Below are 144,179 nucleotides of genomic sequence, written 5' to 3'. Positions count from 1 at the left end.
GGATGGTGCCCAACTTGGAGGGCAAGCTGCAGGTGACTTTCCAATGCACCTGAAACCTCTGTTCTTCTTAGTGGTAGAGATCATGGACTTAGGAGGTGCCGTTGGTGTAAGTCTAGATGAGTAACTGCAGTGCATTTTATTGACGGTACACACTGCAGCCACCATGCTCTGGTGATGGATGGAATGAATAATTAGGGTGGCAGAGGGGGACCAATTAAGTGAACTGCTTTGTCCTGAATAGTGTCAAGCTCCTAGAGTGTTCCAGCAACTCATCCACACAAGCAAAGAGTATTTCATTGCACCTCTAATTTGTGCCTTATACATAGTGAAAAGCCTTTGGGAGGTGACTCATTCACTACAGCATACCCAGTTTCTGATCAGCTTTTGTAGCCACAGTATTTATGTGACTGGTCCAGTTGAAATTCTGGTCAATGATGGGTCTCAGGAGCCTCAAATCTATTCTAAGTCTTCCCATTCAGCACGAGTTTACAGAGCCACACAAAATGCTGAAGGAACTTAGTGGGTCAGGCAGCATCTATGGAGGGAAAGGGACAGTTAATGTTTTGGGCCAAGACACTTCTTCAAGATTGGAAAGAAAGAGGGGAGATAGCCAGTTGATCAGACTTGGCAATGGCAGCGCCAAGGTTAGGTGACTGGACTCTTCTTGTTGGAGGTGGTCATTGCTGGGCACTTTTGTGGTGTTAATGTTACCTGCCACTTATCAGCTCATGGCTGAGTGTTATCTAGATCTTGCTTTATTTGCTGAGGAGTTAACAATGAGTTAATAAGCGGTTAAATTATCATCAGCAAACATTTTCACATCTGATCTTATAGATGCATGGAAGATCATTGATGAAACAGTGTGAAAATGTTGGACCTAGGACATTGCCCTGAGGAATTCTGGCTGTGATGTCCTGGGGCTGGGATGGTTGATGTCCAACAACTGCATCTATCTTCTTCGTGTAGTTACGACTCCAACTATTGGAGTGTTTTCATTCCTTGATGCCCAATGAACTTTACCATATTGAAGCCATCATCTTGGCACCTTGATCTCAAAAGCAGCCACTTTCACCTCACTTTTGGAATTTAGCTCTTTGGTCCATGTTTGGACCAAGACAATGATAAGGTCCGAACCTGAGAGATCCTGGCAAAACCCAAGTATCAGTGCATCGGTTATTGGGGAGTAAGTGCTGCAATGGTGTCAGTATTACTCATCATGTTTGGGCAGACTGAGAGGGCAGTAATTAGCCAGATTGAATTTGTCCAGCTTTTTACATACGGGACATAATTGGGCAAGTTACCACACTGTCTGGGAAGTGCCAGTGTCATGATTGTACTGGAATGGCTTGGCTAAATGCATGGTTACATTGGGAGCACAAGTCTCAGACCATGAGATTACAGGTTATGATATTTCTGCTGCTGTTAACTGCCCACAGCATTATGGGGATAACCAGTTCTGAGCAGCCAAATCTATTCTAAGGCTTCCCATTCAGCATGAATTTGCAGACCCACACAAAATGACAGAGTGTGCTTGGTGTGAAGACAGGACTCGATCAGATGGTGTTACCAAGACACGCTTGATAATGGAGCAACACACAAAATGCTGGAGGAACTCGGTGGGTCAGGTGGCATCTATGGAGGGAAATGGGCAGTCGATGTTTTGGGTCAAGACCCTTCTTCAGAACCGGAAAGAAGAGGGGAGGATAGCCAGTATAAAAGGGTGGGGAAGGGCAGGAGCAAGAGCTGGCAGGTGATAGGTGGATCCAGGTGAGAGGGGGAAGATAGGCAGATGGGGGAAGGGGACGTGGGAATGATATAAGAAGCTGGGAGGTGATAGTGACAAAGGGCTGAAGAAGGTGGAATCTGACAGGAGAGGACAGTGGACCATGGAATAAAGGGAAGGAAGTGAGCAGGTTGTGGGATTGCTTCATCGAGCACCTTCCCTCCGTCTGCCTGAATAGCCAGGATATCCTGGTGGCGAGCCATTTTAATTCCACTTCCCATTCCCAGACAGACATATCTGTTCATGGCCTCCTCTACTGCCAAGTTGAGGCCAGACCCAGATTTGAGGAACAGCACCTCATATTCCGCCTTGGTAGCTTCCAACTTGACGGCATGAACATCGATTTCTCCAGCTTCTTGTAACCACTCCCCTCTGTCCTCCTTTGCTTTCTCTTATCCCACTGGCCCCAATACACCTTCTCTTTCGCCTCCCCTACCTTCTCGATCTGCCTATCACCCACACCTTCCTCCTACCGGTTCCCCTCCTCACCTTTTTCCCTTTAGAAATTTGTAAGAGTCTTTGGTGACGTACCAAATCTCCTCAAACTCCTAATGAAGTAGAGCTGCTGGTGTGCCTTCTTTGTGATTGCATCAATGTATTGGGCCCAGGATAGATCCTCTAAGATGTTGACACCCAGGGACTTGAAGCTGCTTACCCTTTCCACTGCTGACCCCTCAATGAGGACTGGTGTGTGTGACATTGATGTACCCAACCAGAGTATCTTCTGTGCCCTTTCAGTGCTGCTTTCAATTGGTGAGGATTGCCAGGGCCACTCCCTCCTGCTACTATACTACCGTATCACTAATCCTACAGGGTCTGCCCTGCCGGTAGGAGGAACTTCCAAGAGACCTGTGGAACTTCCAAAGTTCCCTGTGATGGAGGAATGTGGCATATTGAATGTATGTCAGGCTACTGCTTGACTCGTCTGCGTGACAGCTCTTCTAATTTAGATGTTTGTGAGAAGGACATTGCAAGGTCAACTGGTCTGGGAGACACTCTGTCGTTTCTGATTTCAGTGCTTAAGCTGACGCCAGGTAGGCCATCCTGTTTACTTCCATTGACTAAGATGTGTGTTTATTTTCATCATCAAGTAAGACTTGCATCTAAATAGCACAACTAACATAACAAACATGTCAAGTCACTTTACAGAAGTGCTGGTTAACAAACGTTGACACTAACTAAATGAAGAGGTACAGTAAAACTTCAATAATCGGCTATCCCATTATTCGGAAGACCTAATGGTTTGGCATCGAGCTCACCAGGACTCTGTTTCCTATACTCCTTATAAACTCATCAGGACCCTGTTTCCTGTGCTCCTGACAAACTCATCAGGAACTTATTTCCCACGCTCCCTTTAAACTCATCTGGTTCACTGGAAGATTTATTATAATAATACTGTAACATCTAAATAGAAGTGAACTAAAATTGTGTTGGTTATTTATAGGAATGATATCCAATAGAGTGGAAAATCTGCTAGTCCGGTACCAGCAAAGTGCTGAGGATGCAGGGTTATCAGAGTTTTACTGCAGTGTGCATACATACTATAGTATGTATGGTAGATCATCAAATGCCTGGTCGCTGAGGTAGATCTTAAGGAGCAAAAAACAAACTACTGGAAGTTCTCAGTAAGTCTGTGAAAGCAAAGGAATGGTGAACATTTTGGGTTGGTTCTGACCCTTGTGTAGGTAGGAAGCACCTGCACAGAACCAAAGGATCATTTACTTTGTGTGTAACATGGATATCTCCTGCTTGTTTTCTGAAGATTCTGCCTGGTGTCAGCCAGATTATTAAAATATAATCATAAGAATATGAAAAGAGAATTCCCAAAGAAGTTAAATGACAGGAATTTTGCCCTTATTCTAGTAGATAAATAGACTTGCTAAGGTGGTGGCTGTAATCCCTGACACTGAAGGTAAGTTAGTACCTCCTCTTCTAGGCTACAGCGGTACTTCAGTACAGTTCTATGTGGGGTGCTGGAAGATCTGGGAGGGAATTGGAAGCTGCAGTTAGATGGAAAATCCAGCTGCTCTTTCTGCTGGATGCAAAGACCCATCTAGAAAATATTAGCTGGCTTTTGACAACCTTACTTGGCTGTTGGTCCAATTTGTGAGAGCTCCAAGCATTGGAGGCCTGATGTCAATCAACCAATACAAAAGCAGTTTCTGCCTAGCTACCAGTACTAATAGGCACTGCACACACAGGTGCAGTATGTTCTAACCACTGAAGCATTCAGATTTGACAGTTCTAGTTTACTGTTGTCTGGATACGATAAGGTTGGATATCGCAGCAATAATTTACAGGGGAACAAGTCCAAGTTTCAATGGTTGTAGCTCAATGTCAGTCAACACAGCATCAAAGCAGGTTGGGCAATTGCCACTATGCCTGACTAATGCTCGATTGAGCAATACTTTCCACCTCCCTTTGAAGGATACATGGAGGCAAGGAGTATGCAGAGCACCCGGGAAAGTGACATTGTGGCCAAGATTGGATCGGCCAGGGTTTTATTGAATGGTGGAGCTGCCTTGAGGGGCTGATGGCCTACCCCTACTCCTATTCCTATTCCTGCTGTTCTTGTGTTTTCCTCCTCTCCTGAATCCAGTGATCCAATCTGGGATGCAGCAGTGCCTCATTTCTGATTTAATTGGCAAAGGCCAATTGCTCAGCTAGCAATCTGATCCATGCAGAGTCAAAACCACTTGCAGCTGAGAAATATAAAGAGGGAAAGATTACTGAGAGCAGAGAAGCACAAATAAAAATGACTGTAACAGAGATAGGTTTAACATGAATGCACAAAGGGTATTGATGAGTCAAAGTTAGGGATGTTGAACTGGCAAAGTTAAATCTAGTACGTTAAAGGGTCTAGGCCAAACTAACACATTTTGCAAACTAATCAATGCATTGGCAGTGGATAATAATAAAATGAGATGGACAGAGTACAAAATAAATATGTATATAATATTTACAGCTTTTCCATACCAGGAAAGGGTGTAAAGATCATGGATCTTTTCTCCTGAAAAGCAAAGGCTGGGACTAACCTAACAAAGGTACTTAGGAGCAAAAACAAAAGGTGTTGGAGATGCTTATCAACCCCAGCAATCATGAGTGGGGAGAGAAATAGAGCATTGGGTTAAAGACCCTTCATTGGGTCTGAAAAGGTGAGAAAACAGGCTTGTTAAGTTGCAGGTGGGGGTTTGCAGTAGGATGTAGACCGAAGCTGTCTACATTAAAAGTCTGCAGTTAGGTTTTCAGAAAAGAAAAAAGCAACAATTGAAACGGAGGTACACTCAAATCTGAAGACAGAGGAATAAAAAAATTGAAGCTTTTTCCTGAAATTGTTTCATTCAGTATGAAATCCTGAGGGCTTCAGATGGAAGATGAAATGCTGCCACTTGAGCTAGTATTGGACATTGCTGGAAGAGTATAGGAGGCTGAAGTTGGAGAGGCCAGTGTGGGAGAGGGGTGGAGAATTATCATGACAAGCAACTGAAATCCTCAGATTGTCTGTGGAGCAAACAGAGGTGTTCTGCGAAACAGTCACCCAATCTATGTTTAGAGTCATAGAGTAATACAGCATGGAAACAGGCCCTTTGGCTCAACTTGTCCATTGCCAACCATGGTGCCAACCAGGCAAGTCCCATTTGCCCATGTTTGGTCCATATCCCACTAAATCCCTCCAATCCAAATGCTTATCCAAATATCTCTTGTATGTTGTTACTGTACCTGCCTCATCTACTTTCTCTGGCAGTTTATTCCATATTCACACCAATCTCTGCATGAAAAATTTGCCCGTCAGGTCTCTTTTAAATCTTTTACCTCTCACCTTAAACCTACGCCCTATAGTTTTCAGTTTGCCTTCCCTGGGAAAAAGACCATGTCCTTCATGATTTTATGCACCTCTATAAGGTCACCCTTCAGTCTCCTACGTTCCAAGGAATAAAGTCCTAGCATTCCCGACCTCTCCCTGTAACTCAGGCCCTTGACTCCTGGCAGCGTCCTCATAAATCTTCTCTGTACTCTTTCCAGTTAGTGACATCTTTTCTATAATAGGGTGGCCAAAACTGTATGCAATATTCCAAATGTGGTCTCACCATTTAACTGCAACATACCATTCCAATTTCAGTACTCAGTGTCCTGACTACTGAAGGCCAATGTACCAAATGCTTTCTTCACCACCTTGGCTACCTGTGGTGCCACTTTCAGCAAACTATGTATTTCTACTCCTAGGTCCCACTGTTCCATAGCATTCTTTTTAGTTTTTCCAATGTAGAAGAGACCACAGTGTTGAGTACCAAATGCAATACACTAAATTAGAAGAAGTGCAATTGAATTATTGTTTCACCTGGAAGGACTTTCACCTAGAAGTTGGGGCCCTGGAAGCTGGGAAGGGAAGAGGTAAAAGGCAAGTTGTATTTCCCATGGTTTCATGTTGGGAGTGGTGGAAATTATGGAGGATGATTGTTGAATGTGGAGGCTGGTGCAGTGGAAAGCAAGAACAAGGGGAACATTATCCATGGCTGGGAGGAGAAGAGATGAGAGCAGATGTACAGGAAATAGATTAGATCCAGTTGAGAGCCCTGCCAACAATGGGAGAGAAAAAACCATAGTGAAGGATAATGGAAGTTATCTTTAAGGCACTGGTATGGATGTGATGGAGAGAGAGAAAATAGGTGGCTGTAGTCAAAACTGGGAAGGGGACAAAGTAAGCTTGTTAGGCTGCAGGGATGGTGGGCGAGGAGGTATATCTCTGATAGGGTAAAAGTCGGGTGACCATGGAGATGAGCTGAAAACTGGGTTATCTGGTCAGTGAGTGAATAGGAGGGTGAGAATATGGACAGAAACCATAAAGAGTTGGGAAATACAGAGCAGGAAGACATGCCCAGCAGGGTAGGCTGGAGACGTAGACATAGGAGACTGCAGATGCTGGGATCTGGAGAAACACACAGCATGCTGGAGGAACTCAGCAGGTCAGGCAGCATCTACAGCATGTATGGAGGGATGTGAACAGCTGATGCTTCAGGTCGAGACCCTTCATGCGGACATGTTGTCTACTCTCAGAGGGAAAAAAGGGGGAACAAAAAGTTGAGTCAATATCACAGATGGACAACTGATACAGACCAAAATCAAGTTACCTAAGTCGCAGAATTCAATATTAAGTCCAGAAGGCGACAACGTGCCCAGACGGAAGATGAGGTGTTGTTCCTCAGGCCTGCATTGGGTCTCATTGTAACAGTACAGGAGGCTACAGACTGATAGGTCAGAGTGGAAGTGGGTAGAAAATTACAGTGGAAGGCAATGGGAAGTTCAGGATCACCCTGCAAACTGAAGCAGATGCTCCACAAAGTGATTACCTGATCTGTATTTAGTGGACTGCTTTGTCCTGGGTGGCCCTAAGTTCTAGTGTGTTGTTTGAACTGCAGATGGCGAGTACTCTATCACACTTCTGATTTGTACCATGTAGATGGTGGAAAGCCTTTAAATTATTCTTTTTATGATCATCAACTTTGAACATGCAGATATTATTTACATGGTTAATCCAGTTAGGATTTTAATCAATGATGCTCACCAGTGAAGAATATTTAATGCCAAAGGGTGGTTGATAAATTCTATGGCAACACACACAAAGTGCTGGAGGAACTCAGCAGGTCAGGCAGCATCTATGGAGGGAAGTAAACAGTCAAAGTTCCGGGTTGAGTCCCTTCATCTGGACTGGAAAGGAAGAGGTCAGAAGCCAGAATAAGAAGGTCGGGAGAGGGGGAGGAGCACAGGCTGGCAGGCGATAAATTCTATCTTATTGGTAATGGTCATTACCTAATGCTTGTGTAGTGCGATAGTGACTTGCTACATTATAAGTCAAAATGTCACTCAGATCTTGCTGCACAAAGGAACAAACGTCTTGATTACCTGAAGAGTTGCAAATGGAACACTTCAATCAGCAAGCACCTCCAATTCTTTCCCTTGGAAAATTTCTCCCAGAATACTGTCCTGAGGAACTGCCCTGAGGAATGTTCTGGGACTGAGATGATTGACTTCATACAATAAAAGTATCAACCTCTGTGTGAGAAGTGACTCTGCTAGTAGAGTTTTCCAAACATTCCCATTGTCTTCAATTTTAGTGGGGTTCCTTGATAACAGATAACAGATTCTGTCATATGCTGCCCTGATATCAAAGGACATAACTCTCAACTTACCTCTAAAACTTAGTTTCTTTCTCCATGTTTGAACCAATGCTGCAATGTGTTCTTTAGTCAAGTCTTCCTGATGGAACTCAAGTGAAATACCAATGGGGTAGGTTAATAGTCAGTGATTGTCCCTTCTTGTATTCATGAAAAGACCTGCCACTTTGCTGATGATTGGTTTATTATTATCACACGTATCAAGATATAGTGTAAAGCTTTTGTTTTGTGTGCCATCCAGACAGATCATGCGTACATAATTACAGCAAAGTAATAAAAAGAAAACAGAATGCAGAATATAGTGCTACAATTACAGCAAAAGTGCAAGTAGACAAAGTCTGCTTTATTTAAGGCCCCAATGATGTAGATTGGGAGATCAAGAGTTCAAGAGTTCATCCTTTACTGTATGAGAAGTCTGTTCAAGAGCCTAATAACAGTGGGATAGAAAGCTGTCCATGACTCTGGTGGTTTGTGCTCTCAGACTTTTGTATCTTTTGCCCCATGGGAGAGGGGAGAAGAGAAGAGAACATGACTGGGGTGGGAGGTGTCTTTGATTATATTGGACCCTTCCCAAGGCAGCTGGAAAAGTAGACAGAATCAATGCAGGGGGGTGTTGGCTTGAGTGAAGGACTGGGCTGCGTTCACAATTCTCTACAATTTCTTGCAGTCTTGGGCAGAGCAATTGCCGTACCAAGCTGTGTTGCATTCGGATAGGATGCTTTCGATTGAGAGTAGACTGATGATGCAGTAATTAGCCTCACTGGATAGGTCCTGCTTTATTGGTGGACAGGAAAGCTTTGGGAGATTTGCAACATTGTTGATTCGATGCCAGTATTGCAGCTATGCTGAAAGTGATTAGCTAGAGGTGTGTGTAATTCTGGAATGGACGTGTGGAACGTTACCAATTCCCATGTTCTTGGATACGTCCATCACTCTCACCCCTTCTTGATATCACATAGGAGGAATCAAGTCAGCGAAAGAAAGACTTCTGAGATGGTGGGGATGTTGGAACGAAACCATGATGAATCATCCACCCGGCATTTCTGGCTGAAGATGGCCCTGTGCTGTAGATTCTATTTAACTGTGTACATCCCTATGCAAAAAGAGAATAAATCAACTCATGGAGCATTTTAGATAAATACTTTTAAATTTAAGGGAAGACATGTGGTAAAGATAGGCTGAGGAAAAGAGCTCAATGGGAGAAACAAGAAATACAAGGTTAAAAGGGAATTTGACCCCTAATTTGCAGTAATGGAAGTGAAAGCAGATCTCACCTTTTCATCTCTGAAAAGGGAAAAATACTGGAAAGTTAGGATTAGGCAGCTTAGGTGAGAATGTGGTTGAAGGGGAATGGAGGATATGTGGTGCCACAGTGACCCAGCATCTTCTAAAATGAGCCTGAGTGAATATGGAGAACAAGATCAAATTATGTTGCCTGATGCTGGAGATTTAGTGCAGGTCAGAGGATCTAATGACAAGGGCAGATGAAAACTGAGCTGAAGACTACATACCTTATTTTAGAGGGAAATTTAGTAGCCAGATAGTATAAGTTGTGGGTCTCACTCATGACCATCTGGGGTGAAAATTAGCTGTAATTTCCAATCACTGCTTGTATCACCTAGATGATATCCAGGGAAGAATAAAGCCTAGTTTCAGAGTCAAAGACTGGTGGGTGAACCAAAATTTTTTAGAAAAACAGAGGTTTTTAAGAATCTGACCGGCAGAATTGATAATAGTTTTGATATTTTTGGGTTTTCAGAACATTTCTGACAGGTCCCACACAGGAGGAAGGTCAACAAGATTAGAGCACACAGAGAGTGGGTGAAATACTATCATGGACTGAGAACTGGTTATTGGATAAAAGCAAGGAGGTTCTGTCATTCACTGAGTACTGTGATTGACATATTTCTGGATATTAAGGGAATAGTGCAGAAAAATGTTATTGAGTTAGAAGATCAAATGTGGTCTTAATGAACAGTGAAGCAGACTTGAAGGACCAAATGGCCTATGCATGCTGTTTCTTATGTAAGGAGTGAGACTAGTTGCGTCACTTTCTTTTACATCTGTTAACTGATTGCTTGCTTTAGCCTGAAAGAAGTCTGACCAAAGTATGCAAATGTCACTAAGAAGCAAAGTTACTGCTGAGATATCTGGCAATATGTAAGGAGCAGAGGAAAATGAGCTAGAGGGCAAGTGTACTGCACTGCTTTTTTCTTTTGGATTTGGAGAACCATCCGTACAGTTGGACATTTATGGTTCTTTGTATTATGAGAGCTAAAGAAGGGGAGTGAAGGATTAACTGCCAGAAAAATTAACTGGCATGAAGATATCAGCTGGGAATGACTCACAATTCCTTCCTGGCTGACACACCATTGGTCTCAGCACCTCCTCTATTCATCTCATTGTCCAAATAGAGTATTTCATAATTGAATTTGTTTTATTGAAGAAGAACCATTCATTTGGGGCCAGTTGCCACTTAATATAATGTCTGCTGCTTTCATTGGGTTGGACTGGACAGGATGTTTCATTCTAGAAACTTCAAAAGTGTAGATTGTTTACAAAAAATACTTTCTTTTCTTCATGTTATTGTGTCCCATGTTTTGGAAAAGTTAGTTAATAAAGGCTTCAATAAATAAACCAACATTACAGTGCAATGTCTATACTCCTTGCTCCCATCCCACTCCACCAGGCTCCATGGCTCATGAGGAGAAGATTAGCCATTTCTCCAATTGTGATGCATGGTGTAGAAGGTGTGCATTAGTGGACTCTGGGTGAGGGCAGGATTCAGTCCAGCTCAGTGAAAGAATGGTGTGCCCAAAATCCACAACGTAGGATTTTCTCTGCACTTTTCCCTTTTATTATGGATTCACAAGGCACGAGTGTTATTTGTAGAGCCAGCATTATGCTCATTCCAGGTAATTACCCAGGACCCTAGATCACTTGTCCTGTAACATAACCACTATGAGACCATACCGCACATATGTCATTGTTGTGTTGAATTCTTTAATTCCCATTCCCCAGTCAGAAGTGTGTTCTCAAAAGTACCAAAGAAATTTGCAGAAAACTTTCTACACCATGGTTGAGGCCAAATTGAAAATCTCTCTCTCTCTCTTTGCTGAATGTCATGGGTTATCTCCTTAAATGTCTGCCACTGTTTACCACTGTTTTTCCTGTTAATCTATCGGCTCAGTCCACTTTAGCCAATTCTATATTCATGCCATTGTAATTCATTTTGTTTAAGTTAAAGACAGTTGTTTCTGGCCCATTTTTTTTTCTTTCCCTCTCAAATGGAATACAAACTTCTATCATACGATCCTTGGTCCTGATGCAGGATCTTGACCCAAACTGTCGACAATTCCTTTCCTCCCATAGATGCTGCTTGACCTGCTGAATTTTTCCAGCAGATTGTCTGTTGGTCCCGTTTCACGATCATTTCTTCCAAGAGAATCATTGAATCTAATTATTAAACTTGCCCAATTACCCATAACCTGTTCCAAGATAGCCTTTTACCTGGTTAGCTCCCAAACTGAGACCTACCAATTTATTCTTTGCAATGTTATAAGCTCTTTCGTTTAAATTAATATTGTCCTTAATTTTATTAATTGACAATAGATGCATCCACATTCCCACAGAAACGGCAATGGAAATTATGAAATATTTCTTTAAATAACATGTGGGTCTTGTGGAACTACACTCCAGCAAGACTTGCTGTCCTGAGAAGAGGCTGGAAAATTATTGTACAAATACTGTACAAGCTACCAACTGAGGTTTAGCTATTATACTCTGGTTGTATTATAACTCTGTTAAGTGGGGTGGCCACTGGAGACCTGGTCAAGAAGACCTAAACTTCAGTCACAGCCTACGACAGACATATTGGCTGAGTCATCAGTATAAATGACTGCACTTTAACTTCAACACTGAAATGTACAAAGGAAATGCCACAATTCTAGTTTGCTATTCACTGACAAGTTAATCAAGACTTAGACACATACATGAAGACTGAACATTTGGACTTAAGACAATCAGTTCCTAAAGAACTGTGAACTAAAATTAGTCCATGCCTTTAGGCAAGGAAGGGAAAAATTGCTAACATAATCGAACTGTGAACCTATTGGACTGTAAACTATTATATTGCTTGCTTTCAACGATTAGCAAAAGTACCTTTGGCTCTCAGTCAAATTTCTTTCCATTCTGTTTGTGTCAGGTACATTTATTGTGTTTGGTTATTTTTCAACAAGTAGGCTGACTATCATCACGTCTAGTTTGTTTCCTCATAAACAGCACTGACAGCAAAAAAACTCACCACAATTTCATTCTGAATCTGCTCACTCAGCAAAAAGTGATAAAACCTATGTGCTGTAGACAACTGTTCCTTATTAATCCTTGTTCAATACTAGTCCTATGGGTTCAGTCAACAGCAGTGCTGCCTCAAACACAGCAAGCTGTAACTGTGACCAGGAGTTTATCTCACGTTCATGTGGCTTGCTGAGAAACTGAATAGACTTTCCAGAGTTGGTGTCCCATATCAAACTGAGACCCTGTCAGGAGGATGTAAGTGATTTTGTTTGAAGGTGAAGAGGAAGTTCAACTATTGCATGTTCTCTGGTGTCCAGCCAATGATTTCATCTCAATTAACACACCAAAGGCAGGGCTTTCAAAAAGGTGCTAAATAAGTTTTTGTCAATAACAGGATGTCAAAGTTTTGCACTGAGGGACTATTTTTCTATATCTGATCCATTTTTTGGTGAATAAAAGATTTTCTCTTGCCTGAAAGTTATCAATGCTGTTGTGCACAAAATAATTGCTATATTTTCCTGCATCTGTGAGGTGCCAAAAGTTAGTGTTGTGGGTCAATGTAATGCCGAAGGTCATATATAGATCAAGACTTCCAACTGCGAGGTTCATGGAATATTGTTGTTATACAGGAAAACCAAACACTGCACAATTATCAGGTTCAGCACAGTTTTCTCTGTTGATCTATTGCCTGGCTTCACAGATGCAATTACTGCAGTCACACTCTTCCAATTACAGGGCAGTCTTGCTACTGAATGAAAGGTTGCTATAATGACAGGAGTGGGTGGGAGGCTGTTTCCAGTGGGTCTGAAAGACCTGAACAAACTGCTATAGAATAGTGCCCTCAGGAGGCATATTGTTCAAGTCCATGGAGAAACAATGGAGTTACAGGTTGCAAGGGAGTTCCTGTAAAGACTTGAGCCCAGTCTATGAATGTCTCACTTTGGGGAAAGCGAGCAAAGCAGGCATATTCCCATGCTTGCTTTGCCTTCTCTTTTGGAATGAAAAATAAGGAAATGCAGTCTCCTGTCCTTGAGTATGGAGTCTGGGTGACCAAAATGCAGCAGTGAGTAGCAAACAGTGATAGAGGATCACCATCTGCAGCTTGGAATCGCCTTGATGTTCAGGGACCTGAGAATAACTGTGGCCATGAGAAGAAACAGCCAAGGCATGTTGTGTGGTTGCATTTGTTGCAGGAGGTCAGAGGTTTCAGTGAGGACATGAAGTCTAGTCAGAATATTGGCCCTTTAAGTAGCACAGGTTTGACAGAAATGGGTTATTAAAACTTAATTGTTCTCTGAGTAAATATGGTCTGTTTGGCAGATCAGTGAGGTTGAAAATCTCACTGGAGACCTATTCTGCATTCTTGTTATTGTTTTTCCTTTTGTACTGCCTCGATGTACTTATGTTTGGAATGATGTCTGGATGCAATGCAAAACAAATCTTATCACTGTATCTCAGTACACGTGACAATAATAAAACAATTTTGCATGGTGCACTATTGCTGATATGATGTGCAGCAGTTTTATGAGAGAATAAAAATGCTAAACTAAAAGAGAACCTTGCCAAAAAGTCAGGTGTTGAATTTCTTAAGACACTTGGAAATGAGTGCAAAATTTCTCTGGATGCAAAGGATTATTTTTTCTGGAGCTATGGGAATGAATTTTTAAGCCTAACTTTCTCCCAACTCCATACTCTTTTCCTATCTTTCTCTGTTTAAAGCTCTCCTGTCTGGTTTTTGTCTGGCCCACAAAAAACACCACTGATTATTCTCACTGGTCAAATTGAACTGGAGAACTTGAACTGGAGAACTGGAGATCTTAAACTGTTTTTTTTTGCATCAGTATTTACTCAGGAAACTGGCATAATGTATATGGAAGGAAGGGAAACAAGCAATAGTGTCATGGAACATATAGAGATTAAAGAGGAGGAGATGCTTGCTGTCTTACAGCGAATAAAGGTAGATAAATTCCCCGGGCCTGACAAGATATTTCCTTGGACCTTGAGGGAGACCAGTGTAGAAATTACAGGGGCCCTGGCAGATATATTTAAAACGTCCTTAGCCACGGGTGCGGTGCCGGAGGACTGGAGGGTAGCTCATGTTGCTCAGTTGTTTAAAAAAGGCTCTAAAAGTAAACCAGGTAATTACAGGCCGGTGAGTCTGACATCAGTAGTAGGTAAGTTATTGGAAGGTGTTCTGAGAGATCAGATATACAAGTATTTGGACAGCCAAGAGCTGATTAAGGATAGTCAGCATGGCTTTGTGCATGGTAGATCGTGTTTAACGAATCTTGTAGAGTTTTTCGAGGAGGTTACCAAGAAAGTAGATGAAGGAAAGGCTGTGGATGTTGTCTACATGGACTTTAGTAAGGCCTTTGACAAGGTCCCACATGGGAGGTTAGTTCAGAAGGTTCAGACACTAGGTATCCATGGAAAGGTTGTAAACTGGATTTGAAATTGGCTGGGTGGGAGAAGACAGAGTGGTAGTGGATGATTGTTTCTCAGACTGGAGGCCTGTGACTAGTGGTGTGCCTCAGGGACCTGTGCTGGGGCCATTGTTGTTTGTTGTCTTATCAATGATCTAGATGATAATGTGGTAACTGGATTAGCAAATTTGCTGATGACACTAAGATTGGAGGCATTGTGGAAAGCGAGGAAGACTTTCAAAGTTTGCAGAGGGATCTGAACCAACTGGAAAAATGGGCCAGAAAATGGCAGATGGAATTTAATGCAGACAAGTGTGAGGTGTTGCATTTTGGAAGGACAAATCAAGGTAGGACATACACAGTAAATGGTAGGGCACTGAGGAATGCGGAGGAACAAAGGGATCTGGGACTTCAGATACATAATTCCCTGAAAGTGGTGTTACAGGTAGACAGGGTTGTAAAAAAGGCTTTTGGCATCCTGGCATTCATAAATCAAAGTATTGATATAGGAGTTGGGATGGTATGGTGAGGTTGTATAAGACATTGGTGAGGCCAAATTTGGAGTATTGTGTGCAGTTCTGGTCACCTAACTATAGGAAGGAAATCAGTAAGATTGAAAGAGTGCAGAGAAGATTTACTAGAATGCTGCTGGGTCTTCAGGGGTTGAGGTACAGGGAAAGATTGAACAGGTTAGGACTTTATTCCTTGGAGCGTAGAAGAATGAGGGGAGATTTGATAGAGGTTTACAAAATTATGAGGGGTATAGACAGAGTTAATGCGAGTAGGCTCTTTCCATCTAGATTCGGAGAGATAAGTACGAGAGGACATGGCTTTAGAGTGAAAGAGGAAAGGTTTGGGGGAACATCTTCTTCACTCAAAGAGTGGTGGGAGTGTGGAACAGGCTGCCATCTGATGTAGTAAATGCGGGCTCACTTTTAAGTTTTAAGAATAAATTGAATAGATACATGGATGGGAGAGGTCTGGAGGGATATGGACTGGGTGCAGGTAAATGGGACTAGCAGAATAAAGTTTCAGCACAGACTAGAAGGGCCAAATGGCCTGTTTTTCTGTGCTGTAGTGTTCTATGATTCTATGGTTCTATTGACTTTACATTGGAACTGAGCTGCACCAACCAGAAAAGCCACAGCTTTCTGTCTGGCTTGTTCTGAGTTAGCTCATACAGCTGGCTTTCTTCTTCTTTTCCTCAGACAATCCCTTGGGGCTGTGGAGAACTTCCTTCCAGTCCAGTTCTGTGGGTTATGAAGCAGCTGATGAGGCCAATGTGGGACCTGCAGACTCTACTGCAGAAGATGCCTGCCAGGGTGGTTGGGTAGTTTGTGAGGCAATAAGCTTCTTCCATTGTCTTCACTGGCCTTCTGTATGATCCCAATGAAGAGATTAAATGTACCCAATGCCATTCCTAGGAGTGAACATCACCAATAGCCTGTCCTGGGACAACCACATAGACGCCACGGCCAAGAAAGCTCACCAGTACCTCTATTTCCTCAGGAGGCTAAAAAAAACTTGGTATGCCCCCTTTGACACTCACCAATTTTTATCGATGCACCATAGAAAGCATCCTATCTGAATGCATCACGGCTTGGTATGGAAACTGGTCTACCCGAGACCGCAAGAAATTGCAGAGCATTGTGGACACAGCCCAGTGCATTACAGAAACCAGCCTCCCCTCCATGGACTCTGTCTATACCTCTCACTGCCTTGGTGAAGCAGCCAGCATAATCAAAGACCCCACCCCCTGGGTCATTCTGTCTTCTCTTGTCTTGCAACAGGCAGAAGATACACGAGCCTGAGGGCATGTACCACCAGGCTCAAGGACAACTTCTACTGTGATAAGACTATTGAATGGTTCCCTTATACGACGTGATGGACTCTTGACTTCACAACCTACCTTGTCTGACATTGCACCTTATTGTCTACCTGCAATGCACTTCCCTGTAGCTGTGACACTTTACTTTGTATTCTGTTAGTGTTTTTACCCTGTACTACATCAATGCACTGTGGAATGAATTGATCTGTGTGAACGGTATGCAAAAAAAGTTTTTCATTGTACCTCGGTACAAGTGTCAATAATAAACCAATACCATTGCAGCTGCTCGAACATACAAACGTATGAATTAGGATCAGGAGTAGACCACTCTGCCCCTCATGCCTGGTCCTCCATTCAATAAGATCATGGCTAATCTCAGCTCTGTATTCCCATCACATCCAATAAGTTTCAATGTTTTTCTTATTAAAAATCTATCCACCACCGGCTTAAAAATATGCAAAGATCCAATTTCTATTGCCTTTGAGAAAGAAAGTTTCAAAGACACACAACCCCAATTTCACTTCATCTCTCCCTCCACTTCACCCTGTCAAGACCTCTCAGGCTCTTATACATTTCATTCAAGCTACCTCTCAAACTTCTAAACTCGAGTAGATGTAAGCCTAGCCTGTCCAACCTTTCCTCCTGAGACAACCTGCTCATTCGAGATACTAGTCAAATAGTTCTTCTCTGAACTGCTTCCAGCACATTTATACCTTTCGTTAAATAAGTGCTTCAGCTGTAGTCTTGCTAATGCCATATATGACTGAAGCATAAACTTCCTGCTTCTGCATTCAATTCCCTTCCAATAAATTATATTTTTCTATCTTTTCCAGTTACTTGCTGTACCTGTGATCTATATTTTTCAAGTCATGCAAATCATCACCCAGATCCCTCTCCATCTCAGAGCTCTACAGTCTCTTATCATTTAAATAATAGGTTTCCTTTTTATTTTCCCTGCCAAAATAGACAATTGCACTTTTTCCTACTTTATATTCCATTTGCCAGATCTTTGCTTGTTCATTTAACCTATCTATATCCCTTTGGAACCTCCTTATGCCCACATTACAACTCCTTTCCCACCTATCCCTGTGTCATCAGCAAATTCAGACACCATGGTTTCAGGTTCTTCATTCAAGTTATTTAAATAAATTGTAAAATGTCGAGCCCCAATCTGATTATTGCTGACCATCACTTCTTATATCTTACTCTCAGTTTCCTGTAAAACCCGGCCAATCTTCTATTCATACCAATATGTTACCTCCTAAACATGAGCTTTTATGTTCTGCAATGACCTTTGACGTTGCACCTTATCAAATACCTTCTGAAAATCTAAGTATATATTTATCCACACCACATGTTAATTCTTCAAAGAACTCCATTAGATTGTTCAAACATGATTCCCTTTCACAGAACCATGTTGACTTTGCCTGATTACCTTGAATTTTTCTAAGTGCTCTGTCTTAACATCTCTAGTAATCGCTTCTAACATTTTTGCCATGACAGATGTTGAGCTAACTGGCTTGTTGTTTTCTGCTTTCTGTCTCCCTCTCTTTTTAAATAAAGAAGTTACATTTGCTATTTTCCAATCATATGAAACCTTCTCCAAATCTAGGGAATTTCGGAAAATTGAAACCAAAGCAACAACTGTCTCACCAGCCACTTCTTATAAGATGCTTGGATGAAGTATATCAGACCTGAAGACTCGTCAGTCCTCAGCTCCAACAACTTGCTCAGTATCACTTCCCCTCTGATTGTAATTTCCCTGAGTTCCTCCCTCCCTTCCAATTCCAGATATACAACTATTTCTGGGATATTACATGAATCCTCTATAGCGAAGGCTCAGGCAAAGTACCTATTTAATTCATCTATCATTCCCTTGATTTCCATTATTAAATTCCCCAGACTCACTTTCAGTAGGACCAATGGAGACGCAAGAGACAGCAGATGTTGGAATCTGGAGCAACAATCGGCTGGAGGAACTCGGTGGGTTTGACCTCCTGAGTTCCTCCAGCAGTTTGTCTCTGTAGGACAAGCATCAGTTTATTAACTCTTTTGCTTTTTACATTTGCATAGAAACACCACCTGTCCATTTTTATATTATGGGCTGGCTTAATCTCATTCTCTAATTTTTCCTTCCTTATTAGTCTTTTAGTCATCCTTTGCATTTTTTTATATTCTTACCAATCTTCTGACCTGCTACCTACCTGTGTACAATTATAAAGACACAAGAGACTGCAGATGCTGGATTCTGGAGCAAAAAACTGAACTGCTGGAGGAACTCAGTGAGTCAAGCAGCAGCTGTGGAGGCAAAGGGATGGTCGACATTTCAGGATGAGACACTGTATCAGGACTGAGTGTAGAGGGACGACAGCCAGTATATAGAATTGGGAGGGAGGGATGAGACGGAAGCTTGTAGGTGATAGGTGGAAACATAAGAAAATAAGGAAAAAATAGGCGGGTGGAACCAGGTTGGGGAGGGAAGGGGGAAGAGTATAGACAGAGGCTGGTAGGTGATAGGTGGAACCAGATAAAAGAGGGGTGATGGGCAGATAGAACCAGGTTGGGGAGGGTATATGTCTTGGTAACAATTACATGCTGTTATTATATGCATCAGTTATATGCTGTTTCTTTTAGTTTGTTATTACCTTTAACATTTTTATTTAACCAGTAATAGTGGGACCTCCCCTTGGGATTTTACTTTCTTATTGGACTGTAGATTTTCTATGAACCCATGAACACTACCTCATTATTCCTCTTATAGTAACTTTTATGTCTTTACGTCTTGCACTGCACTGCTGCCGCAAAACAATGTCTCATTACATATGTCAGTGATAATCAACCTGATTCTGATTCTGATTTTCCATGTATTATGAAATATCCCCTTAAATATCTGCAATTGCATTTCAACTAATGGATCCCTTCATCTAGTTAGCTAGTTCACTCTAGCTAGCTCAGCTTTTGTGTGCTCTTTAGTTTCAAGTACTAGTCTTCAAACCATTTTTCTCTCCCTCAAACTGAATGTAAAAATTCCGTTATATTATGATCGCTGTTTCCCAGTGAAGACTTCACAATAAGGCCTTAATTAATCCTATCTTTTGCAAAATACCAGCCTGCTTGCTTGTTGGCTCCAGAAGGTGCCACCCTAAAAAACTCTGAAAAACAGTCATAGAGTCATAGAGTTATACAGCATGGAAAAAAGCCCTTCAGTCCTACTCGTCCGGCCAGCCAAGTTGTCTAACTGAGCCAGTCCCATTAGCCAGCATATGGCCCATATCCCTCTAAACCTTTCCGATCCATGTATCTGTCCAAATGTCTTTTAAATGTCATAATTATACCTGCCTCTACCACTTCCTCTGGCAGCTCATTCCATAAACCCACCACCCTTTGTGTGAAAAACTTGCCCCTCAGGCCCCTTTTAAATCCTTCTCCTCTCACTTTAACCCTATCCCCTCTATGAACAGTATTCCATTCATTTGTGGGTTCACTCCAACCTAATGGGAACTTTTTTTATCTGTAAAGTGCAACATTGCAGTGATAAATCTTGAGAAGGGAGTTAGGGCAACAACATGACCTTGCTTGACCCCTGTTTGAATTGGGGTTGGACCTATGGTGAACCCATTGTCCAGAATCACAGCCTGCATGCTTTCATGTGATTGTATGGCTGCTACAGGAGATGTCAATGGGTGTGGTTTGGAGAGGAGTAAAATCAAGATGTAAGTTTGCCGATTACCTCGTGAACGTGGAAAATGCCGGACCATTAAAAGTGCAGAGTTTCATAACTGATGAAGGATCACAGACCCACAGATCTCTTCCCACTGATGAGTTCTTTTTCCATCATTTTATATTCTTGTTTCAGATTTCCAGCATCTGGAGATTTTTTGATTTTCATTCTTGGAGGCTACAAATTGTAATAAGATATTTCAAAATCCTTAAAATTTAAAGAAGAATATTATAAGTTTTTCAATCTCTTTTTCTGCAATCTCTCTTAATTTTTTAAAAACTTCTCTTATTGCACCTGCTTCACAGTTTAATTCACTCTCCTGTGAGTCCGCTCCCTGTTCATTTCTTAGTCCAATTTATCCAATGGTGAAGGAGCTGCCCTTCTGATTGCCTTCTTCATCAAGGTCTCGGATATCCTATTTCCCTTACAACACAGTTATCAGCTCACGATTTCACCAGCTAAGTGCCCAGAAATTAAGTTGGTCCCTGACCAACTGCAAAAAATCTCTGATGTGCCAGCTGCTGGCAGATTTTGACACAATGAAAGGAACCTCACCCCCTCTCGTGGCCCTTTGCTGCAAGTGCAACAAATGAATCAAATGAGCAGTTGAGGCCGAAAAACAAATTACTGCAAGTAACTGATGCAAACAGAAAATGCCAGAAAAGCTCAGCAGGCTGGACAGCATCTGCGAAAAGCGAAAATGTCAACCTTTTGGGTCTCTGACCCTTCCTCACAGTTGAAAAAGCTGATGATTTGTCTTTCTGGAGATGCTGCCTGACCTGATGATTTTGTTCCAGCACCTTCTGTTTTTATTTCAGATTTCCAACATCTACAGCTTACTTTTATTTCCAAGTAATTAAAGGAAAAGCTTGTTCAAAGAGCCAGCAATAACATGGCATCTCTCTGTAGCTTAATATTATCTGAGAGTATCCTTAACTTCCCAGAACAGGCAACGTGTGTGCATTAAGAATTCAACAATATGGAACCCAACAGAATCTGCCAAAAACATGTCACTTCTGATGTTACTGCTTGCACATGTATATAACCCAAAAGTAGAATCCACCCTGCTCTGACTCCTCTCTTTCCTTGCTCAACTTTTCTACCTCCATCTCAGAGGATAGGTGAGTGGCCAATATCCATTACAGGCCTCCTCTGCCAGGAGAAGTCCAAACACAAAGTGGAGGAACAGCACCTCATTTTCCGTCTTGGGACCTTACAGCCTAATGGCATGAATCAGGTGAGACAGAGATTTACCTGTACTTTCTCTACTATCATCTACTGCATTCAGTACTCCAAGTAGGGCCTTCTCTACATTGGTGAGACCAAACACAGACTAGGTGACCGTTTCGCAGAATACCTGCACTCTGTCCGTAACCACGACCTGCGTCTTCCCGTTGCCAGTCACTTCAACTCCCCCCACTCCATCACAGGTATTTCAGTCCTTGACCTCCTCACTGCCAGGAGAAGTCCAAACGCAAACTGGAGGAACAGCACCTCATTTTCCATCTTGGGATCTTACAGCCTAATGGCATGAAATTCCCCTCCACCCCCACCATGCGTCTTCTTTTCTTCCCTCTCCTAGCCTCTCTCTCAATCACCTGAACTCACCTATCCCCTGCCTGTGTATGCTCCTCCCCTCCCCCCACCTTCTTATTCTGGCTTCTGCCCTCTTCCTTTCCAGTCCTGATGAAGGGTCTTGGCCTGAAACGTTGACTGTTTATTTCCCTCCATAGATGCTGCCTGACCTGCTGAGTTCCTCCAGCACTTTTTGTGTATTGCTCCAGATTCCAGCATCTGCAGAATTCTTTTTTTTTGTGTCTTTTTTCTCCTCGCCTATATATTTTTTTTCTCTCCTCCCTTCCCCCCATGGGGCGCCTGCCTCCATACCTTTGACCCAACCCCTGGTGGATCTGCTCTCCCCTCCTCTCCACACTTGACTATCACCATCCCTTACATGCATCTACCAATCACCACCTTATGCCCACCCCGCCTCCCCTTTTTTGTCCACCTATCACTGCTCTGTCTTCCCCCCGCCCCCGGCCTTTTTCAAAGGCTTCACCTTTTTCTATCTTCACTCCTGAAGGAGGGTCCTGACCCGAAACGTTGACCGTCTGTTTTTCTCCACGGATGCTGCCTGGCCTGCTGAGTTCCTCCAGCATCTTGTTGTTTTTCATCTATTACAGGCCCATAGATTCCCACAGCTATCTTGACTGTACCTCCTTACATCCTGTTTGTTGTTTAGAACTCCTAGTTTCTCTATCTTAGTTGAATCTTTTCTGATGATGGCACCTTCCACCATTGTTGACAAGCCTCTCAACTATGTTCTATTTTCTGCACCTGTTCCAAGCCAGAAAAAGGATTGGATTCCATGTGCTCACCTTCTGTCCACTTACCTCCATATTCAATAGGCATTCTCCACAACTTCCGATACCGCCATTGAGGTGCTGCCATCATTCACATCAACCCTTACATTCCCCTTTCCAATCTTTCAAAGGCACTCTTCCCTCTGCAGTGACTGGTCCCAACTTCCATTTCTCCTTCTCACAGCACCTTACCATGCTACTGTAGGAGATGAAGCAGATGCCCTTTTACCTCCTCCCTTCCCACCTTCCAGGTGAAGCAGTGATTTATTAATTTTCTTTCCATTCAGTTGACTATTCAGAATGTAGTCCCCTCAACATTGAGGAAATTCAACATAAGCTCAAGGAAAAACATCTCTCCTTTCAACTTAGCACCTTGCTGCCTTTGGGATACAACATTTAATTTGATGCTTTCTGTTAATCAGCCTTGAACCTCCCTTTCCACCATTCAGATATTTTTCTCTCTCCACATTTCATTTACACTCCTCCACATAGATCTTTAACCCCCTCCCCCACCACCCGGCTGATATCACCACTTGTGTCATCCAATCTCTCCTAGTCTCCACCCTATCAGAGACCTTCCCTTTGGTTCTTCCTGCTTCCTCACCCTTCAGCTTTGCAACTTGTTTGATAAACCTTCCTCAGATCTAATGAAAGTTCATCAACAGGGAACATTGTTTCCCTTTCCATAGATGCTGCCTGCTCTGCAGATGGAAGGGTTTCCATTTTTAGGAAGTGAGTAGAATTAAAGGAAAAGTTGTTCACCCAGGGGTGTGATGGAAGGAGAATGGTTGTACACCTGTTCAGGCCTGAGCCCTCCCTAGTATAGTATGGGATGGAGCTGCTGCCTAGTCTGCTGAGTTTCTCCAACATCATCGTGTTCTTCATCTCGACCCCAGCATCTGCAGTCCTTTGTTTCTCTGGGATGGAAGTGTAGATGGATTAGTTGTCCAGGGTGAAAATTAGTCAGCTGAACCAGGAAACTGGAACTGTTATAGGGGTGGAGGGTGTCAAAGCTGTAGTAGTCATAGGTGGGATGAGTGGCGAAGGAATGAAGTCAAGGTAGGAATAAATGGAACCCAGAGGACAAGAACAGCCTAAAACAATGGGTCCCCTATGACAAGGGTGAACCCTCCCTGTGAATGAATCGTGCAATGAAGAAACCGTTCCCCCCCACCCCCACACCTTTATTAAATTATTTCCAAAATCAGGCCGAATGACAATATCCTGGGACTAAATCCAGCGACTGAGCTCTGCAAGAGTTAGGATTTCCATGGCTCTGACATCCAACATTGTGAAGTGCTTTGAGAGGCTGGGCATGGCACGCATTAACTCCAACCTCCCAGACAACCTTGACCCACTGCAATTCGACTGCTGCTGAAACAGGTTCACAGCAGATGCCATCTCCCTGGCCCTACACTCAACTCTGGAGCATCTAGGATAAGATAAGATTTCTTTATTAGTCACATGTACATCGAAACACACAATGAAATGCATCTTTTACGTAGAGTGTTCTGGGGGCAGCCTGCAAGTGTCGCCACGCTTCCGGCGCCAACATAGCATGCCCACAACTTCCTAACCCATACGTCTTTGGAATGTGGGAGGAAACTGGAGCACCCGGAGGAAACCCATGCAGTCATGGGGAGAATGGACAAACTCCTTACAGACATTGGCCAGAATTGAACCCGGGTTGCTGGCGCTGTAAAGCATTATGCTAACCACTACACTACCATGCCTTTATTGACTACTATTTATTGACTACAGCTCTGCCTTCAATACCATAATTCCAAACAAGCTCATCTTCAAAATCCTAGACCTAGGACTCAACACCACCTTCGAGCAACTGGATCCCTCCCCTCCAATTGTATCTTGCAATGGCCCTCTCCTGTGCTGGGATCCCAGGATCATCAGAAATTCCTCCTGCTTGCTGGAGCTAGATATCTCACACAAAATATTCAAATCACTTCTTATTATTAAATTTAACATGACCTCTGGTATCTATGCCCAATATTTATTCTTGCATCAAACCCACTAAAACAGACTCTCCTGTTCTGCATATTATCATTATTATTTTTGGGAGCTTGCTATGCACAAAATGGCTTCTGTGGTTCCTACATTACAGCACCTAAAAAATAACCAGTGCTCTGAAGTGGATAAAATACTTACTGAAGTGCTAAAACAAAAAAGGCAGGAAAATACTTCTGGTGTTAATTCATGATCCTGGTGTGACCATTTTCAAGAGATGAGAGCTTCTGTTGCAGTGATTGAAGAGATCTACCTCAGGGAAAATCATTGAAATTGCCTCCCACCAATGGCCAAAGAGTGTCCCCAAGAGTCCTAATTCCATCCATCAGGAGGCACTGAGGACCAACTGCACAAATAATCCAAGAAAGGTTATGTATTGGTATTGGTGTTGGTTTATTATTGTCACTTGTAGTACAGTGAAAAATTTGTCTTGCTTACTGTTTGTACAGACCAATTCATTACACAATACATTGAGGTAGTACAGGGTAAAAGCAGTAACAGAATACAGAGTAAAGTGTCACAGATGCAGGAAAGTGCTTTGCAGGTAGACAATAAGGTGCAAGGTCATAACAAGGTAGAGTGTGAGGTCGAGTTGGGAGAGGTTAGGATTGTTTACTTTGGAAGAGAGGAGACTGAGAGGAGATTTGATTTGGTGCATAAAATTATTAGTGGCCTAGATAGATTAAAGAGGAAAGACCCATTTTCCTTGGCAGAAAGGACATGAGTTTAGAATAGAATTACAATATACCAGTTGAAGTAACTGATAGAAGGATTGGAGGAGAGGTGAGGAAAACAGGTGAGGAAAATTATTTTAATCTGGAGAGTGAGTTTTTGGAACTCACTATCTGAAAGAACAGTAGAGGCAGAAACCCTCATCAGAGTTGGGGAAGTGGGAGATGGAGTGAGTTGGGGGATGTAAAGGAGACCTAGTCAAGTCAGAAGAAAATAATCCTGATTAAGCCAAGGCAGTGGAGTTGTGTGAGGCCATGGAGGTATCCTTTGAAGGAGTTTATAGTCAAAATAATAAACTATTAAACTGAAGATAAATTCTGGGAGTGGAGGAAAGATAGATTTGAATGCAACAGAATGAGAAGAAATAATTTTTTAAAACTTTATTTATACAGCACAGTAACAGGCCCTTCTGGCCCAGCAAGCCCGCACCGCCCAATTACACCCATGTTAACCTACTAACCTGTATGTCTTTGGAATGTGGGAGGAAACCGGAGCACCCGGAGGAAACCCACACAGTAACGGGGAGAATGTACAAACTCCTTACATATGGTGGTGGGAATTGAACTCCGATCGCTGGCACTGTAATAGTGTTACCCTAACCACTACGCTACTGTGCCAGCCCCAATAATAATGGCAAATAATGGCAAAGCAAACGAAGAGGGAAAAGGATTAATTTTTTAATATATTTTATTTACAGCGTGGTAACAGGCCCTTCCGGCCCAACGAGTCCACACCGCCCAATGTAGGAGGAAACCAGAGCACCCGGAGGAAACTCACGCAGACACGGGAGAACATACAATCTCCTTACAGACAGCGACGGGAATCGAACCCCGATCGCTGGCGCTGTAATAACGTCGCGCTAATCACTACGCTACCGTAAAAGATCAACTTTGTACCAAAGAATAAGGGACTTTAACCTAGGAGGGGCAGGCAGAGAATGAAGAAAATGGTGGAAGAAAAGTTCAACAGTGAGGCAATGATCAGTGAAAAGAAGTGGCAACAGATTCAAAGGAACCAATCAGCAGAGTGAAACCACCTCCTAATACCCCCAAACTAAAGTGATAGTCTCCTGGGGAGAGGAAAGTCAAAGAAGAAAAAGTTGGGCAAAATCTTTACTTTTTCATTGCACCAACAGAGGTGTTCATCATTTTAGTTATTGTTAGTGAAGCACGACACCTTTGTGTTTTGTTATTGAAAAAACCCACAAATGACAGGAAACTTGCCTTCCTTGATTTCTCTGCCCCTTTAAAATGTGGAAAACAAGATTCAAGTGACTATAGTAAAGGATTCTGAAGTGGACTAATTCAAAGCCACAATTAAATTTGCATCATTTGGTACAAAAAGATTGAAGGGGACAAAATTATGTGAAGCTCATTAACTCTATTAGTTTCCCCAAACTTTCTGCAACCCTTTAAGATCCCACCCCTGTATTCATTGACTAATCCTCTTGTGTGAAGACTGATAACACTTTGGATCATCATGCAAATGTTGATTGTCTTCTAAGAAAACAACTCTGGCTGCAGTCTATTGGTGTGTCTCTAGTACTATGCTCATTGATCAGCATGAGAATGAGCTGGGAACTAGACGGATATGGGATGTTTCCAGCACCGGCTCCAGCATCAGACAGAAGCAATGTTCACCTTCCAATGCGAGACTGGGATAATGCATCAGGTTCCTCTCTTCCTCCTGCAAAAGCTTCTCTGCTTGGTCTCCAGCAATTGTGCTCTGCTCATCAGAAGGATTCTTCAGCCCAGAGTCTGCATTTGCAAAGTCTGAACAACGCTTCTAGGATGGAACAGATCTCTGATGCTGCCACTGGTGATGTCAATGATCCTTCAACTCAGGTACTGGATAAAATGGACCCCAACTCTGCAGAAGACTGTGATGAAGAAAACACAGGAGATAAGGCTAAACAACGAGTGAAGAAAAAGAATTACCGAAGATACCCTAAACCGCCTTATACCTATCTTGCTCTCATAACCATCGCAATCCTTAACTCTCCAGAAAAGAGACTGAAGTTATCCCAGGTACTGCTTTATATGTTTGTAACAGCCATGTTTTAGTTATTTTAGATATTGGGGGAATCTCTGACTGGTTTCTAAATGTAACAAATTGGCTAAGTGTGCTTTATGTTTTACAGATTCTCCATGAAATCAGTGTCATGTTTCCATTTTTCAAAGGACATTACAAAGGCTGGAAAGATTCTGTCAGGCACAACTTGTCTCTAAATGATTGTTTTATCAAAGTAAGTCTGCCTCTGGTGCTTAGTGGCGATTTCCAACCATACTGTAAAACAGGCTTAAGACCAATGAGTAATTGAAAGGAATTTGTTTGTTTGTCCTTTATGCACGAGGAACAGATTGGGATGAGCTTGGTTTCATGTTGGTTGTGATTTTATTGTTTTTACTGGGCAGACTTAACACTGGCTATGTGTGGCCTTTCAATTCTGAGTCTATTGGAACTGATTATATTAAAAATCAGTGGAATAAACAAGAAATTGTATTATACCATTTCTTTTATATGGAGTATTTGGTTAACTGTTGATAATTCTGGGACTGAATCTTGTGTGAGAAATTAGCAGTACTGAACAGAAGGGGAGAATTTTAGGGGAAGTTTCCTACTTGTAGAAGAAATGTGAAAGGGTTGTGGGGGGTGGTGCAGCACAGATGCTGCCCAGGAACTTCTGTAGCTCTTCGGAAAATTACAGCTGACAGCAGGGGAAACCATACAAAAAAATCAGAGTCTTAAATAACATAGAAGAAAGAGAAATCTTCCTCTTTGTGTATACACCATTTCTGGGGGAGTTTTTTATTTGGGGAAGGGGGTGGTTTGAATTACAATTTTCTGTGTTGTTCCATAAATTCCTTGACTCTTGTTAATTTTTTTAAGTGATCTGAAGTTTGTCCTATAGATTTCATTGCACAGTGCAATGTGCTACATGACTGAATCTATATATTAAAAAGAATATTTGTTAAGAAAAGTTGGGGATTTACCGTGTAGGTCATGCAGTCTGCAATTTTCCTTCTGGGACTGCCATGCGTTTTTTTTGCATTAATACATGGAGGTGCTCAATTAGTAGTGGGATGCAATGCATGAAAGGCTACTGTGAGTTTTGAGTATCTTTGTGGCACACAAACAGCGCGGAACAATCATGTAGAAATGGGCAATTGCAACACCTGAGACTAGTTTCAGTGTAACCTCTAAAGGGGAGAGCTGTCCTATGAAAAGGCACCAGCTTAATCAAGTTTTTTAAAAAACTGACCCTTATGACAGCTCTCCTTTGGGGCCACCTGCCCCAAATGCTAATCATGACTCTGGGCCTCATTGGTGAGATGAAGGAACTTATTCTGAAGGACTTTTTTTCCCCTGCTGTCCATGGTTGATCTATTCTTCTTCACACATACCATACCCAGGAATGTTCTTTCGATCTACAGGTTTTTTTTGGGGGGTGGGGTTTCCAAGAGCTGGTAGTCCACCACACCCCAACTGGAGCTTTAACAGCATATCAAAAAAACAAATTAACTTTTTTTAAAGAGTGGTAGGTGCCTGGAATGCACACCTATGGAGAGGCGGTAGAGCCAGATACAAGTGATGTTAAAGAGGTATTTAGACAAGACACAAGAACAGGTAGGAATGGTGGGATAGGAGCCATGGGTAGGCATGGGATTAGTTTGGATTGGCACAGACGTGATGGGCTGGAGGGTCAAATCTCTGCACTACTGTTTTGTGTTTAAATGTTGCTGGATTTCCAGTGCTGTTTGTGGGCTACAAAGGCCAAAAAAGGGTTTGTTAAAAATCTGGCAGAGAAGCACGAAAAGCATCAGGCTGGCCTGAATGTTGCCTCAGCTGAATGATTCCAACAGTTATTGTATTTAGCAACAAACAAATCTGCTGGAGGAATTCAGCAGATCAAGTAGCATCTGTGGGAGGAAAGGAACTCCCAACTGCAGGGTTTCGACCCGAAATGTCGGACAATTTCTTCCCTCTCACAGATGCTACCTGATCCACTGAGTTCCTTCAGCAGATTGCAGATGCTGGTATCTGGAACAACAAACAGTCTCTTGTCTCCAGTCTCTGTTTTTTGTTTGATTTAGACGTTTTTTTCCCGCCTATTTGTGTGTGCCACACTAATTAATGAAAAGCACCTAAATTTATCAAAAATCCTTTCTCTCAAACTAAAATGTATTACAAAGTGGCTATTGGGCCAATGCAACTAGTGTTGCCTTTTACCCTTCATTCATCCAATGTTTCAAATGGCATTAATCCCCTCCGTTCCTATATCCCTCAACTCCATTTCCGTGTGCACAGGAGATTCACAAGGATATCACTGGTCCTGCAGGGCTTGACTTGTAAGAAGAAGCTGGATAGGCTGGGACTTTCCTCTATGGAGCATTGGGGGTGGGGGGTAACTTTATAGAGGTATACAAAATCGTGAGGCATGTAGGTAATGTAGATGGTCACCATCTTTTTCCCAGGGTAGGGGAGTCTAAACCTAGAGGACATAGATTTATGGTGAGAAGAGAAATATTTAAAAGGGACCTGGGTGTGGTGAGTAATATAGAATAAGCTGCAGAGAAAGTGGTAAAGTGGGTACAATTACAATATTAACAGGCATTTGGACAGGTACGTGGATGGAAAAGGTTTAGAGGGGTATGGGCCAAATGCAAGCAAATGGGACTAGCTTGGATAGACATCTTGGTCAGCAGGGATGAGATGGGCTGAAGGGTTTTCTGTACTTCTGTATAACTCTTTTGCCCTCTTTTTCCCCTTCTCAAGTTATTTTTTTTTGGGAATGTTTATATAAGTTATTTTGTTTTAGACCACAACTAGTTGGAGTTTTGAAATAAAAAGGCAGGTATTAGTAAAGATCATGAGCATTACATATCGATTACAACTTTTCCCCTGATGTAAAAGGAGGGCACAGTTCATTTCCTGTCAGGCCATGCCAGTGAGGAAGAGAAGAGATTGAATTCATAATTCTGTTGTGAAATGGTTTCTTCTGTCCTTTGTCTGAAATTCCACACACACGTGCACTTTGCATTCAAACTTTCGTCTGTAATCATTCATTGTTTAACTTTTAACCCTTAAAGTGCTAGGAACTTCCCTCTGCTTTTGAATTCCCCCACAATCACTCAACAACTGATCATTGGGGCAAGGATACTGATGGTGACTACCAAAGGTCTATGAGTGTCTTTTAAAAGTTGTAATGTTGTATTTTTTTTGTGGTACAATTTATTTACATTTCAGAAAATGAATATCCATCGAATTGCATATCATAAATGGCAAAGCAAATGGAGAATTTATGCAGTGCTTTCAGTTTGAAGTGGGAGCAGGCTACATGCATAGAAGTGATACAGCACTATACAGTTTGCATAACCTTGGCTTGTATTCTCTTCAGTACAAAAGTTGAGGAACGATTGATCAAAATGACAGATGATTAATATGTAACCAGTAATGGACAAAATCATAATTAGTGTGAAATAAAAAGAATATTTTTCATTGCATCTCTGGGAGCACTCTCACCTCTTGAATCAGAAATTTGTTGCCCAAAGTATTCTAGTCCACTCACATGGGTGCACTAGACTTTAACCAAGTTCTATGGGGGTCCCAATCTAGAGCTACTGTCCCAGGAGTAACCAATTATAATCACCAGCTTGGTGTAAGTTCCACTGCTGTGCACCAGCAACATGTCATAGGGAATGGCATCACCCTTTCTGTATCTGGGGTGCAAGGGGGATCCTGTGTCAAGTAGTTCCCAGTTGAATTTCAGAGCAACAGTAATGGTCACTATTGTGTTCCACTGGTGGAGGGAGGGGTGGTGGTGGGTGGGAGATGGTCAATTGAAGAAAAGGCTTTGAGTGTTTGACTTTCTAGCCATGTGGGTTCAAGACCCATTCCAAGGGCTTGAACACAAAATTCCACATCAATACTTGGGAGCAGTTCTGAGGGAGTGTTGCACTGTTAAGAATATTTATGTTGCGATGTTTTGAGGTCCAGCTGCCCCCTTGGGTGCAACTGATAGATCACATGACACCTGAAATGAGGTAAGTTATCTCTCAGCAGCTAACTGCTTCACATAGAGTTTCAATGTTACGCGTTAATTGACTGTTACATTTCCTATGTCATATAAAGAATGACTACACTTCAAAAAGATTTAATTGGCTGTAAAGAGCTTGGGGATGACCTGGGGCTATGAGAGGTGTTCTATAAATGCAAGTCTTTCATTCTTTTCACACACACATAAGTTACTAGGATTCTAAAACGTGTTCTCACTTCCATCCCCTGCCCCCCATGGAAACATCTCCTTCAAAAGCTATCAATGTTTTCAAGACTGAGTATTTAATTTTGCTTTTTAAAAATTGGGATCTGTTGTGTAGTATTTTTGTACTGTGGGGCAATATGGTCAAGAACTCACAATCACTAAACATGCCAGGATCATCTGCACATATAGTCATAGAATCATACAGCACAGAAATAGGCCCTTCAGCCCCCCACCCCACCCCCATCCCATATCCATGCTGCCTGTTGTACCTACCTGTACTAATCTCATTTACCCACATTGGATCTGTAGCCTTCAATGTGGTGGTGATTCAAATATTTGTCTAGATGCTTATTAAATGTTGTGAGACTATCTACCTTCTCTACCTCTTCAGACAGCATGCTTCAGATTCCAATCGTTTTTTAAAAAAAAATTTTCCTCCGATCCCCTCTAAACGACCTCTCATCTTAAAGTTATGCCCTCTTGTCTTTGACACCCCCATCATGTGAGGATGGATGGATTGGGGGGTGGGGGAATAGGTCTTGACTGTCCTATCTATCCCCCTCATCAGGTCAGCCCTCGACCTTGGAGTGCAAGTGCATCGTTAGCTGAAGGCAGCATCGCATGTAGATAGGGTGGTAAAGAAGACTTTTGGTATGCCTTCATCAATCAGAATCAAGTTTACTATCACTGACTTGTATGTCATGAAATTTGTTGTTTTGCAGCATCAGTACAGCGCAAAGACATAACGTTACTATAAATCACAAAATAAATAGCGCAAACAAAAGAATAACAAAGTAGTTTTCATGGATCGTTCAGAAATGTGACGACGGAGGGAAAGAAACTGTTCTAAATCATTAAGTGTGGGTCTTCAGTCTCGAGTACCTCCTCCCTGATGATGGTATTAATAAGATGTGGGCATGTCCTGGATGGTGCCTGTCCTTAGTGATGGATGCCGCCGCCTTAAGGCACTGCTTCTTGAAGATGTCCTTGATGGTGCGGAGGGTTGTGTCTGTGATGGAACTGGCTGAGGCACTGAGTACAGGAGCTGGGAAGTTATGTTGCAATTATATAAGGTGTTAATGATCCAGCACTTGGAGTATTGTGTACAGTTTTTGTCACCCTTTTATAGGGAAGATGTTATTAAACTAGAAAGAGGGCAGGAAACATTTACCAGGATGTTGCCTGGACTTTTGGTTGGGTGGGGTGGGTGGGTGTTGCCTGAGTTATAAGGAGAGGTTGCGTAAGACTAGGAGTCTACTCCCTGGAACACAGGAGACTGAGGGGTGACCTGACAGATATATAAGATCATGAGAGGCATAGACAGGGTGAAAGCACATGGTCTTTTTCCCAGGGAGGGGGTGCTAAAAGCAAGAGACCATAGATTTAAAATCAGAGGCGAGAGATTTAAAAGAGACATCTGGGGCGGTAGCTTCATGCAAAGGGTGGGGCGTATTTGGAATGAGCTGCCAGAAGTGGTGGTTGAGGCAGTCACATTAACAACATCTTAAAAAATCATCCAGATAAGTACATGGATAGCAGGGGTTTGGAGGACTACAGGCCAAATGGGGCAGATGGGACTGGCTCAACTCACACAAAATGCTGGAGGAACTCAGCAGGTCAGGCAGCATCTATGGAGAGAAATAAACAGTTGACATTTCAGGTTGAGACCCTTCATCAGGACTAGCTCACTGGGCAACATAGTCAGCATGGACCAGTTGGGCCAAAGGGCCTGCTTCTGTGATGTATGACTCTTGCAATGCAGGACATTTAGCAATTTTACTAGGCAAAATATCACATCAGCAATGAAACAATGGCTAGGTAATCTGATTAGTTGAAGGATAAATATTCTCCTGTACATGGTAGTGAGTAGCCTACCCTGTTGCACCACTGGATCATTAGTTTCCACCTGAAAGAGCCGACTGGGTCACCTCAGTGACTGACCAGTAGAACCCTTGAATGTGCAGCATATCCTCTGTGCTGAACTGGAGTGTTAGCCTGGGTTCAAAGCCAAATGGTTATCTTCATTTGGCAACTTTAACCCCTCAGTTGCTTTCTTAACATTATTTTTTACCTTTAGTGCAGGGATTGCAACTGGAATTTTGTTGATCTGTGTGGTTTGTTAAAATGTATAAACAGGGATAAGACATTCAGCCCCTTGATCTTATTCTTCAATTATCACATGGCCTATCTGCATCTTAACTTCTTGGTTCCATAACTCTTGGCATCCCTCCCCAAGCAAAAAAGTATTTGCCTTGGTTTTGACATTTTTCTATTGATCTAGTCCATAATCTTTGGTCTGTTCAGGAGCTGGGGAGGGGGGGGCTTAAGTGGTGGAACTTGGTATGTGAATGCTGGCTGTCGATAATGGCGTGCTTGAATGCAGGCTGAGAAGTTTGCATGGGAAAAATCCTTCCAAAAATCCCCTTATCTCAACTTCTGTCTGATTAAGTAGATGAATGGAGATAAATGATTTAAAAGCCAACTGTGTGGGAATTGTAAAAGCATGTTCCACAGAAATGCCCATCTCATTGACAGATATTTATAATCTCTTTAATTTAAAGGGAGTGTAAATTACTTGTTGCAAATCAAAAGCTGTCAGCAAATCCTCCATTCTGGAGTTTGCAAACTAGTGTAAAGTACCTGCTAACTGTACGAATCTTTGAGGTCTTTCCCCGAGTTTGACTTGATCGTTAATACCACTGTACAAGGGAATGATTTATCTTTAACCATTACCACATTTTCTACTAGGTATGTGAATTCCAATGTGAAATTCAGACTAGATAGGGACAGCTTGCTTGTATATTTCAATGTGTGCTGCCCACTTTACATCCAACCTAAATGTCTTTTCCAATGATTGGGGAAATCCAGACAAAATGAACTGTAATTTTTGATTGGCAATTTAATGTTAAAATCGCCTGCTACATTTGTACTAATGACTGGCCCTGTTTACTTTTCAATTGTTAAATATATATTTAAATATAGTTCAGAAAAATAAATATTCCCTTATTATGCCCACCCCACCTCAAAAATCACCTGGATAAATCAGTTTTTATAAAGCAATTTCATTATTGCAGTTGGTAAAAGTTGAAATTGGGATGGAAACCAGCTAGGTGGATATTGTTTATTGTACAAATAGGGAATATATAACTTCTTTGTCATCTGTTGAACTACATGTGAATCTAAAGCCCAGAACTACTAAAGATAGCAAGACAATTTAAAACTTGAGGTATTAACTGACTCAGTGCAGATATTGAGAGACACAAATTCTGCAGATATTGACCTTTTCAAATATGGAGTCTTTTTTTAAAAATCTAACCACTTACTCTGGCCAGTGCCCCAGTGAATTCCAACCCTGGAGGCAAGGTTGCAAATAGTTGGCAAGTGAAAGAAAATGCTGAGATCACCTGAGGAGTGACATTATCTTATCTGGGATATGTGTGGCAGACTAGCTCTTGAGTAGAAGAGGTTTCATGTGGAGAGTAATCAAAGTCCACGGATAGATGTAAGTAAGATTTCAAAGTGTGTAGAATTCAACATGAATATAAATGTTCTTTTATTAAAGAATGAGATGCTTGTTGATCATAAAACATTTGCAAAAGGCTATGGTTGCAGACTTTGCTTTGTCACTCACTGCTCAGTTGTATGGTCTCTGGAGCAGTTAGGTTTTATTCAGATCCCAGTCACGATAAAGACAAAGTAGGGATGGAACACCATTGCAAATTTGCTGCTGAAATGCCTGGCGTTCGCTTCCTGGTAATACTAAACCTTTGCCTGCAGTGAATATGCTAAATCCTTTTTATCCAGGATGGATAGTGACACAAGTTCCCATGGATAACAAAAAATGTGGGGTGCATATAGTAGCTGATCCCTCCATAGATATAACCTCCAAGCAAGTTACAGATTGTACGAGCAAGGTTCAGCTTGTCAAAGCAAGGTCACTTGGCTTTTGATTTACTGCAGCCTTATAGGGAGGAGATTGACTGGCTTCTGACTTTCCTCACCATCCACATCAGCTGGTAGGTAGTGGCTCCCACTGAAGCAACAAACAGCAGAGTTGTCAATGCAATTACCAATGTTCCTGACCCTGGCTCTGGCTGTTGTTAATGGTTCACTACTTGCCAACATGACATCAAATGCAGTCCTCATGGATACCAGATTGATATACTGATGTAATTTAACTGAAGAAGTAGGGTGGCAAGGGTTGATCCTTGCTTATTTCTGACTTTTTACCAAATGAGGGGCATCAAAAATCGTACCCACACCAGGAAGCAATTTAGTGTTGTGATAGGAGATTACAAGTTCCTGCTGAGTGATGAATGACTTGGAATAAATGGCCTCTCTTGTTTGTACTTTGGAGATGTAAAAGAATTTTTGCTTGAAGAGGAACCTCAAATGTCCCTCAATGTGTTCACTCCAGGAGGGAGAAATGTTATTCATTGGAACTGGCTGAGACTAATTAAGAGTGATGGATTACAATCTTGGTGACAACTTTCTGACAACACCAACTGTCAAGGGGATGAAAAGGAAAGTGATGGTTGGAAATTTTCTCAGACTGCCCGTCATACCAGTTTCCCTTCTATTGTGCAGTTTCATTAGGTGAATTTTCCAAACTGATGGAAGATGGATCTTAAACATTGCAGATCCTAGAAACATGAAACACAGCATAAACAGCTTCTATTCTGCTGTTGTAAGACTATTGAATGGTTCCTTAGTATGATAAGATGGATTCTTGACCTCACCATCTACCTTGTTATGACCTTGCACCTTATTGTCTACCTGCACTGCACTTTGTTTGTAGCTGATGTACACTATTCTGCATTCTGTTATTGTTTTAACTTGTACTAACTCAATGCACTGTTGTAATGAATTGATCTGTACGAACGATATGCAAGACAAATTTTTACTGTCTTACATGTCGGTACATGTGACGATAAACTAATTCCAATGCTGGAAATATTCAAGTTGGACAGTATCTGTAGAGAAATGAGGATAATATTTCAAAACCGATCTTGTGCATATGAATTAGTGGAGCCAATTTCCATTGCAGCCACTCAGACCTGCTCCCACCCATTGATATGATCATGGCTGATTGTAACCTGAATTTTACATGTCTGTCTACTCCCAGTGAACTTTCAACTTCATGTTAAGTATTTGTCTACCTCAGACTTAAAAATATTAAAAGAATCTGCTTCCACTGCTCTTTGAGGAAGAGGGTTCCAAAGACTTCTCAGCTCTAGAGAGAATTTAACCTTGTCTTTCTCTTAAATGTGTGATCATCTACTTTTAAACAGTGACCCTCTAGTTTAAAATTCCTCAACAGGAGACAGCTCTCCAGATCCACCCTATATAGACTTCTCAAGATTTTGCAAAATGGTCACCAACCTGAAACATTTAACTCTTTATCTTGCCACAAATGTTTCCTGAATCACTGTGTATTTCCAGCATTTTTATTTCTTTTTAAGAGTGCATTATCTTATTTTGCAAGTGTACATTGTACCAGCTAATTGATACTACTTCATGGAGGTCTGAGCCAAATAATCCACAAATTGCCATGGTGTGTTGTGCTAACTGATTGATAGCATTTCCTATTTTTATTACTAGTTCTGACAAATGGTGTAGGGCCTGAAATATTAATTCTGTTTCCCTTTCTACTTGGCCCACTGCATGTTTCTGCCATTTTCTATTTGCATTTCAGATTTTCTGTGTCTACAGTTTTGAGTTTTATTAACTCATTTATTAGCTAGTGTAGAGGCACCACGGGCTTTTGAATGTCTGTGAGTTAAAGAATGGAGGAGGTGGAAATTTGCTCAGAATTCTTCCTTAAATTAATTATTCTGTAATTCTATCTGATAAGTGTGCAATAAATAATTGCAAAAAGTTGGAATGGAACTTGACTGTGGAGCCTTAACTGTGAGCATATAATTTATTTTCAAAGTTGGCTGGCTATGACATACAAAGAATGAATGACCAGCTATTATTTGATAGCTAATGCTATTTGTGCTCTTGGTATAAGTTGGTGATTTGAAAATAAAATTGTGTTTTTTTTAAGGTTTTGAATGATCCTAAAAGGCCACAAGGAAAAGGAAACTACTGGACAGTTGATGTTACCCGCATTCCACCTGAAGCATTAAAAAGACAAAACACCTCTGTCTCGAGGCAGGATGGGAGGAGGTTTGCAGCTAACTCTACTGCGTATATCCAAGGTGGGATTTCAGGTCTTTCACCTTCTGAAGAAAGCAGCAAATCAGAACAAGTGTCAGAAACTACTTCTGCACCTGCAACTGCATTCCCACAGCAGGGCAGCAACAGGCTAGAGAATGCCTTTTCCATTGAAACATTGTGGAACAGCTTGGAAGCTTCTGCATCTGAAAAGGAGAAGAGCTACTCTGGACCCTCTGGACACTGTACACAGAGAAAGTCCTCAAATGAAGATCCTACCCAGCAGAGGAGATTAGAATTGAACCCCTGGCATCATCATCCAGTAGTGTCTGAGAGTCCTCAGTGCTCCTCCTCATTCTCTTCCCCACCAAGTGCCAATCGCAATGTCCAGTTTCACTCACCCCTAAGCACTTCAACTTCCAGTCCTTCCTCCATTGAGGATGACACCAATATTTCCCAACGAGAATCCCCAAGTAGACAAGAGTCAAAACGCCCGAGATTATCTGTGGAGTATGGTACATCTACTCCTATTTCCATCTGGGACAATAATTGCTCCAGCTATCCAGAGCCAGAACTTCCAGTAAGACCCTACATGCACTGGGAGTTACCAACTTCCTACACTAAATATCCCCCTCCAAATGTAACACTGCCACCCAGCATGAGTTTGCCATATTCTACATTCTTTCAGTATAACAACCCATCAAGTTTGTTGTTCTATCCATACAGACCAACACAGTTCATGGGCAGGCCCAATTGGCCCTTTCTGCCTGATCCATGTCCTCTGCCATCTTTACGACCATCATCTGTACTGGATTTGGACAGAATGTTGCAGGTTGTCCCACCAAATAAAAGTGTCTTTGATGCCATGTTCTGTCCTTCTGGTGTCATTGGCACTGGAGTGCCACCTGCTGCCACCAGTGTATTGAGGGCTCGATACATGCCATTTGATTACTGAGAACCCTGTCTGTATAAAGAAAGCAAGCTATATGGAAACTTTTTAAAAATAATGTCCAATGTTAAGAATGTTTTTATGAATGTTTGCACACATAGAACATTGCCTTTAACTTTTCATAACTTTTCAAATAAAATTTATGCAAATTCTTGGAAAATTATTCCTGGAAATCTTTTGGCATGTTTTGAGATCTCTCTTTCAAAGTGTGAAGCCTGGCATTGCATGACATGTTGAGTAAAACATTTGCATGTACTTGTATCTTACCTGGAATATACTCACCAATTGGAGACCTGCCAATCAGGTGATGCAAGCTGGGGCAACAATATTGAATATTTAGCCTCTGAGCTCAGTTTGTGGCTAAGAGTGGAGAAAACATTGAGCTCAGGTCTCGTTCCTCTGTGGCTGGATAGCATCCAGTAGTCATTATTAGTGTTTGTATGTGAACGATGATCATGTTGAGGGACTGGAGAGCATCGGGTCACTAGTGACCTGTATGCAACTGACGACTAGCAGAGAATCAATGGCATGCAGATTAAAACTGGAAGGACAATTTGTTTTGCCAAGTGAAAGTGATACTGATGCTAGCTTTGGAAAATGAACAGTAGTTCCTGGCATCTGTAAATGTGAGATGGTCAGAAATTACTTGAAGGCTTAAGTTTTGTGTCCATCTCCTGTATTGACAATTAAAGTTTTTTTTGTTTGTGGAAAGCTTGCTGAAAAAGCCAGCAGCACTCTGCTGGTTTCCTGATTTATTCAGCAGTGATTTGAAGGTGATTATTTTCATGTAGGAGTGAACCCCCTAAATCCCATGACCTCCTTGTTGAGCTCCCATACTTTTGTCCCTCTTCCTAGTACAAAACTTAAGACCTCAAAACAACCTGTTTTTCAATTAAAATTAAATCAATGTACACTAGGCTAACACACTAAAGGAAATTCCCTCTTACCTCTTAACTTCAGGGAATACAAGCCAAGTTTATGTAACTTTTCACGTTTTTTTTTATTTGCAACTTTAATGCAGCTGTTGACATTTAGCATTCCAATGAATTCACTGTAAGACCCTTTCTGTGATGTTGTTTAGAACTAATGCAATGCTCCTTTTCCTGGAATCTGTAGGAATGATAAAACAAATCGTGTAACTGTTGTTGCAAGCAACTAGGAGAAAAATTGTCTTATCACTTGGTTAAAAGGTGGGAGAGGAAAGGGCAGCACAGTGGTGCAACAGTTAGTGTCACTGGCTCACAGCTCCAGAAGACCAGGTTTGATTTGTGTGTGAAATTTGCACATTCTTCCTGTGACTAGGTGGGTGGGGTTCCTTCTGAATGTTCCAGTTTTTTTTATTGCCCATGTACCAAATAGGTACTAGTTGGTAGGATATGAGGGTATGTGAAGGTGGCACAACAATTGGAGGAGTGGGGGGGAGAGAATACTTTTAAGAACATAGAATAGTGCAGGCCCTTCAGCCCATGATGTTAAACCAATCTTTATAAACACCTACTCCATGATCAACCTAACCCTTCTCTCCTGCACTGCCCATAACCCTCTATTTTTCTTACATCCATGTGCTTATCTAAGAATCTTTTAAATGTTCATATTCCTATTGTATTAGCCCCTACCACCACCCCTGGTAGTGTGTTCCAGGCACCTACCACGTTTTTTTAAAAAAATGCCTACCTCTGGCATTTCCCCTAAACTTTCTTCCACTCACCTTAAACAGATATCCCCAGGTAGTGGCCATTGCTGCCCTGGGATTTTGTCATAAGAAATATGCAGTCTTCTTGCTACAAAATTTATGTTCATATAGTTGAAGTCCAAAGCAAAAGCAGGGTACAGGAAACAAGAACAAGTCAAACAACATCAGGATCCAGAGTTAGCATTAAGATCAAAGGCCTTTCATCAACTGGGAAAACTGAGAAAATGAGTGTGTTTTAATTTGTAAAGATAGAGAAGGAGGGAACAAAGGGAATTATGCAAAGAAAAGTGAACCAAAATTATCAAGGTAACGATTAATTTTTTTAAAAAATGGCAGAGATGGGTGAGAAAAAATATTGAATCAAAAGAGAGCCACCCACATCTTTGGAGACAGGCACAAAAGGTAGTTACTGGATGCGCTGAAGTTCAATGTTTAGAGTCCTAAGGGTTGCAACAATCGCAGATGAGAAGCTGTTCCTCCGACTTGCACTGGGCATCTTTGGAGGGCATAGATGGAGAGGTCAGAATGGGGAATGGACAGAGAATTAAAGTGACAGTGACTGGAAGCTTGAGGTCACCAGAGCAGACTAAACTAAAGATATTCAGCAAAGCAGTCAGCCAATCTGTTTGGTTCCTCCCGTGTAGAGGTGACTGCATTGTGAACATCAAACTCAAAACACTGTATTGGAAGAAGTGCAAGTGATTTTCTGCTTCACCTGGAAGGGCTGTTTCTGCCATTGGATGGTCTCTGATTTCCAGTTTAGATTTTTTTATTTTGTTACTACTTCAGGGCAAAAATGAAAAGTTGCTGATGTTTTCAATAACACTGAAATAATATTTAATCATGTTTACACTCTAGGGTTTTTTAATCGAACATGTCGGTTTGGGTGCTACAACCCAATAAATGCAAATGCATTAAAATCAATTGTATTGTTTTTTTTCAATTTGGCCAACCAAGTTGCTGATCTGCATGGTCTGTTCCCAGTCATCCCAACCTCTTCCATCTCTTCATGGATGTACATATCAGAGTAGCCATAATATGGTATAAATGAGACAAAATCAATCGAATGGAATTGGCATATAGTTTGGATGTAAATCCAATTTTAACTGCTGCACACCTTTCTTTTGAGAGAAGGAGAGAACAATATAATATTGTAATATTGGTTGTCAAAGAGATACAGCATAGAAACAGGTCCTTTTGCCAAATAAAGGATTAAAATAAGATTAGTGCAGATGAGTAGTTTATGAACATGGACTCTAAACCTAATTTCGCTGCAAAATTGTTTCCTAAGAAAGAAATACCTTCTACAATTTGGTTCTGAGTCCCACACTCCTATTGCTGGTCTCATCTTTTTTCATGCCAGTTCCCCATAACCCTTAATTCCTTGATCTTTCAAATAATTACTTAACTTCCACCTTAAACATATCTCATGATCTTACCTCCACCACCTTCATGGCAGAGAATTCTGGAGATTCAGTACTCTCTGAGAAAAATTTCTATGCACCTCAGTTTTAAATGACCAGCCCCTTATTTTGTAGCTATGTCCCCTTGTTTGTGACTATGAAAACATCTCAATATCTGCCCTATCAAACCTCCTTAGGATCTTCTGTGTTTGAATAAGGTCAACACTTATTCTTCTAAATCCCAAGGAATACAGACCCAAACTCTGTAGCCTCTCTTGATAGGACAACCCTCTTATCCCAGGAATTAACTGGGTGAATCTCCTTTGGGCTGCTTCCAATGCTACTATATCCTAGCTTGGCACCAAAACTCTGCAGGGTATTCCAGGCGTGGCCTCACCAACACCCAGTACAACTGTTAATAAATCTTTTATTCTTAAACAAACCTTTCACAATAAAGGTCAACATCTGTCTTAATTTTTTTATTAGACCTACCTGCTGTCTTTTTGTGATTCATGCACTGGAACACTTAAATCCCTCTGAACTTCACTCATTTACTGTTTCTCTCCATTTTGATTCCTCTTACTGAAGTGCATGACCTCACACTTGCTCACATTAAGCTCCATTTGCCAGGTTTTTGCCCAGTCCTTCTAACTATCTAAATCCTGTTGCAGAATCACAACACCTTCATCACAACATGCCTTTCCACTTACTTTCATATTGTTGGCAAACTTGGAAACTTTACATTTCATTTTCTCCTCCAGGTTGTTAGTGTAAATAAGAAGTTGGAGGCCAAAAACCAATTCCTGGAGTACTCCACTAGTTACAGCTTTCCAGCCTGAAAAGTACCCATTAACTTCAACTCTATATTTTCTATGTGACAACCAATTTTCAATCCATGCCTACACACTTCCTTCAATACCTTTGGATGTTAATTCATGCACCTGTCTCTTATGTCATTCCTTGTCAAATGCCTTTTGGAAATCTAAATACACTATATATCTGTAGGTTCCCCTCTCTCAAATCTCCCTGTCACATCCTCAGAGAATTTGAGCAAATTTGTCATACGTGACTTAACTTTCATAAAACCATGTGGATTGGGTTGGATTATATTCAGCTTTCCTAAATGATTATTTCCTCTTTGATTATTGACTCTAACATCTTGTCAGCAATTGATGTTAAACTAACTGGCCTGTAGTTTCCTGTCTTCTGTCTCCCTTATTGAACTAAGGAGTCACGCTGGCTGCTTTCCAATCTTCTGGGACCCTCCTGGAATTTAACAAGTTTTGAAAAGTTTTCAACCATTGGTTCCACTATCTCTAAAGCCATTCCTTAAAACCCTTGGGTGCAGGCCATCGAGTCCTGGCGATTTATCTGGTTTTAGCCCCCATGAGTTTCTCTAATCCTAATCTCTTGCAATTAGGGTTTTTACAAATTCCTCACTGTTATTTGAAATTAGTCTACCTATTATCTTGAGGATATTTGCATTCTCCTCCATGGTGAAGACTGATGCAAAAAATTGATTTAACTTATCTGCCCTTTCTGCTTCCTGTTATTAATTCACTAGCCTCGTTCTCTGATAATGGTGTCATGGCAGAGAGTAGGTGGGGCTCCAGAGCAAGGATGGGGAAAATTAGAACTGGGCCATTTCAGGAAAAACCCTTTTCACTCAATGGGATAGTGGAAATATGGAATTCTCTCCCCCTAGAAGCTGCTGAGTTAAGTCAATTGTAAATTTCTAAACTGAGGTTTTTGGCAGGCAATGATATAAAGAATTATATTGGCAAATCTATGAGATGCAGTTGACAAATAAATCAGGCATGGTCTATCTATGTAGACACAAAAGACTGGAGATGCTGGAAATCTGGAGCAGCCAGATGGAGCAATCCAGACCAAAGGTGTAGCCATGGGCACTCTCATGGGGCCCAGTAATGTCTGCCTTTTTGCTGGCTACGTGGAGCAATCCATGATCCAAACCTACACTGGCACTGTTCCCCAATTCTTTCTCCGCTACATTGATGACTGCATTGGTGCCACTTCCAGCACCCATACCGAGCTTGTCAATGTCATCAACTTCCACCCCGTCCTCAAATTCACATGGTCCATCTCCGATACCTCTCTCCCCTTCCTTGATCTCTCTGCCTCCATCTTAAGGAGACAGATTATCCATTGACATAGTCTACAAACCCACTGACTCCCACAGTTACCTCGACTACACCTCTTCCTACCCTGTTGCTTGCAAGAACACAATTCCCTTTTTTCAGTTCCTCTGTCTCCACTGCACTTGATGAGGCTTTCCACTCCAGGACATCTGAGATGTCCTTTTTCAGAAAACAGGGCTTCCCCCCCCCCCCCCCACTGCTATCAATGGAGCCCTCACCCGCTTCTCTTCTATTTCCCGTATATCTGTCCTCATCCCATTCCCCCCCCCCAGACATAACAGGGATAGAGTTCCCCTAGTCCTCATCGACCACCCCACAAGACTATGCATCCAACATATCATCCTCCGCAATTTCCGCCATCTCCAGTGGGATCCCACCACCAGGCTCATCTTCCCTTCCTCTCCACTCTCTGCTTTCTGCAGGGATTGGTCTCTCTGTGATTCCCTTGTCCATTCGTCCCTCCCCACTGATCCCCCTCCAGGCACTTATCCCTGCAACCGCACTAAGTGTTACACCTGCTCCTACATCTCCTCCCTTACCACCATTCAGGGTCCTAAGCAGTCCTTCCAGGTGAGTCTTTCACATGTGAATCCATCAGTGTTACTTGTTGCTCCCGGTGTGGCCTCCTCCACATCAGTGAGACCTACACAGATTGAGGAATCGCTTTGTCGAGCACCTTCGCTTCAGCCGCCGTCCTAGCCAGGTCTCCTGGTGGCCAGCCGTTTTAATTCCACCTCACATTCCCACACCAACATGTCAGTCCACAGCCTCCTCCACTGCCGAATTGAGGCTAGATGCATATTAAAGGAACAGCACCTCATACTCCACCTTGGTAGTCTGCAACCTGATGGCATAAACATCGACTTCTCTGGTAAAACTCCTCTCTGTTCCTTCCCTTTTTCTTCCTTATCCCACCTGGCCCCTTCACCCTATCTCTTTCCCCTTCCCAACCCTCTCCATCTGCCCATTCCTCCCACTGGTTCCCCTCACCACCTCCTTCCTCTCCTATCAGATTCCATCTTCTTCAGCCCTTTGTCACTTCCACCTATCACCTCCCAGCTTCTTACATCATTCTCACTCTCCTCCCTCCTTCACCCGCCAGTCACCCCACTCTTCTAGATCCACCTATCACCCGCCAGCTCTTGTTAAACCCCTCCCCTCCACCATTTTATACTGGGTATCTCCCCTTTTCCTTCTTGGTCCTGATGAAGGGTCTCGACCCTCCATAGATGCTACCTGACCCGCTGAGTTTCTCCAGCTCCTTTGTGTGTTGGTCTATCTAGGTAGAATAATAGACATACCAACTGAATGAACTACTCCTACACAGATGATTAATACCTTTACAACTCAGTTGAACAATACTTTCTTACCACACACTGAGGAGCAATGTCTGCCCATCTTCCTGAGAAAGGTAGGATCTACACATCACACACTGATGATTTTATGCAATAAGTATTAGTTTGCAATACAAAGGAGCCCCTCGGCACCTGTGTGGCTCTGGCCCAGGGACTGTAAGTAGCCTGCCAGGCTCTTCCCTTTTTATTTTGGTTGCTATTGATTATTTTTGCAAAAGAAAATGATACTTAAGTGGTTTATTTGGGCCGAAGAAAGTGCTCATGACCCAGCAGTCCCCAAATAAACTTCACAAAGCAGCAGGAAATTCTCTAGACTGGTAGACACATGGATGTAAGAAAAATGGAGGGTTATGGCCTGTGTGGGAGGGAAGAGTTAGATTAATTGTGGTGTAGGTTTATATAAGTCGGCACAACGTTGTGGGCTGAAGGGCCCGTACTGTGCTGTGCTGTTCTATATTCTATGTAAGGGGAAAAAGAATGGTAAGTGTAATTAGTATCTATAGGTGACACAGAGGCACGGCTAATCTTGCTGTTGCCACACAGATCTGGTGACTCGGGTTCAGTTCTGACCTTGGGTGTTGTGTGTCTGGAGTTTGCAGGTCCCCTCTGTAACCATGAGGTTTCATTTCACATCCCAAAGATATGCTGGTAGATCAATCAGCTACTGCAACTTTTCCATCATGTAGGTGAGCGCCAGAATTATAGGGAGCAGATGGGCGTATGAGAGATTAGGTAACAGGGAAATAATTGCGGAAATGGGACTGATGCAACGCTCTGAGAGCCGGCATAGACTCAATGGGCCAAATGGCCTCCTATGTTGTAAGAAAATATGAGAAATATGATCAATGCCTATATGTAACACAGTGGAACAGCCAGCAGAGCCACTGCCTCATAGCACTAGAGACCAGGTTTAATTCTGACTTTGGGTGCTGCTTGTGTGGAGTTTCCATGTTCTCTCTGCGACTGCATGGGTTTCTTCTGGGTGCTCCAGTTTCCTCCCACATCCCAAAAGTGTGAAGGTTGGTAGGTTAATTCCATTAAGACAAAAGGTTGGTAAGTTAATTAGTCACTACAGTTTTCCCCTTGTATATGGATGAGTGATAGAAACTGGGGTGAATTGATGAAAATGGGATTAATGTAGGATTAGTGTAAATGGGTTGTTGATGGTCAGCATGGAATCAATGGGCCAAAGGACCTGTTTCCATGCCATTTCTCTCTACGACCATGACTCTAATGATGGTCAGTCCCCACTCATCACTTAATGATATGAAATAACCAGAATCAACCTAACGCTTACCAACGCCTACACATCATCCAGTGATGTTCAAAACTTTCACATCTGCAGAATGGGAATCCTTACATCATTCACAGATGATCAATACCCACATATCACGCAATGCTGGCCAATGACAGATAAGACATCAGCCACTGATAGACAATCTTTATGTATCTTCCAGACAGGTATTTCCTACAATTCACACCCTTATGATTAATGCATACACATCAGTGACAGGCAATATCTGCACCTCTTTTATGGAAAAAATATATCAATACATGAAATAATGAAGATCACTCGCCAAATATATTCCATTGATAACCATTGGGAAATGCCTGGATATTTTCCAGTGACAGGTAATGCCCACACATTTCCCAAGGACAGTATCAATTCACCTCTCAAATGTGTGGAATCTACCCATTGTCCAACAATGGGCATTATTTTCGAAACATATCTCATGTCTTCTTTGATACAATTGTCAACATCATCTACTAATTAGACACACAATTGGATTAATGGTAGGCAGCAGAGGGTGATGGTGTAAAGTTGTTTTTCAGACTGGAGACCCGTGAATAGTGATGTTCCTCAGGAATTGGTACTAGGTCCATTGCTATTTGTAATCTATATCAATGATTTGGATGAGAATGTACAATGTCTCGTTAATAAGTTTGCAGATGACATTAAAATAGGTGGTGTCATAGACAGCGAAGATGGTTATCAGGATCTACAGAGGGATCTTGATCAACTGGGTAAGTGGGCTGTGGAATGGCAAATGGAGATTAATTTGGACAACTGTGAGTTGTTGCATTTCGGGAAGACAGATGAGGGTAGGACTTTCACAGTGACCAGTAGGGCCCTGGGAAGTGTTGTAGAACATAGCAGCCTAGGAGTACAAGTGCATGGTTCACCAAAAGTGGCATTGCAGGTAGACAGGGTGTTGAAGAAGGCTTTTGGCATGCTGGCCTTCATCAGTCAGGGCATTGAGTATAGAAGTCGGGGTGTTATATTGCAGTTGTACAAGACAGTGGTTAGGTCACATTTGGAATATTGTGTTCAGTTTTAGAGGGATATGGGCCAAATGCAGGCAAGTGGGACTAGCTTACATGGGAATCTTGGTCAGCATTGACCAGTTGGGACAAAGGGCCTGCTTCCATGCTGTATGACTCTATGATTCTACCAATGTGTAATGGCCATATATTGCCGAATCAGTGAAACTCAAATTCAAATTCAAGTTTATTGTCATATGCACAAGTACATTCATGCACATGTGCAATGAAAAACTTACATGCAGCAGTATCACAGGCACATAGCATCAGATACACAACATTCACAAGAAAAACATAAATTAACAAAATAAATTATATAAAATTATACAATAAATAAAACAATTAGAACAGAAAAAAGAAAACAAAGTTCATTGCAGTGCAAAGTGGTCAAAGTGTTGCTGTACTGAGGTAGTGATTAGGACTGTGTGGGTTGGTTCAAGAACGGAATGGTTGAGGGGACATAGCTGTTCTTGAACTTGGTGGTGTGGGACTTCAGGCTTCTGTACCTCCCGCCGATGGTAGCCGCGAGAAAATGGCATCCCCGGATGGTGGGGATTTTTGATGATAGATGTTGCCTTCTTTAGTCAGCTAGAAACTATTCACTGTTTGCTGCTGACACAGGGAGACCTTGATCTCTGCCCTACTTTAATACTGTATAATCCTCTAACAAGCCTAGTCTGCTGTACTCCTAGTGTTCAGCTTTAAATCAGCACGTCAACGTTAATCTAAACTTTTAGTAATTGTTCTGAAAAGGATTCTTTAATCTTGAGATTTACTCTCTAATCCCATCAAAAGATTCTGCAAATCACATTGCTGTCTCAGTTTCCTGGTCCAAAAAGCATTCACCAACTAAAAATACCCAAAGAAATAGATTAACTGAGATTCTTTTCATTGGTGTTGTGCGACTTTGTTGGTTCAGAATGGCTGCCGTATTTACTCACATGACAATTAACTTGCATTTATGTGGGGTCTATGATATGGAAAACATCCTACAATAATTAATAGAGGGACAAACAGGTGGTATGCAACAGTGGAAGTATTAGTGGAGATGTTGCAGATATCATGAGTGATCTTGTAATCTGTAGTATTGACTGTCAATAGATTGTAAACATATTGCCTATCAGTGGGGAATGTGAGAATTTGATTGTGCAGATGTTATTTGTCTATGAGAGCTGTGTAGGGTTTGCACATCATATGGGAACAGATATAAAAGTTCTGATTTGTCAGGCGAGAAAGTGGGAATGGAGTGAGATCGGACATTGTGTAGGCATCTGGGATGTGAGAAAGTATTGAGACCTCACTGAAATTAACAGCGGGGCCTTGTTTGTTTTTCTTCACCCCTCTTTCCAGTATGACAACCTGCCAGATTGTGAATCTGTCTGTATTCTAACAGAAAAGCCTGCATTCAAAAAACCTCACACTCAATGTCAGCAAGACCAAGGAATTGATTGCGGACTTCAGGAAGGGGAGGTCAGGAGAACACACACCGGTCCTCATTGAGGGGTCAACGGTAGAAAGGGTGAGCAGTAAGTTCCTGGGCATCAGCATCTTTGTGGGTCTATCTTGGGCCCAACACATTGATGCAATCATGAAGAAGACACGCCAGTGGCTTTACTTCATTAGGAGTTTGAGGGGACTTGATATGTCTCCAAAGACTCTTATAAATTTCTACAGATATACGGTGGAGATCATCTTGACTGGCTGCATCACAGCCTGGTATGGATGCTCCAATGCGCAGGATGGAAAGAAGCTGTAGAGGGTTGTAGACTCAGCCAGCTCTATCACAGGCACAACCCTGACCGCCATCGAGAACATCTTCAAGAGGCAGTGCCTCAAGAAGGCAGCATCCATCATTAAGGACCCTCACCATCTGGGACATGTCCTCTTCACTTTACTACCATCAGGGAGGAGGTACAGGAGCCTGAAGACCCACACTCAACATTTTAGGAACAGCTTCTTCCCCTCCGCCATTAGATTTCTGAACTTTCCATGAACCCATGAACACTACCTTGTTATCCCTCTTTTGCAATATTTATTTATTTTTATAACTTGTAGTAATTTTTATGTCTTCCACTGTACTGCTGCTGCAAAACAACAAATGTCATGATGTATGTCAGTGAAAGTAAACCTGATTCTGATTTTAGAGTCACAGCCAAGAAACAGTGAGCATGAAGGTCATGACTGGAGCAGTGGATTAGGGAGATGATATGACACTGGATCATACTGGTGGGCTTTGGATTGTGTGGCTTCCGATCTCAGGCTGAGGGTTTCTGACCCTGATTTGGGGTGAGTTTAGATCAGGGCGGAGGGAATGTATGGGTTGAAGGGAGTGTTGTCGAGTGGAATTCACTGAATATAATCATAGAACTCTTAACTGCAATTTCTCAGATTCCAGATAATGAATTTTGACCAGTTGAATTCTCACACCAATGAAAAACTCTTATCTGTTTAACTCCTTTGCATTAAATTAAACAACTCCTGCCTAACTCTGAAAAAAGGAATTGAACTGCTGCTGGGAGGATGGAGACAGTGGCCAAAGCTTGATTAACATGTCTGAGCACTGCCCATCCTGTTGAGTGTTTTCTTTTCCTGTGGATCTCTGCAAACAAAAGGGCCTACCTGCTGAGTGTAAACACAGATTGGGCAGCTACTGATATTCAGGCATTTTTACTCTATAGGAATTAAACTGATGCAAAACGTGGGGGGTCGGGGGGAGGAAATTACATTTTTCAACTTCATGTCGCAAAATCCTTCTCACAGACTTTCTTGGTTTAGTTAACCAACATTAAAAATTTGTTATTCTTTTAAAAATAAATTATAACTTGGCAGAAGATTTTGGTTAGAGAGAAGTTAATTTGTAATTAGCAGCTTAAATATTGGCCAGAATATTCATCCACCTTTGTTAATCTTTAAGAGACAGTAACATCTCTGCACCCCGAATTCAAGTGAGGAAGGTTCTTGGGAATTCACTTAGTTCTAGCTGATTAACTGCTACAGATCAATTGCATGAACTTAGGTTGTGTTACCTCAAGCCTAGAAAGTGAAGGAATAACCTGACTGAGAAGTTTAAAATGTCATAAATTGATAGAATAGAGAAGGACAAACTGTTGTCCTGTACAGGGTAATTAACAGAGAAATTTAGAATGGTGTTTTTCAAATCCACACGGCAAGTAAGAGTGCAACATGTTAAAAAAAATGATTAAATCTAGACCTAAATTAAAACCCAGACCTAATCCACATTATATTTCAATTTGAATGATGTTTTTTATTTCAAATATAAACATTATTCATCATAAAATATACATACAAAAAGAAAAAAACAATGCAAAACTCTTTACATTCTTAACAGAGACACAAGAGAGACTACAGATGCTGGAAATCTGGATCAACACACACAAAATGTTGCCTGACCTGCTGAGTTCCTCCAGCATTTTGTGTATGTTGATCTTTACATTCTTAGTGTCATTTGGTCAGTACATGCAGTTGTATTTAACACTTTTTAAAATCCATAGCACCATTTCCATTTACATGGTCCCCTGGGGCGACACACCCTATCATTATTTGAGGGGCTTCCACACCCGACTCAGCCCCTCTGTATCCTGTAGCAGAAGTGAGTGGTCCTTCCCCAGAGACCCTTTACATTGGCTGCACCAAACTTCAGTGAATCCCTCAGCATGTACTCCTGCAGCCTGGAATGTGCCAGTCGGCAACATTCCCTTATGGACATCTCATTGTGCTGGAAGATGTTGGGTTAATCAAGTGACTTATCATCTCTTCAGAGGTGGTATAAAACTTGATTTTGTTTGCTCCTAAATTGCTCAAAAAGAAGAATTTGAGTTTCAAAACAATAGATAATGTAAGGGTGTGATGGACATGGAACAGTAGCAAGAAATGACATTGAGGTACTGATCTTCCATGTTCTATTTCAATGGAATTAGAGCATCAAAGAATTCACCATTCTTGTTTCTAAAAGTTTCTTTATTTTCTCTAGTATTCAGAGAGCATCAGGATGTTGGAATTGAAGAGGGTGTAGATGGCTTAGTGGGCTGAAAATCATTCTGATTTTCTTGAGCTGAACGCATCTACTTGTAGTAGCAATACATTGAACTCTGCATCTGAAATGTAGCCTCATTGAAGTCAATAGCAGCATTTTTTGGAAGTAAAGCATAAGGCCTGTTTAGAATAAGCAGCCACTGTTGAAATCCTGTCCTTCGGAATTCATTGTGTCTAATGAAGCATCTGCTTCATTAAGGAAGCAGATAAGGAAGCACTAAGGAAGCATCTGCTCTAAATCCAGATATCTAGAGCGGCTGCATTATACTTTTGTTAGGATATTGTTTCAAGTTATGTTACAAGTTGAGACTAATAGCCAATTGTACCCTCTATTCTCCCTGACAAACTGCATCCATTTATTATGGGGAATTATTATTGCCTAGAACTTAGATTACATCCATTCTACCATGCTAAAATATGGCTGTTGTTCAATTGCATCCCACACACAAAGAAAACTGAAAGTGGTTAAAATCCAGCTTGAAACTTCATTCATGCAGAAACAAGTGATAAAGCAGGACATTAACCTCGCTCAGTTTCACAACCCTACTGCATTACTTTCACAGATCTCTCAACGGTACGATACCCATGGCAGCCATCAATAGTGACACATACTTGGAAGAGACGTTAATCTGAAAGGAATGGGGACAAGACTCTCCCATTCACTCATAAGGATATACTTGGTCAGTGAGATACATGCCAAGAGGCAGGACAGTAAAACAGGGGCAGGAGATCTGTCAAGCCCACTAGAAGATCCTGACATGAGGTGGTTACAATACTGGCCTCCAGGTTTGAGATACCCACACAATTGAGCAATTGTGAATAATATTTTAATATCTCACAAGGTGATCTATACTCCACTGCTTACACCTGCATATAGGAAGGCAGGAGACCCAGACTACCTGGGCCACCTATGTAGGCATCTCAAAGAACTGCAAAAAATGCCACCAACAATGTCTTCACAAAATTCTCCGAATTCACTGGAAGGATAAGTGAACCAATGTCAGTGCCAGACCTATGATCACTTAAAATGGAGAAGGAACATTTAGGGTAGCATTGAGAACCTCTATTCTGTGCATCAGAAGGATATGTAAGTGGTGGAAGAAATGCACCAACTTGAAAACTACCCACCCTAACTGTGCTGTCTACCATCACTGCTCCATTTGTGAAAGAGTCTGTGGTTCCTACATTGCCCTCATTAGCCACTTGAAAACCTATGAAATTGGAATGGAAGCAAGGTATCATTGACTCTAAAAGCACCCGCAGAAATGCATTTTATGTGGAAGTGGAAGGGTGAGTTGCTTAAGTCAGGTACCACTCATTAGGAATACAATATTGTAGAAAGCCAGTAAAGAAGTGGAATCAGGTTTTCATTCGGTCATGTTCTGCACACAGTACAGGAGTGTCTGGGCAATCAGCTCTGCTGGATGGCTCACATCTTCTCCATGCCTGACACTGGACTCTTGCCTCCCTGACCCAAGGCCACTCAAAGCAGGAACAAAGCAGAAAATCAAGGTCAGGAACAGCTGCTTTCCTACAACTATCAGGATCTTGAACTGACCTGCTTGACCCTAATCCTACCTCAGCAATGGAAGACTTTGGACCACCTCTTGCACTACTGTGGACTTGTCTCTGATAGTGTTCTTTTGAACTAAAGTCTTGTTTTTGCACAGTCTTATTTTTCCCTCTCTCCATTGTCTTGTATAATTTATATTCTGTGTGTTATCTGTACCTACTTGCCTGTGGTGCTCCTGCAAGTTTTTCATTGTGCCTGTACCTCACTCTACTTGTGCAATGACAATAAACTCAAGTTGATAACAATGCATTTATCACTTTGCTTTCTCTCTTCTGGGAGTACCAAGTGCAAGCACCTAGAACCTGACAAAATCACCCCATCAAGTTCCACATGTCCTTCATATCTGAAGATTCAGAATCAGTTTGTTATCACTGACAAATGTCGTGAAATTTGTTGTTTTGTGGCAGCAGTACAGTGCCAGACATAAAAATTACTTTAAGTTAAAGAAATAAATTAATAGTGCAAAAGAGGAATAATGAGGTAGTGTTCATGAGTGCATGGACCATTCAGAAATCTGATGGCGGAGGGGAAGAAGCCGTTCCTAAAACTTTTGAGTGTGGGTCTTCAGGCTCCTGTACCTCCTCCCCTATGGTAGTAACATGAACTGGGCATGTCCCGGATGGTGAGGGTCCTTAATGATTCAAATTTCAGAGTTCAAAATTTCAGAGTTTCCGAATCTTGCATCAGTCACTTCAGAATCCACAGAAGTTTAGTAGAAACAAATAAAACCAGTAAATGCTAGAAACACTTGGACGTCAGACAGCATTTGTGGGAAGAAAAAAAGAGTTCACATTTCAAGACCCTTCATCTGGCCCAAATTTTAATCAATTCTCTTTTCACGTCCCTGATCCACAGAGTGTTTTCAGCATTTTCTGTTTTTTTTATTTGCAGCTACTGCAGTTTTTTTATTTTTTTAAGTTGAGTGGAAGGAAATCATCCTCAACCCCGAGAGCCAGAGATGAAGAAGGCTGCAAATCTGCATCTGTTCTGAGTTTGTGATTGAGTGTCAGAAAACATTGGGGCCCCCTGTGGTGAGGGGATTGCAGAGGCAGGTAAGCCTTTCTTTACTGGACATGTGGAGCCAGTCTGATAGGATCTTCTCCTCCTTGTTTATTGCTTATTCATCAGTGTATCAGGTGCAAACTCCCGCTGTCCTACATTTTAAAATACAATGGACTACTCCCCAGAAGCAACCCACCCACTGTTAAATACCTGGCAGAAATGGATCCAATTGTTTTGCACTTAAGGGAAAGATAAAGTGCATCTGTATTGAAAGATAGAAGTTAACAATGAGATTTACAAAAGGTTGTTAATCACTTGAAGGAACATGTTACATTATCAGTGGGGGAAGAAAGCAGAAACAGGCCCTAATTCATTGTGCTTTGATCTGATTGTGACCGGAATGTTCTAGTATGATATCAGCAGGGTGCTCTTTAATGCATTTCTTGCCTTGAGGGAGGCGACAGAAGTGATCTGAGTATTGAATTGCACCTCAAGGCAACTGTAACACTGACCTGCCTATACTTTTGCAAAGTCCAGCCTCCATTTGCTTTGAACTTCACACTGCAGTCAGCACAGGGTTCCAATATGCACATTTGTCTGTTAGATGGAGAGACAAGGACAGGATGGAGCCGGTCTAATGAGGCAAGCTCCAAACTTTCTCTTATCATTGCTCAGTTTGAGAGTTACTAGCAGTCCTTTTTGACTAATGTGAAACCACTGGCTGCAGGAGCTGTGTTGCAGGTTAAAACTATGCACTATTGCTAAAATCAAAAGATTTGCTAAAACCAAAAGATCAAAAGTACTTTACAACTATTACAACAAAAAAATCATCCAGAACAAGTGTTTTGCCTATGGCATACATAATGGAAATGAAAAAAGTAAAGGTGAGTTGTTTTCAATACAGGATCTGTTTCAGAATTGCTTGAAATTATTTTCCTTATTTCATTAGTTTTCCTTCTCAATTGGGAAGCGAGGATCTTATCAAATGACTTCAAAGAATTGGCAGGGCACTTAACCCCTTGTGTCCTGGCCAAAATGTATCCCTTAAATGAGAACATGAAGGAGTCGAAACCTGCATGTGGTAGGACCGAGAAAAAATATAAGCTCAGGTTGATAAGTGGCAAGGAACATCCTGCAATGGCCATATTCAACAAGAAACAGTCTAATCACTTACCCAAAATCAGTTAGTCTCTGCAGACAGAAGAGGAAAATTTAGAGCAACACACAAAGGAGCTGAAGGAAGTCAGCAGGTCAGGCAGCATCTATGCAGGGAAAAGGAGAGGTGACGTTTCATCAGGACAGGAAAATTTAGAATTAGGATCTGTATACACTGAAGAAAGGTCCTGACCTGAAACGTTGATCCCCTGCTTTTCTCCACGAGTGCTGCCTGGCTTGCTGAGTTCTTCCAGCATCATCACCTTTTTCATCTAGATTCCAGCATCTGCAGTAATTTGTTTCTCTCTGTATACACTGTGCCTTACGAGACATGAATGGTCTCCAACCAGGCCAGGGGAAAGGGGTAGATCATGGGCAAACTACCTGGAGGCCAAGGTCATGGAGCAGATCTGCCCTGGAGGATTCAGATGAGGACAATGATGGTACATACAGAAGATGATGGGAAATGCTTGATCAAAGATGGCAGAGTCCAGCTCCAACATTGACATGTGGCTTTGCAAATCATCATTTCCAGCATGGAATTAGTGACCGGCATGGCCAGGCTGTGTCTGGTGGCTGATAACTCTGGTTCCATTACAGCACAGGGAGAACTCAAAAAATGTCTGGCTGTTGCAATGGAAACCCAGGCTTCTGTTATGTAAGCTTAGACTACTGCAATAATGGCTCTAGATTCCAGTGTTCAATGGGATGTCAGCTCCAACAGATTCCCCACCTCAGGAAAGCGATGACTGCTCTAGGGAGCACGAATCAACTATCATCTCTTAGGACAACAGCTTTACTGATCCCACCCCACTAGTGCCACTTTCAGAGTTGCTGCTTATCAATCAGCTAGCCCAGATCATGCCAATCATGGTGAGACAGTGCAATCCAAACCAAGGCCATCCAGAACAAGAGCTGATCAAGCTGTCCTTCAGGCAAAGTTAACATGGTTTTGTGAACATGAACTTACACTTGTCCAATTTATTGGAGTTACTTGGTGGGTGCTGATGATAAAGGGGAACCAACGGATGCATTGGACTTAGATTTCCAGAAGAGATTTAAGTAAGGTGCCACAACAAAATTTATTGTTGGAAATACAAGTTCATGGCGTAGGAGGTCACTTATTGGGGTGGACTGAAGATCATCTGGCTACCAGGACACAGGCAGTCAAAACTGGTCTTTATCTAGTTGGCAGGATGCAACGAGTGAAGTGCCACAGGGATTGGTGCTTGGCCTTCAACATTTTACAATTTATACAAATGTTTTGGATGAAGAGACCAAAGGTATAACTTCTAACTTTGCTGATGACAGAAAGCTAGTTAGACAGTAAACTATGAAGAAAACAGAAGGAGGTTACAAACCAATATAGATTGGTTAAGTGAGCAGGCAAAGATCTGGCAAATGAAGGACAATGTGGGAAAATGAGTAATTGTCTACTTTGCCAGGAAAAATTAAATAAAAGTATATTGTCTAAATGATGAGAGATTTCAAAGTTCTTGGACGTGGAGGGGTCTGGGTGTCCTAATGCATGACTTGCAAAAGGCCACAGTAGGAAAGGAAGGAAATTGAACACAGAAGTAGGGAAGTTATGCTTCAGCAAATATCGGGCACTGGGGAGATCAAATATAGAGTATTGTGTACAGGCCCTCTGACACATTCCAGCATGCTGAGAGATGCACTAGAGCTCGGTGCTGCCACTGCAGAAGCTTTGTGGAGAAGGACCACTATATAGACCCATGCCATCACTGGACACTGAGGGGCTGGGTCCTGTGTAACAGACTTTCAAACACTTCTCTGTTTAAAGAGGACCATGATTAGCACTCATGCATTGTAAATAGAATTGGTCATTGGTAATTGGTTTATTATTGTCACATGTACTGAGATACAGTGAAAAACTTTGATTGCATGCTATCCAAACAGATCATTCCATACATAAGTACCTCAAAGAAGTACAAAAGGAAAAACAATAACAGAATGCAGAATATAGTGTTACAGTTACAGGGAAAGTGCAGTGCTGGTAGACAATTAAGGTGTAAGGGCCATATTGATTTGATGGCAAAATGAATATAAGGAGAGACATGTATCGATTGTATTGTATTTCTTGTACATATTTTAATAAATAAACCTTATATCTGATATTTAAAAAATGGGCAAAACTGGTTGTTGCTCTCTGCTCAAGGAGAAATTAGTGGGGATATTGCATTTTTTCAAGAAGGCTTTGAGCACAGGTTTGAATCTTTTCCTCTGTCTTTCCTGTTAGAGCTTGGAATAAAGTATGTGTTTTGGTAGATTAGATTAGTTTATTGTCATATACACCTGTCATACCTGGTTTTATGTTTTTATTTCAGATTCCCAGCAGCTACAGTTTTTAAAATTTTTCATTTACTGTTGAGTTTGCTGCCACTTCCCCTCCAAGAATATCCACCTGGAAGTTGTTTTTTGCTCTTCCCTTTCTGTTTCTTTCACCTTGTTCAGCCTCAGTGTTTATGTTTTACCTTCTTGTCTTCGATAAGGGATTCCGATGAAGAATCTTCAAACTGAAACATTAGTTCTGCTTCTCTTTCCATAGATGCTGCCTGCCTTGTTGAGTGTTTCTGGAATTCTCTGTTCACTAAGATTAGCTCTGTTGTAGACCTGTTGGTTAGGATCTTGGTTTGTATGACTGACGGTGTACTTCTAAGTTGACAGTGCCTAACCTAACCTGAGTGTTCTCTGATGTTGTGAGTCTTTCCAGGTGGGGTCTAAATTGAGGCAGTTTGCACCTGACTACAAGTAATTGATGAGGCAGTGTGTATATTACAGCAACAACTCTTACTTGCAGCAGTTGGCGTTCAGTCCCGAGAAATCAGAAAGATTGTTGTGGAAATGAAGTGCAAACTTTGCTTCTGGAAAACAGGTTTATGTCAGCAAGTCTTTGGTGATATGTTATGAAAGTAATCTCTGAGGAAAGATGCCCACCCAGGACACTCTCTCTACTCCCCTCTCCCATCAGAAAGAAGATACAAAAGCCTGAAAGCACGTACCACCAGGCTCAAGGACAGCTTCTATCCCACTGTTATAAGACTATTGAACAGTTCCCTAGTACAATAAGATGGACACTTGACCTCACAATCTACCTCATTAAGATCTTGCATCTTATTGTCTACCTGCACTGCACTTTCTCTGCAGCTGTGACACTTTACTCTGCATTCTGTATTGTTTTACCTTGTACTACCTCAGTGTACTGTGTAATGAATTGATCTGTATAAACAGTAGGCAAGACACGTTTTTCACCATACCTCGGTACAAGTGACAATAAATAAACTAATTCCAATTCCATCTGTTCATATTTAATTGCTAGACACACTTAGCTGTCAAAACAGTGAGTGTGACAAACACATTCCACTATTTCTCGTGGTTATGCTTTGCAATTTAAGAAAAAAACACATGCAGATGATGGATATCTGAAATCAAAAGCCTTTTACATTGACAAAAGAAAAGGGAAAATGCTTCTGAATTTGGAAATTTGAAGAAATAACATCAAATGCTGGAAAACCCTGTTGGTGTCAATTATCTGTCCTTTACATCAGAGAAGACTCTTGTTTGTGATTGAAAATGGCTTTGATGAGCAGATGTAACAAATATGTAACACCAAACCACTAATTAAATTCTGGTAATGACTGCTGCTTGTTACTTTTCCCTCATTCTTACCAAATCAGCACTACAAACAAGCAGAGACACAAACATGTCAGTTACAAATGGTAGACAGAGGAACAGGTTTCAGTTCAATGACCTTTCAGCAGAACTCATCAACTTGAAGCACTGACTCTTGTTTCTTCCTCCACGTTTGCTGACTGACCTGCTGACTATTTAGCAGGTCAGTCAGCAAACGTGGAGGAAGAAACAAGAGTCAGTATTTTTTGCCTTTATTTCAGATTTGTGGTACTTTCCCTTTGTTCCAGGAGTATCCTCTGAGTGGTTTTCAGACCTGGTAGTTCAAAGTGCACCACAATCTTTGCACCATTCTACTGTTTTGTGCTTGTCATGATATTTATTGACGTATTTATTATTACTATGAATATTGCCTACTCTGTGAGCTTCATGCGAAAAAGGAATTTCATTACACCCTGGTGTATATGACAATAAACTAATCTCATCCATTCATCCAGCTGGACAGTGTGTGGACATTCTTCAGGCCTCTGACATTGACTAACCATTGCTTGCCTTGTCAAAGCATTTTGCTTTTAACATAAAATGTAGAGATGGATTTGCTGTGATCAGTGACATCAGCTGGATAGTAGGGGCTACATCTTACTAAACCTGTACATTCAGAGTAAACAAGAAAGCCTTGTTTTTTATATCCTTTTTGTCCACTGTTGTAGTTAGAATTAGCACATAATACCTCCCACCCCACCCCCGCCCCCACTATTCACATTCTCTGAACAATAGTTTTGGTAACTTGATGAGTTATGCAACCTGAGTGAATTCAGTCAAAAAGGTTATGGATCCACAGGCACGGTAGTGTAGCGCTTAGCATAACGCTTCACAGTGCCAGCGACCCGGGTTCAATTCCAGCTGCTGTCTGTAAGGAGTTTGTACGTTCTCCCCGTGTCTGTGTGGGTTTCCTCTGGGTACTCCGGTTTCCTCCCACATTCCAAAGATGTACGGGTTAGGAAGTTGTGGGCATGCTATGTTGGTGCCAGAAGTGTGGCGACACTTGAGGGCTGCCCCCAGAACATTCTATGCAAAAGATGCATTTCACTGTGTGTTTCGATGTACATGTTATCTTACAAGATATGTACAAGATATCTTATCTATCTTATATAAATTTGACATTCTCATCTCCTGAGCTGGGCTTTCATTACCCCCATATCTTCTCCTTAAAAAATATTTGTCTTTTTTCATGTATGTAGTATTACCTAATTCCATACAATCTCAAGCCATCTGACAAACATTTCAGCTAATATCACTAAAACAAATTATCTGGCCATGTACCTTTATTTTGCATATGGGAAACTGCTGTGTGCAAATTGGGTGTTTTATTTCCTTTTAACACAATGGCAGTTACACTTATACATCAGTTTTGCCGAGCGTTAAGACACCCTGACAGCTGAATAGGCAAAATGTTGATGCAACAGAAGATTGATGCAACAGAAGATTGATGCAACAGATTCTCTTGCCACAGAAGCCCTTAACCCCTCAAAACTGCTTCAAGAATCAACTTGGCTGCTTAATAACCTTCACCTAAAATTCTTGAAACTCGAGATCAAGTCAAGTCGTATTTATTATCATGTGCACAAGGTGAGGTACAGGTACAATGAAAAACTTGCTTGCAGCAGCATTGCAGGCATGTAGGAACAGACAACATACACACGTTAATTATACATAGATTATGCATAAGTTATACAAGACAGTGAAGAGAGAAATAAAACTGTGCAAAAACAAGACCTCAGTGCAAAAAAGAGACACGATCAGGCACAAGTCAATGGTAGTGCAAGAGGTGGTCTGTAGTGTTCTATTGCTGAGATAGGGTTTGGGTTGTGCAGGTCGGTTCAAGAACCTGATGGTTGTAGGAAAGTAGCTGTTCCTGAACCTGGTGGTGTGAGACTTCAGGCTTCTGTACATCCTGCCTGATGGTAGCAATGAGAAGAAGGCATGACCTTTGATGATAGGTGCTGCTTTCTTGAGACAGAGCCTCCTGTAAATGCAGTCAATGGTAGGGAGGGCTGTGCCTGTGATGGACTGGGCTGTGTCCACTACTCTCTGCAGCCTTTTTCTCTGCATTGGAATTGCTGTACCAGGCCATGATGCAACCAGTCAGGATACTTTCAATGCTGCATCTGTAGAAATTTGTTAGAGTATATGGTGCCATGCCAAATCTCCTTAAGCTTCTAAGAAAGTAGAAGCACTGGTGCTCCTTCTTTGTGATTGCATCTATGTGCTGGGCCCAGGACGGGTCATCCGAGATGTTAACGCCCAGGAATTTGAACCTACTAACTCTTTCCACCACTGACCTACCGATGAGAACTGGTATGTGGTCTCCCGACTTCCCCTTCTTGAAGTCAACAATTAGCTCTTTGTTTTTGTTGATGTCAAGTGTGAGGTAGTTATTGTGGCACACTCAACCAGATGTTCTGTCTCACTGTGATTCAGCCAACAACTGTGATGTTGTCAGCAAATTTACTGACGGTATTGGACCTGTGCTTAGCCACTCAGTCTGCTGAACAAGTCCTAGCTCACACCAAATCCATCTTGGTGACCTACTTTGAGCCCATCCTCTAAAGCCTCAATATAAAGTTCTCACTACATTGTTTAAAATACTTTGATGCCTCTCCAGTACCATAACTCTTCCTAAATTCAGTGATCCTCTAACTTTGTCACCAATGCATTCATTCCCTTCCTAAACCTGTCTGTCGACAACTTTCCTCTCCTCCTTTAAAAACTCCAGCACCAATTTTTTGTTCACTCTTCCTTTATTTCAGTTTTAGACCTGTGGAGAAATTTAACATGAATTTATCTATTGTAAAATGTTCTGAGATGTTTTTCTATATTTAACAAGAACTGAGGGTGAAGGGCAGGAGAAAATTACTGGCTGGGCATGGAAGTAGGGGCAATGGGGAGCTGAGGGAGAGAGGGGATTTGGGGAAGGTGGATGAGGGACAGATCCAAAGAGAAGTTTGTGTGTGTGTGTGTGTGTGTGTGTGTGTGTGTGTGCGTGCGCGTGTGTGTGTGCGAGTGTGTCTGTGTGTGTGTTTGTGTGTGTCTGTGTATGTGTGCATCTGTGTGTGCCTGTGTATGTGTGTGTCAGTGTGTGTGTGTGTGTACCTGTCCACACATCTCTACATGTTAACGTCTATGCAGCAGAGCTTGGTGCCTGGTGATCATGAATCACTTTGCCATTGGGTCACGTCCTTGCTCAGTCAAGACCATGTGGTAACTCATGTGTAATGACTTCACCAAGTTAAGAGAATTCACTCACTGGCATCTTCTACTTCTCATCCTGCATAGGCCTTTAGCCATCACAGGACAGAAAAGTAAATCATTCACAACCCAGAGAAACTGCTGAGGAAGTGAAGAATATGAGTGAACGCTGGGGATGTGTAAAGAGCAGCACGGTGGTGCAGCAGTTAACACTGTAGCCTCATAGCTCCAGTAACCCCAAGTTTGATCCTGACCTTTGGTGCTGTCGGTAATGTTTGCACATTCTTCTGGTGACTGTATGGATTTTGCCCAGGTACTCTGCTTTCATTGCTAAGTCGTGCTGGTTAGTAGGTTAATTGACTATTGTAAATTACTCTGGTTTTGGCAGGTGGTGGGAGAATTAGGGGCAGTTGTTGAGAAGGTGACGAAGAATAGGTTACGGAAAAATAACTGGTGGAATGGGATTGAGGGGACGGTTCTGAGTGCAGACACAGATTTAGTGAGATTCTTGACCTTTTTCTATCCCATAAGGAAAAATGGTGTTGCTTTTCATAATTACTCATTTCCTCATGAAGTGGAGTTCAGAATTTTGAATGGGAACTGTTTAAATCCCAAGAACGTGAGAATTGAAGATAAACTTTGATGACCATGTGAAAAGATAAGATAAAAGATATTTATTTATTAGTCACATGTACATTGAGCCACACAGTGAAATGCATCTTTTTCATTACTGAGAGTGTGCTGGGGGCAGCCCGCAAGTGTCGCCGCTCTTGCAGCACCAACATAGCATGTCCACAGCTCCTAACCTGTACTATGTCTTTTTTTTTGGAAGGTGGGAGGAAACTGGAGAACCGGAGGAAACCCACTCAGACACACAAGGAGAATGTACAAGCTCCTTACAGACAGAGGAGGGAATTGAACCCGGGTTGCTGGCACTGTAATAGCATTACACTAACCGCTACACTACTGTGCCCATGATTTCACTGCTCTTGTTCTTCTTAGTTGCAGAAGCCATGGTGCTCTGAGATGCTGTTGAAATAGCCTTGGTAGCTTGCTGTAGAACATTCATAGCACAAACGGTGGCCTTATTACACTCACAAAGAGGCAAAGGGGAACTAGACTTGGCCTTAAAGACTGAGCTGTCATTCTTTGGAGACACAAGAGACTTCAGATGCTGGAACCTGGAGCAAAAAGCAAAACGCTGGAGGAACTTAGCAGGTCAGGCAGCATCTGTGGAGAGAAACAAATGGGTCTTGGGTCGAAACTCTACCTCAGGAGTATAGATGGAGGATAGCCAGTATAAAGAGAGAGGGAGAGGCTTTTGTTTTCTCTTTTTGTCCTTCCTTGTCTATTTCTACTCATCACCCTCTCTGTCTCCCAACTCCACTCCTCCCCTCCCCCACCTGGCTCCATCTGCCTGTCATCGCTCACCCTTCCTTGGTCCACCTATCACCTACCAGCTGCTGCCTCACTCCTCCCCCTTTCCCCTTTATACTGGCTGTCCTCCCTCTATGCTCTCAGGGTTTCGACCCAAAACATCGACCATTCCTTTCCCCTCCACAGATGCTACCTGACCAGCTGAGTTCCTCTAGCATTTTGATTTTTGCTGTTATGCTCTCTGAATGAGTTTCCTTGCTGCTTATGAAAGATCCTGTTTCGATATTCCTGATATGAAGCAGCGTTGTCTGCCTTCATTCCTATCATTGGAATGCAGCTGCAATTTGTAGCCTCTTCAAATTTGCAAACCCACATTGTTTATTTGGCACTTAAGCGGCAGATCTTTAAAGTTCTTACATCAGATTGTGCTACAGAGTTCACCAAATTTTTGATAATTCTTATTGGAGGGAGAGGGCAATGTGTAAATTAAATATATTTGCACACTCCTAAAATGCAAAATGCAATTTTATGCTTTGGAGTTTTCTCCTCTCATTTCACTCTGGTAGAGAAGCCAAGAGCTTCTTCACAGATATAACTGTGGAGGACATCAGTGTATTCCTCACACTGGGGACACTCTACAGCTCCCATATGCTGTCTGCACCATCTCCAAGGTCTTGACAGTGTTGCTAAACTGTGGCGCCATGTGCAAACTTTGACAGGCTGTCCCAAGAGTTTGCTGAATCCTTGGACATCATCACTGTAGTTCCCCAAACCTTCCCCCACTGATAACCACACACAAGGCAAGAGGAGGAATTACTGACCTCTCTTCAAACTGCTTAATGGTCTGGTCATTCTTGTGCCTAGTTCTGATACTGCAGAGTAAAAAGGAAAGCTACGTAAGTGCTGGAAGTAGTGCAGAGGAGAACCACTCAGCTGATCCCCAAGATTAGGAACCTTGAGTTCTAAGAAAGGAAAGATTTGGGTTAAATCTGCTTCTCTCTCCACACGTGCTGCCGGACCTGATGAGCTGTCCAGCATATTTCAGATTTCCAGTTTTTTTTAACTTCTGAGGTTCAGTTTTATCAACCTAGAACAGAGAAAGCTGGGAAGCAATATAAAATATTAATTTAAGTTAAACTATTGAAGAGCATAAAGGGATTACAGATGCAAGATCATTTAAAAATTGATAGCTGTAATGTTTGCAAATGCGGAACCAATGTGCAGAAAAAGCCTCCAAATTCAGCAGTGGAAACAAAGATCCTTAAGAAACAATTTTATATCAATAATTAAGTTCTCTCTGGATGGTTGTATTATGATGAGCTGAATAGTCTTCCTGATCTGTAGTCATCTTGCAATAGATCTGGGCTTAATGGAATTTGAAATGAAGTGAATTAAAAATAGAAAATGGAGACACAGGAGACTGCAGATGCTAGAATTTGGAGCACTAACAATCCGCTGGAGGAACTCAACGGGTCGGGCAGAATCTGTGTAGGGAAATAGACAGTTGACATGGCCAGATCACCAGTCCAGATGAAGGGTTTTGACCTGAACCATCAATTTTCCATTTCCCTCCATAGATGTTGCCTGACATGCTGAATTCCTCTTAGTCTGGTTTTTGCTCCAGATACCAGCATCTGCAGTCTCTTATGTCTTCATTATTTTTATCTAATTGACTTCATTATGTTCCATAATTTACACTTTATACATAAATTACATATTATACATAAATATACAGTAAGTAGCCCACAATGTTGCTGCCATTACAGAGAAGCTGCAGGGGAGAAGGGTAAAAAACCCAGATTCACCGAGAGGGACCCGAACAGCCATCATGGAGGTTTGGGAGTAGAACGCCCTCTAGTGGAAGATTTATTTCCCTTCCCCACTCCTTCCACTACCGAATGTTCCCTTTACAAGAAGAAGAAACCATTTTCTTCAAAACACCAGCTTTTCTTATTTCCGGTGCCACTCTGGTAAATCCTCCTCTGCACCTCTCCTGTTACTTGGCAAGAAATTGGATTTCAACCTTTTCTGGTGCACAAAGCCAGTGCTGTATCTACCAGCCACTCAACTTCCCTTTTAAAAATTGTGAAATTAATTGTGGGCATAACGGAGTCTTTTGTGGACCTTTTTATGCCCAAGATTAACTTAACACATTAGCAGGATGTAATGAGTAGTGTGCATGAGGGATTGGTGCTGAGACCTCAACTTTGACTATTTATAAAATAATATTTGCAAATGGGACTAGCTCAGATGGGCCTCTTGGTTGGCATGGATGGGTTGGCCTGTTTCTGTGCTGTATTATTCTATGACTCTATAAAAGCCTTGGATGATATAGAACATAGAACAGTACAGCACAGAACAGGCCCTTCAGCCCACAATATTGTGTGGACATAGCTAATCCCTCCTACCTACAGAATGCCCGTATCCCTCCATTTTCTTCTCATTCATGTGCCCATCCAAACCTCTCTTAAAAGTCCCCAATGAATTTGCCTCCACCACCCTATCAGGCAACACATTCCAGGCATCCACCACTCTCTGAGTAAAAAACTTACCCCTCACGTCTGTTCTGAACCTACCCCCTCTCACCTTAGATGCAAGCCTTTTGGTATTGAATTGCTCAATAACAGGAAAAAGATATTGCTTGTCCACCCTATCTATGCCCCTCATAATTTTATACACTTCCAACAGATCATCCCTCAGCCTCTGCTGCTCCAGAAAAAAGAGCCCAAGTTTGTCCAGCCTCCCCTGATAGCACATGCCCTCTAATCCAGGCAGCATCTTAGTAAACCTCCTCTGCACCCTCTCTCCAGCCTCAACATCCTTCCTATGGTGAGGTGACCAGAACTGCACGCAATATTCTACATGCGGCCTAACCAGAGTTCTACAGAGATGCATCATAACTTCTTGACTCCTATACACAATACCTTGATTAATAGAAGCAAGCATTCCATAAGCCTTCTTAACCGCCTTATCTACCTGTATAGCCACTTTCAATGAGCCATGGATTTGCACCCCAAGGTCTCTCTGCTCTTTGATTTGGCATTAAAGGTGCTGTTGCTAAATTCACCGGTAACACACAAAGAAGTAGTATACGAAGTGTGACACTTTACTCTGTACTGTTACTGTTTTTACCTGTACTACATCAACGCACTTTGTACTAACTCAATGTAACTGCACTGTGTAATGAATGGACCTGTATGATCGGTTTGTAAGACAAGCTTTTCACTGTACCTCAGTACAAGTGACAATAATAAACCAATACCAATACCAAATAAGTGGTGAAGAGGATAAAAGGAAGAAATGAAAGGATATAGATAAGTGAGTGGACAAAGGAATATAATATGGGAAACTGATATTGTTCATTTTGGCATGGAAATTATATAAAAGCATGTTATCTAAATGGTGAGAGATTGCAGAGCTCTGAGATTCAGAGAGATCTGAATGTCCTAGTGCATGATTGCAAAAGGCTAGAATGCAAATACAGCAAGTAATTAGGAAAACTAACAGAATGTTATAGCTTATTTTGATGTATTTGTAAAGAGATCATGATTCGGTTATATAGAGCACAGTGAGAGCTCATCCAGAGTGCTGTATGCAGTATTGGTCTCTTTGTTCAAGGAAGGATGTAAATAAGTTGGATGCAGTTTAAAGAAGTTTTCCTAGACTACTATCTGGTATGGGCCTTAGGAGGAAAGTTTGGACAGGTTAGCTTGTATCTGTTGGAGTTTAAAAGAATGAGAGGAGACATGATTGAAACATAAAAGATCTTGAGGGACTAAAAAACAATCTGCTGGAGGAAATTAGCAGGTCGAGCAGCATCTGTGGAGGGAAAGGCATTGTTGAAGTTTTGAGGTCAAAATCCTGCATCTGATCTAACTGTCTCTAAGAACTTGAGGGATCTAGGCAGGGTGGATGTGCAAAGGAAGTTTCCTCCTACGGCAATATTTAGGATGAGGAGCCACTGTTTAGAAATAAGATGTTGCCCTTTTAAGACAGGAATGAGCGGAGTTTTTTTCTCATTGGGATACAGGTCTTTGGAGCTCTCTTCCTTAAGGGGTGGGAAAAGCAGAGTCTTTAAGGTAAAAGTAGTTAGATTCTTGAAAAGCAGTATGTGAAGGATCACTGAGTGGTCAGGACTGAAGAGCTGAGATTTCAATCAGATCAGCAAAAATCTTATTGAATAACAGGGCAGGCTTGAAGGACCAAGTGGCTCCTTCCTGCTCCTCATTCATAAATTTGTATTTCTTCTCTCAGATGGTAGTGAATCTTTGAGTACGGGAAGGAGATAGAAAGCCAAGTGTCATGGTGTCATGACAACAATCTTTCCCTCAATGTCAGGTAAACAAAAGAGCTGGTCATTGACTTCAGGAAGGGGGGGCGGTGCATATGCTCCTGCTTACATCAATGGTGCTGAGGTTGAGAGGGATGAGAGCTTCAAATTCCAGGAGTGAACACCAATAGTCTGTCCTGGTCCAACCACGTCGATATCACGGCCAAGAAAGCTCACCAACGCCTCTACTTCCTCACTAGGCTAAAGAAATTTGGCATGTCGCCTTTGACCCTCACCAATTTTTATTGATGCACCATAGAAAGCATCCTATCTGGATGCAACACGGCTTGGTACGGCAACTGCTCTGCCTGAGACCACAAGAAACTGCAGAGAGTTGTAGACATAGCCTAGTGTATCACTGAAACCAGCCTCCCCTCCATGGACTCTGTCGACACTTCCCTCTGCCTCGGGAAAGTAGCCAACATAATCGAAGACCCCACCCACCCTGGATATTCTCTCTTCTCCCTTCTCCCATCGGGCAGAAGATACAAAAGCCTGAAAGCACATACCACCAGGCTCAAGGACAGCTTCTATCCCACTGTTATAAGACTATTGAATGGTTCCCTAATACAATAAGATGGACTCTTGACCTCACAATCTACGTTGTTATGGCCTTGCACCTCATCATCTGCCTACACTGCACTTTCTCTGTAGCTGTAACACTTTATTCTGCATTCTGTTATTGTTTTACCTTGTGTTATCTCAATGCACTGATGTGTTGAAATGATCTGTACGGATGGCACGCAAAACAAAGTTTTTCACTGTACCTCGGTACATGTGACTATAATAAACCAATTCACCAATCTGGAGCAACAGCAAAATGCTAGAGCAACTCAGAGGGTCGGGCAGCATCTATGGAGGGAAATGGACGGTTGATGCTTCGGGTTGAGACCCTTCACCTGGAGGTGTCCAGATGAAGCATCTCGACCCGAAGAGTCGACTGTCTATTTCCCTCCAATGATGCAGCCTAATTCACTGAGTTCCTCCAGCATATTTCTTTGTTTGAAAATATGTTGCGAGATACATTTCTTCCAAGGCAAGGAAAAGGAAGGCAGACACAAGAGATTCTGCAGATGCTGGAATCTGGAGCAACACACACAAAAGGTGCTGGAGGAACTCAGCAGGTCAGGCAGCATCTGTGGAGGGAAGTAAGCAATCGACATTTTGGGTCGAGACCCTTCATCAGGACTGGAAAGGAAGAGGGCAGAAGCCAGAATAAGAAGGTGGGGGTGGGGGAGGAGCACAGGCTGGCAGGTGATAGGTGAGTCCAGGTGAGGGGGGAAGGTAGGTGGATGGGTGAGGGGGGAGATGTAAGAAGCTGAGAGGTGAGAGGTAGAAGAGGCAAAGGGCTGAAGAAGGAGAAATCTGGTAAGGGAGGCCAGTGGATCATGGAATAAAGGGAAGGAGGTGGGAGAGGGATGGGCAGGTCATGAGGGTAGAGGAAGGGGAAAGAGAATGGGGGAGGGGGCCAAAGGAATTAGGGAAGGGAAGTAGGGAGAAAAAAGGGGTGAGAAGAGGGCAGGAGTTACTGGAAATCAATGCTGAGGCCATCAGGAGACTCTCAAGGTGGAATATGAAGTGTTGCTCCTCCAACCTGCGCCTGGCCTCAATGTGGCAGTAGAGGAGGCCATGAGAGTGGGATGTGGAATTGAAGTGGGTGGCCACCGGGAGATCCTTGCTTTTGCGGCGGACAGAGCGAAGGTGTTCGACGAAACAGTCATCTAACCTGCATCGGGTCTCACCAATGTAGAGGAGGCCGCACTGGGAGCACAGCGTGCAACAGATGACACCCTCGGATTCACAGGTGAAGCGCTGTCTCACCTGGAAGGACTGCCTAGGGCCCTGAGTGGTGGTGAGGGATGAGGTGTAGGGAAAGGTGTAGCACTTAGTATGGTTGAAGGGATAAGTGCCGGGAGGGTTATCAGTGGGGAGGGACGAATGGACAAGGGAGTTATGTAGAGAGCAGTCCCTGCGGAAAGCGGAGAGGTGGGAGGACGGGAAGATGTGCCTAGTGGTGGGATCCCTTTGGAGGTGGCGGAAGTTGCAGAGAATGATGTGTTGGACGCAGAGGCTGGCGGGGTGGTAGGTGAGGGCAAGGGGAACCCTGTCCCTGTTATTTTGGGGGGGCAGGATGGGATGAGGGCAAACATGTGGGAAATGGAGGAAATGCGGGTGAGGGCAGCATTGATGATGGTGGAAGGGAAACCCTGCTTACTGAAAAATGAGGAAATCTCGGATGTCCTGGAATGGAAAGCCTCACCATAGAGGCGGCAGTGGAGGAACTGGGAGAAGGGGATGGCATCCTTGCAAGTGACTGGGTGGGAAGAGGTGTAGTAAAGGTAACTGTGGGAGTCAGTGGGTTTGTAAAGGATGCCTGTGATTAATCCATCTTTGGAGATGGAGACAGAGTTCTCCAGAAAGGGGAGAGAAGTGTCGGAGATGGACCAGTAAATTTGAGGGCAGGGTGAAAGTTGGAGGCAAAGTTGATGAAATTGACGAGCTCGGCATGGGTGCAGGAAGCAGCCCCAATGCAGCCATCAATGTAGCGGAGAAAGAGTTGGGGAACGTTACCGATGTAGGCTTGGAACATAGACTGTTCCACGTAGCCAATGAAAAGACAGGCATAGCTGGGGCCCATGCGAGTGCCCATGGCTACACCTTCAATTTGGAGAAAGTGGGAGGAGCCGAAAGAGAAGTTGTTGAGGGTGAGTACCAGTTCTGCCAGACGGAGGAGGGTGGCAGTGGAGGGGAACTGGTTGGGTCTGTTGTCGAGAAAGAAGTGGAGAGCCTTAAGGCCTTCCTGATGGGGGATGGAAGTGTACAGGGACTCGACGTCCACGGTGAAAATGAGGCGGTCAGGGTCGGGGAACTGAAAGTTGTTGAAGTGATGGAAAGCATGTGAAGTGTCATGGGTGTAGGTGAGAAGGAACTGGACTCTGTTTTGACTCCATTTCGTCCCCGTTGGTCCCTCCAGCACTTTTAGTGTGTGTTGAATAGGAAGGCAGGCTCCTCAAAACTAATGTGCTGCTGCCAATTTTCACGGCAATCATACCGTGTATATATGACTATGACAACAATAAACTTGAACCTGAACTTGAGAGGGGCACTGGAACTGAGCATGTGTGTAAGTGTTCAGGGATCAGGTTAATTATGAAAGTTGGAGCACTGACGGAGGCTGGTCATCAGCATCAATGGAGGGGCAATTAGAATGGCAAGGGGAGGGGGGTGGTGAGGTTATGGCATTGGGGAGGCCAGTGTCATTCAAAGTCAAAGTCAAGTTTATTGTCACGTGTACAAGTAATTATATGCACAGGTGCAATGAAAAACACTAACTTGCAGCACCACAGGCACATATTACCAGATAAGCAGCATTCACAAGAAAAACATAAATTACATTTACTCATTATCATTGATAAATCAGGAGAGGTCAATGGAGGGAATTGGGAATCAAGAGCACTGGCCTTATTCCCAAGAGGGAGAGGGCACGGCCAGGAGGAATGGGAGGAGGCATTGATGGGCTGCAGATGGGGGTGGGATGGGGAGATTGGGGATAGGGAGTTATTTAGTTTTTTTGGCTTGGAGGCTGACAATTGAGAAAAGTCTCTCTCTTAGTTGCAAGTGTAATTTGGAACATGAGATTAAGATTAATTTCTTCTGAGAGTGCCCTATAACAGATAAGATAAGACATCTTTATTTGTCGCATGTACATCGAAACACACAGTGAAATGCATCTTTTTTGCGTAGAGTGTTCTGGGGCACAGCCCACAAGTGTCGCCACACTTCTGGCGCCAACATAGCATGCCCACAACTTCCTAAACCATACGTCTTTGGAATGTGGGAGGAAACCGGAGCACCCGGAGGAAACACACGCAGACATGGGGAGAATGCACAAACACCTTACAGACAGGAATTGAACCCAGGTCGCTGGCGATTTAAAGCGTTACTCTAACTGCTACACTACCGTGCCTGCAGGCGTACCCAGGACAAATACTCTGCAATGATTCAGAAGCAGTGTTGTTCAATGGGACTGAACATGACTGTCATACAAGAAATTACATCATCAAGTGGAAACTGCAATACATTTGAAAAGGGGACTCATGCCTTTGTGAGCCTGTTTGAATTTCTGAATTGGTGTCACTAGCCTTGGAAATGAAATTTATGCCATTGTCTCCGCTGAAGGAACCAGCAAAATGTGATCAAATTTGTAAGCAATGGCATTCTGTATGAAGTCTATAACAAAGGCAGTCTTTCAGAGTTGTTAGGAAGGTATTCTATATGAAATGAAAAAGCAAAAGAAACAGATGCAGGAAATCTGATTCAACAAACAGAAAATTCCAGAGCAGACGGCAAGTCAAACAGCATCTGTGGAAGGAGAAAAAAATCAATGCCTCCGACTAATGATCCTCCATCAGAAAAAGAATCAAGAAAGCAAAGAGAGAAACAATAACCATACCCCAAGATTGTGCACACACGCCAGCATCATCTGTAATACTGTGCCCAATGACTGAAATGAGTGGAATCTTTGTTCTAGCTTAGATACAAAGAAGGCTGAATAGTTTTATTTTGTCCTGTAGATTAGTTCCACACCAAAGCAGTGGAGGGAGGGGTGTGAACTAGTTGGAGGAGCAGAAAGAAAGATTAAGAAGAGAGTTGGTGTAATGTCACATACTTCCTTGATTCTAGTCTGCTTTGGGATTAGGTCTGTGGTGGACCAGTTAATGAGTTTGCAGCTCATATGTCATTGTGGATTATGTTGTGGTGCTGGAATTTTGAGGACAGCCTACTTGTCAACTTTGAAGAGGCTCCTCCATAATCCTTCGCTGTTGTTTGATCAAACGAGGCCGTGCACTAAGTTGTCAGAGTTGTCGATGTGGCAGTAAAATACTGAACACAGGTTAAAACATTGTCACTGGTAGTTGTTGCAGGCTCCAGGCTAAACCTATTGGGAAGAGGCTGGCTGAATGAAATTTCCTCTGTATTGGAGGAACATTCATTGCATTAAGACGAGAGAGGCGGGAACATTACAGGAGGTGCAGGAGATATGAAAAGGTTTTCAAAGATGAACTCGGCATGTTGAGGTGTACCCAAGCCAAAATTCATGTTGATCCCAAAGTTCCACTGTGGTTCTTCAAGTCAAGGTCAGTGCCTTATGCAATGAAACTGAACTTGGAAGCAGAAATTGACAGACTTCTTGGAGAGAGGATGATTGAATATGTCAAGTACTCTGAACACACCAAACCATTCTGCCTGTGTTAAGGCATGATGGGTCTATCAGGATTTGTGAAGATTACAAACTGACTGTTAACCGAATCTCTTTCTGGAAGAGTATCCCATTCCTAGAAGAATATTCCATTCCTGGAAGACTTCTTTGAAGTTTTGTCTGGAGGGCAGCAGACCACCAAGGTGCATATGAGTTGTATGTTTTCATCAGATACTGTCAGTGTAAGAAGTTTATGAATCTCAACTACACAAGGACTTGCTCACAATAGGATAGGCACGGTAGTGTAGTGGTTAGCATAACGTTATTACAGCGCCAGTGACCCAGGTTGGATTCCTGCCGCTGTCTGTAAGGAGTTTGTACGTTCTCCCCGTGACTGGCTGGGTTTCCTCCGGGTGATCCGGTTTCCTCCCACGTTCCAATGATGTACGGGTTAGGAAGTTGTGGGCATGCTATGTTGGTGCTGGAAGCGTGGTGAGACTTGCAGGCTGCCCCCAGGACATTCTACGCAAAAGATGCATTTCACTGTGTGTTTCGAAGTACATGTGACTAATAAAGATATCTTATCTTACAATCAACTGATTATCTTTCGGAGATTTGTCTGCACCGGCTACCTTTCAAAGAACCATTGCGGGGTTGTTTTAAGGCATTTGCTGGGTCACTGAGTATATGGATGATACAAGTACATAGTTTGCTGAAAGCAGCATCACAGGTAGACAGGGTGGTGAAGAAGGCATTGGCATGCCGGCCTTCATCAGTCAGGTTGTTGAGTATAGGAGTTAGGACTTTATGTTGCAGTTGTACAAGGCACTGGTGAGACTGCACTTGCAAGTATTGTGTACAGTTTTGGTTGCCCTGTTATAAGACAAACATCATTAAACTGGAAAGAGTGCACAGAAGATTTATAAGAATGTGGTTAGGACTCGAGGGCCTGAATTAAAGGGAGAGGTTGGGCAGGTTAGGACTTTATTTCTTGGAGCATTGGAGACTTGAGGGGTGACCTTACAGAGGTGTATAAAATCATGAAGGGCATAGATAGGGTGAACACACATAGACGTTTTCCCAGGGAAGGGGAACTAAAAACTAGAGGGCATAGGTCCAAGGTGAGAGGTGAAGGATTTAAAACGAACCTGAGAGGCAACTTCTTCATGCAGACGGTGGTGCGTACATGGAATGAGCTGCCAGAAAACTGGTTGAGGCAGGTACAAAAACAACATTCAAACGCATTTGGATACATACATGGATAGGAGGGGTTTATAGTGATTTGGGCCAAACATGGGCAAGTGGGACTAGCTTGGGACTAGAGCCATGGTCGCCATGGGTGAGTTGGGCTAAAGGGCCTGTTTCTATGCTTGAGAAATAAAGGACTGTAGATGCTGGAATCTAGATGAAAAACACGATGATGCTGGAGGAATCTGTTTTTGGCCTTTTGAGTTCTTCTGTTTCTATGCTCTATGACTCTATATCTGAGGAATCTGGAAGAAGTGTTGAGCAGACTTGAAAAGGCAGGCCTATGTTTAAAGAGAAGTGTACATTGTTGGTGACTGAAGTACAGTACTTGGGATACTGTGAGGATGCTAAAGGACTACACCCAGTAAAGAGAAAGTAAAAACCGTTACCAATGCTCCTGACCCACTAATGTAACTGAGCTGAAAGACATATCTGGGATTGTTGAATTGCTAAATAAATTCTTATCACCCTTGCACCAAATTGCAACAATTGCTGCAAAAGAGATTGCTGTTAAGAGATATAACAGAATGTTACAGTAAAGTACAAGAGTAGAAGCTCACACTGAAAATTGGTTCCAGGAGACAACCTGAAATAAAGGAAGTGATGAAAAAGCTGACCTGAAAAACAATTAAAAAAAGTACAATCTTTTCATAATTCATCAATTTTATTGGCACTATTAATGTAACATTTGACAAAGTCTTAAAGAAACTTGATTTGAATTTGTAATTTGATAACAATCAATAATTTGTAATTAAATATAATAAAGATCCTTGGTATTTAGAGTATTTTCAAATAGGAATGTTTTGGACATTGGAGGTATTTTCCTCACAGATCCATGGAAGAAATCAGAAAATTGTTGGCAAGTTGCCAACACTTCTCATTTATTCTCTTGGATTAGTTGAAGCAGGCCGTTCAAATTTATGGGGTGAAAGTCATCGGCACCACATCCATGACTTTCCAAAATGGATTGGTGGTGCTCAAGATTCCTTGTCACTGGTGGAAACTTGTTCCTGATGTATAAACATACCCAGACTGCCTTGTACTCTTGGTTATTCCCCCACTTCATCAAAGGAATGGGCTCCTTGCAGAGCTTGAAGCTAAGGTTATTGTGCTTATCTTCTACAGGGGAGGGTCAATGTACAACTGCCAGGATTGGTAATACAAGCTGGTTTTGATTTTCCTTTCTCTTCCCGTTTTTTCATAAGACATCATCCTGGTGGCTTCCCTCTGGCTGAACATTTGTCATTGATCAGTTACAAACTGGCATTCTGTGAGGAAGGTTTTCACATCAATGTTAAGCGGTCTGTGCCTATATTCTCTTGAAGTTAGATGAATGAGGGATGATCTCATTGACATATATAAAACTATGTGGAACTTGATAGGTAGATGAAGAGTTGATGTTTTTCTGGCTGGGTGCGTAAAGTCAACATAAGAGGTCAGAAATTCAGGACTGACAGGGGAATAGACTTCTTCACTCAGAAGAGTTGTAAAGACTCAGGCTGAGTATAACAAAAACAGATGTCAATAACCTTTCCTATTTTTAGGAAAACAAGGGATTTGGGGTTGTGCTGTGGTAAAAGATCAGACATGATCTTACTGGGTGTCAGAGCGGAGAGAGGGGCTGGTTGGCCCATTCTAGCTTCTATGTCTTCTGTTTTTACATGTTTGTGCTCTTCTGTAAGTAAAAATTTGTACCCTAACCTATAGGTAGAGGAGGGGCATCTATTTGCCAAATGGTCACTTACAGGTTGACCAAGCAGCATTTGTACACGATGAGGAAAATTTGCTGACAGTGATTATGATCATACATGAAGCGCACAAGGATCTTCCTTCAGAGTACAGGAGCAATAATATTACTTAAATTAATCACAATGTTCACTATTTAATAAAACTAACATACTTCTAAACACATTTACACCCCAATAAATATTCCATCACCAATATTATTATTAACAACAAATTATTAAATTGGATAAAATTTCAACAATTATCAATATAGCATACCTCAAAAAAATTCTTGTAGTTAACCAAATCTGTACTGAATCACAAATTTAAAAATATTCATTCATTCATCTTTTCTCAAAAATGTATTTTTGTCTCGTAAAACATCTGTAGAAAATAAGTATCAAGACTTTTTAAGTGATCCAACAAATACAACATTAGAGGTGATGTAAGGGAAGAAAGAGCAGGGGAGGTTTTTTATTTTTCTCAAGAAGTGAGTGATCATTATTGGCATCTACTGCCTTTGTCTAATTACCCTGAGGGTGGTATGCCTTTGTGAAATGAGTGGCCAGCTGGGTCACTTCAGGGGCCAGTAAGAGGAAACCATATTGTTATGGAACCAGAATCACATGCCACCCAGGCCTCTAAAACTGGCAGAGGGTGCAGTTAAGTTTTCACAACAATCTGGCAGCTTAGAGGGATATCCACAGCTTTAGGCCAAAATTGGGTTTTCAAAAGAATCACAGTGAGATCTGAACTTACTGCATGTACTAGTCTAATAACATAAGCACTATACCTCTTAAATTTGATGCTTATCTCCCCATACAACCACACCAGTATTCTTTGGCTCATTCCTGATACCTAGCACTAATGAAGGAAGTTTGTCTCTCAATGCTTTCCCAAGAGTCTATTCTTTGTGTCTCAGCTTTGGCAATGAGTGGGAGGGAGGCAACCAACTTATTGCTGGAGTGGTGTTGGATACTCTCCTTGACCTGTTAGTGGTGGTGAGAATCGTGCTTTTTGTTTAACAGTGAGGCAGAGATTCATAGACATTTTTTTTCCTGCGCATACTTCAGAGAGATTTGTTCTTCACACCCTTGTCTCCAATTCTCTACTCTAATATGATCTACAAGTTTGCAGATGATACCACTGTTGTAGGCCGTATCTCAAACAGTAATGAATCGGAGTACAGGAAGGAGATAGAGAGCTTAGTGGAATGGTGTCATGACAACAACCTTTCCCTCAATGTCAACAAAACTAAAGAGCTGGTCATTGACTTCAGGAAAGGGGGCGGTGTACATACACCTGTCTACATCAATTGTGCTGAGGTCAAGAGGGTTGACAGCTTCAAGTTCCTGGGAGTGAACATCACCAACAACCTGTCCTGGTCAAACCATGTGGATGCCATGGCCAAGAAAGCTCACCAGCGCCTCTACTTCCTCAGGAGGCTAAAGAAATTTGGTTTGTCCCCTTTGACTCTAACCAACTTTTACCAATGCACCATAGAAATCATCCTATCTGGATGTATCACGGCTTGGTATGGCAACTGCTCTGCCCAAGACCGCAAGAAGCTGCAGAGAGCTGTGGACACAGCCCAGTGCATTACGGACACCAGTCTCCCCTCCTTGGACTCTGTCTTTACCTCTCGTTGTCTTGGTGAAGCAGCCAGCATAATCAAAGACCCCACCCACCCAGGACATTCTCTCTCCTCTACTCTTCCATCGGGTAGAAGATACAGGAGCCTGAGGGCACGTACCACCAGACTTAAGGACAGCTTCTACCCCACTGTGATAAGACTATTGAACAGTTCCCTTATACAATGAGATGGACTATGACCTATGACCTCACGATCTACCTTGTTGTGACCATGCACCTTATTGCACTGCACTTTCTCTGTAGCTGTGACACTTTACTCTGTACTGTTATTGTTTTTTTTACCTGTACTACATCAATGCACTCTGTACTAACGATGTAACTGCACTGTGTAATGAATTGATCTGTAAGATCGGTTTGTAAGACAAGGTTTTCACTGTACCTTGGTACAAGTGATAATAATAAACCAATACCAATAATAATAAACACAGAACATATACAATATAGTTATACTACTGTGAAAAATTGTAAGATTATTATACATATATCCCTAAGGAGGCCCTTCATCTGGTTTGTAAATCTAGGCTGTGAAGGATTTGGCTCCTTCGTAATGTACCCTAATGCCTTGTCAGCTAGCTCACCATAAACTAGCAGGGGATTGATCTGAGGTCATCACTGAATGAAATTTGATTCTCAATGCAATGCGACCACCATAATCTCTTGTAAAACAGACAGAATTTGATTTCCAGTTCCACACAGAAGGGAAGTAGAGCACTACTGGATACTGAATGGCCTGGATAAAGTGGACGTGGAGAGGATGTTTCCTTTAGTAGGAAAGCCTAGGATCAGAAAGCACAGCCTCAGAATAAGGGACATCTCTTTAAAACTGAGATGAGGAGGAGTCTTTTCAGCCATAGGATGGTGAATCTGGGGAACTCATTGCCACAGCATGCTGTGGTGGCCAAGTCATTCAATATTTTTAAGACAGAGATTGATAGGTTCTTGATTGGTAAGGGGGGGTAAGGGTTACCGGGAGAAAGCAGGAGAATGGGGTTAAAAAAAAGTCAGCTATGATTCAATGGTGGAACAGACTTGATGGGCCGAATGGCCTAATTCTGCTCCTATATCTTATGGTCTACCATTGCCACTCAAGGCACAGCTGCTTTTCACCCACCCTGCGCAGAGGTCACCGTACACATGCTCAAGCTGCATGTTCTATCATAGATATCCTCACTTTACTGTCCTGAAATGTTGAGCATTAATGTGGATGACTACAAAAGCATCTGTCTGGTGCTGTAAGCACAACAAATGTAGGCACGTGGCAACCTATTGCAATGCGATCATCTGCAAGAAAACAGGAAGGCTACCAGACCAAGAACTGTAAACAGACCAAGTGCTGCAATCTGTGTGAGGAAGCAGGACACCTCTGGAGTGCCCGTCCCAGATGTGTCTGCATTTATGCACAGCCACAGGACAATTGACTGTGCCAATGTGACTTTGAATGTGAGTTTGAATTTCCAAACTTCAAACCATGGATGGTAAAATCATATCAATGTGTGCATTGTGAAAAGCACTGCATGATGTGTTCCCACCTTGGAATACCTTGATAAGGTCATGGCTGACATGAAGTTTTTAAAAGAATGTGGCCTATCTCACCTCCACAACCTTCAGAGGTGGTCACCATGGTGATCCCATGGGCTGTAAATATGGTTGGGGTCAATGATTGCTGTGCTTCCTGCTGCGGGGAGGCAACCTCACAGTTACCAAAGTCAAAGAGATGGTTGGTTGACATCTCCCCAAGGCAGACGTAATGTACAGAAACACTCTACTCTGGTTAATCAATGTGTACGCCTTCTCCCCTGCAGAGCGAGTGACCTGCTGTCTTCCAGCAGCTCCCACCACTGTTGGTGACAGTCTGGCCGGTTATTCTGACCGGTGACTTCAACTGCATCATCAGTATGGCTGGGTGATCTGGTAGTGCCAACAGCAGATTGGACAGCATCAAGTAAAATATGCCAAGCTGTGCAACATCTTCAACAACCCTCTAGATGGACCCCTGCAGCAATGCATCTGGTCAAGACCAGATGGCTTAGCCTGGTCCTGATAGACTTCCTGTGTGTCCTGGCACTCATGGTCAGATCCACCGCTGTCACACTGGTGCTCTTCTCTGACTGCTGCCCCCTTTGAGCTGTCACCTACAGGAAGATGATAAGGCAGGTAGGGGGCCATGGAAGTTCAATGTCAAGTTGCTGACCCCAGAGAAAACATCAGGGAACTAAAGAGGGATTACATGGCTGGAGAACTGTGCAAACCTTCTTTAACTCCGATGCACTGGTAGTAAGCAATTAAGGAGAACACAAAGAGGTTCTTCATCCTTAAAAGAGTATTCAGATCAAGTCAAAGCCAGAGGTGGTTGTTTCAACGTCAGAATAGCTTGCAAAATCTGCTCTTTCTGCAGTCGAGGGGGGAGGATGTGAAGGAGGAACTCTGACAGTTGAAGAGATAGCAAGTTGGACTAACTGAAGGTGCTAGGGATCTAGTTCAAAGGAGTGGCAAGGATTGGCTCAAGTGGATAGCCAAGGTTAAACCAAAACTGGAAGTGTGGGAGTGTCGCTCCTGCTTTATGGCGAGCAAGAACCTGATCATCACATGCAAGGTGTTCTCAGTGTTGCTGTACATGGTGCAGGTATGGCCCGTACACCACTCCTGTGCTGTGGCAATCACCTGAGCCATCTTTCGTTCTATCTGAAGATCTACGATGGAGCACATCCACAAGGTCACAATGCACAAGTCTCCAGAGAAAAGGGGATAAGTGTACCCAATATTGGCTTTGCCCTGATCCCCATCTTTGTGTGTGGCTGCAACAAGCTGTGTGCAGAGCTCAGATATGCAAACATCAAGTGTCACTATGTGCGAAGGTTCTACCTGTCCCCGGTGTTGTGAAGAATGGGCCTGGCCTCATTACCATGTAAATGTTCCATTCAGTTGGACTTTCCTGCACTATCCATCCTTTTTTTGTAAGTTTCTGCAGAAAAACATGTTTGAACACAAGTCCATCAGGCAGTAGACAGCACAGAACTTCCTGTAGGCCACTGAGAGGACACAATGGATCCTGTAGCCTTTCCTGAGAAGACTATCAAAGCCATTTGACAGGATGCCTCATCACTAGAACTCACCAACAAGCACCAAGACCTCATTTAGTTGGAAGTGAGGGGGCCCTCTCCATCAGACCGTTACTGCATGGTTGGAATCTCTCTCCCAATGCACGTCACCCACGAGACAGTTGTGATGAGAACAAGGTAATTTTCTACCTCTTTGTGGACTATCTGCTTGCAAAGGTCTGGAAAAGGATGTAAAGGTCCTTGCTGAGGTTTGTCTCGAGCTGCTGCGTAACAGAGGACTCTGATCTATGAGCTGTTCCCAGGTACACATACTGAGACAAGTATCAACTGCTGCTAGAAGATCAGCAACCTGTCGAAAGATACACTTCAGTCTGCCCAAAACTTTGTGTTTCAAAGCAACATGAAGTGAATGCTCCCATTTAGAACACAGAACAGTACAGCATAGGAGCAGGCCCTTTGGCCCACGATGTTGTAACAATCTAATTAAGATAATTACACCTAATCCCTTCTGCCTACACATGGTCCATATCCCACCATTCTCTGCATATTCACGTGCTTATCTAAGACCTTCTTAAACGTCTCTATCGTATCTGCGTCCAGCACCACCCCAGGCAGCACATTCCAGGCACCCACCATTTTCTGTGTAAAAAAACGTGCCCCACACATCTGCTTTGAACTTACCCCCTCTCACCTTAAATGCATGCCCTCTAATATTAGACATTTAAACCCTAAGAAATAGATACCAGCTGCCTACTCTATCTATGCCTCTCATAATTTTATAAATTTCTCTTAGGTCTCCCCTCAGCCTCCACCGCTGCAGAGAGAACAATCCAAGTTTGTCCAACCTAGCTCATATCCTCTAATCCAGGCAGCATCCTGGTAAACCTCTTCTGCAACTTCTCCAAAGCCTCCACATCCTTCTTGTAATGGGGTGAATGTAATACTCCAGATGCAGGTTAATCAGAGTTTTATAAAGCTGCAACATAACTTCCTGATTCTTGAACCCAATGCCTCAAGTAATAAAGGCAAGCATGCCATTCACCTTCTTTACCATTTGACACATTCCAGGCTGCAGTGCTACATGCTGAGGGACGCTATGAAGTTTGGTGCCGCCAATGCAAAGGCTTTAAGGGGAAGGACTGCAGTCACTGGCCACCAAGGGACTGGACCCGGTGTAACCGCCTCTCAAACACTTGATGTGTGTATCGTTCAAAGAGGCTACATGAGTGGCAATGGCGCATTGTAAATAGAATGCATTGGTTTGAGGACACTCTGAATGTTAAGGCATGTACTGTTTCTATTGCATTTCCTGTATATATTTTATTGAATAAAGTTTATTTTTGAAAAAAAATATGGATGATGGCAGCAGGGAAGCTCAGACTCGGGTTACCATGAGAACGCCTCTGAGCCAGAGTTGGAATTGTAAGCACTTCTGAAGAAAGATTGGACAGAGGTTTAATTGTTCCCAATCTGCTCTTTCAGACAATTCAGATCAAAATTTATCAACATTTATGATGAAACTTGCAGGAGGAAATCAAAGAAAATAATTAAAGGGAAAAAAGTATCTTCAGAGGAGATTTTAAAAAAATATCCAGTACCATATCTGTCTCGTTTGTTTTTTCTCCTTGTCCTTATGCCCACAATTTTGGATACAGCAGTGACAAAGCAAGACAAAAAAGGCACAATTTTTCTGATATACTGCATGATTTCAGAAGTCATGATCCAATAATTATTATCCTTTCCTTACAATTGATTGTACAGTGAACAAATATAACAAAAAAATAAACATTACACTCTCTTATTTTCCCCATGCAATTTTCTCCCTATTTTTCTGAAATATACTGAAGAAAGGTTTTTGGTTAGGTGTTAGTGTGATATGAATATTATAATTTCAGCCTTAATTTATACATCTCTCCTGATTCTGACTTCCATTAACTTCAATGTAAATGAAATCAGGAGAAGTGCACAATGGACAGCTTCAATAATATGACCTGACTGACATTATCACCCAAATGGGGTTCAGTTCTGTCGGCAGGATCCAGTTGGTTACTCACTATGTGCATTCAGTTTTGGGATCTGTCTGACACCAGCAAGGCCAGCACTTGCCCATCCCTAAATACCCTTGAAAAGACAATGGTGAGCAAGTGTCTTGAACACTGCATTCCTGCTGGTGAAGATACTCCGATAGTTCTGTTGGACAGAGTTCTAGGATGTTGATCCAGTAACAGTGAAGTGAAGGTGATATAGTTCCAAGTCAAGATGGTGGGTGACTTTAGGGGAACCTGCAGGCGGTGGTGTTCCCATGTGCCTGCTGCCTTTGTTCTTGGTAGAGGTTGCAGGAGATTCCATTGTAGTAGCATGGATGAATCATTGCAGTGCATTACACACCACAGTCAATGTGCACTGGTGCTGGAAGGAATGAATGGTTAGGGTGGTTTAGGGGTGCGCCATTCAGGTGGGTTGCTTTGTCCTGAATCATGTCAAGCAGCTCAGTTATACAGTCAGACTGCGGTAGCTTGTAATTGCGAAGAAATATCGGCATTATCTACCGGACCAACATTACCAGCATTGAGTAATTATACTCAATGGTCTCCAATGGAAAGGTCACCTTGATTTCATACCCAAAAGCGAACTCCCAAAATAGACCTTTTGATCTGAATTGTCTGAAAGAGCAGACTGGGAACAATTAAACCTCTGTCCAATCTTTCTTCAGAAGTGCTTCCTCTTAGGCAGTGCTTTTGGGCTGAAGAGGGCTTTCTTCCATTCCATTTCTATGGTTCTAGGTTAGTTGATGAGGCTACTATGGGACCTACAGACTCTGCCATGGTGGGATAGGAGGTCTTTTCTGAGATGGGTGGGTGGGTAGTTTGGGGGGGGGTGAAGAGCACCTTCTGCCATTAGCACTGGGTTTCTGTGTGCTCCCAACCAATGAACTTGAGGACCTCCATACCATCCTGCATTCTCCTTCTCTATTTTGTGTGGTCATGGGCCAGGGACTCCCATCCCAAGGGGATGTTACATTTTTTTCAAGGTGGCTTTGAGAATATCTGATGGATCCTTTACTCCATCCACCCAGTAATCTCTACTGTGACAGAATTTGGAATAAAGGTCTATTTTGGGAGTTTGCTTTTGGGCATGAAATCAAGGTGACCTGTCCATTGGAGATCATTGAGTATAATTACTCAATGCTGGTAACGTTGGTCCGGTAGATAATGCCGATATTTCTTCGCTTATCCTGCCAGTGGATTTGGAGAATTTTTCAGAGACAGTATAGGTGATAGTTCTCCATTGCATGACCTGCTATTGGTAGTCCATGTCTCTGAAGTGTACGGAGGTCAGGGATCATTGTTGTCATGTGAGCTTTGTGCTAGATTTGAGATCTTAATCTTCATTCTTTCCTCAGCCAAAGAATGTGCTGGTACATTGAAGACAACAATGATTTTCATTGTCGATGTCAGTTTCTGTTGAGAGGTTGCTCCTGAGATATGAGAAGTAGTCAATGCTTTCCAGGATCTCATTCTGGATCGCTATTGCCAGATAGCAGCGTCATACAGTGGAAGAGGTTAGTAGAACTCCTTTTGTTTTGTATGCAGTGGTATACAGCTGAGTCTCAATTCAACAGTTTGCAATGAAGTCTTTCAGAACTGGAGCCCTATCTCAGTGCAATAACGTCGCTTCCATGGAATCTCCCATCACATGACTGAGATTGTCATTACTTCAAAATTGAACAAGGATCAATGCTGGAACAGCCATGGTCTATATGACTAACTTACTAACTGAGTTGTCTGGATGATTTAATTACTTTGGCCTTAAATTATGAGGTAATTCCACATGCTATAATTCAAAGAAAGTAACACCAAAGTGGACCATGGATAATGCAATTCCTTAGAGATAACTAAACAGATTATTTATTAAAAATTATCAGAATATTAAAGGAATTCTATTGTAGTTGTATGTTTTGAATGCTAAATAGAAAACAAAATACAGGAGAATTCAGAATTATTACACCACCTTCATTTCACCCCCCCCCCCCCTTTCAACCTCAATATCTGGACCCTTATATTTCATCCACTGTGGTACTAAGTTTAAACTAAAAAATAATTCCCTAAAATCCTTTGATTCAGGTATCAATTCATGGAACCACTAAAGTCAGGTTGGCTCTCAACGATATATGTTTGATAGAAAATTTCTTGTTCACCAGTAGAGTCCTGCAGAATTTACCTCAACCTAAATTAGTGACCACATCCTTCCACTTAAATATGGTTAAGTTAACAACTTCTTACTTCCTAGGTCTTTAAGGTTAGTTCAGGGAATAAACATTATTTCAATATGAACTCCCTTGATGTGTGGGAGTCTTGCAAGGGGAAGCATAATAGTGGGAAATGCCTCTTATATTTTCTCTGCAATGTTAATCTTCCATCCCTGACACATTCTGAGGTACTGTTTCATCACTATGACACCATTCCCAAATATCAGTGAGAGCCCAATAAGATGATGAGAGGCTCATTGTTAAAATTGTTAAAAACACCCTTAGTATTCTTGAGATAAAGCTAACATGGACTGGACATGTTTTAAATTTCACATGGACATGAACACAAATATATACACTGCAGTCCAAGTTAGTGATTTGCATTAAATTGAACTTAACCACTTTGAACTATGTATTTACATCTTTAGCCCAGCTACTCAATGGTTATATCCACAGTAGATCCTTTCTTTTGTTTGAATGCCATTAGCTCCACCACACCAGCAGGTTCAGTTCCTTTTACCACCTTTTTAAGGCAATCTTGTTTCTTAACATGTGGAGCATTAAGATTTGTTCTCTATGAAAGTCCGGCTTTCTGTCCAAGAGGTAATGTTTTCAACTTTCATTCTGTCGGTGTTGGACATTCTCCTTTGTCCACTTCAGTTCTACCAAGATTCTGGCTTGTCTTCTTAGACACTTTGTGCCATTATTTCCATTTAAAAAAAATCAAAATATTGGTGTAAGTCTTTATAAGGAGGTTGAATTCTGTTGGAATGTATTTTCCACAGGATCCAAATGCTTAAATGCTCAACTGACCCTCAACAAGGAATGCATGTAAGTTGTTTTGAAGATTGAACAGTTTTCTTGATCCCGATCTAATCTTAATTTAACAGCCACAACAGTAAACTTTTCAGCTGTCTGTACAGTGATTGTGCACAGGGACACTTACTGATTAGTTCTTTTATCCAGAGGCATTCTTAGCATTCTTCAAGCTGAGATCAGAATGGGAAGTTTTCCATATTAAACACCTCAATGCACAAGGCCCAGAGAGTCTTGAAAATAAGTTGTCTGAGTAATTCACAGCAAGAATAAAAGAAAAAGCTTAACTGTCAGTTCCTCATGAAGACAGTGGCCTTTTTATAAACACATTGGCATAGTGAAGTTACGCAAGAAGACTTTGCCCATGTTCTTTTTTCTGCCTTGCACCTGCTCCCTGATCTTCACTCCACTCCAGAATGGTACGGAATCTGGGACATCCTGGGATATGATTCTATGATGCTAAGAATTCTAGGTAATCTCACCTAACTACAAATCTAGACGGTGAGGTACAATGACCTATTCACAATGCTGGACTCATGGTAAAGGCCCAATGCTATCCTCATCCAATAGCTTTGTGCACACATATCATTGCTGAGTTAACTTGAGAGTTATTAAGGCACTAAACCAGGAGGGGAGTTTCTCTTCTGCCTTTTGGGATATTTAAACCAGTTATTCGGCATAGATCAGTTAACCATGCACAAGTCATCAATGAACCTGGAATCTTTCTAGACTTATAGCTAAAATTCAGTGTCCTTTCACCCAACACCACACTTGGTTAAACAAATCAGCCTCTTTGTAATGCTGCTTGAATGAAAGCAATAAGAAATTAAACAAATACTAATCAGTCAATCAGCATTCTTGGATGTGTATGAATCATTCAATATCTTGCTGAATTCAATGCACTATCCAATTCCATTTCCCCGAATATTTCAAGAACCTTTTCACTTTTAATATTGATTTTCTCATGACAAACTGGTGTGCCAATCTCTCTGATAAAATCTGACCCAAAAGGACTTGTCTTGGTGTCAGAAGGTTCTGGGTTTGTTGTAGTCCTGAGATTTGACCACAGTAATTAAGACTGGTGCTCCAGTGGTGAAATATTGAATGAGATGTTAAACTAAGGTCCTAAGTTTGTTTTCAGCTGAATGAAAAATATTCTCACTGAGGAGGAGAGTTAACCCTCATCTCCTGGCCAGACTTTAGGCAATGCTGTTAGTGGATGTTTGTTACATGCAAACTACCTGCTCAGTTTTCTACATACCAAAAGTGACTACATTTCAAAGGTATCTCACTGGCTTTAAAGCACTTTGGGATAATGAGGTGCCATATAAATATGTACACAAACACATACCTGTATATCTTTCTTTTAAAGCTGACCAAATGATCACACCTGCCTAACTCAACATGAGGAATGGTGCTTCACTAGGTGATAACATTTTAATCCACCACAAGAAATTAAGTTTTCCCCACCCCATGTTGCACACCAGGTAGGCAATCTTCCTTCACCAAAGTTGAGGGGAAATGAGATGAGTTGAGATTAAATTTAGCCGAGTTCCTGATTGAGACAATATTGTACAATACGAAATGATCTAATTTGTTACTTACAAGCTTGGAATTGAGAACCACAGTCAGTTGAATCAAAAGGATATATGGTATGTGAAAATTGAAAAAAAGATCTATTACAGTAAGGAATGGTCTTCTAAGGTTAGAGTTAAGGCACGTTACTAGAAGGGAATGGTTTTACTTTCCATTTGCTGTCCTGAGTTTAAGATAGTGTTCCATTTCCATCACCTCAACGAACAAGGAGACAGTTACAATATGTACAGTGCTTGCCTGGACATCAGTCACAGTCTTGCAGGGTCAAATACCTTTAAACATTTGTATTTTGTTAATTTTGGCAAGTGTCTTAGTGACATTGGCTTCAAAATCTCCATCATGAACTCCTGTCACACGGAAAGCTCCTCCGCCAGCATTCTTCTCCCAGTAATGATGCCAGTGCCCCAGTTTGTTGGCACCAAATCCATAAACATTCACCTGCAAGCCAGAGAGGTTACAGGTGTTAGAATAACACTGCATGTGAGAAGTGTCAATTTCCTCCCATCTTTCTCCCTTGCTTGCAATGACCTCCAATGCATAATGCTTGCAATAAGTCCTGCTAAACAACTGACTGCTTGCATGGCTTCCAAACAATGTGTGAAGCATTGCGGGAGAGATGGAAGGCAAGGCCCATTTTTTGGATTCACTTGACATCCGTAATCCTTTTGACAGGAGTCATCAATATTAGAGACATAAGAGACCTCTGGCATTTTGTGTGTCAGCGACATTAGTCAATTAAAGAAAACTTCACTGAATTCAACTGAAAGATATGTGCAGAGACAATTATAGCCTGTGGCTGGTACTCACACTTTACCAAGTTGGACTCTGTGTTAGGTTTTTAAAAATTAACAAACATTCTTTAGTTTACATGAGAAACCATATTTACCTCATCGCAGATATGAAGTGCAAAAACTAAGACTAGCATTCCAGTCGACGAGTACCTTCCATGATGCTCATTCCAGTTGTCATAAACATACTTAAAAAAATGTGGGCTCAGAACCAATACCTGAAAATACAGAGATCAAAAAATCAGATTTATAGATTTACTTCTGGTCTAGAGAAAGGCAAGCAGAAAGTCTATAAAAAAATTTTAAAAATTGCAAATGCTGGATATCTGAAATAAAAACAGAAAATGCTAGAAACACTCAGCCGGTCAGGCAGCCTCCAAGGATAGAGAAACAGAGTCAAAGGCATTACAACACTTTCATCAAAATGGCAAAGAGAGAAAATAAGCTAGTTTTCAGTTGCAGATGGGGTAAGGGGTGGGAGGGTGGATAGGACGATGGGAATGTCTCTGTGGTTTGCTGTGGGGAATAAATGGTGAGGTCATTGAGTCAACAGGTTAATAGAGGCAGTTAGAGAGTAAGAACATGAAAGCTACAAAATGGAAGGCTGTGGAACATGCCCAGATCAGGCTGTATGTTTGAAGAATATTTTCCAGATCCATGAAGACTAAAAATCATCAGAAATGACATCAAGCTTGATGGCTCAAAAATGACACCAACAGCAACTTGATTTTTCCCATCTCCTACTCCTGACAGCATTAGTGGTACTCTCCCACACCAAGGTTCTTTTGTCCTTCTTGTATCAGCATTACTCCAAAGCATATTGTAGGATAGCCAGCAAGTTAATTCAACAAACACATGAATACATGAATTAGCAGTAGGAATTGCCCACTCAGATGATCTGATTGGAAATTTCAACTCCTGCATACCCCACTAACAATTTACCCTTTGCTTGTCATATTTATTTACTTCTGCCTTAAAACCTGCAAAGACTCTGTTAAACTACCCTGCCAAATGTACATCAATCCTCCCTTAAGGTTTTCTCCAACTATTTCCCTACCTCTGGCAATAAGGCTCACCAGCCTGTTGTTACCTGGCTTATCAGCTGCTCTTCTTAAATAGAGGAACAACATCAGCTATCCTCCAATCTTCTGGCACCTCACCTGTGGCTAACGAAGATGGAAAAATCTCTGTCAGGTCCCCGGCTGTCTCTTACCTTGCTTCTCATGGTGACCTGGGATGATTGATCTTTTCTGGCCCTGGGGATTTATCAATCTTTATTTATTCCAGGACATCCAAAGCCTTCACCTTCTTAGTGGTCCAACCATCATAAACCTCCTTGAACTTGCTATTTTTCAACTCCTTCTCCATGATGAATACAGATGAGAAGTATTACTATAGGAACTGGCTCCACTCATAGATTACCCCTTTGGTTCATAAGAGGACCCACTTTTTCCCTAGCTACCATCTTGCTCCTGATATATTTAAAGAAAATATCTTGGGATTCTCCTTAATCTTACTCACCAAAGATATTTCATGGTCCATTTTTGCCCTTCTAATTTCTTCCTTAACTTCTTTCCTGCACACTCTACGTTCCTCAAGAGACTCCCTCGATCCCAGTTCTTCAAAGAATTTCTTCTAAGAACACTAATAAAATGTTCAAGTATGATATTGCCTTCACAAAACTCTGTTGATTTTGCCTGATAACCTTGAATTTTGCTAGGTACCCTGTTATTACAACTTTAACAATAGTTTCTTGGACAGATATTAAGCTAACTGGCCTCCCTCCCTTTTGCACAAATGAGTTACATTCAGTATTTTCTTATCTAATGTATCCTTCCCTGGGTCTAGGGAATTTTGGAAAATTAAAACTAATGCCTCAATCATTTTATTAACCACTTATTTTATGATTCTAGGACGAAATCCAATAGGATCTGATGATTTGTTAGCCCTCAGTTCCAGCAATTTGCTAAATAAAATGCTTTGTGAAACAAAAGATCTCAAAGAGAAACCTACATCATTTCTTTGCTGTGTGCTTGCTACACACATGCAAGCAGCAGCCTCTGCGAAGAATGACAGACTGTTTGGAAGCTTCTCCCTAAAAACTGTTGCCATATATCATGTTTAACCTCAATTATGTTTTTCTGCAGGATCCCTGCACCTTGTTTCTTTCCTCTGTTGTCAGAATGTGACAACTCGCAATGAAGCAGTTGTTAACCTGCATTTTCCATTCTTGTGGTTGCATGCCATCCAGATATTGGCAGAATCAAATTCTTCACGGGTTATGCATAAAGAGATCAAGGTAGTAACATAAACACAATCAGTGATGTTGAGCCACTGGAGGACCAGAATATTTGCATTCATAGAGCCATTATGGCACAGCAGACCATTCAGCCCATCAAGTCCATGTTGACTCTCTTGTATAATCCGGTCAGTCCCACTCTCCTGCTTTATTCCAAATGCCTGCAAATCTATTTCCCTCAAGTACCTCTCTGATTTATTTTTGAATCCATTGATCTTCTCTCTTCCACTATTCTTGTAGGCAATTAGCTCCAGGTCATTTCTACTTGCTATGTAAATAAATTTCCTCCTTCTATGCCTGGCATACCTCTTAAACCTGTCCTCTAGTTCTTGTTTCCCTTATGTAAAACCTGTTCTTATCTGTACACCTCAATAGAACTTCACCTCAACCTCCTACGCTGCAAGAATAACCCCAGCTCCTCCAACCTTTCCTTGTATCTGAAATACCTCATTTCTGGAATCATTCTGGTGGGTCTCCTTTGCACCGTCTCAAAGACTTTCACATTTTAACTAAATTGTGGTGACTTGAACTGAATGTAACAACCTAGTTTTGGACTAACCAGAGCATTATAAAGGTTCAGCATAACCCCTCAAATATTGTATTCAATATCCTATTTACAGAGCTGACCATTCAGTACCTACTCTCTCAATATGTCCCGGTATCTTCAAACTATGCACATAAATCCCTAGGTTCCCCTGTTCCTGCACATTCTTTATAACGTTGCCATTAACGGTCTGCCTTTTTCTCTCTGTTCCTTCTGCCAAAATGCAACATCTCACATTTTTCTGTATTAAATTCCATCTGCTACTCATCTGCTTGTTCTATCGGCTCATCCATATCCTGTCGGTATCAACCTCACTGTTCACATTTGGTATCATAAAACATAGAACATAGAATAATACAGCACAGGGACAGGCCCTCCAGCCTATGATATCTGTGCTGAACATAATACCAAATTAAACTAAATCTCTTCTGCCTGTATATGGTCAATATCCCTCCATTCTCTGCACATTCATGTGCCTATCTAAAAGCATCATAAATGCCACTATCATATCTACTTTCACTACTACCCCTGGCAGCCCCTTTCAGGCACCTAGCACTTTCTGTGTAAAAAAACTTACCTTCCACAACTACTTTAAACTTTCTCTCTCTCACCTTAAATGTAAGTCCTCTACTATTTGATATTTCTACTCTGGGAAAAAGATTCTGATCAATGGCAAATGCTGAAATTTTTACTCTGTATTTCAATATCCAAGTTGTTTTATATATTATTGGTCCCAGTACCAATCATTGGGGAATGGGATTGTTTAGATTGCACAACAAGAAATCAGTACAAATAAGAGCTAAATCATCGTCTTAGCCCGGAGTACAGGAAGGAGATAGAAAGCTTAGTGGAATGGTGTCATGACAACAACCTTGCCCTCAATGTCAACAAAACAAAAGAGCTGGTCATTGAATTCAGGAAAGGGGCGGTGTACATGCACCTGTCTACATCAATGGTTCTGAGGTTGAGAGGGTTGAGAGCTTCAAGTTCCTGGGACTGAACATCACCAACAGCCTGTCCTGGTCAAATAACGTAGATGCCACAGCCAAGAAAGCTCACCAGCGCCTCTACTTCCTCAGAAGGCTAAAGAAATTTGGTTTGTCCCCTTTGACTCTCACCAACTTTTACCAATGCACCATAGAAAGCATCCTATCTGGACGTATCACGGCTTGGTACGGCAACTGCTCTGCCCAGGACTGCAAGAAACTGTAGAGAGTTGTGGACACAGCTCAGCGTATCACAGACACCAGCCTCCCCTCCTTGGACTCTGTCTTTGCCTCTCATTGTCTTGGCGAAGCAGCCAGCATAATCAAAGACCCCACCCACCCGGGACATTCTCTCTTCTCTCCTCTTCCATCGGGTAGAAGATACAGGAGCCTGAGGGCACGTACCATCAGACTTTAGGACAGCTTCTACCCCACTGTGATAAGACTATTGAACGGTTCCCTTATACTATGAAATGGACTATGACTTCACCATCTACCTTGTTGTGACCCTGCACCTTATTGCACTGCACTTTCTCTATAGCTGTGACACTTTACTCTGTACTGTTATTGTTTTTACCTGTACTACATCAATGCACTCTGTACTAACTCAATGTAACTGCATTGTGTAATGAATTGACCTGTACGATCAGTATGCAAGACAAGTTTTTCACTGTATCTCGGTACAAGTGACAATAATAAACTAATACCAATACTAATAAACCAATATCAATTTTAATTTCTATTGAAATTAGGGTTTTAAAATCAGGACTGGTCTATTATGGATGTCTTCTGTCTTATACCTTCACACAAGATTAAATTTACCTGGTGTGATCAGGTGATAAAACTTTGATAAAAGGTCATCAATCTGCAAGGTTAACTCTGTTTCTCTCGCTGCAGATGCTGCCTAACCTGCTGAGAGTTTTCAGCATCTCTGCCTTTTCTTCTAACTTCCAGCATCTGCTATAATTTACTTTTAGCTTTCTACTCTTGTTAGTCCACTTTAGCTGAGTGCTGTGCCAGGGAGCGCTGAATTCAGTACATATTTCAGGAAGGGTTGTCGAGCTTTGAAATCAACAATGTAGTCATTTTGTTTGGAATCAGATCAGGCCACTGCAACAATACTTGCTTTGTTTGAATGAACTTTAGCAATGCTCTACAGAATGTGGATTGGAAGCATGGGATAAATTGGGCTGTTGAACCAAGTTTCTGTTATGTTGCCAAAGGTGACTTCAACAAGCTGAAAGTAAACTTCAATTCTACAGCACCATGAAGCTCTTTCCTGAAGACAATAATTTGATGCAAGAAACAAACAGCTGGAAGAACAAGCAGCATCTCTGGAGGCAAAGGGACAGTCGATGTTTTGGGTCGACACACAGCATTGGGATATTGTCCAATTTTGACAATGTGCAGCATCTAACCTGAACCAACCCTGGAACATTGCCATCTTGTCACCAATGGTCTCAAACAAATATAAACAGAAAATACATTAAGATGACCCATCGGGCATATTCTGTGAAAGGAGAAACAAAATCAGTATTTCAATGACTCTTCAAAAGAATGTACAAAGAATCATCAACTTGAAACATTAATTCTCTCCACTGATGCTACCTGACTTGCTGAGCATTTCTAGCAATGTTCTGCTTTTATTTCAGATCTTCAGCATCCACACTTCTTTGGTTTTGTATTACTGCACTTAAACTCTCAAAGTGCCATCTTACATTGATTATAACTCAGATGTCATGATCTTATCTCTGACCAGGAATGGGAATCTCAAATGGTAAAACAGATATTTTTAAAGGCAAGATAGACAACATCATGTGGGCAATGGGGTTCAGATGCCACATGGGAGAGAAAACATATTGCCAAAGTACAAGGCAATTTTTTAATACGAATCCTTCATCATCAACCCTCTCACCACAGATCCAAAAGCAATTTGTGGGCCAGTCCGACATCAATGACAAAGATAGGCTGTGCAGGCAGAGGATAAGAAGTCAGAAAAGAGATCAAGAAGATGGACCTCAATGGAGCTAATCTCAGATTATTCCCAATCTCATGTGCTAATTAGAATAGAAACAGTGGGACAGAGGAGATGATTGCAAAACTGGAGAGATGATGCAGGAGGGAGGATTTTGGATTCCAAGGGGATTTGGACCAGTTCTGGGAGAAGTAGACTGGATGAATAATATCCTTATGGGGACAATTGTTAATGCTGTGGGGGGAGGATTAAACTAATTTGCCCAGGGAGGGGACAAAAATGTGGCATTGAAAAGGAGATGAAGAGGCCACAATTACCAAATATGACACAAAATTTGGAGGTCAGGTGAAGCATTAGTAGGAGAGTAATGGACTTCAAAAAGAAACAATGTGCTGGTGGAATAGATGGTTAGAGAGCCAATGAAATTTAATGTTGAGAAAGTGACATGAACGTATAAATACATGAATTAGGAGGATAGATTAAGAGACCAGGTGACTTATGGAGGCTGCCAATGGATGGAGTAACAGAGGACAGAATAAGTGGACTGGACCTATTCCCTCTTGGGTTTAGACAGAGATGGAATCTTTGGGGTTTGACTAGATAAATACAGGAAAGATCTGTGCCCTGGCTGGGTTGTCTAGAACCAGGTCATATATAGAGTTGACTATTCAGGTCTGAATTGAAAAGAAATTTCTTCATCCAGCGGGTTGTGAATCTTTAGAATTCTCTCCCAATTGGACTGTGGAGATTCAGTGTTCAAGAAAGACTAATAGATTTTTAGATATGATAAGACATGGAGCTAATTCAGGATAGTAGTGCTCAGGTAACAGATCAACCATTATCTTATTGGTGGAGCAGCTACAAGGAGCTGAACGATCTACACCTGCTTCTATTACTTATGTTCATATGTTCATAGTTGACACTGAGCAGGGTTCACTAAGTTTCCACTTCTTGGCCACATTCAGTGAGTTAAGTTCAATTAGGGTAGCTAATTTCCAACCCAACCATCTGCTCTTCCAACCAATTGTCCTTGATACAGCCGACTTCTGGATCAATATGCCCACTCACATTTTTAAAATTTCTCCTTGCCCAATAAATATACCATTTTGCACAAAATGTTATACTATTAGATCTCAATATCATTTTACTGTTCTGCCCAAATACTCCTTAATGATTTTTTAATGTCTAGAAATCTATCTATTGCCTTCTTATTGCCTTCTATTGGCCTCCACAGTCTTCTGTGGCAAGGAATTCCACCAGTTTTGCATCCTCTGAAAGAAGAAATCTTCTTCATCTCAGTCCTAATTGTCTTACCCTATATCCTGAGACTGTGACCACTGGTTCTAGAACTTCCAGCTCAGGGAAACATCCTCCCTACATCCAGTCTGTTGAGCCCTGTAAGTTTCAATTAGATCTCCTCTCATTCTTTTGGACTCTAGTGAATACAAACCTAGTTGACCTAATCTCTTTTCATAAGGTAGTCACACTCTCTCTGGAATCTGTTAGGTATCTGTTGTAGTCTTACAATAGCAACTATATCTTTTCTTGGGTAAGGAAACCAAAATCATACATAATACTCGAGGTGGTATTGGTATTGGTATTGGTTTATTATTGTCACTTGTACTGAGGTACAGTGAAAAGCTTGTCTTACGAACAGATCGTACAGGTCAATTCATTACACAGTGCAGTTACATTGAGTTGGTACAAAGTTAATTGATGTAGTCCAGGTAAAAACAGTAACAGTACAGAGTAAAGTGTCACAGCTACAGAGAAAGTGCAGTGCAATAAGGTGCAAGGTCACAACAAGGTAGATCGTGAGGTCATAGTCCATTTTATTGTATAAGGGAACTGTTCAATAGTCTTATCACAGTGGGGTAGAAGCTGTCCTTAAGTCTGGTGGTACGTGCCCTCAGGCTCCTGTATCTTCTACCCAATGGAAGAGGAGAGAAGAGAGAATGTCTCAGGTGGGTGAGGTCTTTGATTATGCTGGCTGCTACACCAAGACAACGAGAGGTAAAGAGGGGAGGCTGGTGTCCGTGATGCGCTGAGCTGTGTCCACAACTCTCTGCAGCTTCTTGCAATCCTGGGCAGAGCAGTTGCCGTACCAAGCCGTGATACATCCAGATAGGATGCTTTCTATGGTACATTGGTAAAAGCTGGTGAGAGTCAAAGGGGACAAACCAAATTTCTTTAGCCTCCTGAGGATGTAGAGGTGCCGGTGAGCTTTCTTGGCCGTGGCATCTACGTGATTTGACCAGGACAGGCTGTTGGTGATGTTCACTCTAGGAACTTGAAGCTCTCAACCCTCTTGACCTCAGCACCATTGATGTAGACAGGTGCATGTACACTGCCCCCTTTCCTGAATTCAATGACCAGCTCTTTTGTTTTGTTGACATTGAGGGAAAGGTTGTTGTCATGACACCATTCCACTAAGCTCTCTATCTCCTTCCTGTACTCTGACTCATCGCTGTTTGAGATATGGCCTACAATGGTGGTATCATCTGCAAACTTGTAGATGGAGTTAGAGCAGAATTTGGCCACATGAGTGTATAGGGAGTAGAGTAGTAGGCTGAGGACATAGCCTTGTGGAGCACCAGTGTCGAGAATAATCATGCCGGAGGTACTGCTGCCTATCCTCACTGATTGCGGTCTGTTTGTTAGAAAGTCAAGGATCCAGTTACAGAGGGACGTGTTGAGTCCTAGGTCTCAGAGTTTGGTGACAAGCTTGTTTGGAATTATTGTATTGAAGGCAGAGCTGTAGTCAATAAACAATAGTCTAACGTATGTGTCTTTACTGTCCAGATGTTCCAGAGATGAGTGTAGGGCCAGGAAGATGGCATCCACTGTAGACCTGTTTTGCCAATAGGTGAATTGCAGTGGGTCCAGGTTGTCTGGTAGGCTGGAGTTGATGCGTGCCATGACCAACCTCTCAAAGCACTTCACGATGGTGGATGTCAGTGCCACTGGTTGGTAGTCATTGAGGCATGTTACCTTGTTTTTCTTTGGTACCAGGATGATAGTGGTCTTCTTAAAACAGGAGGGAACCTGAGATTGAAGCAGGGAGAGGTTGAATATGTCCACAAATACTTCTGCCAGCTGATCAGCACAAGATCTGAGCACATGGCCTGGGACACCATCTGGGCCAGGTGCTTTCCTTGTGTTCACTCTCCGGAAGACTGATCTTACATCCTCCACTGTGATCACAGGTTCAGCTGCGTTGGTGGCTGTCAGGGTGGATGGTGACAATCCACTTCCCTTTTGTTCAAAACGCGCATAGAATGCGTTAAGTTCATCAGGAAGGGATGTGCTGTTGTTAGCTATGCAGCCTGACTTCGTATTGTAGCCTGTTATGGCATGTAAGCCCTGCCATAACTGGCGGCTGGTCAGGGACTCTATTTTGAGTTGGTATTGCCTCTTGGCATCCCTGATAGCTTTCCGAAGGTCATACCTTGATTTCTTGTACAGATCAGGATTACCAGATTTGTGTGCAGCAGTCCTCTCCTTCAGTAGGGAGTGGATCTTCCGGTTCATCCATGGTTTCCTGTTTGGGAACACCCGTATTGTCTTCTTTGGTACACAGTCCTCAACACACCTGCTGATAAAGTCCTTGATGGTGGTGACTTACTCATCAAGGCTGGCAGCTGAGTCTTTGAACATGGACCAGTCCACTGTCTCAAAGCAGTCACGTAGGAGCTCATCTGCTTCCTCAGACCAGCACTGCACGACTCTCCATGCCGGATTCTCCCATTTCAGTTTCTGTTTGTATGCAGGGAGAAGGAGCACAGCCTGGTGGTCTGATTTCCCAAAGTGAGGACGAGGGGTGGCTCGGAAGGCATCTTTGATGGTTGTATATCAGTGGTCAAAGGTGTTGGCACCCCTGGTGGAGCAGGAGATGTGCTGATAGTATTTTGGTGACACACTCTTGAGGTTGGCCTGATTGAAGTCCCTTGTGATGATGAAGAGGGCCTCAGGGTATCCTGTCTCAAGATTGTTGGCCATGGAGTATAGCTCATTGAGTGCACTCCCTCATTGCCATAATTAAGCTATTAACCAAATTGCTTTGTAAAATGCATGTCACCACAGCAGCCCTGGCCTCCACACATTAGAGATATTTCCCTTGTTCTAATTTTCCCTCTGTAACTTAAAACAAACTTGCTTTTTCACTTTTGGGTTTTAATGAATGGTCTTCAACCTGAAACATTAACTCTGTTTCTCTTTCCACAGATGCTGGCTGACCCAATGTGTGTTTCCATCATTTTCTGTTTTTCTCTATATAATTGTAGTGATTTACTTCAAGATGTACCTTGTGCCCACCCCACCTCCCCTCTTTTGTCCACCTATCACTGCTCTGTTTTTCCCTCCTGTATATTGGACTTCCCCTTTTCCTATCTTCAGTTCTGAAGAAGGGTCCTGACCTGAAATGTTGACTGCCTGCTTTTCTCCACGGATGCTGCCTGGCCTGCTGAGTTCCTCCAACATCATAGTGTTTTTCATGTACCATTTAGTTTTGTTCTTCAATTAAGACAGGTAGATAAGCTACAACTAATGCCACTTCCATTGTAAACAAAGATCATCCATCTGTACTTAACCATTGGCCCTTCCCAGTTAAATAGGCATATTAAATTTTAACTCACCTTATCTTTATTTGCCTTGATTTTACTTAAAACTCGAGTATATGTGCTGTTAATAAAATAATAAAAGAGTATCATGTAGAACATTTGATCAATTCATCTCATTCCAAGCACATATATAGATAGAAATATAACAATTTTATCTGAATAATCTGGTTCCTAATTGCCTTTTACTGACCAATTTGTGACCTGCTCTGGACCATTGATGTAACAACTTACATCACTAATACTCATTGTTTATAATGGATATCTCAATGCCTCCTCTACAACCATTGATATATATAGTGGCAAGCAAAAGTTTGGGCACCCCTGGTCAAAATTTCTGTTACTGTGAATAGCCAAGCGAGTAAAAGATGACCTGATTTCCAAAAGGCATAAAGTTAAAGATGACACATTTCTTTAATATTTTAAGCAAGATTACTTTTTTATTTCCACCTTTTACAGCTTCAAAATGACAAAAAAGGAAAAGGGCCCGAAGCAAAAGTTTAGGCACCTGCATGGTCAGTACTTAGTAACACCCACTTTGGCAAGTATCACAGCTTGTAAACATTTTCTGCAGCCTGCTGAGAGTCTTTCAATTCTTGTTTGGGGGATTTTTGCCCATTCTTCTGAGGAAGTGAAGGGTTAAGAATTGCAACCATACCTATAACTGGTAAACAAAATATATATCTATGCATTTATATTTCTCTAGCAAGGGCTAGCAAGCTGCTGGCCCACTAGTTAAGTTGGAATGTTAAACTGCCTTTGTTTCGGGTAACGGACCATTCCGATTTGTCAGACGGTGGCGATACTGAGTGTAATTAACATCGAGGTGCAGGCTTAGTCTAAACAATGAAGGGTGATACCTGCCTTTGAATGCCTTGATTACAACTCAATTATACTAAGACAAGAGGTGTGATAGCTGTCTCGGGACCTCTATAGATTGACCGAAACTCGCGGCGCCGTTTGCATGGGATGTGCATGACAATTCCTGTATAAATGTCTGTCTGCCCTTTGTGCGGGGAGAATTCGGGAAGCGACTCTTAGTGAGTGCTGAAGAGAATTCTCCTAGCAGTGCACTGCTAATAAAGGTATTTGTTCGAATCGACCTCGTGGCACTGTGTTACTTACAGTGGACAGAAGGGGAAAATTAATTTCGGGACGACACTTCCTTGTGAAAGGCTTCTAGTTCTGTGAGATTCTTGGTCCGTCTTGCATGCATTGCTCTTTTGAGGTCTATCCACAGATTTTTGATGATGTTTAGGTCGGGGGACTGTGAGGGCCATGGAAAAACCTTCAGCTTGTGCCTCTTGAGGTAGTCCATTGTGATTTTGAGGTGTGTTTAGGATCATTATCCTGTTGTAGAAGCCATCCTCTTTTCATCTTCAGCTTTTTTACAGACGGTGTGATGTTTGCTTCCAGAATTTGCTGGTATTTAATTGAATTTATTCTTCCCTCTACCAGTGAAATGTTCCCCGTGCCACTGGCTGCAACACAAGCCCAAAGCATGATCGATCCACCCCCATGCTTAACACTTGGAGAGGTGTTCTTTTCATGAAATTCTGCACCCTTTTTTCTCCAAACTTTCCTGTATCTTCACCACAAAATTCAGCGTCAGGAGTTTGCAAAGGAACATCTAAACAAGCCTGATGCATTTTGGAAACAAGTCCTGTGGACTGATGAAGTTAAAATAGAACTTTTTGGCTGCAATGAACAAAGGTATGTTTGGAGAAAAAGGGTGCAGAATTTCATGAAAAGAACACCTCTCCAACTTTTAAGCACAGCAGTGGATTGATCATGCTTTGGGCTTGTGTTGCAGCCAGTGACACAGGGAACATTTTACTGGTAGAAGGAAGAATGAATTCAATTAAATACCAGCAAATTCTGGAAGCAAACATCACACTGTCTGTAAAATAGTTGGAGATGAAAAGAGGATGGCTTCTACAACAGGATAACGATCCTAAACACACCTCAAAATCCACAATGGACTACCTCAAGTGTCACAAGCTGAAGGTTTTGCCATGGCCCTCACAGTCCCTTGACCTAAGCATCATTGAAAATCTGTGGATAGAACTCAAAATAGCAGTGCATGCAAGACGGCCCAAGAATCTCACGGAACTAGAAGCTTTTTGCAAGGAAGAATGGGCGAAAATCCCCCAAACAAGAACTGAAAGACTCTTAGCTAGCTGCAGAAAACGTTTACAAGCTGTGATACTTGCCAAAGGGGGTGTTACTAAGTACTGACCATACAGGGTGCCCAAACTTTTGCTTCGGGCCCTTTTCCTTTTTTGTTATTTTGAAGCTGTAAAAGGTGGAAATAAAAAAGTAATCTTGCTTAAAATATTAAAGAAGTGTGTCATCTTTAACTTTATGCCTTTTGGAAATCAGGTCATCTTTTACTCGCTTGGCTATTCACAGTAACAGAAATTTTGACCAGGGGTGCCCAAATTTTTGCATGCCACTGAATGTTGTATGGACAATTAAGGGGAAGTAATCAATGAATTGCCAAATTTTACTGAGCCCCATCATGTATGTCCTAGAGTAGAATTTGCATTGACCAACATTACACACCCATTGACAACCTGCGTGGGTTTAAATCTGATAGTCTTGTCAAGGGCTACTTGCTATAACTCAGAATGAGTCAATGTTCTCAGGGCAGGGGAAGGAAGAAAAAAAATATAGTGGAAGTAATGCGGAGGGCAGCTAACCATCTTGAAATTACTATCTGTTCACATGTGTTTCCTTTGAGAAGAGTTAGCAACTGACTCACTGGGTGATATTTCCTGTAGTAAAGGCACTTATTAGCCACTGTAAGTCCAATATTTTAAATGGTATCAGAACCAAAGAGACATTGCCTGCCAGGCTTTGTGCACTTTCAGGGTACATGAAATGATGTGTGGTTTTACTACCCACATCTGCCTCGTAGCCAACGGTCTTTGCACGGTTCATCCTGTATGGAAAGAAGGGTAAAAAGCACATCATTATGCAAGTACTCAAATAATTCTTGCTCTGTTCTTTAATGTGATACAAATGAGATCCAAATGTCTTTCTATAGACAATGCTCAGTTATTTACATATAGAGTCATAGAGTAATACAGCATGGAAACAGGCCCTTCAGCCCAACTTGTCCATGCCATCCAAGTTGTCTATTTGAGCCAATCCCATTTCCCAGTGTTTGGCCCATATCCTTCTAAACCTTTGGATATACAAATTAGGAGCAGGTGATTCTAATCTAAAGGGGGGGGGGGGATATAAATACAATGGAATCAGTTCAAAGAAAGTTTACTAAAACTTGTTATGGGCAGGTTGTCTTATGAGGGGAAGCTATACAGGCGAGGCTTCACCACACTGTTTAGAAATGTGATGTTTCCTTTTGTGGAGAATCTAGAACTAGTGGTCAATATTTCTTCCTGTGATCAAAGATCTGGCAAATGGAGCATAATGTTGGAAAATGTGAGCTTGCCCATTTTGACAGGAAAAATAAAAAAGAAGCAAATGATCCAAATGGTGAACGTTTTTCTCTCTGAGGGTTGTGAGTTTTTGGAACTCTCTTCCATTTGTCCCTTTGAACCTACTCTAGAATTGGAATTGGTTTATTATTGTCACATGTACCAAGGTACAGTGAAAAACTTGTCTTGCATACCGTTCATACAGATCAATTCATTACACAGTGCATTGAGGTAGTACAGGGCAAAACAATAAACAGATTGCAGAATAAAGTGTAATAGCTGCAGAGAAAGTGCAGTGTAGGTAGACAATAAGGTGCAAGGTCATAGTGAGGTAGATTGTGAGGTCAAGAGTTGATCTTATTGTACTAAGGGACCATTCAATAGTTTCACAACCCTCTCAACCTCAGCACTATTGACATAGACAGGAGCATGTGCACCGCACCCCTTCCTGAAGTCAATGAACAGCTCTTTTGTTTTGCTGACATTGAGGGAAAGGTTGTTGTCATGACACAATGCTACTAAACTGTCTCCTTCCCATAACCTGACTCATTGTTACTTTAAGGCAAACGTAAATGAAGCCTTGATAAGCAAGGTGATGAAAGGTTATTGATAGTAGGAGGAATACAAAGTTGAGGTTAGTCAGATCAGCCACAATGTTATTAAATTCATAAATTATTATATTTGCAGACATTTTAAACCTGATGACTACTGCCCGGTGGCTCTGACATCCACCATAATGAAGTGCTTTAAGATGCTGGTCATGGCACGCATCAACTCCAGCCTCCCAGACCACCTTGACACAATGCAATTCACCTACCACCGAAACAGGTCCACAGCGGACACCATCTCCCTGGCCCTACCCTCATCTCTGGAGCAGCTGAACAATAAAGACAACTATATTAGACTATTGTTTATTGAGTACAGCTCTGCCTTCAATACTATAACTCTAAGCAAACCTCTCACCAAACTCCAAGACCTGAGACTCAAAACCTCCCTTTGCAACTGGATCCTTGACTTCCTGACCAACAGACCGCAATCAGTAAGGATAGGCAGCAACACCTCTGCCACAATTATTCTCAACACTGGTGCCCCACAAGGCTGCGTCCTCAGCTCCCTACTTTACTCCCTATACACTCACAACTCCGTAGCCAGATTCTGCTCTAAATCCATCTACAAATTTGCAGGTGATAACACTGTTAGCGGACCATATCTCAAATAACGATGAGTCGGAATACAGGAAGGAGATAGAGAAATTAATAACATGGCGTATGACAACAATCTTTCCCTCAATGTCAGCAAAACAAAAGAGCTGGTCATTGACTTCAGGAAGGGGGGGCAGTGCACATGCTCCTGTCTACATCAATAGTGCTGAGGTCAAGAGGGTTGAGAGCTTCAAGTTTCAAGGAGTGAACATCACCAATAGCCTGTCCTGATCCAACCATGTAAACGCCACAGCCAAGAAAACTCACTAGCGCTCTACTTTCTCAGGAGGCTAAAGAAGTTAGGCATGTCCTCGTTGACCCTCACCAATTTTTATTGATGCACCATAGAAAGCATCCTATCTTGAAACTGCAGAGAGTTGTGGACACAGCTCAGCGTATCATGGAAACCAGCCTCCCCTCCATGGACCGTGTCTATACTTCTCACCGCCTCAGTAAAGCAGCCAACATAATCAAAGACCCCACCCACCCTGGACATTCTCCCTTCTCCCCTCTCCCATCGGGCAGAAGATACAAAAGCCTGAAAGCATGTACCACCAGGCTCAAGGACAGCTTCTATTGTTACGGACTCAGTGAAAGTCCCTTTAAGATAGAGAGTGTGTGTGTATGTGTGTGTGGGGCGTGCTTACGTCAATAGAAGATAAAGGACGTAATGACGTTGTTGAAGAAGTTAGAAGAAGGAGAGAGAGAGAAGGGAGAGAGACACTAGCCTGCTTGTTTTCTCTATCGATGGATGAGAAACAATAACTGTGTTTGCCGCTGAAATCCCTGTATGGAAGTTGGAAGTAATCCAGTGGAGTTCACTTTGTTGCTGACCTGTAGAAGGAAACAGGTATTTGTGTGTGGACGACCACGGTTCGGATGCTTTTCGGGGTGAGGAAGTCACTACCGAGTAAACACTGAAGTGTCGTTTGGGTTCCATCGTGGAACATTTGGATTTCGTATGTACTCTCTCTATGTTTTTCTACATCTACATCTTATCTTCAGACAACGGTGGTTGTTGAAGAAGCCCTTGCTCATGTTTCACCTTATGGCTTGCGGAACTGAACTTTAAGAACCATTCAGGAACTGGGAGTTTTGGACTTTGTCACACACACACATGAAGAGTTTAATTTTGGGGTTAACGTTCGAGGTTTAACATTTTTGAATTCTAACATACTAACATTTTTACTTTTATTTTACGTATTATCATAAGTAGTGATTAATAAAATAGTTTTTAACACTGAATCATGCTCAGTGTGTTTCTTTTGTTGCTGGTTTGTGACACTATCCTGCTGTTATAAGACTATTGTACAGTTGCCTAGTATGATAAAATGGACTCTTGACCGCATAATCTACCTCGTTATGACCTTACACTTTATTGTCTACCTGCACTGCACTTTCTCTGTAACCGTTACACTTTATTCTGCATTCTGTTATTGTTTTACCTTGTACTAGCTCAATGCACTATGTAATGAATGTATCTGTATGAACGGTATGCAAGACAAGTTTTTCCCTGTACCTTGGGACATGTGGCAATAATAGACCAATTCTAATTCCAAATTATTCAAAAGCTCATACCTCACCTCTATATTAAACGGGCACTATCCCGTAGTTTTAAATATTGACCCCCAAGGAGGAAACATGCCCTCACAATTGTCTTACGTTTCTTATATGTATTGATCAAGCCCTGTGGATACAAGCTTAGTTTGTATAATCTTTCCTCATAAGATAACATGCCAATAGGTAAGCTTTCTTTAAACTGCTTCTAATGCATTAACATTGCTCCTTAAATAAAGAGATCAGTTCTGTACACTGTACTCCAGATAAGGACCTACTGAATCCCTATGTAACATCACCTGTTGTTTATATTCAACTCGACATGCAATAAACAACAACATTCTGTTAGATTTCCTAATTACTTGCTGTGCCTGGGTACCTATCTTATGCAAATCATGTACTATGACATCCAAAACACTCTGCATCTCAGAGCCATGCAATCTCTCACCATTTACATCATTTGCTTCTTTTTTTATTTTTCCTGTCAAGATGGACAAGTTCACATTTTCACATCTTTGATCGCTCACTGAACCAATCTACATCTCTTTGTAGCCACTATAAGTTCCCTTCACATCTTATTTTCTTAGATATTTTTGTGTCATCAGCAAATTTAGCAACCATGTCTTTGGGACATTATCTAAATTATATACAGTGGCATGCAAAAGTTTGGGCACCCCTGGTCAAAATTTCTGTTACTGTGAATAGCCAAGCGAGTAAAAGATGACCTGATTTCCAAAAGGCATAAAGTTAAAGACGACAATTTTCTTTAATAATACTTTTTTATTTCCATCTTTTACAGTTTCAAAATAACAAAAAAGGAAAAGGGCCTGAAACAAAAGTTTGGGCACCCTGCATGGTCAGTACTTAGTAACACCCCCTTTGGCAAGTATCACAGCTTGTAAACATTTTCTGCAGCCAGCTAAGAGTCTTTCAATTCTTGTTTGGGGGATTTTTGCCCATTCTTCCTTGCAAAAGGCTTCTAGTTCTGTGAGATTCTTGGGCCGTCTTTCATGCACTGCTCTTTTGAGGTCTATCCACAGATTTTTGATGATGTTTAGGTCAGGGGACTGTGAGGCCCATGGAAAAACCTTCAGCTTGTGCCTCTTGAGTAGTCCATTGTGGATTTTGAGGTGTGTTTAGGATCATTATCCTGTTGTAGAAGCCATCCTCTTTTCATTTTCAGCTTTTTTACAGACGGTGTGATGTTTACTTCCAGAATTTGCTGGTATTTAATTGAATTCATTCTTCCCTCTACCAGTGAAATACTCCCTGTGCCACTGGCTGCAACACAAGCCCAAAGCATGATCGATCCACCCCTGTGCTTAACAGTTGGAGAGGTGTTCTTTTCATGAAATTCTGCACCCTTTTTTCTCCAAACATACCTTTGCTCCTTGCAGCCAAAAAGTTCTATTTTAACTTCATCAGTCCACAGGACTTGTTTCCAAAATGCATCAGGCTTGTTTAGATGTTCCTTTGCAAACTTCTGACGCTGAATTTTGTTGGAGAAAGGATGCAAGGATGAATGGGCAAAAATCACCCAAACAAGAATTGAAAGGCTCTTAGCTGGCTGCAGAAAACATTTACAAACTGTGATACCTGCCAAAGGGGGTGTTACTAAGTACTGACCATGCAGGATGCCCAAACTTTTGCTTTGGGCCCTTTTCCTTTTTTGTTATTTTGAAACTGTAAAAGATGGAAATAAAAAAGTAATCTTGCTTAAAATATTAAAGAAATGTGTTATCTTTAACTTTATGACTTTTGGAAATCAGGTCATCTTTTACTCGCTTAGCTATTCACAGTAACAAAAACTTTGAGCAGGGGTGCCCAAATTTTTGCATGCCACTGTACAGTATATAAAATGTAAAAGTTTGAAGTCCAGGACTGAGCCCTGTGGCACACTACTTGTTGTATCTTGCTAAACAAAGAGAAAAAAAACATGCATTCCGAATCTTTTTATCATGTTCTTCAATCCACACCAACATGTTAATTCCTCCACCGTTTTCTTTATTTTCTGCAATAACCTTTGAGACAACATCTTATCAAAACCTTCTTGAAATTAAGTAATGATCAACCCTACAGCAAATAGAACTTAACTGCAATAAACTGGTCAAATATGAACTCTGATTTTTCTTGATTGCCTTGTGTCTTTTTCTAAGATCCCTGCAATGACATCTTTAATAATTACTTTAAAAACTTTCACTCTAACAGACTTTAAGCTAATTTGCCCATAGTTTATTAATTTCTATAACCCCATCTTTTTGAATAAAAAGAACTAGTTTACATCAAAAGATGACAACCAATCTAAACAGCTGAACAAACTTCAGAATAGCACAGAATCAAGTTTTGAGTTTACATGCATTATTCTTGCTTCTCCTCCTCCACTTTCTATCTTGAAGTATAATTCTAAGGAAATAGCCTTTTAATAAATTCTATCTGCACAAATAAGTACTCATTAACAATATTTCAAACAAATGCAGAGCAACAAGTAGCTTACCTCATCACAACATCATGTGTGTCAATTATAGGTCCATAATTGGATCCTATCAAATTCCCAGAATTCCCTACCACAGCACATGTCCTGCACCTGTTTGGCCAGTGGTCCATGGACAGACTGTCTCCTGGAAACAGCTCAAATAGTTGTTCTAGTACAATACCGATATTGGGTGCGTTTTTGTTACTTTGAAGTCTCTACCGGAAGATAATTTTTAATTAGTAAATATTAACAATATTATTATGTTTTAATAATGATCTTGAAATACATTAAGAATGGCTATTTAATAATTTATTCTATTATTGATTACAGTTATGACTTCCTTAAGCATAAATGATAATTAATACAATACAGTAATTAGTCTGAACTTTACCAAGAACAATTCAGAATAATATTACACATTGCTATCCTTTTGGATAGAAGGTCTGTTTCATTTCTCAATAGCTCCTCCTCACCCCTGCTTTGGATGTTCCTTCTATGGAACTTCACTGCTTTTGTCTGACATCTCCCTGCTCCTCAAGGTGTTGCTGTTACGTTGGAGCATATGTGGCAAGGATCAGTTGTTCTGAGCCATTCTGTAGCATATTCACTGTAGAAAATTCCATCCCACCACTGGCACAGCTAAATCTGTGTCAAGGCACCCTGTCTGTTTTCATGTTTGGTTCTTTCTGTTTCCATGAACACTGAAGACAACAAGCCTAAAAATTGAGCATTAGGGACTTCTTCTCTGCTAAGTGGATGCAGCTTATAGCAGCAAGACCCATAATCTTGTCTTGCAGAAAAAAATTATGTAATTGGCACAAAACACCTTTACAAAATTGCATTTTTCCCCCAGAATCATAGTTTAAAACAAGACCTGCGCATACTTTACTGGGTAGCAATCTCATAAGGGTGTCAGCCCTTTAATATTACACACTCCAGTTAGCACAGAGAGGCAACAAGGATCAATGGAAAGGCAGCAGGGAGAAGGAAGGGACCTCCTCAATTCACCTTGTGCAACATTGAAATGGTCATTAATGTGAAGAGAGATCTCCATGACTCAGCGAAGTCAAGAAACCATGCAAGGCTGACATTAGGTGAATGTGATAGGAATTGTCTTGGGGGGCTGTTTGGCTGCAGTGACAACCATGGATCAATATCCCAAGAAGTTTAGTTGTCTGCTCACACATGTCAAGTTGAGATGTGTAAAGTCAAAGTAAGGACCTCTTTTTAGTGAAACTTACTCTCTCACTTTGTCACACACGCACACACACACAGACACAAAAACCCCTGGTATTAATAATACAGACTATTACATCCATTGGCAACCTTTACAAATCACCTGCTCTCTACCATTTATGTTCCAGCACCATAAGCTCCAATTAGAAATCAATCAAGGAAACATATGATGTCCACTAACGTTCTCCATCTCCTCCATTAAAAGCTGTCAGGAACAGGAGAAAGCATCATACACTGGAAGGAGATGGGGTCCCACAAAGGGCAATGTCTCAACAATTAGGAATTAACCACACTGAGACTGATGGGCAGAGGAGCAGGTGGGACATGAAAGCTGCCAGGTTTACCCTTCAACGTTTCATTCTGATGACAATACATTCATAGAACATAGAACATTACAGCACAGTACAGGCCCTTCAGTCTACAATGTTGTGCTGATATTTTATCCCGCTCCAACATCTTTCTAACCCTTCCCTCCCACATAGCTCCCTATTTCTCTATCATTCATGTGTCTATCTAAGAGTCTCGTAAATGTCCCTAATGTATCTGCCCCCACCTCCTCTGCCAGCAGTGCATTCCACACACCCACCACCCTATGTAAAAAACTTCACCCTGACATCCCCCTTATACCTTCCTCCAATCACCTTAAAATTATGTCTCCTTGTATTAGCCATTGTTGCCCTGGGAAAATGTCTCTGACTGTCCACTCGATCTATGCCTCTGATCATCTTGTGCACCTCCATCAAGTCACCTTTCATCCTCCTTCTCTCCAAAGAGTAAAGCCCTAGCTCACTCAACCTATCCTCATAAGACATGCTCTCCAATCCAGGCAACATCCTGGTAAATCTCCTAATTCTTAATGAGTGTCACGTGGTGATCAAGCAGCACCAGCGAGCTGCAGTCTGGCAGGAAGCAAGGGGAATCTGGAGCAAGGGGCTTGCTGGAAGGGGTTCAAATGTCTGTACTGCCCTGGAGCAAGCAGGGGAGTACCACAGCTGGGACACCTTCATGACGAGGGATGGTAAGTGTGCCTTCAACATGCCCCACGAAATGCAGGAGATGATAGAGCACGAAGCGAGGAATTCCATGCTCTCACTGGATGTAGCCGGATGTTAAGGGCATCCCTTGAAAGTGCAGGAACAATTTCCTCCAGAAACCCAAGGTCAACTCCCCACAGAGCAGTTCGGAGCTGGTGTCATCTCTGTGGTGGAGGCACAGAGAGAGGACAGTGAAGTCCTAATGCATCGGTGTGCTAGCCCTGATCCAGAAAGACAACTGATCTGACGTAACAGCAGTACCTTGAGGAGTGAGAAGATGCCACACGTCAGCTGTTAGCTGTTCTCATAGGGCAGAGGGAGGCCATTTTGTGAGCAAACTGCTGCTTTCATTGGACATAGGTCACCCTCCAGGAGCAAAAGGGATGCTGCAGGTTGGCATCCTGCGCACTCATGAGCAAATTGCTTTCATATGCAAGGGCCAAAGAACAGGCACCCTCCACACACACACCTCTTCATTGAGAATACAGTCCTGCTCTTATTGCAAAGGTAGCTGAGTCTGAGAAAAGACTGAAGACAACAGGAACTAGACACTTACATTTGGGGTAAAGGCAGAAAATGCTGGAAAGACTCAGCAGATCAGGCAGTAGAAAGAGGAACAGAGTTAATGTTTCCATTTAGAGACCCTTCACTTGAACAGGATGTTTGGATGTTTGGAGTTGGGGGAGAGGGGAGGTGGTTTCAGGATCAGCAACCCACCTGGAGGTTTAAACGTTGGTGGTCAGGTTGTAACCCAACCATCATATTATTGCCTCCCTAGACCTTTCAGAAGGTTGTTTCAAGAAATTTATATCATGTGGGCACAAAGTCATGTGAAAAGTGACCTTTCAGACAACATACTCCCACTGTCAGTATTGTCAAAATGCTCCCTCAGTTAGCAATCGGCAGCAGTCTGAAGCAGGGCCCTTTAAGACCAGAGATTCTCTTGGGATTTCAAAGCCAGTTCTTCAACTCCAACTGATCTCGATTAACCTTCTAGAAGGCAGACTGCAACCTCACAGGAGACACAGCAGATGTAGTACTAGGAACTGTAAACCCGCATATAATGCGAAAGTAATGATTGCCTGGATGTTTATTAATACATCAGATTTTCCTATTTAACTACATTGGGCATTACTATAAATTTCTGTTATCACAACCACATACCAAATGCATTTGTCACTTTTTGATATTGCACCTCGTACCAGCCCAGTGTGACTGACCATGCTGTGGCACATGCTGGTATAGGCACATGACTTGCCTCATCTAGAAAGCTTGTTAAGTGTGATGGTGCTTCAGGTTTTCCTCATGTGAATGATGCCTTCTAACGGAGGGTTACAGCTGAAACAGAAAACAGACTGCTGGAGGAACTCAGTCAGCATCTGTGGAGGCAAAAGGATGGTGGACGTTTCTGGTCGAGACCCTGCATCCGGACTGAGAGTGTAGAGGGGAGATAGCCGGTATATAGAGGTGAGAGGGACGGGTGAGGCAGAGGCTGCTAGGTGGTACGTGAAACCAGATTGGGGGGAGGAGAGGGTGGTATGGTGGGCAGATGGAGGCAGGTGGGAGAGGTGGGGTGTTGAGACAGAGGTGGGCAGGTGATAGGTGTAAACATAAGAAGAGAAACATAGGTGGGTTGATCTAGGTGGCAGAGAGGATAGGAAAGATGAACCAAGAGAGAAGAAACCCAGGTAAAAAGGTATGTGGATGATGAGCAGGTGGTACCAGGTAGGGGAAAGTGATAAGTCTAGGGATGGAAAAGGTGAACAGGGACCCTAGGTGGACTGTTGGGAGTGGGAAAGGAACACAGGGGGAGTATGCCATTGGGCTGAAGGCTATATGGTGCTGTTCTTCTAGTTTGTGTTTGGCCTCACTGTGGCAGTAGAGAAGGCCAAGGACAGACAGGTCGGTGTGGGAATGGGAGGGGGAGTTGAAATGACTTGCAGCTGGAGGGTTATAGTTGAATGGCAGCTGTTCTCTTCATTGTGAGAACTATATAATTGTATTAGTGATTGCATCTAAGCCCCCATAGTTCCTCTGTGCTGCTGAAACATGGACTACCTCCAGCCGGCAAAGATAAGTACTGGAGGGGCAGCACCAATGCTGTCACTGTGAAATCACTAGCAGGATAGGTGAATCAATATCAGTGTTCTCTCCCAGGTCAACATCCACGGTACTGTGGCCCTAATTACACACATTAGGCTACGCTGGGCAGGCCAGGCTGGTCAAATGCCTGACACTAGACCCTGTTACGGACTCAGTGAAAGTCCCTTTAAGATAGAGAGTGTGTGTGTATGTGTGTGTGGGGTGTGCTTACGTCAATAGAAGATAAAGGACGTAATGACGTTGTTAAAGAAGAAGTTAGAAGAAGAAGGAGAGAGAGAGAGAAGGGAGAGAGACACCAGCCTGCTAGTTTTCTCTATCGATGGATGAGAAACTATAACTGTGTCTGCCACTGAAATCCATGTATGGAAGTTGGAAGTAATCCGGTGGAGTTCACTTTGTTGCTGACCTGTAGAAGGAAACAGGTATTTGTGTGTGGACGACCACGATTCGGATGCTTTTCGGGGTGAGGAAGTCACTACCGAGTAAACACTGAAGTGTCGCTGGGGTTCCATCGTGGAACATTTGGATTTTGTATTTACTCCCTCTATGTTTCTCTACGTCTACGTCTTATCTTCAGACAACGGTGGTTGTTGAAGAAGCCCTTGCTCATGTTTCACCTTATGGCTTGCGGAACTGAACTTTAAGAACCATTCCTGAACTTGGAGTTTGGGACTTTGCCACACACACACACACATGAAGAGTTTAGTTTTGGGGTTAACGTTCGAGGTTTAACATTTTTGAATTCTAACATACTAACATTTTTACTTTTATTTTACGTATTATCATAAGTAGTAATTAATAAAATAGTTTTTAACACTGAATCATGCTCAGTGTGTTTCTTTTGTTGCTGGTTCGTGACAACCCTCAAAACAGACATTCTACTCCAAAATCTATCGAGGCAAGAGATTACAAGTGGACCAAGAAATAGATTCAAGGACGTTCTCAAAACCTTGTCAAAAATGTGTAAAACCCACACCATCCCTTGGGAATCCCTGATCATGACTGTTGAAAACGGAAGAGTATTCAGGATAGCATTGAGAACTCTCTTTAGGATCCTGGACTCCATTCGCCAGGAACACACAGAAGTCCAGCAGAAATAGCGAGAAGTCATAGTCCATCAGGACTGCCTAAAAGGACGACATGTAAATAAATGTGATGTCACATTACGCATGTATCTTTATGTGAATGTGCGCAGTCTATGAAGAACCTCAAATAAACCAAATAGAGTTCTTTCTCCCATGTATTACTTGCACACTCTGCATGTTACTGCACAGCTCAGAACCCATATATTGACAAGGAGGATGAAAAGGAAAAGAGGTGAAGCTGCCTGAAGTAACAAATCTGTTGAATACATTGAATAACTGAATACTTGCAATGGTGAATCTGAAAATTCACAATTAGCAATTGTAACTTCAATTTGCAGATTGAAAGTGATGAGACTTGAGGTCAGGTTCAGAGAAATAAAGGACAGTGTATGTGGATCAACAGTATTAATCTCGTAGCTGTGAAATTGAAACAATGCAAGATGTTGAAAGGAGTCCAATATATGTCTATGCATCCAAAATGATGTTTCTGAATGCAACCACCAATGAGCAGGAAGATTTCAGAACAGTTGAAAAGGTATTCAAAAACATTATGCTTTGTGTGCATAATGCCACATTCCAGAAGAGTTTGCACTATGGTGCAGAAAGAAATGGTCTCTGTAAGCCTGAAAGTGGATATAAGTAGTCTAAAACTGGTGAAGGAAAGGTTGAGGCCATTGAGATGGCTAGAAAACCCAAGAATGACATTGAACTTCAATCCATCACAGGAATGTTGTAATAAAATGCCAAGTTTCTACTAGATCTCTATTGCATCAACTAGCAAAGGAGGATGAAATCCTTAGCAGTGGGGAAGGAAAGGATTTTTCCAAAGTTCCATAGATTCAAGGAAAGTTCAATTAGATTGTCAAATAACAAATGTAAAGCCTTTATTAATATAAAAGAGCTAAAGCAAGTAGCTACAGGACAGTTAGCTGAACATCTGCCATAGGGAAATGTTAAAAATATCAAAGCAGGACATGAAGAAAATTGTAGGTAATCAGCTAAAGTCAACATGGTTTTACGAAATGAAAATCATGTTTGACTATTTTATTGGAGTAACATATGTTGTGAATAGAAGAGATAAAAGACATCTGATGAATGTACGTTATTTAGGTACCAAGAAGACATTTGATAAGGCGTCACATCAAAGGATATTGTAGAAAATAAAAGCTCACAGTTTAGGTGAGACTCTACTAGTGCGGATAGATTAACTGGCTAACAAGAATTGGAGGACTGACATAAATGGGCTTTTATCTGATTGGCAGGATGTAAGGGAAAAGTCCTGCAGGGATCGGTGCTGGGGCCTCAACGTTTTTGCAATTCATATAAATGATTCGGATGAAGGCACTAAATTTGATGATGGCACAAAGATAAGTAGGAAAAGATAGTGAAAGAACACAAAAGGAGGTCACAAAGAGAAATTAATAAGTTAATTGAGTAAGCAAATATAGACACATTGAAGATCATTTGATCCTTTAGTTATGCTCTGCTGTTCAATATAATCATACCTGATTACCCACTTCAGTGCCCTGTTCCTGCCTTGTCACCACATTCCTTGATCGCTTTAGAATTAAGAAATATATCTCTCTCCTTCTTCAATATATCCAAATTCTTGGCCTCCATTGCCTTCTGTGGTAGAGAATTGCAAGTTCATCACCCTCTGGATGAAAAAAAATCTCCTCCCCTAAATGGCACAACCTGTGTCCTGAGACTGTGACTCATGATTCTGGACTCTCCAACCTGCAAAAGCATTCTCTCTGTGTCTAGTCTGTCTAGCCCTGCTAGAATTTTTAAAATTTCTATGAGATACCCTCTCTATCTCCTAAATTCCATTATACATCAGTCCTGCCAACTCAGGAAACAGCTTAGTAAAGTAGCATCATTGGGAAGAGGAGCAGAGTTAACAGTTCAGGTCAAAGACCTGTTGTCAGAACACAGATTCTGCCTGACCTCCTGAGTATTTCTAGCATTTTCTATTATTTTAGATTTCCAGTATTTGCAGTTTTTTAAATTTTCATCAGCCGAGTAAATCTATGTTAGACTCCTTATTATGCAAGGACATACTGTACTTCCTCAGGTAGGGAGGACTACACATTCCGGATAGGGTCTCACCAAGGCCCTGTAATGCTGCAGCAACACATTCTTGCTCCTTCCCCTGCAATGAAGGCCAACAAATCATTTGTCTTCCGAACTGCTTGTTGCACCTAAATGCTTGATTTCAGTGACTGGCGTAAAAGGACACCCTGGTGTAATTTCACCTTCCTTTTCCCAATCTTTTATCATTCAAATAATAATGTATTTTGTTTTTAGAACCTAAGGGGATAACCTCACATTTATCCACAATGTATTACATTTACCATAGATTTGCCTACTCACTCAACTTGTCTAAATCACACTGAAGCCTCTTTGCATCCTTCTCCCAGCTCACATTCCCTGTTCCCCATTCTAGCTTTGTATCATTTGCAAACCTATTAATGGTACACTTATTTATTAATATACAGTGATATTTATTAATGACTTAGATGAGGGGGTGGAAGGGTGGGTTAGCAAGTTTGCAGATGACACAAAGATCGGTGGTGTTGTGGATAGTGTGGAGGGCTGTAGAAGCTTGCAGAGGGATATTGATAGGATGCAGAGCTGGGCTGACAAGTGGCAGATGGAGTTCAATCCGGAGAAGTGTGAGGTGGTACACTTTGGAAAGCCAAACTCCAAGGTGGAATACAAAGGTAAATGGCAGGATTCTGGGCAGTGTAGAGGAGCAGAGGGATCTGGGGGTTCATATCCACAGCTCACTGAAAGTTGCCACACAGGCGGATAGGGTAGTTAAGAAAGCTTATGGGATGTTAGCTTTCATAAGTCGTGGGATAGAGTTTAAGAGCTATGAAGTAATGATGCAGCTTTACAAAATTCTGGTTAGACCACACTTAGAGTACTGTGTCCAGTTCTGGTCGCCTCATTATAGGAAGGATGTGGAGGCGTTGGAAAGGGTACAGAAGAGATTTACCAGGATGCTGCCTGGATTAGAGAGTATGGATTATGAGGAGAGACTAAAGGAGCTAGGGCTTTACTCACTGGAGAGAAGGTGGATGAGGGGAGACATGATAGAAGTATACAAAATATTAAGAGGAATAGATAGAGTGGACAGCCAGTGCCTCTTTCCCAGGGCACCAATGCTCAATACAAGAGGGCATAGCTTTAAGGTAACGGGTGGGAAGTTCAAGGGAGACATCAGAGGGAGGTTTTTCACCCAGAGGGTGGTTGGTGCATGGAACGGGTGGTGGGGGAGGCTGATACGTTGGTCAAGTTCAAGAGATTGTTAGATAAGCATATGGAGGAATTTAAGATAGAGGGATATGTGGGAGGAAGGGGTTAGATAGTCTTAGGAGTGGTTTGAAGGTCGGCACAACATGCTGGGCCGAAGGGCCTGTATTGTGCTGTATTGTTCTATGATTCTACGGTTTAGTTCCCTCATTAAAACCATTGATATATATTGTGAACAGTTAAGAGTCAATACACTGATTTCCTTTGCAGCCCAAAGAACCAGTCACTGCCGCCCACATGGAAAAAGACTTGTTTATTTCTACTCTCTGTTTCCTGTCTGTCCATCTGGCAGATGGAGAATTATTGGCAATTTGTTTATTATTGTCACGTGTACCGAGGTACAATGAAAAACTTTGTTTTGTATGTCATCCGTACAGATCATTTCACCACATCAGTACATTGAGGTCATACAAAGGAAAAGCAATAACAGAATGCAGAATAAAGTGTTACAGTTACACAGAAAGTGCAGTGCAGGCAGAAAATAAGGTGCAAGGTCATAACGAAATATATGTGAGATTAAGAGTCCATTTTATCATACAAGAGGTCAGTTCAACAGTCATATAACAGCGGGATAGAAGCTGTCCTTGAGTCTGGTGGTACATGCTTTCAGGCTTTTGTATCTTCTGCCCAGTGGGGGGAGGGGGGGGAGAAGAGAGAATATCCTGGGTGCAAGGGGTCTTTGATTATGTTGGCTGCTTTTTTGAGGCAGCGAGGTGCAGACCAGAGACATTGGAGGGGAAGCTGGTTTTCATGATGTGCTGAGCTGTGTCTACAACTCTCTGCAGTTATGAGGAGAAATGTGAAATTATGAAAATGTGAAATTCTTCATTTTGGCAGGAAAAATAATAAAATAGAATAAAAAGCAGTAAGTGTTGGAAACACTCAGCAGGTCAGGCAGCATCAGTGGAAATTGCTACAGAGTTAAAGTTTCAGGTCACAGGTTCTTCATCAGAATTGGGAAAGAGAGAAAACAAGTTAGTTTCAATTTGCAGAGATGGTGGGAAGGTCACAGGGTGAGGCCAGGGTTGTTATAATGATAAGCTGTTGATGAAGCTAACTGGTTGATAGGTTAATGAGGACAATTAGAGAGAGAGAAAAAAAATCAAGGAACATAAAAGCTGTGAAATGCAGCACTGTATTGTCCAGCAGCTCAGGCCATGCTACTGGAGAGAGAAAAAATGAGTCAATGTTACAGGTGAATGAAATACAGTAGAACCAGCTATTTCTGACAAAACTGAGAGAGCAAGTTACCTGAAATTGTTGATTTTGATAATGAATCCAGAAGGCTACAACGTGCCCAGATGGAAGATGAGGTGTTGTTCCTCAAGCTTTCAATGGGGCTCATTAGCACAGTGTAAGGGGCCATAAACTAATGCATCAGAGTGTGATGAAAAATTAAAGTGACAGGCAACTGGATACTCAGAGTCACCCCTGCCGATTTAACAACATTGAATGACTTCTACTTGAATCCCACTCATTTTCTCCAAAGTCCAAGATGTAGCTATGGGAGCTCACATGGCCCAAGCTATGCTTTTACATGGGATGCATGGAATCGTCCTTGTTTCAGCCCTACTCAGGCCCCATCCCTCAAACATTTCTGGGTGTCAACCTAACTGCTCCTCATCGGACAGTTCTGTTATTCAAAGAGTCAGTCTGATGGACCATTATTGCAATCCCCCAAGGGTATACTGTATATCCATTCTTAGGTAAAGATACTAAATCTGTACATAATGTACCAGGTACGGTCTCACCAAGGCCCCATATAATTTTCTCTCTTTCTAACTGTCCTCATCAATCTATCAATCAAGTGATTTCATAACAAGCCTATCACAGTGGGTCAAACAGTGGCAGGAAGGGCAGTTGCCTCAAGGATTGATGCTGACTCCCAGTGTTGGCTGTGTGGAGACTGCACATTATCTCTGTGAACATGAGGTTTCCCCCAGGTGCTCTGATTTTCTCCCACATCCCAATGTCGTTCTTGTTGTTAGGTTAATTGGCAACTGTAAATTCCCCCCAGTGCAGATGGACAGTAGGAGAAACAGTCAATGTTAATGCGCATGTGAGAGAGAAGAGATGACAGACACAGTAAGTGGGAGAATAGTGGGATTACTCTTGAGAGCCAGCATAGACTTGATATCAGAAGGCTGGAGAATAGCCAATGTTGTTCTTTTGTTTAAGAAGGCTAACAGGGACAAACCAGGAAATTATAGGTTGGTGAGCCTTACATCAGTGGTCGGGAAATTACTGGAGAAGATTCTTAGGGACAGGATTGACTTGCATTTGGAAAAACATGGACTTAGTTGGGATAGTTAGCATGGCTTTGTAATTGAGGAGATCCTGTCTCACAAATTTGAGTACTCTGAGGAAATGATGAAGATGTTGGGAGTACGGCAGTGAATGTTTTCTACATGGACTTCAGTAAGGCATTTGACAAGGTCCCTCATGGTAGGGTGGTCCAGAAGATTATGTCGTATGGGATCTACTGCGAGTTGGTAAGTTGTATCCAAAATTACCTTGCCCATAGAAGACAGAGCGTTGTGGTAGAGCAGTGTTTTCCTGACTGGAGGCCTGTGACAAGTGGTATTCCACAAGGAACAGTGCTAGGACCTCTGTTACTTGTAATAAATATTAATGACTTAGATGAAAATGCAGGTGGTCTGATAATAAGGTTGCAGATGACACAAAAATTGGTGAAATTGTGGATGGCGAGGAAGATTGTCAAAAGGATACAGTAAGATGTAGATCAGTTGGAAATATGGGTGGAAAAAGAGCAGATGAAGTTTAATCTGCACAAGTGGGGGAAGTCAGGGAAACTCGTGGTCTCCCTGATGACTACATCCTGACTGACTGGGTCACGAAACTGGAGGAGCAGTTGGATGTACAAAGGATCATCCGGGATGCTGAGGATATCATAGATGAGAGTTTTAGTGAGGTGGTCACACCTAAGGTGCAGGCTACAGATAGATGGGTGACCTTCAGGAGAAGTAAGGGGAGTAGGCAGACAGTGCAGGGTTCCCCTGTGGCCATTCCCCTCAGTAACAGGCATACCCTTTTGGATACTGTTGAGGGGGGGGAATGACCTTTCAGTAGCCAGCAGCAGTAGCCGGGTCAGTGGCATCTTGCCTGGCTCTGAGGCAAAGAAGGGAAGGGTGAGGTCAGGCAGACCAATAGTGATAGGGGACTCTATAGTAAGGGGTGCAGATGGGCGTTTCTGTGGCCACAATTGAGACTCCAGGATGGTGTGTTGCCTCCTTGGTCAAGGTGGTCTCGCAGCAGGTACAGGACATACTGAGAGGGGAGGGTGAGCAGCCAGAGGTCGTGGTCCATAGATGTACCAATGACATAGGCAGGAGCAGGGATGAGGTCCTGCAAAGGGATTTTCGGGAGCTAGGTAGAAAGTTGAAAAGCAGGACATCCAGGGTTGTAATCTCAGGATTACTACCCGTGCCACGTGCTAGTGAGGTACGAAATAGATACATGGTGCAGTTCAATACGTGGCTAAGGTGTTGGTGCAGGAGGGAGGGGTTCAGATTTATGAATCATTGGGCTCTCCTCCAGGCAGGTAGGGTCTGTAGAAACAAGGTGGTTTGGATCTGAATTGGAGGGGAACCAAAATCCTCACCAGGAGGTTTGCTACTGCTACTCGGGAGGGTTTAAACTGGAGTGGCAGGGGGATGGGAACCACAGTAGGAGGGCAAAAGGTGATAGGGTTGAGGGCAAGAAAGATGGTATAACAAGCAGGACTGAAAGGAAGGACAGCAAGGGGCAGGCAAATAAACATGGCGAGACTGATGGGCTGAAATGTGTTTATTTCAACACTAGGAGTATTATGGGTAAGGAGGATGAACTTCGAGCCTGGATCAGTACATGAAATTACAATGTTGTTGCTATTACAGAGACCTGGTTATGTGAGGGACAGGACTGGCAGCTCAATGTTACTGGGTTTCTCAGTTTTAGAGGTGATAGAGAGGGGGGTAAAAGAAGTGGAGGGGTTGCACTATTGATAAGGGAGAATGTCACAGCAGTACTCAGAGAGGGCATACTGGAGGGCTCATCCACAGAGGCAATTTTGGTGGAGCTCAGAAATAAGAAAGGTGCAATTACATTGATGGGGTTATACTATGGGCCCCCCCAATAACCACCGAGAGGTGGATGGACGTAGAGAGATTATGGAAAGGTGCAGAAACAACAGGGTTGTCATGGGAGGGGGGGGGGATTGGAACTTCCTCAATACAAGAAGCTTAGATGGGGCAGGATTTCTTCAGAGCACCTAAGAAGGGTTCTTGAAACAATATGTGGAGCCCCCAACTAGAGGGGAGAACATTCTGGACCTAGTTTTGGGAAGTGAGCCAAGCTAGGTGACAGACCTGATGGTGGGTGAACAATTTGGGAATAGTGACCACAACTCATTATGATTTAAGATAGTTATGAGTGAGGATGAAATTGGATCGTGCGGGTAAGTACTAAATTGGGGGAGGGCAAATTAGGATGGGATAAGACGAGAGCTAAGGGGAGTTGACTGGGAGCAGCTGCTGTTGTACAAGTCCACGTCTGACATGTGGGAGTTGTTTAAAGACCAGCTGATCAGAGTTCAGGATCGGCATGTTCTGCTAAGGAGTAAGGACAAGCATGGTAAGGTAAGGGAACCTTGGATGACCTAAGAGGTCCTAAATTTAGTCAGGAAGGAAAAGGAAGCATATGTAAGGTTTAGGAAGCTAAAATCAGACTGGGTCCTTGTGAAATATAAAGCAGGCAATTAGGAAGTCCGAAAGCAGCCATGAAATGTCCCTGATGAGTAGGATCAAGGAAAATCCCGAAGTATTTTATCCTTGTATTAATAAAAAGAGGATAACTAATGAGAGGGTAGGTCCACTCAAGGATAAAGGAGGGAATTTGTGCTTGGAGTCAGACCAAGTGGCTGAGGTACTAAATGAGTACTTTGCATTGGTATTTACTGAGGAGAAGGAATTTGAGGATAGTGAAAACAGAGTGGGGCATGCTAATATGCTGGGACATTTTGAGATTCAGGAGGAGGTAATGCTGGGTCTTCTGAAAAGCATTAAGGTGGACAAGTCCCCAGGGCCTGATGGCATATATCCCAGATTATGGAAAGAAGCAAGTGAGGAGATTGCTGGGGCTTTGACAGAGCTCACTAACAACAGGCGAGGTCCCAAAGGACTGTAGAGGAGCAAATGCTGTACCTTTGTTCAAGAAGGGAAATAGGGATAATTCAGGTAATTATATACCAGTGAGCTTCACGTCAGTGGTGGGGAAGCTTTTGGAGAGGGGACTGAAGGATAGGATTTATGCGCATATGGAAAGGCATGGCCTGCTTAGGTACAGTCAGCATGGCTGTGTGTGGGGCAGATCATGCCTTACAAACTTAATTGAGTTTTTTGAGGAGGTGACAAAGGTGCTTGATGACAGTAAGGCAGTTGACATTATCTACATGGATGTTAGTAGGGCATTTGATAAGGTCCCTCGTGGTAGGTTGATTCAGAAGATAAAGATGCATGGGATCCAGGGTGAAATTCAAGTTTGGATTTGGAACTGGCTTGCCCATAGACGACAGAGAGTAGGGGTGGAAGGCTGTTATTCTGGCTGGAGATCCATGACCGATGGTGTTCCACAAGGATCAGTGCTGGGATCTCTGTTGGCTGTGATATATATGAATAATTTGAAGATGTAGATGGGTGGATTAGCAAGTTTGCAGCTAACAGCAAAATTGGTGAAGCTGTGGACAGTGTAAAGCACTATCAAAGAATGCAGTGGGATATAGATCAGTTACAGATATGGGCAGAGAAGTGGCAGGTGGAGTTTAATTTGGGCAAGTGTGAGGTTTTACACTTTGGAATGTCAAATGAAAGGCGAAAGTACACAGTTAATGGTAGGCCCCTTAATAGCACTGAAGTAGAAAGGGATCTTGGGGTCCAGATCCATAGTTCACTGAAAGTGGCTACGCAAGTGGTAAAAATAGCATATGGAATGCTTGCCTTCATTGGTAGGGGTGTTGAGCACAAGAGTAAGGATGTCACGCTGCAGCTATATAAAACTTTAGTCAGACTGCACTTGGAGTATTGTGAGCAGTTCTGGTCACCCCATTATAGGAAGGATGTGGAGACTGTGGAAAGGGCGCAGAAGAGGTTTACCAGGATGCTGCCTGGAGGTTGGACAAACTTGAGTTGTTCTCCCTAAAGCGTTGGAGGCTGAAGGGAGACCTGAAAGAGGTTTTTAAAATTATGAGAGGTATAGATAAGGTAGACAGTCAGAATCTTTTGCCCAGGGCAGAAATTTCAAACACCAGAAGACATACCTTTAAGGTTAGAGGGGGGAGGTTTAAAGGTGACGTGAGGGGCACGTTTTTTATGCAGAGAGTGTTAGATACCTCGAATGGGTTACCAGGGTAGTAGTGGAATTAGGCAGTATGGTGGAGTTTAAGAGGATTTTAGATAGACAAAGGAATGTGAAGGGAATAGAGGGATATGGATGATACACAGATGGAGGAGATTCAGTACAAATTAGCATCAAGACCGGCACAACATCGTGGGCCGAATGGCCTGTCCCGTGCTGTGCTGTTCTATGTTCTAAGTGCAAGGTGTTGCACTTTGGGAGGCCAAATGCAAGAGGAAAGTATGCAGTAAATGGCAGGACCCTTTGGAGAATTGACGTACAGAAGGATACCGTATACTTGCCTTCCTTCATCGGTCAGGTCCTTGAGCATAAACTTTGGCAAGGCATGTTGCAGCTGTATAAAACTTTGGTTAGGACATTTGATGTTTTGTGTGCAGTTCTGGGCATCACATTATAGGAAGGATGTGAAGGCTTTAGAGAAGATGCTGAAGAGGTTCATCAGGATAGGAATATGTTTAGAGGGATATGGGCCAAAAGCAGGCAACTGGGACTAGCTCAGGAAGACTCCTTGGTCAGCATGGATGAGTTCGACCAAAGGGCCTGCTTCCATGCTGCTTAACTCTATGACAATAACTATTTTGCCTGGACTAGTGTATTAACCAGAAGGAGAGGTTGGACAAACTTGGATTGTTTTCTCTGGAGAGTCAGAGGCTTAGGGGAGACCTGATAGAAGTTTATAAAATTATGAGAGGCACAGATAGGGTAGACAGTCAAAGTCTCTTTTCCCAGGGTGGGAATTTCAAATATTACAGGGCAGAGTTTTAAGGTTAGAAGGGGAAAGTTTGAAAGAGATTTGCAAGGCAAGTTTTTTTACACAGAGAGTGGTAGGTGCCTGGAATGCACTGCCAGGGGAAGTGGTAGAAGCATATACAACAGCAACATTTAAGAGGCATTTAGAGAGATACATGAACTGGCAGGGAATAGAAGGATATGGGCCATATGCAGGCAGATGGGATCAGTTTAGATTGGCATCATAGTAGGCACAGACATGATTTAATATGGATTGCCCACGACAGGAATGAGGAGTAATTGTTTCTCTCAAAGTCTTGAAGGTTTGGAACTCTCTTCCTCAAAGCTGATGGAAGCAGAGTCTGTGAATATTTTTACAACAGAGTTAGATAGGTTCTGAAAAGCAGAGTTGAAAGGTCACTGCAGTCAGACAAAATCAGAGCTGAATGAACACTAAACTTCCGACAATACAAATGCAGGACTCGAGTTTGGAATTTTTTTACATGGAGAAAAAATCAAAACTTATTAAATGGAAGAGTAGGCTTACTCCTGCCATTTCACGTGTAGGAAAGAATGAGTGACAGCAACCATCAGGAATCCAGTAAGGCAGGGTACTGAAGGTGTTGCTGTATCAAAAAGAAATCAACCTATCTATTCGTGAAAAAGCTGACATGTAATTGTTGGCCTGAAGTGTGGCAGCAATATTGTTCTAAAATTTGAGAAGTTTAATCACAATGTGAAAATATGGAGTTCTTTTTTATGGGAAAATACAAACATTGAGAACACTTCTTAATCTATTTTCTGGTAACTTATTCTTCCAGTATTGATACTCCCACAGTGCTGTTGGATAGGAAGTTCCAGAATTTGGACCTAGTGACAGTAAAGGATCAGCAATTTATTTCCAAGTCAGTATGTTGTATAGTCATTTTCTGTCCTTGTTTTTCTTGGGCTTGGGAGGTCCTTTTGGAGTAGTCTAGGCAAGTAACTGCAGTTTATTTGATAGATGGTCCACACTGTAGCTGGAGTACGCTCTTGGAGAAGGGAACGGGGGTTAAAGGTGGTCGATAGGCTTTGTCCTATATAGTGTCAAATAGAAGTGTAGCTGCACATGCGGGAGAAAGGTTCTGGGTTGTCAGGAGGTGAGTCACATGCTGCAGGATATCCAATCCCTGACCTGGATTTATATGGCTGGTCTTGCTGAGTTTCTGAGTCAATGATGTTAAAAATGGGACACCTGGTAATGGTAATACCAATGAATGTCTTTGGTAAGTGACTAGACTACCTCTTGTTGGAAATAGTCATTGCTCTGCACTTGTGAGGCATCATAATTACTTACACCATCACCCTGCTCTTGCTACATTTGTAATCTATATAACAGGAGTATGGTGATCTGTCAGTTCACTCATCATTCTATTTCAAGATACCAAGATACCAACTGCATAACAACCATCTTCACTGCAATTGTGAGAGCTAACACTCCAACTGCAACACTTTGCAAACTGCCATGCATTTGGGAAGTATCCTCACTGTATGCATACTTTGTTTGCTATAGGTCCCAACGCCCCTTGTGATCCCTCTCTTCCTCTTCCAGAAGCTGCAAACAGAGAGGCGAGGCAAGAGGAATGCCTTTTGCTTCTCTCAGCAGTTAACAATAACCCTTCATAAGCCAATAGGCAAAGATTTGGATGTGGACTATTAACATTCACATCGTCACCTGCACAACAATCAAGATTCCATCACTCTCGCTTCCCTCAAGGTTACATTTCAGCCCCCCACACCATTTATCCTGTCATCCCCATCCCAAAGTTTCATTACTCTCCCATTCCAATTTTTAGCACTGCCTTTAACATTGACACCAATCAAAATTTTATCATTTCCCATAATAAAACTTTCTTTAAAACTCCCCAAGCTTTTATCACCAGTCAGTTCCATCTAAAAGTGTTGAATGAGCATAAAAATTTCTACAACACAATTGCAGGAGAATCTTTTCCATGGTTTACTCTGAAATTACAAGGTAGGTGACGTAAGTGTGTTTATACAGCTGCACAGTTTGTGTAATTGAAATTTTGTGAAATAAATTACAGAACTCAGCCATTTAATAATTTTCTTAGATTGCATTAAAGCTGTCTTTTGATATATCACAATAAGTAAAAGAGTCTACCCTTCTTACGATCAGCTTATCTTCATCTCAATCCCGTACTCTATCTCCATTCCTCATCAACCGAATAATAAGACTTTTTTGATAATAGAGAAGAGGAAATCACATCTGAGTTTTCTGGAACTTGAGTCACATGTTTACACATGACTGATTTCACCCACCCTAGTCATCAGGCAATGAAAGCTCAGGGAGACACCAGCAGGCACAGCATAAAGTGAGTTCAAACGTCACTCCTACCAGCTTTATATGAGTGGACTTGTCATATTAATTACCTACCAAGCTTAGTTCTTAGGTTTTCATAATATGATGTGTATAACTGGAGTTATAGTCCATACACCAGTTCCTACAACAGTTTAATTGCCATTAACCATTGTGAATCATGTAAGTTTACAGGTAAAAACAAATTATTATCTGGTAAGCTGCTCCAACCGATGTGCCCAATAAACTAATAAAGTTTCAACTGTTGTCCCAATTTCATATTGTGGGATTACGTATGGCTTGAAACAATTTCCTGCATGTATTCTGTAAGTACTTAAACATAGTATATCCTTTTAATCTACTTTAAATAGTCCATGTAGTATGGTTCAACTGACATCATGAGGGATTAATACCATCTGTGTAAATAGCTTAAGATATACATGAGCGAAAGAAAGCAATTATTGATTCTAAATAATCAACATCATCTTTGTTATTGCAAAGTTTTAATTCCTATCTTGGTTAGCACATGATTTTCTTACTACCTTTCTGGCTCCTGATCCTTTCCTTTCCAAGCAGTCTGAATAGCTTAAATGGTTTCAGTATCCGTAACCGCGCGGTCATATCCTTAACAAATCAAGATTACGTCACTGCTCGCCTTCCTCAAGGTATATCACTGGTGCCATCAGGGTTCATAATCTGACATCTTCCATCATTATGCACATATAAAAAATGAAGAACAGTTCTCTCTGATATTTTGGTCCGATATTTATACCTCAGCCAAAAAAGTAACCAAATATTGCCTGCCTTGCTATGCCCAAATTATTGTCTGTTTCCTACACTAAAAAGTGACAAAATTAAAAAAAAGGACTTCATAGCTATAAAAACTTAAGAACATGCCTTTAAGGATATACCATTGTTGTTAAAGATGCAACATAAATGCAAATTCTTTCTTTAACTACAACTACAACTCCTTGAACTACAACTACCTTCTTTCTTACTAGCCTACCAGAATCTTTTACAATCCTCATTAGTTTTACACATCTTCCAGTGTTAGCATTTTCAATATTTTTCCCTCAATCCCTTTTTAACAATACCTTCTACATCCAGCTCTCCAATGTTCTAATCCTTCTTGTGGCTGTATTTCCCAAAATTCACAGCAAAACTATCTTTCACATAAGTCTTTCATGTGCTTTTTTAAAAAATGCACATAAATCTCTTTCATTGGATTACCTTTATTCACATGATTTGTTACTTCTTCAAGGAATTCTTTAATAAGTTATGACCTACCTTAGTCTTCTGACCTGCTTCTTCAAGCATTATTATTTATCAGAATCAGAATCAGGTTTATTATCACTGATTTATATATCGTGAAATTTGTTGTTTTGCGGCAGCATTAAAATAAACTTCAGTAATTCTAACTGGTACATCATTTCCTCACATCTCTTTTTCTCTTTTAAAGCGGGGACTCATAACTGCCTATCTCCCCATCTTCTGACACAAACAGCCTGGTAATTCTGAGGGGAATTTTCACTCATTCCTAATAATTAAAGGAAAATATTATTGGTATGTGACAAGGGCTGGAATTTATTGCCTATTTTCTTGTTGCCTTCCAAAAGTGCTGGCCCTTTCAAAAATTAGTTGAAAGCCATTAATTATGCATAAGAACAGTATGTTTACTTCCATAAAGGTTAGTGAGAAAAATGTTCAAGTCACAGAGTTATCTCTCTACATTAGTCAAGAGTAAATTCTTGTGCTCCATTATCTTTTAAATAATACATTTCAGCAGATATTCTACCTCTGGTGGCAGGTGTATGTTCAACTGCTGCTGTCCTGAAACCTTCCAACCTCTATTGAACACATACAAATGACCCTAATTTCTATGACATCCTTGAATATATGTAGTGGAGCTTTTAGTCCTCAGACTCTTTCATTTATCAAGTATTTTCTTAACTTTATTTTCAGTACTGGAATTTTCCTTCATTTTAAGTGATGAGATCTGTGTAAAGGGTACCTACCTTCCACCAATTATAAGACTTCTCAGGAATTGTTTTGTCACTTTTCATCAGGATGGGAATCATGTCAGAAGTGTAACGTTTGTCAAACCATTCTGACACACCTAATTCAGAGACGCAGCGGCTACAACTGCATTGTTTCATTGTCATGAGATGGTGTTGTATTAAGTTCATCTTGTTAGTGAAACTGAATAATGCAGAAATCAGCATCAATCCAAGAAACAGTAAATAAAAGAAATACTGAAGTTTACTCAGCCTGAAAAAAAAGGCTGTGACCAACATGGTGAAGCCTGCTTGATAATGGTGAAAAACGAAGAACAAGAAATGGATCCTCGTCAGTGAATCAGAGTGCGATGAATTCTGCAAAATGTGCACTCAATGAACAGATTGCTGTGTATAATGCAACAGGGTGGCTACTGACCAGCAACAGCAACTCAACTGTGGAATATTTCTCTGAAGCAAACTTTTTGTGATAGAATAATCAGTTTTCAGAAAGAAAGTGATGAGTCAGCCAGTGTTTTCTTCCAAATCAAGCCAATAATTTTGAAAGCAACTGTGGCATCAAGTCACCTTTTAATGTTTTTCAGTAGGTAGAATGATTAATAACACAATGTAGACAATCACCGCATTTTGGAGGTGTCCTTATAATGGATTGGATGAAGTCTTTCACGCTGATGCTTTGGACTCCAGTAATGAGGTTAGCCTTTTCCTGGAACTTACTTTTATGCCTCTATAATTGGGTAATTTCTTGAGTCAAACTGGTTGAGTAGAAATTCCTCCTAAAAGAACAAAAAGGTAAATCATAAGTATTTCATTACCAACTCCACCAAAAAGAATAAAGGGTAGTAAATCCCACCCATTACCACACTCAGACTCTATGCTATCTTTATAGGAGATTTAGAATCCAAAAATTGACTCAGTAAAGAGCAGTGACCTTAATGTTTACAACAGCTGTGAAACTTTGAACTGGATAAATGTTATTGATCATCCAAGTTCTAAGGGAAGTTCAGAAAAATTATTAGCCCACTAGACAACATCAGAAGCAGCATAGAAATAATCATTGGTGCTGAGGTGGAGATGGTTGAGAGCTTAAAGTTCCTCAGTGTAAATATCACCAACAATTTGTTCTGGCCCAGCCACGTGGAAGATATGGCCAAAAAAGCACACCAACACCTCTATTTCCTCAGAAGGCTAAGGAAATTTGTCATATCTTCAACGACTCTTACCAATTTTTACAGATACACTATATAGAAAGCATCCTATTCGGATGCACCACAGCTGGATATGGCAACTGCACTGCCCAAGATCGCAAGAAATCACAGAGAGTTCTGAATGCAGCCCAGTCCGTCATGTAAACCAGCTTCCCCTCCACTGACTCCATTTAGACTTCCCGCTGCCTCAGGAAAGCAGCCATCATAATCAAGGACCCCTCTCACTCCAGTCATTCTCTCTTCTCCCCTCTCCCATCAGGCAGGAGATACAAAAGTTTGTAACCACGTACCACCAGACTCAAGGACAGCTTCTATCCCGCTGTTATCAGACTCTTGGATGGAACTCGCCTACACTAAAGATCACCACCTCTTGATCTCCCGATCTACCTCATTGTGGCTTTTGCATTTTACTTGTTTACCTGCACTGCACTTTCTCTGCAGCTGCAACATTATATTCAGCCAGTCCAGATGAAGGGTCTCAACCCAAAATGTCGACTGCCCATTTCCCTCCATGGATGCTGCCTGACCCACTGAGTTCTTCCAGCGTCTTGGCGTATTGCTCCATTATATTGTTTTTCTTTTTACTTACTCAATGTACTTATATTTGACATAATCTAACTGGATGGCACACAAACAAAAGCTTTTCACTGTATCTCGGTACATGTGACGATAATAAACCAGGAGGGGGAATTTTATTGTTCTCTAGAGCTTGATTCACAGGACTAGTAAGTCTGTTAATTAGTTTTAAACAGTTGGCTTGTTTCTGAGGATTGAAGGTTGCCCACGCGCAATACTTCTAACATTAGATAGTGAGTACACACAGTCTGGTCTCTGGTCATCTTGGACAGCCTTACCCCAGATCACATCCTTGCTCTGACAAGTCCATGTAGGCTTGGTGGGCAATGGCTACCCCACGTTAAAAAGTTGCACACAGGCAACTTCTGTTTCTCAGTATGAATTCTGAGACTTGGAACATCAGGACCCTCATGGACAGTCCCAACAGTGACAGACTCTGCTATCATAGACCTAGAGCTCTAGAGGCTTTGATTAACATTGTCATCCTGTGTGAGACACAATTGGCTGGAGATGACCAGCCCGCAGAATAAAGTGGTAGTACAGCAGCTTCTGGAAGGGTAAACTGGAGAAGGAATGCTGTCCTCATTGGGTGGTTTCTGCCATCAACAATGAGCTGATCTGGCTTCTCAGTGACTCCCACTATGGGATAAGTGAACACCTCATGACTCTGTCACACAGACCTAGCATGCCATAATCAAGGAAGATACCCATCGGGCCAATAGGACTTCCACACAGACCTTCAAGAAAATCCAGTACACATCCCAGATGGAGACAAACTGACCCTTCCAGGGAACTTCAATGCCAGGGTTAGAAAACAAAACATCTGAAATGTGCGATTGCCAAGGGGTGAGTAGAGCCCAACTTCTCATAAAATGCTTGGAGCATTATCTTGTTATAAGTGATACCCTGTTTCAACACAGGGACAAGCATAAAAAAAGGAACATTCCTGATCCAAACAAGGTCACCTGTTAGATTGCTTCCTCATCTAAGCAAAATTTTCAGGGATGTCCATATCATTTGCCACGTGACAACTGTGATGACAATTGGACTGATCACCACTGAATACTCTCTGTTATCTCCATCAGTCTGGCCTCAAAACAATGATGGAAAGAGAAATGTTGCTGAAAGAAAATTAATGTTGAAGGCCTCAAAGACCTTGCACATTCAGCTCTTCTCAGACATCACCTTACAGACAACTTGACAATGGCGAACCCTGCTTATGAATCCTAAAGAAAAGGTTGATGGATTCGCAATCATGTTCCACTGTATGTGCCAAATAGGTTCCATCTCAGCTTCGTCCTGATATTCCCACCATCACAGAACCCATATCTAAGATAAGATATTTATTTATTAGTCACATGTACATAAAACACACAGTGAAATGCGCTTTTTGCGTTACTGAATATGTGCTGGGGGCAGCCCAAAAGTGTTGTCAGTTTTCCGGTGCCAACATAGCATGCTCACAACTCACATATAGAGTCATAAGCATTTGGCTTAAGTTAAACATTCTTAACTTATAAGATTTTTGATAGCATAGTTATTTTTTTAACAGTTATTGAATGTTAAAAGATTTCTTGGCATTCCTATGGGTGGTTCTCACTCAGCCTCACTCCGTGATACCACTTGCAAGTGGAACCCATTGTGGCCTCATCAACCAGTTTGGAGCAGGCTTCATTAAAAAACTTCCTGCTTGAAGATCTGCTCAAAATAAGTGTGAAGCTAGTAGGTAGGGGAGTGCTGAACATGGTTGGGAAGGCACCGCTAAATGTCAGACCACTGGAATAGCTGCAAGTTCTGTCATTTTATTATCTCATGTATTCAATATTCTACATTAATCTTTGGGAATTGATAGGCCAACTACTGCTTATTAAAACTGTATCACCTCTGCAATCAGTCAGGTTGCGATATTTTAGTTAAGGCCCTAAAATGGGCAGCTGGCATCCGCCCGGTTCAGCAACAAAGACCACTTGTTTCAATGTACATAGGGCCATTCACAATTCTGAGCTTCCAAAAAACTCCTACACTGCCCATTTATACCAAGTCTGAGGGGTTGAATGTCAATTTTAATCAGCAGTTAAAAATAAACTGCTAGAAGAACTCAGTGAGTCAAGCAGAATCTGTGGAGACAAAGAGATGGGTGGAAGTTAGCAGCAAACGTCATAAGATCACAAGGAGTCACAAGGAAATCACGCCAGCATCTTTACTTTCTTAGCAGGTTAAGGAGGTTTGGCTTGTCACCAAACACTCTAACAAACTTCTACAGATGTACTGTTGAAAGTATCCTGACTGGTTGCATCATGGTCTGGTATGGTAATTCGAATGCGCAGGAATGTAAGAAGCTGCAGGGAGGAGGGGACTCAGCCCAATACATTACGGACACATCCCTCCCCACCATCAGCGGTACCTACAAGAGCTGCCTCAGGAATGCAACATCTATCATCAAAGGTCTCCACCATCCAGGCCATGCCATCTTCTCACAGCTACCATTGGGCAGAAGGTACAGAAGTCTGAAGTCCCACACCACCAGGTTCAAGAACAGCCACTTCCCTTCAAACATTCAGTTCTTGAACCAACTGGCACAACCCTAATCACTACAGTTCAGCAACACTTTGACCACCTTTGATGACTTTGCACTAAAATGGACTTTGTTCCAGTTGTGTTTTTTCTTGTAAGAAAATGTGTCTAATTCCTTGTTTTGCATTAGTGGCTTCTTCTCAGGTCACCAGCACAGATTATAAGAAAGTAAGGCAAAGGTCAAGCTGGAGAGAAAACAAAATAAAAACAAAACCTGCAGACCTGAAATAAAAACAAAATGTTGGACAGAAAGGTCAGCATGGATAGGGTGGGCTGACGGGCCCATTTCTGTGTTGTACTCGTTTATGACAATGACTCAGTGGAAACAGAAAGAGTTAACATTTCAGGTTAAAGTCCCTTCATTAGAGAAATACAAGTCAGAGTAGATTTTGTTTAACTGACCCATGGCTGCTCAAAATTTAGAAGGAGCATTAGGAAGACATGATGCATCCCAGTTCTCCATGATGAGAGTGCATGGAGGCCAGCAAAGACAGCAGAAGGTGTGCAGAACCTCCCAAAAATATTCACCTATCTACTGCTTCCAGCAAGATATGAAGGTTCCCCCATTGTCCTCATCAGCCATCTCAGAACTGTAATGGAAGGAAGTCAGACATGAAATGCTGGAGGAACTCAGCAGGTCAGGCAGCATCTATGGAGGGAAATGAACAGTCGACGTTTTGGGCTGAGACCCTTCATCAGGACTGGAAGTGAAGAGGGCAGAAGCCAGAATATGGGTCTCAGCCCGAAACGTCGACTGTTTTTTCTGTGGAAAGAGAAACAGTTAATATTTCAGGTCTGGGACCCTTCATCAGAACTGGGAAAAAGAAAAAACAATTTAGTCTTAGGTAGTACTTGTGGAGGGGTTGCATTGTTAGAAAACTCTGTATTATAATTTTCCACAATGTGAACCCTACATAAAAATTGACCAAATTTACTGTTTCTTTCACATTTTGTGTTTATTTAGCTTTTTTTCACATAAATACTGTAAGGGTGAATTTTTGGTTGTGAGTTGTGAATTCCCTAAGGGTGAATTTCTGTTGCCTGAACTTCTGTAATGTGGGTTACACTGTACTAAGATGCTGGCATGAGTCTGCAAGTGCTTTTGATTGTGAGTATGCAGAAATGGATGGTGAGTTTGCACTGAAGAACAGTTTGCAGACTGTTATGTCACGAACCAGCAACAAAAGAAACACACTGAGCATGATTTAGTGTTAAAAACTATTTTATTAATCACTACTTATGATAATACGTAAAATAAAAGTTAAAATGTTAGTATGTTAGAATTCAAGAATGTTAAACCTTGAACGTTAACCCCAAAACTAAACTCTTCGTGTGTGTGTGTGACAAAGTCCAAAACTCCCAGTTCCTGAATGGTTCTTAAAGTTCAGTTCCGCAAGCCATAAGGTGAAACATGAGCAAGGGCTTCTTCAACAACCACCGTTGTCTGAAGATAAGATGTAGATGTAGAAAAACATAGAGAGAGTACATATGAAATCCAAATGTTCCACGATGGAACCCAAACGACACTTCAGTGTTTACTCGGTAGTGACTTCCTCACCCCGAAAAACATCCGAACCGTGGTCGTCCACACACAAATACCTGTTTCCCTCTACAGGTCAGCAACAAAGTGAACTCCACCGGATTACTTCCATACATGGATTTCTATGGCAAACACAGTTATTGTTTCTCATCCATTGATAGAGAAAACAAGCAGGCTGGTGTCTCTCTCCCTTCTCTCTCTCTCTTTCCTTCTGGCTTCTTCAACAACGTCATTACGTCCTTTATCTTCTATTGACGTAAGCACGCCCCACACACACATACACACCCACTCTCTATCTTAAAGGGACTTTCACTGAGTCCGTAACACCTCCCACCTAAAAAAAATTTTTCCCAAGAAAAATTTAACCGCGCATAGAGTTAGTAATGTTAATAATTATCATGCTACACAACTACAGACTATCAGATTAGTACAGATACATGTTTCCCATTTGCCATCGAGAAAGACAATCAGCAATCACATTATCTTTGCCTTTAATGTGAGTTATCATGAGATCAAACTCTTGCAAAATTAAACTCCAGTTTAACAGCCTTCTGTTCTTGTTTTTGACTCGGCTCAGAAACACCAATGGGTTATGATCTGTATACACAGTCAATGGTTTCTGAGCGGTGCAAACATATACACTGAAATGTTGCAAGGCTAAAACAAGCGACAGTAATTCTTTCTCTATGGTGGAATAATTCTTTTGATGCTCATTAAATTTCTTTGAAAAGTAAGCTACAGGATGGTCAATATCATCAAGGTCACCCTTCTGCAACAACACAGCTCCTGCAGCTTCATCACTGGCATCTACTGCTAATGAAAATGGCTTTTCAAAGTCAGGTGTTTTGAGCACAGGATGGTAGCATAAAATAGCTTTCAGCTTCTCAAATGCTTCTTGACAAGAATCTGTCCAAACAAACTTTACTCCCTTCTTCAGAAGATTAGTTAGGGGAAGAGCAATATCAGCAAAATTTTTAATTAATTTTCGATAATATCCAACCATTCCCAAAAATCTTCTAACAGTCCTCGTACCTGTGGGAATAGGGAACTCAGATATTGCTTGAACTTTTGCCTGAACAGGAGCTTGCTTGCCTTGACCTACAACATAACCAAGATACGTCACAGTGGCATGGCCAAATTCACTTTTAGCCAAGTTAACTGTAAGGTTAGCCTTGGACAGTCTTTCAAACAATCTTTCTAACGCAGAGATGTGATCCTCCCATGTATCATTCCCAGTCACTAAGTCGTCAATGTAGGCATCTGTATGTTTTAACCCATGAATCACTGAATTAATCATTCTTTGAAATGTTGCCGGAGCATTTTTCATTCCAAATGGTAAAACATTGTATTCATACAATCCAGAAGGGGTTACAAAGGCTGAAATCTCCCTTCCTCTATCTGTTAATGGAACACACCAGTACCCTTTTAATAGGTCAATCTTTGTAAGAAATTTTGCCTTTCCCACTCTATCTATGCAATCATCCACCCTAGGAATAGGGTAAGCATCTGACTTCGTTACAGCATTCACTTTCCTGTAATCTGTGCAAAATCTGACAGTTCCATCAGGTTTAGGTACAATAACACAGGGCGAACTCCAATTTGAAGTTGAATGTCTAATAATATCATTTTCCAACATGTATTTTATTTCCTGATCAACAAGTTTACTTTTTTCCACATTCATTCGATATGGGTGTTGTTTGATTGGTTTTGCATCCCCAACATCAACATCATGGGTAATTATCGATGTTCTGTTTGGAACATCTGGGAACAGATTTTTAAATTTTAAAATTAATTCTCTCATCTGTTGTTTTTGTGAAACTTGTAAATGGTCCAACTTCGTTTCAAGGTTCTTCATGATATTTTGGTTTTTTAGTTTCGATGGAACAATATTTGGTCTAAATTGGCCTTCCTCAACATCAACATCAGGCATTCTAGAAACAACCTTTACATCATCCACCAAGGCCACAACTGAATCCCTCTCATAATAAGGTTTTAGCATATTTACATGACAGAGTTGTGTTTTCTTGCGTCTATCTGGTGTTTTGATTATATATGTTAAATCAGTCACTCGAGATTCAGTAACATAGGGTCCAGAAAAACGAGATTGCAAGGGATTATTTTGGCTAGGGAAAAATACCAACACCTTTTGCCCCACTGCGAATGTCCTAGGCCGAGCATGTCTATCAAAATATGTCTTCATTCTTATCTGGCTGGTTTTCAAATTCTCTCTCGCTAGCTGGCAGACTCTCTCCAACCAAGTTTTAAATTTTTGGACATAGTCCAAAAGACTCAAGTGCACTTCCTCATTAACCCATTGCTCTCTTAACAATTCCAAAGGTCCTCTCACCCTATGTCCAAATACAAGCTCAAACGGACTAAATCCTATTGACTCCTAGATTGATTCTCTAACGGCAAACAAAAGTAAATGGATACCTTCGTCCCAATCCTTGGTGTTTTCAAAGCAATAAGTCTTCAGCATATTTTTGAGAGTAGAATGAAATCTCTCCAGAGCTCCTTGAGATTCTGGGTGATATGCAGATGATACAATCTGCTTTGCTCCCAGCTCATAGACTATTTGTTGAAAAATTTTTGACATAAAATTACTACCTTGATCAGATTGGATTTCTTTTGGCAAACCAAACAAGGTAAAAAATTTTACAAGAGCCTTTGACACCGTCTTGGCCTTAATATTTCTAAGGGGTATTGCCTCTGGAAATCTAGAAGTGGCACACATGATGGTTAACAAATACTGATTTCCAGTCTTAGACTTTGGTAATGGGCCAACACAGTCCACAATCACCTTCGAAAAGGGCTCCCCAAAAGCAGGAATTGGTTTCAAAGGAGCCACAGGGGGTTTTTGATTTGGTTTACCTACCATCTGACATGTGTGGCAGGTTCGACAAAACATCACCACATCTTTTCTCAAACCAGGCCAATAGAATTGTTTCAAGATCTTCCCTACAGTTTTATTCACACCAAAATGACCACCCAAAGGCATACTATGGGCCAGGTTTAAAATCTCATCCCTATAAACTTTTGGAACAACAACCTGATGAATAACTTCCCATTCCTCAGTAACAGGAACATGAGGAGATCTCCATTTCCTCATTAACACTCTATTTTTGACATAATATCCAATTGGCACTTTTTCAATCTCCTCACATGAGAGTGCTTTTTCTTTCAATTCTGTCAACTCAGGGTCCTTTGTCTGTTCCACCATAAAATCCTTCCTCGACAAAGACAAATCTTTAAATTCAGGCTCACTATAAGGATGTTGATCCTCCAGTGAAGACAGAAAAGTCTCAGATAAGGCATCATAATTTTCTTCCTGTTTAGGACTGTCACAAGGAACCACATCAGACTGCACCGGACTGTCTGTCTTGGCTAATTCTCTAGCTCTAGCTCGAGTCACCGCACATGATGGGTAAACATCTGGATCATTCTCAGACTCATCAATCCTTGGTTTGGTCGTTAACCGTACCACAGGAGCAATTTCTCCATCTGCAAGGTCATTTCCCAATAACAAAGAAACTCCTTCCACTGGCAACCTAGGTCTTATCCCTATCTCGACTGGTCCTTCTACGAACTTTGACTTTAAAATCACCCTGTGAAAAGGGACAGACATGGTCTCACCTGTAACGCCTCGTACTAGATTTACTTCACCAGTGTCACTTTCTTCACCAAAATTTAAAACACTGTCCAGCAAGAGAGATTGACTAGCCCCAGTATCTCTAAGAATTTTCACTGGCACCTGGGGTGACTCATCATTCAGTGAAACAAAACCCTCTGATACATACGAATGGAATTCTTTTCTCACCTCCTCCAACTTTTCCGCTTTTCCCTCTTGCAAGGACTGATTTTTAACAGCATCTCCTAAACCTTTTTGATTTTTAATTGCCTGAAAGCAAGCATTGGGCACAGCTTCCTTCCTTTTCTTCAAAAGGGCACAATTAGATATCACATGGCCAGGTTTCCTACAGTAACAACAAGTACGCTCAACAGGTTTCTCCAGCCCTGGCTTCTTTTCATCCTTTCCTTTATGATTACCTCCCAATTTAATCTCCAGTTTACCTGGATTGTCCTTGTAACTCTTTTGAAAGGTTTTAGGTTGTCCCCATTTGGATTTATGGGTTAAAGCATAATCATCTGCCAACCTAGCAGTTTCTTGTAAAGTTTCCACTGCCTTTTCATTTAAATATGTTGTTAATTCAGCTGGAACACATCTTTTAAAGTCCTCCACTAATATCAATTCTTTCAATTTATCAAAATCCCCATCTACATTTTTAGCCATGTACCATCGTTCAAAACATATTCTCTTTCCATTGGCAAATTCCATATAAGTCTGATCTGCAGATTTCCTCAAATCTCTGAATTTTTGTCTATAAGCCTCAGGGACCAATTCATAGGCCTTCAAAATAGCTTGTTTTACCTTGGTATAATCAGCTGCGTCCTCAGCAGACAAAGCAGAATAAGCTTTTTGAGCTTTACCTTTAATCACACTCTGTACCATAAGAGCCCATCCTTTCCTTGGCCAGTTTGAACTCACAGCAACCTTTTCAAAATGTTGGAAATACTGATCAACCTGATCTTCCTCAAACGGAGGGACTAATCGAACCTCCCTGCTGGCTGAAAAACCATCATCAGAATCAGATTCCAAACTCTTTCGCTTCATTTGTAACTCATGCTGCCTCTGTTTCTCCTTCTCCTCACTATCCAGCTCCATCCTCTTCAATTCCATCTGCTTCATTGCTAGATCAGCCTCTATCTTCATCTGAGTTATCTTTTGTTCGGCCTCTAATTTATCTCGTTCGGCCTCTATCTTTAACTGGGTTTGCTCTCGTTCAGCTAATTTCCTTTGTTCTCATTCAGCCTCTATCTTTAATTGGGTTTGCTCTCGTTCAGCCTCTATCTTTGCCAGCTGCACCTGTGCCTCAAAAATTGCTATTTCACTGCCAGGAAACTGTTTTAACACTTCCTTCTCAAACACCTTCTTTTCCACATAATGGCCAGCTATCAGTCTCTGAATATCTGCCTTTCTCATAGACTGCTTTACTTCTGTAAGGTTTAGCCTTGTAGCAATCTTTATCAAATCATCCTTTTTCGCCACCTCCAATCCCTTTTGGGTTGGTCACTCCAAAAATGCCTTAATATCCATTGCTGCTGGTTTATACACACACAAGCCAATTAAAAAGAATTTATCAGACCTCCCTCAAAAATCTTTGGATTGAATCCCGAACAAATCTCGTCAATCTGGGGAACGATCCCAGACGACACTCGTTAATGTTTGGATTGGATCCTGGACGAATCTCGTTAACCTTGGGAACTATCCCGGACGAGCCCCCAATTTTGTCACGAACCAGCAACAAAAGAAACACACTGAGCATGATTTAGTGTTAAAAACTATTTTATTAATCACTACTTATGATAATACGTAAAATAAAAGTTAAAATGTTAGTATGTTAGAATTCAAGAATGTTAAACCTCGAACGTTAACCCCAAAACTAAACTCTTCGTGTGTGTGTGACAAAGTCCCAAACTCCCAGTTCCGGAATGGTTCTTAAAGTTCAGTTCCGCAAGCCATAAGGTGAAACATGAGCAAGGGCTTCTTCAACAACCACCGTTGTCTGAAGATAAGATGTAGATGTAGAAAAACATAGAGAGAGTACATACGAAATCCAAATGTTCCACGATGGAACCCAAACGACACTTCAGTGTTTACTCGGTAGTGACTTCCTCACCCCGAAAAACATCCGAACCGTGGTCGTCCACACACAAATACCTGTTTCCCTCTACAGGTCAGCAACAAAGTGAACTCCACCGGATTACTTCCAACTTCCATACATGGATTTCTATGGCAAACACAGTTATTGTTTCTCATCCATTGATAGAGAAAACAAGCAGGCTGGTGTCTCTCTCCCTTCTCTCTCTCTCTTTCCTTCTGGCTTCTTCAACAACGTCATTACGTCCTTTATCTTCTATCGATGTAAGCACGCCCCACACACACATACACACCCACTCTCTATCTTAAAGGGACTTTCACTGAGTCCGTAACAGTTATAAAGTCATACATTCATGCAGCATAGAAACAAGCCCTTTGGATGATGCTGACCAGCAAGCATCCGACAATAACCCGCACACTTCCATCAACCCTTCCCAGATTCAGCTACACACAAGGGGTAATTTACAGTGGCCAACTAACCCACCAAGCTGCATGTCTTTGGAATGTGGGAGGAAACTGAAGCATTTATATTTACAAGGCGTTTTCCCTTAACTCACAACATACCACTTCACAGCCATTTAGCGTAGTTTCTGGAGTGCAATGAGAGAATGAAGAGATATCTATTATTGTAACCTGCTGATAAAGACACTCCTTTCTAAATTATTAGATAACAAAATCCTTCAATAAAAGTGCAGATGCTCCAAGGTCACAGAAATCCAACTTTTGTCATAGGGTGCAGTTTACAAAAGTGTTGAGGAATAATAAATGTTTACTGTATTATGAAGAAATGACAAATACACCACAATTAGCAATAAGATCAGCATTTATAGACAGCTGAAGGAACAGAAACCTTATCTCTTGCTATGGTACTGATGTAGTGGTTATGTTACGAGATTGATAAACAAGAGATCTGGGTTCAGGTCTAATGTCTATTCCATGCGATTGAGCATGCATGTAGCCTAGTGTAGCTGCCACATCATGCTGGGGCTTTACTTTTAGGTGTGCTTAGTGTTGCTTGTGACATGATTCCCAGGCTTGAGAGTAATGGCAAAATGGGGGAGGTGCTGGACAAAGAGGTTGAGATTGTGGTATTTTACATCTTGCTGCTGCTGATGGTCCACAATGCCTTATGCATGCACAATCTTAAACTGCCAGATCAGTTCTCATTCATAGTGTCAACCTCTGGTAGTTCTACCCTGCCAGTGGGACAGGAGATATTCAGGGATTGCAATAGCAGAACTGGCTTTTGCTTGTCTGCTATATGGAATGGACTCTCCTAATTTGTACATTAATCCACAGATGTTTGTGAGGATGACTTTGCAAGATCAACTGGGCTGGGAGTAACTTTGCTGTGCTCAAATTTGGTGCCTAAATCAATGTCGGGTGGTCCAATTAGTTTTATTCTTCCTCTGTTTTAATGTCCTCTCTCTCTCTTTCTCTGTGAACTCATTTTTTCAGGATTCTTTCTTTGAACACTTTCCTTGAAACACACTTTTCAAGAGATGGACCAGAGTCTGACATCAATTTCTAGCTGAACCACACTCCTCAACTAAACTGATGTGGAATGTGGATTTCTGCCCCCAACCCAGATATCAGTTTTCATTCAACATCCATTTGACAATACTTTGCATAAAACTTCTGTGAGAGTTTCTGAGATAAGGACACCAGATATGTTTACATTTTGCCACCAGTTCCTTGTTCTTAACCGATTAACAAGCCCATACACAAACTTATTTTTCTGAACTGTGACTAAACTGTTCCCATGACGAGTTTTGCATACATTCCAGTATGATCTGGAATGTACATTCAATAAACAAAGTCTTAATTAGGAAAATGAAAGTGTCAACCCAAGAAGACTTCAAAATTGGAATATTTTCAACATGCAAGCTCCACACAGACAGCACCCAAGGTCAGGATTGAACCCAGTCCCCAGAACTGTGAAGGTTCACTTCTGGGAGTGCATTTCTGGCAAGGACTGAATTGCAGCTAATGACCCAACTAGCCAGCAGATTTGATTGGCATAGCCTCTCAGAAAATGCTGGAAACACAAGAGTTCTTCTTCGAGAGGTGACATTCATTTTGCTTTGGAGGTTGATCTGCTCTGATGCACTGACAAATAAGAAACTGCAGATGTTGGAAGTCTGAAATAAAAAACAAATAATACTGGAAACACTCAGCAGGTCAGGAGAGAGAAACAGACTTAACGTTTCAAGACAAAGAACCTCTGCTTCTCTTTCTGCAGATTCTGCCTGCCCTACTGAGTGTTTCTAGCATTTTCTGTTTTTGTTTCAGTGTGCCATTTCTTGCTCTCTACTAAATCTTCCCTCCTGGTGTTCAAGAATCCCTGTTCTGGTTTTGTACTTCTACCCATCTTCCACATCTTATTGACACAGTCATAGAGTCTTACAGCAGGGAAACAGGCCCTTCAGCCCAACTCGTCCATGCTGTCTGTGTTGCCAGCGAGCTAGTCCAATCTGCCCGTGTTTGGCCCATAGCCCTCTAAACCTTTCCTATTCATGTACTTATCTTGATGGTTTTTAAACATTGCTAATGTGCCTGCATCCACCATAATTTCTGGCAGTGCATTCCAAATACGGACCACCCTTTGAGTGAAGAAGCTGCCTCTGATGTCCCTTTTAAGTATCTCGCCTCTGATCTTAAACCTATGCCCTTTTTTTAGCACCTCCTCTCTGGGATGAAAGACTATGTGCTTTCACCCTGTCTATGCCCCTCATGATCTTATATACCTCTATCAGGTCACCCCTCAATCTCCTACGTTCCAGGGAATAAATTCCTAGTCTACACAACCTCTCCTTGTAACACAGGTCCCTATGTCCAGGCAACATCCTGGTAAATCTTTTCTACACTCTTTCTAGATTAATAACATCTTTCCTATAACAGAGTGACCAAAACTGTACACAATACTCCAAGTGCGGCCTCATTGATGTCTTATATAACTGCAACATAACTTCCCAACTCCTATACTCAATGTCCTGACTGATGAAGGCCAGTGTATCAAATGCCTTCTTCACCACCCTATCTACCTGAGACGCTGCTTTCAGTGAACTATGCACTTGGACTCCCTCTGTTCTATAACACTCCCCAGTGTATGTGACTGAGTAATGGAGTTTGTGACTGAGTACTGGACACTTGGGCCTCACCATTAAAGTTCATGAGTAGTGTACCCGACACTGTATAAGTCCTACCTGCTTTGATTTCCCATGAGATTTTATATCAGATTTCTAACATCTGCTATTTATTGATTGGCATTTTAAAAGCTTTCTTCAATACCACTGTTTCATACAGGAAGAATTGCTTTGAAGCGTAACAAGTATTGCTAAGCAACTGGGATGAGCAGCTGTTTGCACAGTGGGTTTCAACAAACATCAATGACACCAATGTTTTTAATTAAGGGAGAACTGTCAACAAGGAAGCACCATGAAAGCAGCATGGTCTCTCTCAAATAGTTTCAAGGGACCTTTAACATTCATCAGGACAAACAAATTAACATTTCATGCAAAGGGCACCACTACCAATGGAACAATGCTTCAGTGCTGGAGACACAAATGACTGCAGATGCTGGAGTCTGGAGCAACACACAAAGCACTGGAAGAACTCAGCAGGTCAGGCAGCATCCATGGAGGGAAATGGAATTTCAGGTCGAGACCCTCCATAGATGCTACCTGACTACTAAGTTTCTCCAGCGCCTTGTGCGTTGCAATGCTTCAGTGTTTCCCTGTAGTGTTAAAAGCAGATTGTGGTCAAGGTCTGCAACCAGAACTGAGTCAGGGCAATGTACTCAATGACTAGCAAAAGGCACAAAACAAAAAGTAAATGAGCAAGGATCTCTGCCAGTCAAGCCTTTTCGTTCTAAAATGCCAAACTTTACAAAGCATTCTTTGGAGTTGGGGGCTTGGATATACTCAGGCAGCATCTCATGTTAGTGCTTCAGCTAGTTTGCCCTTCATCAACATCCTAAAAGGGATAATCACCTGCAGGTTTCCGTATAGCCAGGAATTTTCCTCAACCCAGCAATGCTTGGAACTGGAAAAATCCTGACTTTGCGCGTCTCCCTACTGTTAGAACATAGAACATTACAGCACAGTAGAGGCCCTTCGGCCCATGATGTTGAGCCAACATTTTATCCTGCTCTAATATCTATCTAACCCTTCCCTCCCACATAGCCTCCATTTTTCTATCATTGTATGGGTTTTGTCAAGTGTGTGCTCTGGATGCAAGCTGCCACTAATTTATGTAAATAACTGTCTCACACAGAGTCCATCCTGATTTTAAAAATTGCTCTTACATTTATTTGCATGTGGATAGCAATAGAGTTCGTTGTGACCTAACATTGAAAGCACTAAGATCACTCTACTGGCTCTCAAACAGTCAAGCAGTTCGGACAATGATACTTCTCCACTCTGAACATAGCCCACGTTTCCCCATCCCACTCTCTGTGTCTCATACCTCCAACCACTACCTTAGCTGAGGGCTAATCTCAGTATTGCGTCAGCCCAATCACCAGCAACTATTTACAGGCAAGCTACCTTTGACCTGCAAAAGGAAAATGGAGTATGTGACTGAGTAATGGACACTTGGGCCTCACCATTAAAGTTCATGAGTAGTGTACCCGACAGCCCAAGAATCGGCTTGCCAGAACTTCATCAGCAAAGCAGCAATTATATAAAGTAATTGAAGAAACCAGTAAATAAAAATAATTAAAAAAAGGTGCTAGGAATCTGAAACAAAAACAAAGAAAAAATGCAGGAAAAAGTCAGCAAGTCAGGCAGCATCTGTGGAAAGAGAAACAGTC

General features: G+C 41.9%; 2 protein-coding genes across 2 annotated transcripts; one reads left to right on the top strand and one right to left on the bottom strand.

The window, feature by feature from the left end:
* The first annotated feature begins 27,131 nt into the window (after positions 1-27,131).
* On the top strand, positions 27,132-38,717 carry foxh1 (forkhead box H1). The gene is made up of 3 exons (XM_052023464.1): positions 27,132-27,368; positions 27,482-27,586; positions 37,653-38,717. Exons 1-3 carry the CDS (start codon positions 27,132-27,134, stop codon positions 38,715-38,717), a joined length of 1,407 nt encoding a protein of 468 aa, XP_051879424.1.
* Positions 38,718-75,579: 36,862 nt separating this feature from the next.
* Positions 75,580-127,975, bottom strand: LOC127574616 (CMP-N-acetylneuraminate-beta-galactosamide-alpha-2,3-sialyltransferase 1-like). Its single transcript, XM_052023764.1, has 7 exons — positions 127,750-127,975; positions 107,484-107,677; positions 101,552-101,731; positions 98,806-98,851; positions 88,466-88,585; positions 87,852-88,017; positions 75,580-75,749 (listed from the first exon to the last, which is right to left on the bottom strand). The coding sequence occupies exons 1-7, from the start codon at positions 127,954-127,956 to the stop codon at positions 75,724-75,726; spliced, it is 939 nt and encodes a 312-aa protein (XP_051879724.1). The 5' UTR covers positions 127,957-127,975; the 3' UTR covers positions 75,580-75,723.
* Positions 127,976-144,179: the final 16,204 nt, after the last annotated feature.

This window comes from Pristis pectinata, chromosome 9 (assembly GCF_009764475.1).
Source record: "Pristis pectinata isolate sPriPec2 chromosome 9, sPriPec2.1.pri, whole genome shotgun sequence".
NCBI classification, from domain to species: domain Eukaryota; kingdom Metazoa; phylum Chordata; class Chondrichthyes; order Rhinopristiformes; family Pristidae; genus Pristis; species Pristis pectinata.
This window is presented reverse-complemented; position numbering and strand designations above follow the sequence as displayed.

Bases quoted from the DNA above. Each gene is read 5' to 3' on its own strand.
- foxh1 (XM_052023464.1), top strand. From the start codon at position 27,132: ATGGAACAGATCTCTGATGCTGCCACTGGTGATGTCAATGATCCTTCA. The intron at 27,369-27,481 runs GTACTGCTTTAT...TATGTTTTACAG, and splicing joins AGAGACTGAAGTTATCCCAG to ATTCTCCATGAAATCAGTGT. The intron at 27,587-37,652 runs GTAAGTCTGCCT...GTTTTTTTTAAG, and splicing joins TAAATGATTGTTTTATCAAA to GTTTTGAATGATCCTAAAAG.
- LOC127574616 (XM_052023764.1), bottom strand. From the start codon at position 127,956: ATGCTGATTTCTGCATTATTCAGTTTCACTAACAAGATGAACTTAATA. The intron at 88,586-98,805 runs GTGAGTTAAAAT...CTGTATTTTCAG, and splicing joins TCAAGGCAAATAAAGATAAG to GTATTGGTTCTGAGCCCACA. The intron at 88,018-88,465 runs GTAAATATGGTT...TCTGGCTTGCAG, and splicing joins CACTTCATATCTGCGATGAG to GTGAATGTTTATGGATTTGG.